Raw genomic sequence first — 142,498 nt, 5'->3', positions numbered from 1 at the left:
TAAGATATTGATTTTAGAGGAACACATTTCAAATATACAGTAAGGCATTAATTATACCTGTTTGTACCACAAAGTCTTGCTTTCCATCTGGAAAGAGCAGAGATGTCTCCAGCATTCACATTAGGAGGATTATCAGCACAAAGGAAAGGTTTTAGCCTTTTTGTCAGGATGTCATGGCATGAACAGTATGAAGCTGCTTTATGGGTAAAGGTGAGAATGGTGAAAACTCGAGCTTGTCTTTCCAACATCCAAAAACTAACGCTCAACTGAAGGAGCATCCATAAGCACTTCGCTCGTAATAACCACTGTCTCCAAGGTCGTGATTAAGCCTCTCAGCCTGTGGCGGATGGATGGAGACGTGAACATTCGACTGTGGGCTAATCAGGAAAAACAGCACCCCTGAAACCCGGCAGCCACCAAGAAAGAAGAAAAAAAATAATCTGTTAAAAAACATGGAAAAATACAAAAGGAACAACATCTGCGCACATGTTTTAATCCATTATTCAATTAGGCCTCAATTAGCCCTTTAATCCCCATTAGCAGCCCGGAGAGAGACGAGTGGTGAAGGAATGAATGAGTAAGCGAGTCCCCGGGGAGGAAGAGGAGCAGAGCAGAAAATGGAAAAAAACTGGAGATATAGGAGGGCTGGGGGCAGTTTCTGATGACAGAAGTACTAATTAGTGTCGCTAAATGATTTATAGGAATCAGAATAATGTGAAAGAGGAAGGTGGCCAGACTGAAATCCTTTTTGAAAAGCTATTTTCTGCCCCTGCGGAGAGGAAGGAGGAGGAGAAAATCCTCCAGCGACTCCAGTCCAGACCAGAGCGAGTCTGTTCTGTCGTTTGCATTTCATTCCCCTTCATGTTTGTCCATCTGCGTGTCGTCTTCCCTCCACGATTAAAGAGAGCGGGACGGACATGGTGTGGATCCCCAGGAAGAAGACTTCTTCCCATCTCTCCATCCCCTCCCCCCTCCCTCCCTCAGTCCATCTGTTTTGGTGGAGTCCATCCATTAATAAAGAGTCTGTCCCTTCATTTCCTCCTGTATTATTCATTCATCCATCCATCCCCAGTTATGGTGGGCTAGACATGTTTGCCAGATTGAAGCAGCCCCACAGATTTACTCAGGGTATCCACTTGAATGCACTGGTTTAAAGGACAAGAACTACTAAACTTCAGCTACCGATACTAAATACCGATATGAGTACGATGACTCCATGCAGTATCAGACCTCGGTATCACAATAGGTACATCCCTACTTTTAAAGTTTCAATACAAACTCTGATTGGCACCTTCAAAGTTTGATTGCGCAGGAAAAGTATTTTCTTTGAATGTCAATACCAGTAATTATGCTCAAATGCCACGATGAAGCCCATTCGGTTTGCTAATGTTCACCTTTCAGAGTGAAGCTTTTAAAGCACTTTGGTTCTTCCAAACAGCAGAGAAATGATAGACATCCGTTTCCTTTAGTCTCTTAAATAATGTGACATTTTTAAAAAAAGCCCCAAAGCACGGGAACATTTCGTTTGCCTGTAGGCAACAGGAAAGACTCTTCTGCACTTCGACTATGAAATTAAAACAATGTTTAGTTTGTGAAATTTACTGGCTTTTGGAGAGAGGGAGTGGAAAAATAAGAAATTACTAGTTTTTGTACAAAGGGAGAACGTTTTCTCACTTTTACCAAACCACTGCAGTTTAGTGAGAAAAGCTGCTTCTTGTGTTTGGACATTTTCAACACATTCCTCCTGATTCTATTGAGTTTGTAACTTTAAAATTGTGGCCCTCCGATGAAGCAGTGATCATGTGGCCACAAGGAAGCAATTTAATTAGGTAAAGTAGCAAAAATGAGAGGTTTATGAATTCTTCTAAATCTTATCCAGTTCTTTCATATCCCAGCCATCTTCCTCTCCTATGGTGTCCCTCAGGGCTCTGTCCTCGGTCACACCCATTTCTTTGTCATGCTCCTCCCCCTTGGCCATGTTTTCCATAAATATAATCTAAACTTTCAATGCTATGCCGATGACACTCTAATCTACTGTTCAACCGGGTAAATTAAGTGTATTATTAATGTTGTTAATTTTATTGAATTTGTTGCAGAGCTTTTCACTAAATAGATATTATACGGATTTAATTTAATTCCTGCCAAAACCAAACCCAGTGGAACACCACAAGTTACTGTTCTGTGGTGCGATTCAGTCTCATTAATTAAAACATGCTGAGAGATTATTCATATAACTTTTAATTCAATTCAGATATACTTCTTAGGCCCTTATGTTCTAGTAGATAATGGTCAAACATGCTAAAATGATTTGCATAAATCAATAAAAACACATTCAGAAGAAAGCATCTTATCTACAGCTGCTGATATATTTTCTAGAAAATCCATTAAAGCTGAAGAGGTTGAACACATGTTGATAATCATACATTTCCAATGAAACTATCTAGTTGATAACTGAGATTTCCCCTTTAAAGGCTCACACAGCTGATCTGAAGGGCCTTCTTTAATTATTATCATCTTTTTGTAAATCTGGTCTCTAATCTTGAGGTTTTTCTCTGCATCCTTGAGTCGGAGGCCATCTCCTCTCTGTGCTGCAGGGTCTCATAAAAGATTCAATCTTTGAAATGTGTATCTTGAAATAAATCGGTAGCCTATGTGCCTTTTTTTTTTCTGTTGATTTCCTTTGAGGACACATTAAACCAATAAGGATGATAATCTGCTAGTTATTGAATCTCCTGAAAAATGATGAGACACCCTTGAAAATGTTCTACTCGAGTACTTTTCTCGGCGGGGACTATTCAAATAAAAGAAATCCTAGATGGCTGTTCTGAAGCCTCGCCCTGTATCCGTCCATCTCTGCTATTTCTGTCCTGTCGTCAGCAGCATTTACAGTTTCAAAATGTCACCCGGACATTAGCTCACGGGGGCAGGATGCTGCGAGGGACGAGCGCGCTAACGTGGCCCTCCTGGCCTCGCCGAGATCTGATTACAATTACAGGCCAGAAGCGGAGCAGACGGATGGAGATTAAAGGCATGTTGCACAATCACTGCACTTCCGTTTTATAGTTGAGGAAGAGCTGAAAAAAGAGCCGAAACACTGGGAGATGCCCCGTCGTTTCACCAGAGCCCGAGGAAAACCCGATTAGCTGAAAGGTCAGGGGGTGATGTCTGAGGGGAGGATGGATTTAATCTGAATGTCTCCTCCAAAATAAAAGGGCCCCCGGCTGGTTTATCCTGCCCTCTGTGGGACAGATAGAGACGTGCAGCTCAGGAAACACTCAAATCCATGAAGTCCACCATACCAGTTTTCCTCATCGTTGTATTTCCAGGCTGTTTTTAACTGACATGAACAAATAATAGCTTAAATCAATTTGCAAACCGTTTGTGAAACCAATGTTTAGTTGTTTTTTCTTATCCTCACTTTCACTTCATGAACAATAAACATTCAAACTCAATTTATAATTAATACTAAATTTTTTTGCTAATTCAAGTCTTTTCAACCCTTTATTTTTTGGGGGGAAATCTGTGAAAAACAAATTAAAATTACCCAAATTATTTCATTATTGACTTTATTACATTTTAAAGGACAGCATTTATTACATATTTTGGCTTTATTACACATAAAATGTGTAAAGGATATTACATTATAGGCTTTATTGTTTTCAAAATGGCTAAAATTATTATATTGTTCATTTAACTTGGCTAAAATTATTACATTACTGGCTTTATTGCCTTTAATATGGATAAAATGATGACATTGTTGACTTTATTCTGCTGTGAGTGCAGCGTGAGTCAACACAAACGCCGACGCTTTAAGGGAAATAAATGGATGTTGACATAAATATATTAAAGGGAGAGAAAGGGGGTCTCTGTTCAATAAAATGTCTCTTAATAAAGCCACGCTGCAGGTCTGTGGATCTTTATCTCAGCAAATGTTTGACATGAGAGGAGTCAGAATGGCTCCAAACAAAAGCTATATATATATATAGCAGCAGATTTTCCAGATTCAAAAATAAAATGGTGTCATTTTCCATCCTTTTCCAGCTGATTCTGGCTTCAGTCTTTGACTCTCTGGCTGGGTTTCCTCCCATGTGGCTGTGTTTAACAGAGAAGCGACAAATCAGCGTCTTAATCACCCCGAATGTGGCTTTTACGCCCCACGCTGGAGGAGATTTATCACGGTTCGATGAGGTAATGGCAGAAAAGTCGGGCGGCAGCTTGTTATTAACGGCTCTGCCAACACAGGGAGGACTATAGTTTATACACACACACACACACACACACACACACACACACACACACACACACACACACACACACACACAGGCTGTGATTAAAGGTGAAGAGTTGAGAATCAAACATAGAAATCAGGTCATTTGCACTCAAAATCTGAAATATTGAACAAATATGCAAAGAAAATAAGGAAAATTTGAGTATGGCGGATGATTTTAACGCTTCTTTGTTGTAAAACCTGATTATTTCAGTTCTAAACTGAGCCGCATTTGAAAATGACATGCAGTTGTAGGATGAACAGCTCGGTAGATTGGATGATTTAATTTGTTAATCTGTTAATTAACCACACAAATAAAGACTATATTAACTGTATAAATAAAACATAAGCTTATTTTTTTTTATCTGATTGTTTTGAGTTGTGTGAATGCTTTTTGTGTGTGTGACGTGTCCTTTCATCAGCTGGCTTTGCTCTAAATGCTATCTTTTGAACAAACTAAGACTTTTAGGAGAGCTTTGTTCTGATTTGTCAGAAGCGACACGGTTGCAGTACTGTCATATTGAATGACTCGATACTGAATCCCGGCTGTACTACAGTGAACTACAGCACCATGTAAGTGCTTAAAACTACTGTCATTTCAATTTGCATAATGTTGTTGTATGGTGGTTTTGTGTTCCTCTTTTTGAATTACAGGAAGAAAGATTTAATGTTGGGAAGCAGGATTTTAATAAAGAAGCAATAATCCTAAAGCAAATATTCTTACTTTTAACACAGAGTTCATAATAAATGATGGAATGATAAATGGATTTCTCTTATATTCTGCTTTGTTTTCCACAGCTTCATTAAAGTATTGTACATTTTCACAGTCAGTTTGCAGGTTCGATTCCTACAGTGGACAGATGACCACTGTAGGTCCTTCAGTATGACCCTTGACCCCTCCATCAGCTCCCAGGTGAACACTAAATGACTAAACTCCTTTCTGATAATGACACTAATGAAGTCTTCATCTTTTTTAAATGTCAGACTAAACTTAATATCAAGCACATTTGTGTCTAATCAGGGAGAAAAACATTCTTCTATATTTACAGGAAATGCATCAGCTTGTACAAGAGCGTAACACACATAGAGCAGTGAAAAGAGCGAGGCTTTCTGCCCCTTCCTCTGATGTCTCTCCCACTGCCAAACACACACACAAACACACACACGGAGAAAACGTACCAAAAGACTCCCACGATCTGCCTCATTTGTGTCGTTATCTGTATGATGAACGGTTACTTGTTGCTCCCATTTAAACTTGCTTCTCACTACCGACCGCTGATGATGCCCGGATTGATGGAGTTTCTTATGAAAATATAATCAGATCTTTTCCAGTGAAGAAACTGGCTGTAGATTTTTAAAATAAAGGCCCTGTTTCCATGACAGTGTTTGAGAACAGACGATAGAGAGATAGCCAAATGTAGAGGAACTATTTACTACGGTCATGGTCACATGAAGCCATCCAAAAAGTGCAGTTTTCGCCCGTCTCCATGGTAACAGAGTCTGATCAGTTTCAAAAAGTTCCATCTTGGGAACTGGTCTCAAACAGTTGTGTTTTCAGCGGCTCCAAACACCGCTGTCGTGTAAACAGACGCCCAGAACCCAACAACTCCTTTGCGTTTTCTTTTAAAATGATCATTTTCGGGCCTTGATGCTCTTCAGGGTTCAACCTGTAGCCTCCAGGAGCGACGGTACGGGTGAGAACAGAAAACAAACGCCACTGTTTTGTCTATTCCCGTCCACCCTGATCGAAGCTGCCACCGATAATGAATGGAGGAGCGTCGGAACGGCCGCCGGCGGGCCTGATGCACGACGCCGCTTACACACGGAGTAACGGGAGAACTCTCTTCATTATCATCCATCTCACTTACTCCCCGTCTTTTGTCTCCGTAATCAGCCCGGCTAACCTCCCCGAACAAAAAGGTCCCGAGCCGTAACAGACCCGCTCGCTTTCTAATTGGTGTGAATTGATGAGACAGAAGCCGACGTTGCCACAGATACACAGTCATCATTATCGGGTTCGAGAGGCGGCTGTTAAACAGAGGAGGTTGCCATGGGAACAGCTGACATGGATGAGTGAGACGTGGTGTGTGAGAGTGGACACGGGGCCGATCGATGGATCGGATCCCCTCTGTCCTCCATCCCACAGTCCGTCTCCTCCGATCACTTCAGGCTCAAACACAGTCCAGATGTTTACTCCGCTGGAAGAAGTGACATTTATCTTTGAGTGCTCAAGAGTTACAGGGAGCTGCAGCACATCCCAGCTGGCACCGAGGAATGGAGCAAATAAACACACCAATGGACTTTTTTAATAAAATGGTGGAATAATTTTGGCAATTTCAATCATGAAAAAAAAAAAGCTAACTTTGGCCATCTCATAAAATAAAACATCTGTGATTTACCCGGATGAACAATCATTTAATCTTCTCATCCATTCTTAATGTAATAAAGCCACAAATGTACAGATTTTTAATCATTCTCAATGAAGTAATGTCCAAGAGCAGGATAGGTTGACATTTTCAATGCAATAAAGCCAAAAACAAAATAATTGTTGACATTTTGAATCTAATATAACCAATAATGTAAAAAGTTCAGCAATTTTTAAAGTCACAACGCCCAAAATATCTTGGATCATATCATCATGATTTGGACTTTCTTTTTTAAAATGGAATAAAATCAACATTTTTATTATTATGGACATTTTTAATTTAATACATTTGATCAATTTCAATCTAATAACTGGGGTCATCCTAATTGTATTCAAGTCAGTAACATCCGCTTTTAGGCCATTTCATATGTAGTGAAGCCAACAACATTCAAATACATCATTAAATCCATTAACAAAATAATTTTTGTCTTAAAGTGATAATTTTGGCCAATTGAAAAGTGATAAAACCAATAATATCATAATTATGAAATACATTTATTGATTATATTCACTATTGACATCATTACATTTGAACTGCCTGAAATCAGTTTGTTACTGGAAATATTAGTTCTAAATATCAAACATTTCAAGCACACACACACACACTTTCACCTCTGCAGGGAAAGTTAAGTCACTAATTAACCTCCGATTGTTTATTAGATGTTTTCAGACGGCAGGAAGAAACCGCAGTAACCAGAGAAAAGCTCCCCACACAGAGAGAAAGGCTGTGAAAGCCGGGACTCAAACCAGGGATCGTCTCACTGTGAAGCCAGAGTACGAACCACTCGTTTACAGTTTTGTATAATAACTTAGATTTTTAGAGGTTATCTTTTACCTTTTCCAAATTTAGCACACCCTTAAGTGCTGGTGTCGGTCGATATCATGGTTCAGTTCTACAAAAAATGTAAATATGACCATTTTTGAGGGAAGATATTTGGAAATGAACTTTAACTTGTTTTTAATTGCTGTGTTCATCATCAAATATGGTCTCATGGCTTGAAAACACAAAGGTGCCATGGATGATATGAGGACTGTGAAGCTCAGTTGTAGTAGAGTTTTATTAGTTTGTGATAAAGAGTCGCAGGAGCACCTTAAGGCCAATGTTTCAAGTGAAAATGCAGAAACGTTGCCTTGTAAAAAGTGTGTGTTTCCTGGAATGTTTCTCAAAATGGACGATACATTTTTGCTGAATATTTCTAGTTCATGGCTGTTTTTACATATCTGCTGCGTTTTTGTCTGTTTGATTCCACATGTCTTACAGGACCTTTTGGTGTGAAACTTACAATCTAATAAAGTTTTTGTTAGGGTTAAGATTAAGTGAGAACAGGTGTGTGTGACAGAGAAAGAGCTATAATCAAATCAATGTAAATTTGAGTGGATTTAGTTATGAAAAAAGCATTTAATAAATTTCACTGATGTACATCTGTTTGCTTTTTTTGTAACATTGTCACAGGGGCGAAAAAAGGAATTTAATTATTTTTGCAATAAAGCATAACATATCAAAATGTGGAAGAATGAAGCATTGTGAATAATTTCTTGAATTTTTTCAGACTGTATTCAATCAATTCCAACAAGCTGAGAGATGGGACAATGATGACTGCAAACACAAGAAACTTGGTGAAATGTGTGAATTTGAACACAAGCATGTTTTAGTTCAGGAGCCAAATCCAGCTGGAATTCATCTCGAGTGGGAGGGGCCAGTAAATTAGTGCAATATTAAACTGTAAATTTAAACTTTACAGATTTTCTTAGCTGTGGTGCACAGTATATGTGATGAAAATGTGACCAAAATTATTCATAATGTATATTAATGACATATGTAGTGTATCTAAATTATTGAAATTTATTCTGTTTGCGGACGACACAAATATCTTTTGTTCCGGTGAGAATTTGCAGCAGATTTTGGAGACCATCATAACAGAAATGAATAAATTAAAACTATGGTTTGATAAAAATAAATTATCATTAAATCTAAGTAAAACAAAGATCATGCTGTTTGGGAGACACAGAATGGATTGTAATGTAGAACTTATAATAGATGATAACAAAATAGAGAGAGTAAGTGAAATTAAATTTCTTGGCGTGATTCTGGACAACAAAATCTGCTGGAAACCTCATGTGAGTTACACACGAGCAAAACTGGCAAAATGCACATCAATACTGTGGAAAACTAAACATATCCTGGATATTAAGTCACTGCACACCTTATATTGCGCACTTTTTTTGCCATATCTGTCTTATTGTGTTGAGGTCTGGGGAAACAGCTACAGAACCACTCTACAGCCGATATGCACGATACAGAAAAGAGCAATTAGGATAATAAACAATGCAGGATACACAGACCACACTAACCCACTATTCATAAAATCACACTTGTTGAAATTCATGGATCTGGTCAAATTCAAAACAGCACAAATAATGTTCAAAGCAAGAAATAATTTACTGCCAAAAAATATACAGGGGATGTTTGCGGAAAGGGAGGGTGGATATAATCTGAGAGGAGACCTGAATTATAAAAAACCAAAAGTTCGAACTACACTGAAAAGTATGTGCATGTCAAGCTGTGGAGTGGCTCTGTGGAACAGTCTGGACCCAGAAATAAAACAAAGTAGCAACATAAATCTGTTTAAAAAAAAGTACAAAAAAATATTTCTTAATAAGTATATGGAGGAGGAAGTCTGGAACTCTGGACGATGATAACAAATGGTGTTGAGTATTATACATATAGTGGAAATTGATATATTGCTGTTATACTGTAGTTATATTATAATTATTCTGTCATATAGTATAGATTTATGGGGATAAGTATATGGTATGTGTGGGTATATATTATGTATTTATAGGGATATTTGCACGGTATATGTATACATATATTATATTATGTGATGTCCTATGATGTATGATTTTAAAACTTGTTAATAGTTAAAAAGGGGTAGGAATCTCTAAAAAGTGTTTACTTCTTCCTACTCCTTTTTTCGAACTGTGCTGTTATGTTGTTTTTTTTGTTTTGTTTGTTTTTGTTTTTGTTTTTTTCTTTTTTCTTTGATTCGCATTAACTTTCCTTTTTATCTTTTTTCTTTTTATACATGTTCGAAAAATAAATAAATTCATTCATTCATTCATTCATTCAAAATGTATGTTCACGAAACCCAACGACGACAGTGACACAACATGAAAAATGTGCCATCAAAGTCTTTGCAGCGTGTCAGAAACAAACAAAGCAGAAACACTGAGTTTTGGAGTCAGGTGAGTCTTTTAATCATTAAACAACATTTCAGCAGATGCTTTTTTTTTTTTCTAGCTTCCATCCTTCTGACTGATGCGTGGAATCGCTTCCCGCTGTACTCGTGTTGTGTGACGGCACGGCAAACGCTTTCAGTCCTGGGAGTCGCTCTGCCTGGAGGCGGAGCGGCGAATTCCAACGTCTGACACGAGTCGGATCAGAGGCCTCGAGTCCACAGACAACATATAAATATATTCCTGATACCGGTTAACATTTGCAACACAATTATCTCAAAAGACACAAGGAAGGAAAGAACAAAAGACTTGAAGACGACGTGATCTTTGGTTTACAGTGTGTATGATCAGTACAGGAGACGAGCCTCAGCAGAAACGATGCAGCTGCTGATTCCTGCCGTTGATTTCATTCAGGAGTAGAAAAGCTTCAGTTATTTACAGTGATATATAGAAATCCTCCGTTCATCTCGATTCATGTGCAGTACGCGAAGATCTGCTGTCAAAACCCTCAAACTGTGGTCCGTCGTGACAGATGTGTTTACCGCCACGTGTGTAAACCGTAAAGGGACATCTCGTAAAGGTTCTGCTTTCACTCGAATGTCATGGCGTGTGTGTGTGTGTGTGTGTGTGTGTGTGTGTGTGTGTGTGTGTGTGTGTGTGTGTGTGTGTGCTGCATCTCGTTGCTCCCTCATAGTGTAAACCCCTGCATCAGCAGGACATACAAACAAACCTCCAGCTAACTTTAGCTCCAGGCTTGAGGTCAAAGGTCACCACACCCTGCAGGATTTGGCTCCTCGGTTCATCGGCGACGACTCGGGACAGTTGAAGACTTTCCGGAACTCCTCGTAGTTACTCATGGCTCCGATTACTCTGCGGGGGGTGGGGGAGGCGGTGAGGGTCAGACATCAGGATGCACGAGCGTGTGCGTGTGTGTGTGTGTGCGTGCGTGTGTGTGTTCTCACCTGTACTTTGGAGGACTGTGAGCCCCGCTCTGGATCTGCTCTCTCGCTGCTTCTGGTCTGTAGCTGTTGCACCTCACCTGCAGAGTTCACACAACACGTCAAGGTGCTGTACTCTCATAAACACATTATCTAATGAGTAAAGCTGAGAAAACACACACGACGCATCTCACACTGCATTCTGCAGAGTGGATCTGCTTTCTTTTTTCACTTCATTGCAGGCAGAAGAGTGAGATCTGCTACCTTAAGCAGTGTTTCCACTGAAAAACGCACAGTTTTTCTGTTTTAAATTAGACAGCAACACTTTGAAAAGGATATCTGTTTACATGGGAATGACAGAAACAGAATGAGAGCTGCTGTGTGAAAACATCTAAATGCTGAAATATCACAAATACAGCAGAAACAGAATCACTTCATTCATATCCATCAAAAAAACAACACAAGCTCCAAGTGGAGTGGAGTAATACAGCTTCACATTAAATTCGCATGTTTTCCAAAACTCTCTTCAAACAAAGCTTTTAAATGTCAGTGTGAATCATGATGAATGTGACCTTCTCTCATGTTGTACCTGAACGCTCTTCAGCTCGGTCCTCACTGCGAGCGGCTGCCGGTGTTGTGTGTGTGTGTTGCGGTGTGTGTTTTGCGTCCTTACGTGCGCGTAGCTGAGGAAAAACAGTTGGTTGTTGTTGAGCTGGACTCCCGGCAGCAGAGGCTCCTCCTCCCCGCCTCTGCTCTCATCCACCCACCTCCGGTACGCCTACACACGAAAACAGACACGCACGCACACAAATCAAAGAAGGCATGCTGGGTAAATTGAGGAACTCCACGTGGAGGAATATGCTGTACCCTGAATGCTTCTCTTATTCCTCCGTTGTCTGCGATGTTTTCTGACAGAGTCCTTTTCCCTCGAACCTGCAGGTTGAAAACAAGGAATCCAATTTAAAGGTTATTATAACACTATTTTACCGGTCTGCTGTGTGTGGAACCTGAACTAAAATGTGACGAGAGTTTCCTCCTTACATTTAGCCCCGCCTCCTCCCAGTAGTATCCATTATACTGGTCAATCATGCACTGCGTCTTCTCATTAAAAGCTGTTATTGACGAGTTGCTCCACCAGAGATCAAGATTCCCGTCTTTGTCGTACTTACGGCCTATTGGGAAAAAGACGCAGACAATCCAGTGAGTTACACAGTAATATTTTATCCAATCAGGATTGTTTGATTGTTTAAAGCGTTTACCGTTATTGTCGAAGCCGTGTGTGAGCTCGTGTCCGACTATCACTCCGATGGCTCCATAACTTAAAGATCTAGAAAGCACCAGAGGGAAGCTAACCTCAGTCAGATCAACACATTAAAAACAAAGAAAACAAATTAAATTTAAAACATACTGATGATGAACTCTTCAGCTCAGATTCGAGTTAACCATGGAGTTCCACAGGGTTCTGTATTAGGACCCATACTTTAGATATTATACATGCTTCATGCAGTGAATAATCACAAAATACTCTGTTAACTTAGATTGTTAAAGGGATACTTCAATATCCCTCACAAAAAAAAGTAAGTATGCTGTTCGAAATGACTAAGGAATCGCGCTAAATGGACCAATTTGCCAAAATGTTGAAGTATCCTTTTAAGCAGATGATCCACCTATCTATTTATTTATGTGTCTGACACAAAGAAAACAACCTATTTTGTTAGCGACCAAGATAACGAATCTTCTTATTAAGTGTGCAGTCTTCACATATCGTTTGCATATGGAGTATGATTTAGACTGAATGGTATTTAGTAATTACTTGTGTCAGAACTTGGACATAATAGTTTGAAAAGCACAGTGCAAATTTGACATGTTGAAGCTAAAATCCCAGAGAGGTCACAAAAGATACCAACATTAAAGATAAAAACTATTTAGTTATGTTTTTTTTGCGTAGAATACGTAATTTCATTGGTGTTCATTGGAATCATATGAATGCAGATGGATTATTCTCACCTCGGATACTCCAGTCCCCAGAAAAAAGGTTTCTGAAGCTCTCCAGCAGGAAACCCTGCAGGAAAACATCAAAATTTTATTTTTATGAGCAACTAAGCACTTAAAATCTATATGACCACACGGACTGGGACATTTTAAGCTTTATTTCTGCACTGTGGAAGCATCAGAGTGAGCTCTCACTGATCTGATTCGTGGACGAGCTGTAGAAGGCGTTGACGGTGGTTGGGTTGGTGAACCACCTGAAACACACCAACAAGCAGGTTAAAGCGGGTGAAGAGAAGCACGCGTCCGCATGGAGGCTGCGGCGTTCGCTCACTCTGTTCGGGGGACGCTCTTCCTCAGCCAGGAGAGGTCGGCTTGGGCGATGAACTTGAGCGTCTGCATCACGTTGCCGTAGTAATCCTTCTCGCTGAAGTCCAGCTGAGACACACAGACGAGGAGGTTCAGCGTTAAACAGAGTGGCACGGCGACGCGTCGGGACTCGGACACCAACCTGCTTCAGGTCTTCGTTGAGGTAGGTGTCGTTCAGGATGAACTCGGGGTAGCCGACCTTCGCCAGGACGGCGTGAGCCTGAAGAGGAAGAGAGCACAATTGACACGACGTTTCAGAAAAGTCTCCCGTTTATATGGCAACGTTTCTCAGATCACTGAGCTGGATTGCCCTTCTGGGCGACTCAACTATAAAACTATTTGAAATTTCCCTTAAAGTACGTGAATGTTGGGAATATTCTGTAAGGACGGAGACCTGTTGAGTATTAGAGGTGAAAATGGAAAACATTTGATGAATTTTGGGAGTCCGTTTACACGACAACGGTGCTCAGAACCACTAAGAACACCATCATGAACGAACTTCAAAATCCAGAAATATGAGACTTTTCAGAGGTTCTGTCCTCTTATAAGACATATATTTTAATTTTAAAGGTGTTTGGTTCAATGAACTGTAATAATTCAGACTTGAAGTGGTTTTTGATTAAATAATCAGCAGTTCTTCAAACATAATGAAAAATGCATATTGAAACGATGCAGAAATGATGCTGGGAAAAGGCGACACCCCTGATGATCTGACTGCTCCATCCAACCATCCTCAGCAGGAGGAAACAGGACTGAAGAAGGAAAAATTGAGCAAAAATGAAAACATTAGTGATGAACGGCGTCGGCTTGCCTGCGCTGAGCGAACATCCGACTTCTCAGTGTTAGGAAATACTGAAATATTTCCTGTTGCAGCTGTCTCCAGCTGCTGGACCACTTTGTTTTGTGTCAAACACAATGGATTTACAGCAGGAAGTTCGGCCGCTGCTGCTTTTTTATCGGGTCACTTTCAATCCCATGTTTGTTGATGGTTATAGATCATTGGTTATTCCGTTCTTGCCTTTTCCACGGCTCTAATCTTCGTCGGCTGGTCCATCCAGTCGTTCTCCTTCTCCAGAATGTCGATGAACGCCCAGCGGATGCCGTCGATCAGCTCCTCCATCTGAGAAGCGCAGATTGGCGAACCAGACGGGAGATTAAAATCATCGAATTCACTGTTCATTTAAAATCCATCCATCCTCTACACCAGTGGCTCTCATCTGATATGACTTCACGATGAGCCACAGCACAAAACATGCCATTTAAAACAAGCTCACGCACACACTTCCAGCTTGTTTACAGGAAGTTTTCAGAGCTGTTTAAGGAGCGCTGACATATTTCATCCCCGACATCATCGCTACTCAGCACAAACACACAAATCACGGCTCAGACGTGAAGACGTCACCATGTGCTTCTTGTCCTCCTGGAAGTGTGTGTTGACGAACAGCCGCCCGGTGGCGTAAACAAGCGAGTTCTCCACGTAGTTCACACACTTGTCCCAGCGCGGGGTCAGAGAAGTGGTTCCCGTGGTCACCTGGTGGAGGAGGAGCAGAAACGGGCTTTTTCATTCAAAAACATTAAAAACTCCAGAAAATTTCAAACTTTTTGAATGAAAATGTTCATTTCAACCTTAAAAAACTTTCAGCTTTACACAATTAAAGGAATATATGCTGTGAATTTGGGTCCAGATAGGGTTATTCCCATTCCTTAAGTGACCATTTTTCATTTTTTTCTCCTTTCTTCTTCGGCTGTAACCCATGTCTGTTTTAGAGATAATTAGGATTTCAATCACATTTCCTGTCAGACTAATGCTCATTTCAAGTTGTTTTTGTGTTTTGGTTTCAGAATAGTTACATAACAATGTAGAGAAAATAATGCCTGTTTCAGTTTTACACAAAAAAAAAAAAGAGAAATTTTCTGAATTAATTTTTTCATCCCTGTTTTTAAGAAGAGAGTAAAAGACTACTAAAACCTCCTTGATGGTGACAGTCTTTGACCGTGTGGATGTTCTGAGTTCTGTGTTCAGAGGACTGAAGGCTCGGTGAAGAGCGCCCTCTATCGGTCTGTGGCCTCCATGGTAGAATATGATTGAATGGCAGACTTACAGCAATCAAGCCAAAGTTCAATTAAATTAAACGGAGCATTCTGGATGAAAGTGTCTCACGGAGGAAGGATGAAAATAAATGATTCCAGACGTCATCTAAATATAACTCCACTCACGGTGGAAATTAATCCTTCGTGTTTGCTGAACAGAAACCAGGCGGATGTTGGGAGGTTTTTGGATTACCAACCCGAGCGTAGTCCAGGTATCGGTAGAGGAACCTCCGGCTCAGCGAGGTGACCTTGGAGAAGACCATCCTCCACTGGACGTAGTTAGCGATCGTCCTGGAGAGAGATTCGATATCAAAGACGTGATCGAGTTACAGGCTTGTTTTTAAACGCAGGAGAAAGTTTCATCTGTTTGAAGAGTTCCTGCTGAGTCTGCTGTGTCGTGTCACAGTGTTTTCAGAGGGACCGAGGACGCTCTGGTACCTGGGATCCGTCACGTTGAGGAGCTTCATCAGGTCCTTGAAGTACTGCGGCGCTCTGACGATGACCGTCTCGCCGGAGGAGACGGAGCGGGCGGGGTCGTCTTTAGAGTCCACCACGGCTTTTATGAAGCCCAGCCAGTCAAACTGGACACACAAGACAGAGCAGGCAAAGAAAAATCGGCGGTTTCTTTGAAAGTTTGACAACATGTCTGTCTGATAGACGGATGCTCTGTTTACCTCTGGAATGAGGCGCTGCAGCTGAGCGATGGTGTAGTTGTTGTACATGTTCTCGCTGGTGCGGTTTTCATAGGGAATCAGGATCTGCAGGCAAAGTCGTGTCAGCATGAGCGAATTCACGCCTAAAAAAAATGACTTTATTTGATCAGTGACTCGGGGATTTGACGAGCCGTGGAGGGCTTCAGAGTCCCTCTCATACGTGAAGGTGAACCAGATTGACGTGAGGTCTTTACATGAGCCAGTTTGGTCTCGAAGGCGAGAGCTGTCTCCATCTGGGTCAGAGCTGCTTTCTCCGGGGCGCCCAGCATGACGGCCACGTCCGCCATCAAGCTGAGCAGGGCTGCACGGTACTGGAGGAGGAGGAGGAGGGGGAGGCAAAAAGGCAAATGTCCTTTATTCCTTCATGGCTGCAGGCTCTCAGGCTCTCGGACGTCACTGTAAATCCATCAGACATCTGCACCCGCTGACCGACTCGTCCCACCTCGTAATATGACTCTTTATTTCACACTGATAAACATATCTAGTTAAAAAAACATCTGAATCGTCTCATGCCTCTCTGAAGCAACAGCAGGTAGAGGCAGACACTCACCGCCTTGGCGGAGGACGTGTTGGTGATGTAGTCTTCTCTGGAGGGCAGACACAAAGACGCCTGGTCCAGCTGCAACACGAGACACGAAGACGGAGACGCTGCTTTAGGACTCGGACTGCAACGACTGCAGGAGTGAAAACTGGAGAAATGTGACGGGTTCTGACCACAGCAAACAGAAAATACCGAACGTCCTCTTTAGTCCTGCTTTTGTCAAGACGCTGTGACTATGAAAGTATATATTAAAAATATATTTCTCATTCAGCTGACCCAGCATGTGTTTAAGCTTCATAAAGTTGATTAAAGTTTTTTTTTGTGCTTTTTAAGTAATTTCTGATGTACTTTCAGGCTCTGTTTGCATGTAAACGGGGTGTAAACCTCTCAGAGTTGCATTGCGACGGAGATCCTGTAAAAGTCTGACCTTGATGACGTAGTGGGAGGAGTTTTTGTCATCGGGGGAGACGTACAGGCGGATCAGGACGCTTTTACTGTGCAGGTTCCTCAACTCGGCCAGGGTCTTCAGGAGGTTCCACTGGCTCTGGGACCACTGGTAGTCCCCGCCCAGCCCGTCCCCGACCGCCGGCCAGCGGAACTCCGGCTGCCGGAGCGTCTTCAGCAGCGGCCTGGAGTCCACCTCCTCCAGTTTGGCTTCATGAACACACGGGAACAAGTTCACCCCATTGATCTGCGCAACTTCTTGACTTTCCTCCGCCCTTCCTCCAATCGATAAACGCAAATCTCACTCTATTAATATCACTGTGTGTCCTGATGGCTCACAGCAGCTTCGTTTACTCTTTATTGGAAGACATTCCTCACAGCGTGATCCCGGCGCCGGACTTACATTCATTCATGCAGGAGCGGTACAGCGTCTTAGCTTTGGTCACTGCCTGCAGTTCGTCGGGGTCGGACGGAGCTTCCAGCAACTCTGAAGGAGGGAAAAAAACAGCAAGTGATCCCTAATATACTGAATTTATCCCAACAAATCCCTCAGATTGTGGTGCTTATTACTTATTGATTGAGAGCATATTACATGCAGGAGACGAGGGGAAAACGGCAGCGACAAAATGCATTTGAACCAAAGAAGGGAGAAAAAAAAAGCTTTTTGGAGATGGATTTTTGAGAGCAATCTGCTTCAGTCTCTGCTAACATGACAGTAAATAGTCTAATATTTTACAAACATTGTTTTCACAAACATTTTTCACAAACATTTCATCAACTTTTTAAGAGATTTGATAAAAAATCAGAATAAATGTAAATATTTCCAGGATGTACTTTGTTTTTTCCACATTGACAGTAAAGGAAAACTTGTATTTTGCTGTTGTTTAACTGGCTGGAGAACAAACTGGGCTCCATTTAGCTCCTGAAATAGTAACTTTACGTGACATAGCTGCATTTAGTTTTCAAAAAGGTTCCCCAGGTCCTAGGAACCATCAGAGAACCACGAAACTTTTCTGATATGAAAAAGCAAAAATGATGTGCTTTCAACTCGGCTGAAAAAAACAAAACTTTTTCCATTTCTCGAGGATTTCTGCTGTTGTGAATGTGTCTTGCTGCGATGCTGGACTCTTTTACCATGTTGTGTCAGAGAACAGCAATAAAACTCCACTGAAAACAGTACAAACTGAACTTCCTCCACGTTTACACTCAAGGAAAATATCAGCCTTCAACCGAAGTTTGCAGATACTTTTGGTCAAAATTCACCTTTAATCCTGTTAAAAAAGCTAAACTTATGTGTTTCACACGACAGGATGTGACTGCAACTCCAGTTTTTGAAGTTCTGTTCGGTTGAGGTGCTGCTGAGTGACGATCAATCGCACCTTTGAGTTTGACGTCGACGTTCTGCCGCAGCCACGGGTAGATACCGAACGAGGACGAGTCTTCAGGGATGGGGTTCTCTTTGAGCCAGCCGCCACAGGAGAACGTGTAGAAGTCCTGGCAGGGGTTGACTGTGCGGTCCATTTTACTAAGGATCGACCCCGCTGCAGGGGCAGAAGAAGAACACCGATCGGGAACTGAGACGCAACAGAAACACAACGGGTTGAACCGACTGAGGCCTCCTTACCGGCTTCGATGCATTCTGGGGTCAGACAGAACTCCTCCTGACTGGATCTTTGAGACACTGAGGAGGAGGAGGAGAGTCACTGATGGAGCTTGAGCACTGTAATAAAACCTCAGGCTGAGCCAGACCATTCTCCTGCAGTCCGGCGGAAACGCAGGAAGATTACAGACGGTGAAAATGAACGGTACCTTGGAAAGGCTGGAGAAGATGACGGTCCGTCGACATAATATGCTTCTGTCATTATGATGGGACTCAGTGGCTGCGTGACTCAGATGTGTCTTCCACCACTAATTACACCTGAATTACTCCTAATGATAGTAGTTATCAGAGGAAATGGGAGGAAGCCAGATTCCTACAACCTCATCTTTACTGAAACTGGTCGAAAACGGACGCAAGTCCAGCCGGAAAACAGTCAGACGTAGTAAACTGTGAGGAAAAGCTAAATCTACAGCGAGGGTGACAGACATGTTTTAGTTCAGAGGCCACATAGTGAACCAGACCGGTGAAATATCTCTGTAACAACTTTTAAATTTAAAGTATTTCTTTGTTGTGGTGTAGAGTTTATAATTTTCGTGGTGGTTTGGCTGGACTGGATCCTCTTGTTGACCCACTATGGCCCACAGGCCTTATGTCTGACACCCCTGATCTGCATTACACAAAAATACATCCAAAGCAATTTTAAATTAGTGTCAAAATTAGTGTTTATTGTTATCATTTTTACCACAAGGTGGGATGAGTTCTTCTACCTACACAGTGATTAAAGTGACTTTACCTGCAGATTGGATTCAAAAAGGTTGAATACATTTTTAAAATCTCACTAAAGTAACCCTGTTACCTCTGACCTGCTGTAAAGCCTCATAGTTGACGTGTGACAGCTTGAGGTTTAACTTTTACATTAAATCAATCTTAACAAGAGCATCATAAAAAGTCAGAAGAAGAATTTTTAACCTAAATTCCACACGTTTGTCTGCTTCGAGGAAGGTGAGAAAATCCAGAAACCGCTGAAGTGTGATGTGTTTTTGTGTCAAGCTGAGCCTCCATGAGGAAAAGCAGCGATCTGAAGGATCCAGAAAACTAAAAATCCTCATTGTGAGTGGCTGAGCGGAGCGTCACGGCGCCGCGCCGCTAAGTCTGACCTCTGAGGTCGGCCGGCCTCGCTGTGGAGCGCCGGCAGCGGCGCGGGAGTTGCTCAACGTTTCGCCGGCTTCCAGCGCGCATTTGCACGCTCACGCTCACAGCTTCAAACCTGAACGACCCACTTGGACTGGAACAAACTGAACCCCCCCCCCCCCCCCCCCCCCCCCCCCCCCCCCCCCCCCCCCCCCCCCCCCCCCCCCCCCCCCCACTAGCACTGACCCACGACTGGCTCACACACACACACAGATGTCTGAGGGCTCCAGTGTCTCCGCTAATACCAACTACAAGTCTCTGACGCAAACACGTCAGTGAAAAAAAAGCATACCGAGGAGTTACTCTCTCTAAACTCGTCATGAAAAACAAATTTAAAGCGACCACTTGACATTCCCGTGTGGCATGGCTCCAAGCTGAAGGAAGGTTCTGATTAGAGAGGGAGTGCGGGGCTGAAGACATCGGCAATGTAACGTCCTTCCATTTCAATGCCACCGCAACAATGTTGACTTCCCTCAAGAACAAAAAAATAAAAGGACCAAAAATAAAAAGACAAAGTCATCCGCCCCTCCCAGTCAAGACCACCGGAGAGAACAACTGCAGCTGCCTTCAGACTGAGAGAGGAGCCCCGAGCACAAGCCTGGGGTCGCCACATCCTGATCCTCACGTCGGAGGGAGGCCCTTCTTCACGCCCTCAGTGAGGCTCGGGGGCAGCGGGTTACAGCGTCTCGCCGCCGTTCAGAGTCGAGAGGCCCGTTCACACAATATTTCAAGTGACAACGCATTGTTTTTGAACCTGTGTTTAGGAAAAGTATGGCATTTACACAGGGATGTTTTGAAAACAATAACGATGCAAATGATGTAGTAATTGAGCATTTTTAAGAAGTTCCACCTTGGGGATTGTTTTCAGTGACAACAAGCGCCATTGTTGTGTAAACAGACACTGAAAACGCAAAGGAAGTTTCAAGTTTTCACTTGAAAACGTATAAAAACAACAATCTCCACTATGTCACAGTGAGTCGTGTGAGTCGTCTGCAAACAGGGTGATCAATCCATTCATTTACTGTTTTCCTTTACAACTGAAGTCCAGCTGATTGCATTCAGTGAATGAATGACTGAACGACAGCCAGAAATCCTTCATTTATTGGTCTTTACAGCAGTGGTTTGGGTCCGAGGGCACGATAGCCCGAGGAGGGGGGGAAAATAGATGTCACAAGAGGATCAGATGTCTCTTCTACTCCGATGGTATCAAAATTATAAAAGCTGGTGGTGCGACTGTATTGAATTTTTGTGTTGGGGTGGAACCAACAAATTATGAAAAAAAAAAAAAAAAAATCGTAAAAACATCCATCCAGTCATCCTCTACAGTGATTTATCCAACTAGGATTCACTGGGTTCTGGAGCTGATACCACCTGACATCTTACGAAGACAGGATACATTCTGTCACAAGGAAATACAGGAGAAAAAAAAAAAGCCCATGCATGCAGAGGGGAGAACATGCAAACTCTGCACCCAAACACCCCATGGGAGACTTGTCGTGCTAAAATATTTCACGCGGGAAGATGTCAACATTTCCTGTGGTCTGTAGCAATGTAATATCTCTCGTTTCTGGAAACTTCCGAAAAATAAATTTCCTGGAAACAATGTAACTTCTTCTTTTTATGAAAAAAAAGAAATAAGAAGTTGTCTTATTCTCAACGCTCCACTTCCACTATTCACTAAAAGCTCTCTGACATCTAGTGGATGAATTTTTCCACCACTGATTTGCTATTTTAGTCAAAAAAAACACGTTTCTTTTAAATTTATGGTGAATTCCAGCAATGACGTACATCTTTTGACTTTCCAGGTAATATTTGATCTTCCTAATGAAAAGAGGACCAGTGATAAACAGGTTTTTAAAGACACAGGCTGACTTATCAAAAGGGAAATTGCTCATAACAGTTGCATTCTCCACTCAACATAAGGAAACGAGGGGCAGGAAACAAAGGGCAGGAAACATCTGAACAACCACACACTACGTAACCCACTACACCTCATTCAACTGACACCAGAAAACATTCTATTTCATTGTCACTCCACATTATTTCATGAATTATTCACATGTATTTCCATGTGTACAACCACTGTTTTCCCTTTAGGGCCTTTAGGCAGATTCATCTATCCCACCCTGGTGCATCAAACCAACCACTTCCCTCAAGAGTCAGCATTAATTAAAGAGTACTTTCACTTATGAATAAACAAACGCAGCCCACCATCCGCCCCACCAAGTTAATTACAGTTTCTATAGTGAAAACAGAGCTTTTCTCCATTCTCCCAGAGTCCAGCGAGACTCTCGGCTGTGCCTGTGCACGTGGGCCGCTCTGAAACCTAACATGACCTAAAAATAATGTGACACAAGTTCCCCGCGAGCTCTCCTCAAAGACCTTTGCTCCCAACCAGCGTGCTCCAGTGTTATTTACAGTCTGCACGTACTATAATCTGAGGACAGGCGGACCATACATTGAATTCCTCACAAATTATAATGCAGCATGAAAAACAGTGTGTGTGTGTGTGTGTGTGTCAGTGTGTGGTGTGGAACTCACCCAGTATGAGTGCGAGCAGCAGAGCAGCGCAGACACACACACACATGGCCAGAGCGATCTTGTAGAGACGGCTGCTGCCCCTCTCGGGTTTAACTCCTCCGCCGCCTAAGTGCTCCAGCTCCATGGTTCACTGTATCACCCCACAGATAAAGGGCAAAAAAAACAAAAAAACAAACAACAAACAAACCCTCCCACTGGAGACTCACAGATAAAGACAGAAAATAAAAGATAACAAAAAGATTGAAGCTAAAAAAAAAAAATGTAAAAGATAAAAGTAATTTTTATACACTTTCTCTGGTCATCTGATTGACTTTTCCAGTGTGTGTGTCTCTTCCTGCTGGTGTGTGTCCATCTGCAGCTCCTCTAACTTCAGCCTGGCTCTTCACGCTGTTCCTCCCTCCATCCATACTCACTCCACCCCCCCCTCGATCACTCCTCCCTCGCTAACTAACTGCAGAAAGCCCAGGCACCAGTTCTCCCCTGCGAGCTGAGCGGAGGCCGTTTATTAAAAAATCATCTGCTGAAAGCGGGGAGGTTATCTGCAGCGGCCCGGGGTCCCTGCGCCGGTGGCGTTGTGGAAAACGTGCGGGTTTAATCTCATGTACGGGACAGCGGGCGTTTATCAGATCAGACAGTCAGTGAACCAGAACAAAATGAGACTCGCAGGAACACTGATTACAATAGATTAATCTGGTGATGCCGCCCGGGACAGCGCCGGCGTGTTTGTGTTGTGTTAAGAGGAGCCAGAGGTGCTGATGACGGTCAGCACAGCTCCCGATTGACCTTCGACCTTCCATCTCCAGACCACCACCACCACCACGGCCGCCTGCCCTCCTCCACCCTGTCCTCATTTGCTGAGGCGGGAACCCTTTCTGCACGCTCTCATTAGGGTTTGGGGCGTCGGCCGCAAAAGTCCTTATATAGTGTTTACTTCCCCCGCCGTTGAAAACACCCATTCATCAAGCAGCAGCGCTGACCGCCGCGCTATTGTGACTCGCAGCCACTCGTGAGATGTTTATGTGGCATTGTTTAAAAACGCTCGTCCGGGACCCTGGGGTCGGGTGTTGATTTTCAGCGCCGGGACGGAGAGAGCGCCACGGCTTTATGGATTGATCCCGCTGAGCCGCAACAAGCTGGTGCCATTAGTGGGATTGAGCGGAATTTTCAAAAGCAATAAAGTTTTAAATACTTGCAACAGCACAAAAAAAAAGAAAAGAAAAGGAGGCGAGAGTTTTAATTGGGGAACCGTTTTGGAGCACGAAGCATAAAGCCATGCTTCTGTTCGGTCCCCTCACTCCCACCGCTTCATAATCCTCCCATGTCTGTTTACCCAAACATCCCTCCAGGCTGTCATTAGGCCCGATAAGCAACAGACGCGCACACGCGAGGACACAAATGAACTGTTTGGAAAATCAGTTTTCAAATGTACACATGGGAAGGGCGCCTGGAGCAGGCGGCGTGGACCGATCCTCGATGATCCACAGATAAAGCCTGGAACCTGCTGACAGAGGAGTCTGCTCATCCCCGGTAAACACACCTCTGAGGCCCCGGCAGCGGGCCCCGCAGTATTTACATGTCTGAGGGGGAAACACCCTCCCAAATTACCGTGCGCCATCTCCCCGGCTCGCACGCGCTCAGGAAACGCAATCATCGCCTCCTCCAGATCACCGGAGCAACACTGCGGTTTGCGGCCATAGCTATAAAAGCGTCGCCTGCGTGTTTTTTGTTCCGCCGTCTGTTGAAGGCGGCGTGGTGGGAATGTGTAAGGGTGGACTTAAAAACGGTGCTTTGCACTCCGCAGTCTCCCTGCAGGACCAACGCGACCTGCAGCTGACCTTTTACCACTGAAAAGCCTTTCACTTTTAGAAAATATAGTATTTCTACTCCCACGCAGCGGAGCAGAAGCAGCTGGTTATAGCTGGAAGGTCCCAGGCTGGAGTCTCTTGGTTTTCTCTGGGAAGTCTGGTTAGAAATGTCTTTGGCTTCATTCACTCAAAGTTTTCAAGTAAAACGGAAAACTTTCTTCACATTTTGGGGGTTTGTTTACATGACAACGCTGCTCGGAGTCACTGAAACCACAACGGTTTCATGAAGACTGCAGAGAAGGCACTTTTTCTAAATGCTCCGTCTCCACGGAAACGGGGGAGAAAACAACTTTTTTGTAACACTTAAAATGGTTCTTCTGCACATGCGTGAGTAGGTGGACAATAACAACAATGGCGGCATCCAGATTGATGCGAGTCTTCGTCAACCAACTGTTTTCACGGACAGAAAAAAGGCAAAATTTTCCAAAAATGAAAATTCAAAATCAAGTATTTTCACCTGAAACACTGTCACATGCCGTTGATATTTTCCAGGTGTTTGCCCGGTGGCCTTTCTTGGTCAAGAAAATGGATGTTTTGAGAACTTCTTCAATGATCTGTTTCTAATTTTGACAGTTGACATGACGGGAAACGTACAACAGCAACTCATGAACCGAGAACCAAACAAATAAAAACAAAAGACGGAGAAACTTTTTCACAAATAAACACTCTTGAAGGGCTTCAGCATTAAATAAAAATCATTTTTTTATTACAGTTTTGACAAATCAGCGTTCACAACCACATTTTAATCAGTGAGACACAGAGAAGATAAAAACACACAAAAGAGAAGTTTTTTTTTTTTTTTTACAGAGAAGCCTGAAGACGAGAAACAACACTGAATCTGACTGAATGAATTGAAGCCGGCGTTTGAACATCAGGCAGTAAAGTGATAAAATATGGAAGTTTTTTTTCTTTTTCTTTTTGGTCTTTCAATCAGACGGACTTCCTGATGCAGTAACGGGTAAAAATGGGCTTTGGCTCTTTGAAAACATCACAAAGAGTGAAACGTGAGCGGTCTTTGTAAACAGTCTTGGCACGACTCGTTTTGGAAATGTGCTTTCAGGAAATATGGCGGCAACGCGGCGAGAGGAGGAGCGTTGTTTGCTTTTAGCCGCGGAGGGCAACAGTCAGCGGGAACCCTGCGTTTCCCCGGGTGTTCACAGCTCGATGGTCCACGTCGCTCGCGGCTCCCGGCCCCTCCGGCTACCGCGCCGTCACCATCCACAGGCCCAGCGCCATGTTGGCCGCCAGCAGGGCGCTGCCCGCCAGCAGCAGGAAGAAGCCGATCAGCTCGCGCTTGCCGCGGTCCGTTACCACGGTGACCAGCGTGGCCTCCAGCAGGGCGTTCAGCATCCACTGGCCGTCCAGGGCGAAGCACGGCACGGAGTTGACGACGGCCAGAGCGCCGGAGAGGGACACCAGGTATCTGAGGGGCGGGGCGGCTCAGGGAAGGAAACAGCTCGGATCAGCGATCGGCTCTCCGTGTGGCCACTGCTCTACTTCTGCTCTCACAACAGCTCAGAAGTTTAAAATGTGAACTTCCTTTATGTTTTTAATTGCAGGATCATTGTATCATCATAATAAATGTTGATATTTCTGTCCAAACATGCCAGATGTGAAATTCTTCACACTTTTCATGTCTACAGATTTGAATTATTTTTAATTTTATCAAATTTCCTGATCGTTCCGCTCCTGACTTGGAACAATCAGGGAAAAAAAGTCTTCCTCTGAGAATACTGGAGTGTCGATTCATTTATCTCTCAGGTAATGCTGATTTACACAACATTGTCAAAAAAAAAGTGTAAAAGAGATATATTTTCACATGAAACACTGTTGTGTAAAGGGAACCTAAATCAGTGTTCTAGATGTCCTTGGAAAAGCTCCGACTTGATAATATTACTCGATCTACAAGTAAAAATTGTCTTTTTAAGCAACACTGTCTGTAACAAACCAATCTTGTCGCCACTTCAGTGAAATTATTCGTATTCTAGCGTTTTAAACAGGTAATTTCCCAACTTGCCAGTGAAATAACTTCATATTCTTGAGCCTCCGGATATGATTTCTGCCCAAAGACTGAGAGCATGAAGACAAATTGGAAGACTGAGGAGGAAAGGACTATGCTGTACCACAGAAGAAGAGGAGGAGGACGCAGCTGCAGCGGCAGAAGAAGTAATCACAGAAAAGCTCCGAGGCGCCTCGCGAGTTTAATGATTCATCAGCAAAGTGGGAGAAAACGTCGTTTCCGAATGGAAGTGGGCCCTCTGAGCGCCGGATCGCCGAAACCACACTGCTGGCCCTTTGTATCAACGAGAAGCCAATCAGTCCCAAACGGGAGAGAAAACTTGCAATTTTATTTTACTATTCACGTTTTTTTTTTTTTTTTGTTTGTTTTTTTGTCTAAGTTGTCTTGTTTTTGCGTACATGTTTCATCTTTTATTTAATCTTGTTCAATGACTTGTACGTGTGGATTTCTTACAATGTTCCGACATCGTTTAAACATGTTTCCTTGGCATATTCTGCTCATTTTGAGTTTACCGCTTCACTGATGAAAGTGTAAATACAGACGGTTTTAACTTTGCTGACGTGTTTTAAAAAAGCCACCTCGATTTAAGCTTTCGTCAGTTAGGAAGTAAACGCCTTGACAGATTGATTATTCATCAATGACGTGTGGCGGAGTCGGCCCTTTGTGGGATCGATAAAGTCGTGTGAACTGAGCTGAAAGGATACTTGCAGAAGGTTTCCAGGAAGACGGGCAGATCCAGGTGCAGGAAACCGAAGCGGGGCACGAAGTTGGTGAGGCTCACTGGAAAAACGACAGAAATTCACCGTTTCACCATCAAATCTGAAGCAACAAATCCTCCGCCTCCGCCTCCGCCGGGCTCACAGCCGAAGCGTAAACGGTGATTAGAGGATCATGGGGTTGACGTACCGGCGTACTGCAGGTGAGGCGGGTAACCCACGAACAGCATGTGCGTGTTGGGCGGGTGCGTGACGCGGATGAAGCGCGTCTGGTTCTCCAGCGACGGCGTGACGCACACGCTGGCGGCGTGCGAGTGCGCGGCGCAGTCCTCGTCCCCGCGGCACGCCCGCGTCCCCGTCACCATCTTACGCACCGGCATGCAGGCGAACTGCGGGGGGAAGAGCCGGGTTTATCTCCCGTGAGGGACGCAGTGTTTGTGTTTTGCTTCCTGCTCTCATGGCCGCTATCTGGTCTTCTCTAGATCAAGAATCGGGACGGGGCAGTTTCTGTCTGTTCCTGGTTATAATGACACAATAACATCAAAGTCTTAGATGAACTTCATTCCAGTGTCTTATGTTCCGTTCTTTTACATAAAATAAATATATCTGCAAATACAGCTCATTCAGAGGTAAAAACAAACATCTTAAAACAAAATGTAAAAAAAAAAAAAAAAAAAGAAAAGAAAGAAATGTTCCTTCACTTCACATTAAAATACATTTAAATTTGTGGTTGCAATGTGGCAAAACGTGGAGTCAAACTCGTGGTTCAGGGGCCACAAACAGTCCAATTTTAATGTAAAATTGTGCCTTTAAATTAAAAAAATATAAGCTTTAAAAATATAAAGCTTTTCTTTGCTGTGATGCAGAGTACACGTGAGGATCAGTTAAATTTGATCAAAAATTCCTTCATAATTCCATATTTATATCTAAAAATCAAATATTTCTCATGAATCCAGAATTTGATCTGAATCACAACTAAATTTAATTCAAACCTTTTTTTCTTCTTTGATTTTTTTCCCCATATCTTAAGTCATTAAGTGAACAAACCGTCAGCGATGAAAACCTTCAGCTCCTGGTGACGTTAACACTGAACACACACGTAACAACTGTGTTTACTTATTCAATATTTAATTCTTGGTACCTTAATGCTTCATGAATATTTCATTATATGAGCTGATCATTTCCACTCTGAGGAGCAATGCTGTAAAGGTTTATCCTCTAAAATTAATAACAAAAATAATAATAATAATAAAAACAACAACTTCTATTTGATTTTAATAGACTGCCTGGCATTTCTTTATTTATTAGTTCAATCTGAGATCGGTGAAAGCTCGTCGTCTGGCCCCGACTGGAAGTCTGGACCCAGAAAGACACAGAAAGCTCATGTTTCCATCATCGCCAGTTCTAAAAGATCTATCTATCTTCTATTTCAGGTGCTCGATGTTGTATATTTTCCAACACGTGCTCGCTGTGGGAGTGTGCTCACTCACCTGTGTGTGTGTGTGTGTGTGTGTGTGTGTGTGTGTGTGTGTGTGTGTGTGTGTGTGTGTGTGTGTGTGTGTGTGTGTGTGCAGCTAAATGACGTCTGTTGAGATCTGGAGATTTACCGAAAATGAAATTAAACAGATTAAATTTGGCTGAAACAGTATCTGGGTTCGGTCTGAGGCTCTGCAGCCGCGTTTGGCGTCTCTGCAGTTGCTCCCTGAAGCTTTAGTGACCTTAAAAAAAAAAAAAAAAAATCTAAAAAAGATTAAAAACCAAATGTAATAAAAAAACAGGCTCATTACATAAAGAAATATCATTTTGAAAAATTGCCTAAAAAAAATACAAGTTGAAGAAGAAACACTGACAACAGCCACCCAAAAAAAAAATGTGAAGAAACAAAACAACCACTGAAAAGGACAAACGTATATAATGGGTAAACGGTGGAAAATGTAAGAAAATAAACAGTTAAAGCACATATAGGTATCAGTTCCATTTTGTGGCTCCAGATGAATTTTATTTGGTGAAAAGTGGATGAAATGTCTCTGAGACCTGAGCCGAGGCAACGCTGTTCAAGAGCGCCGCCTCAGACTGGCCTCCAGCGCAAACTGTCAGGCAGAAAAACCTGCAAAATTCTGCAGTTTTTTGGGTATTTCACTGTATTTTGTGGCAGAATTTTTCATTTAAATTGGCTTGATGTTGACATTTTAGTCATTTTCTGTAGGAATTGTTCAGTTTTGAAAAAAAAAAAAAACACTTATACTCTGCAACACAAAGAAACACTTTAAAGCTTAAATATCAAGGCTATTGTGACACCATTTACTGGTCTGACCCCTGAACTAAAAACACCACTGATCTCATCTTCCTTTCCTGCACTGATGCTGCTGTGGTTCTCGGTTTCTCTGCACTTGTGATGTGACAGCGGGGAAAAAAATTGCGTGTGTGTGTTGGAGCATGGAAAGCACGTTTAAGCCTTTCAAGCGGTAAAATGTTCTCCATGAGTAAAGTGACTGTTTATTGACTCTCATCTGCAGTGGCAGTTTTCAAGTGGGCGACCACTATTGATCTGGAGCGGGGGGGATAGATGGTGGGCTGGTCATGCGACTGTGTTTCCGTTGCCCCACGAGGAATATATTTCAATTGGACTGCAGTCGTCAAACTTCATATCTGAATCACACATTTTAAAGAGGAAAAGAGAACTAAAAGGAGTTCAAGGAAGCGACTGAAGGAAGTGGTTAAAATGTGTGAGATGGTTAAAAAGGGTTAGAAACCTGCTCAGAGTCATGTGGAGTGTGTGTGTGTGTGTGTGTGAGTGTGTCACCTCTCTCTCCCGGATGCCTCGGCCCGGAGGCTTCATGTAGGAGAAGCAGAGGTCGGTGAGGCTGTTGTTGCTGCAGCAGTCCATGGTTCCATCCAGACGCTTGAAAGCTACAAGAAAAAAAAAAGAGAGAAAAACATGGAGGACGTCGTCGATGTTCATCAGACGACAGCAGCGTGAAAATCACTCAACAACTCCACTGTTTTAGTGCTAAAACGGTTCAGACATGAGAATAAAGACACTCCAGCAATGTTAAACCTACTTTGAGGCCCCATCCACACGAAGACAAAACGCTCATAGTTCCAAAAACGTTTGCGCGTAAAGACGGAGTTGATTCAATATTTATGACCGCCCACATGACTGTTTTCAAAACGGCTGAAACGTTGCAGTAACATGCCAGGCCGCTAGGCGGCGCTTCACTGGCGACCGCTGGGAATACATGGCAATATCGGCGCCTCCGCCTTGTAGGCCTACGTGATCTTTTTGGTGGTCGATCCAACATTACATGAAGCATCCTGCTGACCACTTCATGACAACATGTAAAAGGGACGTTGATGTGAACTTTTCTTTCTGTGGAAATCACCCTGAAACAAGTCAACACCTCTTTTGGACGTGATGACTCCGAGATCTTTTGGAAGGATTTCTGTCGCTTTGTAATCAATAATGTATACAAGGACTTTAAGGTGGAGAAATGTGTTTTTTTTTTTTTTTTTTTGTTTCTTCAGAAAACAGGAAAAGGAAGGATTTTTTTATCATCAATTTACTAATCCTAAAATCAAAATTCTTTATTCATAAATGAAAATACAGCAGGCAGAAGCCGTCATTTACCCACTTCAAAAATGTTGTACTATCTTATATAAAAATGTTAAAAGACTCTGAAAACAAAGAAGCTGTAAAAACTATCAGTATCTGTGAGAAATTTAAAGTGTTTGAAAGAAACTGATCGATTATTGTGTACCTCTGGCATAATGTTTGCCATGCACGTGTATATTTACAATAAAAAATCTACATATATATGAAGCATCGTGTTCTCCATGCTGATTTGTTGTATCCGGTGGCGCTGAAGGAGTGCAATATTTTGCTGTAAAAGCGGCAAAAGACTCGCAGTCTTCAGCAGGACGTCTGCTACACCACACAGCGCCATTGTTACTGTTGTTTACAGTGTTGTGCGCATTTGTTACGACGTAGCGCGATGACGCAGGCGAATCAGGAAACGCTCCAAAACAGGCGTAATTACAGAGCCATGGATTCAACAGTTTTCGGATCAATTCATCCTGGGACCTGGTTTCAAAAACGTTCGGTTTCAGATCCACGGAATGCTGAATTGGTGTGGATGACAGGGTGAACTGATTAAATATTTTTGCGTTTTGGCCTGGATACGTCTTGGTGTGAACGGGGCCTAAATTATGTGTTCATAGTCTTGCTGGGTTCTCTCACACACCTCCTTCACTCTTTTCTTTACATTCTGAATCACATTAAGAGCAAACTGATGAAAATGTAAAATTACAAGTAGATATGGAAGTTTTATGAGCTGAGTTAGTCATGTGGAGGCGAGTCTATTACAAGAATGTTGAAAAACACACCTTGAGACAGTCCAGTACTACAGAAGTACTGCAATTTGAATATAAGACATAAATCTCTCTGAAAGCGTCTCTCTGTACGTTGAGGCTCTAACGCCGAGCTCCCGGTGCTCAGCTGGAGTCTTGCTGGCTGAGAATGTGTGAGACGCTATCTTAAAGTCTTTGGAGGATAATGACAGTGATGAATTATGGGAGGAGCGGGCGGCACCTGAGAGCCGAGCTCTAAAACCCAGAGAGGAGGAAGTTCTGAGGACGCTTCAGATGCTTTCAGAAAGTGGGTTTTATCTCTATTTTAGAAACTAGTTTAGGCTAAAAAACCTTTTTCCGCATGTCTCACAATGAGGATGTTTATTTTTTCCACATTATCTGTATCACACTTCTTCAATCTTTCACTGATTTATTGACGACAGAGTGTTTGCAGGGCGTCGCCCTCCTCCCCCACCTCGTCCGTGAGCCCAGCTGGGCTGCAGGCCGGCCACGGGGACGCAGTACCCGGTCTGCGGGGTGTGAGAGAGGTGGGCCAGGCAGCTGCTCCAGTCCTCCACCCCGCTGACGGGACAGTCCTCCAGCCCCGTCACGATGTCCCCGACCGACAGGCCCCGGGGCCCGTCAGCTGCCGAGCCCTGCACCGGCCGAAGAGGAGAAAAAACCCAAAGGTCAGAGGAGAGCGGGCCGAGATCCTCGGTCCAGAAAGACTCAAACCAACGGTGAATCACGATTCCTGCTGCTCTGCAGCCACATGTGGCTCTTTAGCCCCTCTGGATAGAGGCTGCATGAGGCTTCCACACAATTATATGTCAGAATAAAAACTTAACTTATTTACACCAGGGTTCATATTCAAAAGGACTCTTGACTCTTAACTAAAATGATTTCTTTTTTTTTTTTTTTAAGGTACAAATAAAATGCAGAAAAACAGCTAAAAACCACCGGAAATTGTTGAAAAATCCAGGAACTAGTTATGGTTACAATGAACCAAAAACTAATTAAAACTCGTCAACAAACTCAGTAACTGTGGAAAATAATACGTCCATTTTAACCGCCGTCACTGGCTGCAACTGAAACCTCAAAAACGCAGCACAGGATGCAGCTTCCGTCCGTGTGATCGCGAGCGGCGCTCACCTGCACCACCTCTGTGACCAGCGCGCCGCCTCCGGTGGAGTAGGCAGGAAACAGGAAGACGGGCAGCAGGAAGAGGAACGCCAACGCCACCAGGCACAAGATGAAGTTGTGCCAAACGCCTGCAGAGAGAAAAAAACATGACTTATTTTTAACAGTTTCAGTTCAGATGGGAACCATTTGAAAATCATTTTGTTGATCTTCATGTTTAGGAGGCGCGGTAACGGAGTTAAGAACGGATTTCCCAGTTCTTCGCATCCACTTAAGGAACAATAACAGCGAGTAAAAACAACAGAGACAGACCTGCCCACCCGGCGGGTTTAGTGAGAACACATTCCATTAAAGATTCATTGAATGTGTGACAAATTAATTATTAACTGGCTCCTTAAAGACAGAAAACAACACTCCAGAGTGTTGCTACTGGATCAGGGTGTTTGTTTTGAGAGTGTTTCTGACTTCGACGATGTCTGGTGATGATAGAAAGAGAAGGTTGAACAGCAGTGCCACAAAACGCCACAAAACCTCATTTATCCCTCAAACGTCCGAGAGGAGACGATGGAGTGAGGACTGTTGACAGTGGCGCGATCTCTCCGCGTCGCGGCCAAACAGTCGCCGCCGCTTTCTAAAAATAGCCGTCTATAACATGTTAATTATGCAAGAGGGCGCAGAGCCGCGACTGGACGCGTCTGGAGGAGTGAGTGACGAGGCCGAGGCGTGACAGGCAGGGCGGGACGAGCGGACGCTTCCAGGAAAACGAGCCGCATGTTGGAAAAGAAACGCTCTGGTGGAAGTGAGCCGACGGGAAGAGACGGGAGTGTATTCCTTCCTGGGTAAACATTAATTAAAGTTGCATCACCTGTCTCTGCAGGAATGAAAATTTAAAGCGTGTTATGTCAGACAGGCCTCCTGCGTACACAGAGAGGCATAAATAAACACAGCACGCTGTTATATCACCCCCCCACCACCCTCCATCCGTCTCTTTCTCTCTGGTTGCTCATGTGATTCAGTGTTTCATCTGAAGCGGCTCCCTGGTTATTTACTTGTCAGGAGGAAATCGCGGCTGTGCAGGTGGATTCACAGCGGCTCTCTGCCGCCCTCTGCAGGACTCACTCTGGATTCAAGTCACTTGCAGGTTTATAAATATTTTTATCAGTGTAAGAGTCAAACTTCCACTTTTATCTTAGATCAGGGCCTACGCTCAATTTGCAAAACCCGTCCGCTCTTTCTAGCAAAACCTCTGACACACCCGCAGTCACTACACACATTTCACAACATTTTTTGCGAACGTGTAATCACTGGCAGCAAAACGTGAACACAACGCCAACACAGCCGTCATCGTTTACACTCAACAACTCAAAACTGAACACATGTTTCTAATGATGTGATCGGACCAAAGACTGCTGGAGACTGAATCTCCATGACCGTGACGATGCAGTAGTGCGCTTTTGTTTGTTTGTTTGTTTATTTTTGAACGCAGGAGAAATGGTTTTGAGGTGATAGTTTGATTTTGAGGGAAACGTCTGAGGTTCTGTGAATGTAGTCTGAATTTTTGGATTTATGTTTAAGGTTTTGAGAAAATGGATGGAGGTTTCAAGAAATGTGTTTTAGCAATTGTGAAAGACTGTAATATAAAACATGACTCTAATACAATGTCCAGTACTTCTCTCTCTGTTTCCATTTCTTTTTCTTCACGTAGAGAGTGAACAAAAGCCAGAGTCAAATTCCTTACTTGTCATGCACAGACTTTGCCATTAAAGCGGATTCTGATTCTCATGTTGAACATTAAAAATGGAACTAACTCAACTTCTGAGTTTCACATCTACACTTGAACAACAACAAACAAAACTGTACGTTATGTTGTGTTTGTGAAACATTACATTTTACCCATTATTTGGATGCAATTTTAGCACTTCCACTCCTCTTTTGGCATCTTTTTAAGGACAATTTTGACATTTCAGTTGTTTTATGCATTTTGGTTCTTTTTAAGGAGTTTTACATGTTTTTTTTTCCCTTCATTCTTTAATTCATTTTCCTTTCGAAATTCTAGAGATTTGAGTTTATTTGTTTAAGTCATTTTAACTCAGTTTCTTGTGGTTTTAGCTATTCTTCACCCTGGTGTGTAAATATGATTTGGGGAAAGCTTCATGGAGTCACTGCAGAAGTGCTGAGCAGCCCCATCAGGCTGCAGATTAAAGCCACTTAAACTGCTGTCGTTTCTGCACATTAAAAAAATAAAAAATTTGGATTAGGTCCTGATCAAACATCTTTGTGGACGGGGCCGTGTTGAATATCCTCAACAGGCTGTCTATGATCGCCAACAATTCCAGACATCAGTCACATTTCACGCGTGGATAACTGCCGGCTGCGCTGCTCCATTCATTAAGCTCCAATTTTCTTAATTGCGGAGTGAAAATGATATGAAGCGACGCAGCTGCCTGCCTGCTTCGGAGACGGACTCCTCCGGGTGACCTCCGCCGGGCAAAACACCCGCGGTAATGACTGTGATTAATGTCTTCGGCTGGCTCGGCGTCGCGAGGAGCGGCAACACGCCTCTGGACGGGCCCAAGCCAGAAAGGCTCACCGGCGCAGAAGATGCGGAGCTGCTGGGTGGGGGAGATGAGGTTGAGGTGCGTGGTGAAGAGGTCCACGAAGGCGCCGGGGTACACCACGAACACGAACATCCCGAAGCCGTTCACACGGACCTGCTCCCTGCACAGGGGACGGGAAGACGGGAAACATCACTGCAGACTGTAATCCAGGAGGGTCAACACACATCTGAGGTCAGAGGTCACATACAGGCCCATCCCATCTCGAGGGGGTCAAACAGTGACAGAACTACCCTCAAATTTAAACTTTTTACTGTTTTTTTTCTGAGTTGTGGTTCTGAGTACACTCTCTGAAAATGTCTATATTTTCACAAAACTTAACAATTCTTAATAAAAAAATAATGATGATATCAATGAAAAGCCGATTTTAAAGAAACCCCGACTCCTAACTTTGTTTGAAAATAAATATTTTGTCCTTTGAAATCTTTACAATCTTTTTGGTTCTTGGTCGGGTCGAGCCTCTTGCGGCCCCGTTTTCCTCCCGCGGGCCTTATGTTTGACACCTATGAGCTAAACATTCAAGGGGAGTAAAAAAAGGTCAATTCTATTAAAAGGAGCATATTTAGACTATGAATTTCCAAAATACTACTGGTGTCAAATGCAAGTAATTAATAGAAAATCTGACTGTAAATAATCACAATTAATCACATGATTTGTGGCGATCAACAGGTGAACTCACACGGTACAGTGTTGGCAGTTGTGTGTGTGAGTTTTTTCTTCGCGATCACCACTGTAACAGACACTCCGGCTCTGGATCCAGAGTGATTCTGCATCATCCTCTGTGTCTGAAGGTGATAATATATATTCTGCTTTCTCCAGCTTTCCTTTTTTAAGTTTGTTGTTGAACAGTCCAAAATACAAACAACCACAGCAGGATGTTTGTCACATTTTAAGCTTTAAATGAAGAATCGGATCCTCATAATTCACCCGAACCGGTCCGAAAAAACAATGTCCCATGTATGTCTAAGAATCTCTCTTGGTACACAGTTTTTCTTCTGACCGATTCTTCATTTTCCTCTCATGTTTTTCTCCTGCCACTTTGGTTGCGAACTTGCCTGACTATTTTTAAAACATAAACTCATTACAGATATATATAGAAATAGGCCCATTTCTCACCATTACTAATAAGTTTTGGTGCTCTGCAGATGGTCCAGACCTGCTGGAGACTGTATATAATCACAGCAGTCTTTATTGTGATTGCATCTGCTGAATTATAAATATTTAGAAGGTGCAAAATTTAAAAGTGGAATTAAAAGCAAAACACTGTGAATGTGCCCCGGTATAAATATATATAAGGAGGCAGAGGGTTTCAAAGACAACAGTGAAATGCTGAAAAAGCACAACAATCCAACAGAACAAAACTATCCATAAAGAAACGTCTGCATGATTCCATGATTCTTAGAGTCTTGGAGAGAATCAAACATCAAAAAGTCATTTCTTTCCAAACATGAGGCGGATAAAAATGGATGATTATATTTGGACTAATGCTGTGATTCATTCTGCGGCAGATCAAATCTAACGACTCAACCCTTCAAGACTCCAGCTGCCCGTGACGCGTTGCCGTGGCGACGGAGCGCACGCGCTCTACCTGAGTGCCGCCACGGCGTGGCCCAGCTCGTGCACCAGTCCGCTGAGCAGCAGCGCGATGAAGAAGTAGGCCAGCTGACTGGTGGGCAGGTTGAAGCCGGGGACCTGGAAAAAAGAAAGCCAAAATATTTGGAGGGCGGCGTTGCGGTGCGAGTAAAACACCCACGGCGCACATTTGTCCTCTCGGCTCGCCGCTGTTTGCTGAGGCGGTGGATTTTCTCTCTGCTGCTGCCTCGGGGCTCAGTGTGTGGGATATAAATTGCTCGCTAATGGCCTCTCATGAATCAGCGCTGTGGGTGGGGGCGCTGCTCACATCAGTTGACACCACAACGCATAAAAAAATGAATAATCAGGAGCTTTTAGTCTCCCCTCATTTGAATTTCATAGTCCGTGTCTGAAATATGAGGGTTGCACGTCGGCGGGAGCTGCTCACGCTCTGCGGGTTTAAAGAGGCGACTCGTCCACCTACCACCACCTGCAGCGCCTGCTGGCCTCCGATCCGAGGGTTGTCGGTGGTCATCTGGGCGTAGGTCTGCTGCAGCGTCCGGATCAGCAGCAGCACCGAGCCCAGCATGGCGGCCACGCCGAACACCAGGCCGCTGCTGAACCTGCCGGACACACAGAGGGAGGAGAGGGAGAGAGAGAGAGAGAGAGCTCAGCTGGGATTCAGGAGGAACGTGAAGAGACGAAAACACATTCCAGCAGTTTAGAAATCCCACATCAAAGGTTGAAAATAAAACAGAAAAAAATGAACATTTAGCCACAAATTTTTAACCATTTCATCCATTTATCTCAAGTGGTCAAACACACAGCACTACTACGGCACAATTTTACAAGTTCGGCCCACTCCAGATGAAATTAGAACTAAAATGAGACAATCTGATGCATCACATCTACAGTAAATGAACACTGAGCTCATAAAAATCAATAATAATGTGATGAAAATGAGCAAAACTCTTCTTTAACATAAGAGAAACTTTAATTATTGTGGCTCTGAAGCAGCGCCTCACCCTGGGAACCAGATCAGGCTGGAAACAGTGTCTGAGGTCATAGAGAAAGAGCACTGAGCTGTTCTAAATACATTCACATTACACACTTCAGTGCGGGAATTTATTGCAAACCTTCTTATTACTCAACAGATGAACCAGCAGAAGTGGGTGGATGAGTCAACTTGTTATTTTTCACTGAGGACATCGAGGAGACGACCAATGTTCGCTGTAACTTGTGGTTTTTGGGAAAGAGAAAGAGGGAATAAAGCCTCGCTGAGTGAAAACCAGCTCACAGCTTCTTCAAACGACTTTCCGTACAATTGAATGAGAAGCCAAACGGTGTAAGTCTGTTTATCTGGACACGACCAGGTGAGAAAAGCTCTTTTTCGAGCTGGCGCAGTGCCCCGAGTTCTCTGGAGACAGAAGCAGAGCTGGCGATTTCTCTTTGAGTCAAAACGAACAGAAACTGAAAGTCGAGGAAACGATTCAGGAAGAGTCTCGTCCAACACAGAGACACAGGAGCAGCTGAGGAGGGTGTGTTCCTACCACAGGTAGAGGGCGCGGGGGTTGATGCGGGCGCAGTAGGCGAACAGTCGGTTGAACATGGTGGTCTGCCACCGCACGTGGAACGGAGATAGCATGAGGCCCCGGCTGGCGAGCCACGACTCGTAGCTGATCCGGTGCGTCACTGACGACTGTGGGACGGAGACGGAGACGTGTCAGTACGCTCAGAGATCCAGACACAAATGGGAGACAGACGGAGACATGAAAATTGATCCTGAACTGTGGCAATGTCTTTGCAAAAAAGGAGAAATTCCTCGATTCAAGCCAATTCAATTAAAAGATTTCCAGCAAAAATCCTTTTGATGGACTGGAAGAGAGAATCTTCCTCCAATCCAACTGACAGTGAAGCAATCTGCAAAGTTTCTGGAAAGATATACGCAAAACCACATCCAGAATTCACAGAAGTGACTTCCCAGCAGACCCGGGGGTTTGCTTATATGGACACCTTTTAAATGCCAGGAAACTCAACTGTCATTCAGTCAAACTCAAAGAGATTCTTTTAATAATAGCAATAAATAAATAAATAAATAAATAGTATTCCGCTAAAGTGAAAATCTGATAAAGGGTTAGTTGGGCTTTAGCTTTCAGAAGTCAATATTGAGAAGACAAAAACAGACAATGATATAAAGATAACAACTACATACCGACATTTGTGGCTGACATGTTTTCTACAAAAGACAAGCAGCTACCAGCATATAACATCTCTAATCCATCATATTTGAATAAAACCAGTCTAGCAGGAAATCATCAATGTGGATGGATTACAATCATTATTCTGTATTAGGTGCATTTCATGACAATCACAAATTTCTGAGGAGCAATGGTAATAAATGTGTGATTTACAGAAGATGTGACCAATGGGGCGGCTAAGTAATGAACAGAAGGAACCCGAAAACAGAACCCTGGAAGACTGGATGAATGTCCAGAATCCTGAATTTAAAGCGGGGAGTGTCAAACACAGTTTGTTTCAGGGGACATTCAGCACAATCTTGAGTGAGCAGGACCACAACAACTGTCTGATGTAAATGTCAGCATTTTAACAAAACAAAGAACTGCGACAGCAAATTACTACAATCTCAATATAAAGTCAATTTAAATGAAATCTTTTGGTGCAAAATACAATGAAGTGTCCAAAAACTGTTGCATTCTGCATGTTTGTACAAACTCATCCTGACAGCAGGACTTCCAGCGACAAGGAATCATCAAGGAATTAAAAACCTGTGATTTTTTAAGCTCTAAAGAATTATGACTTGAGAAGATTCCATTTCTGATTGCTGTTGAAATGAGGCAAACCTGTTGTCAACGTAGAGATTACATCCTGCATCAAATCCTCTTCTTCACCAGATAATAACGTTAATAAAAGTGGAACTGAGTTTACTGCCCCTGAGGATGCAGTCGGTTCATTTAAAAGTGAAAAGAGGAGGACTCGTCAGGTTATTTACCCGGAGCAGCGTGTCGGTCAGGTACACCACGCACCACCCGGCCATCACGAACACCAGCAGCGGCACGGGGACCATCCTGCAGCCGCTCTCAGTCCTCTCTCCGCGGGCACGACGAGCCGAGCGGCGCCGCTTCCATCACTCCCTCTCACAAAAAGCGCCTCCAGCGCCGAAAGGTCGACATTTTACCCGAAAAGCCGACAAGAAATCGAGTAAACGAAGGAACACGGCATCACTGTGCGACACAACAGAGCCTCTTCTTCTTCTCTATGCGGAAGTGAAGCGTCAGACTGGCGCGCGGCCGCCACCTGCTGTCCAAACACGGAAATACACCAGGTGCAGTTTTTTTAATTAGTCTTATCTGAATAAATATAAAAACACAAAAACTGCAACATTAATAAAGATAAAAAAAACCCCAAACTTTAATAAATTCCAAAAACTAATCACAATGTGGAAATCAACATGCCTAGAAAAATAAAGAATAAATAAAGACTGACACAATCAGCAACAAGTCATATGTTAATGTTGACCTCCTAATTAACCAGTACTGCATTTTTATGTCTGATGTCACCAGACAATAAGCTTGCAATAGAGGAAAAACAAAGTTGTGTTTCAATATCATAAATCTGGAGAAAAAACAATAACTCAATCAGACTTTATCAATATGCACAGACGTTTTTCAACATGGGGTCTTTTAAGTGGAATACAAATTAGCAAATAAAAACTACACTGTTAACACACAATTCCAGTCATCTATTGAAGATTTAAAAAAAATCAAAATATGGATTATAATACAAAATTTAACAAGTCTCAGATTAAAGAAAAAATAGGGACACAATCAGCATTATTTAAAGTAGTGAATAGAATCGAATAGACTTGACTCATTCCAGAGGGAAGTTTTTTAGAGTGTTGCTCCACACAGAGTAGCATATAATAGAATGGAAAGTTACGACAGCAATTAAATAAGTGAATATTAATATGTCCAAGGCTCAGTGGATGTCAGAATGAAAATGATAGAAAAACACGATTTACAGAGAAAATTCACCATCAAATTTGCCAGTACTACATTTATTTGTGTTATTTCACTTCTCAATGAGTATGTAATAAAAAGGTCTGGGTACCATTATTATTAATGTCATAATGTCATAATATCACCACACCAAAAATAAAAAAAAAACTACAGCAAGTTACTTTCGAGAATCCATCCACTCAACGACCAAATGCTTATAGTTAAAGGCTCCTGCTTTTGAAAGCAGTTGTGAGGGGATTTGGCCATCAGTGTTTGGCTTTACAGTAAAGTTCTGGCAAGTTATGAGACTTTTTAAATACAATCTTGACGTCCTCCAGGGGGAAACGGGTTACAAGAACTTTCCCAACAGTACATCTTGGCATTGAAATACTAAGGATATTTGTTATAAATAATAATGCACTGTTGAAAATGAAAGAGAAATTGAGGCTGAAGATGTAATTTTTTTCTCAAATATTAAGTTAATAAAAACAAAGTTCTAAAAAAAGTATGGTTTAACATATGAGTCTGTTTATAGAAAGATATTGGAAATATGAATCACCTAATAATCGTACATGTCAACATCTCTTCCTCTGCTGCATGTCAAACAGAATGAAAAATGAAAGTGTGTGTTTGACTTTTGGATCTCATCCAAAATGGGTTTGGAAAGTAAAAGGACACCAGTAAACACAGACAGGAAACACACTCCCAGACTGACTCATTAGGCCATAAATGTGAGCGACGGAACCTAAAACTCCGTGGACGAACGCCAGCGTGTTACAGCAGGACGACAGTGTTATTTCTGCAGCATGAAAAGCTTGAATTAACTAAAGCTCTGCACCATGACGAAGGCGAGCAAAGAAAAATGAATCAGTTTGATTTAGTTTAGCTCAAATGGGAAACAAAAAAACGTTCAAAATGTTTTGAAAACAAACTTTTTATGCGGTTGAAGTGGGCATTTCAAGAAAATTATGGAGTTTCACAAACTTAGAGATCTTCTCTCAAGAGTTCCTATGTTTCAAAAAGTAGATTTCATCTAAAACAAGGAATTGTTTTAATAAAGTTGACAGAATTCTGTATCCTTGTGTGCTCATTCAGTGTGTTGTTAAATACAATAAACACAAAATATAGAAGGAGCTGATGTGAGAAGAGGCAGGAAGTCTGTCAGCCAGCCGGTCGGAGCGCTCTGTGGGATGGATTTGCATAAAAATATCCATCAAGCCTGCAGTTTGGGGCGTTTCATTTCACCACCTGAGCGCACAGGAAGCCAGTTGAGCAGCTGGGAGTGAAGCAGAGGGAGTGGATGTTTGAGAGTGAAGGGGAAGGTGAGTGGAGAAACACAGCGGCACACAGTCAGTCCCAGAGACCAGAACTCATTTCAGCGCTCTGATGCTGGGTCGGGTTCCACTCAGGGAGGAGTTTCCTGTCTCTCCGAGCCAATCAGGCCGAGCAGAAGCAGGTCAGGTAGCCGAAGAGGACCTGAGAGAGATCAGGCAGGGCAGAGCAGGCACGCACGGCAGGAGGTAAGAGCACGCACGCACGTACGCACACGCACACACACACACATGCACACACACCTTTAACTCTGTGAGAAGAAGACAGACCTGTTTGACCCGTGCATCAATGGGTTAATGCACATTGACTGTGTGTGTGAGTGTGTGTGCATGTGTATGTGCATGAGACCAAAAATAGGGCAAAGCCATTTTAGTCTCTGAGATTAGGAAGAGTGTTTTCAGGACTCAAGTGTCAGAGTTTGATTGGAGATGAAGCTAAAAATGACCGGACATGTGATCGAAAGCATCTGTGAGCAGCTGTGTGTTTGGAAATGAAGAGGAATGTGTGTGAGAGCACAACATTACATATCATTAAAAAAACTTGAAATATCTGTACATCAAGGGTGATTCTTACACTGTTTAACTTTTTCATGAATACATTCTAAACAAAAATCATTAAACTGAATGTTTTCTGCTCACATTGTTAAATTTCTTCGAATGAAAATAGGAAAACATCTCGTTAAATATTAGCTCAAACTGAAACATTGTGCTCAAATTACAGAGACAACTACATAAAATCTTATGATGTAAACATCATCCATGAAATTTTATATGTTGAGTATTCTGAAGTTTGGTCCTGTGGAAGAATATTTGCACTTACAGCAAGATCATACAGCAAATACAGTAGCCTGAATACAGATCAAAACACCAAAACTGTGTGTAAATTGAAGGCAGTTCTTCCACTGTTTGATTTTCACTTTTCAAAAAGTTTTGAAAAGCATCGCTGTCATGTGAATGGACCGCCAGAACACGACGGGAACTTTTCTGTTTTCACTTGAAAAAGTTGTCATATAAAAAAAAAAAACAACTGCATTTGACACATTTAATAATGTTGACCTGCTCTAGAAACATGAAAAACATCGGGTCTAGTTTTTCTGGTTTGATTTACCGGTAGATCCAGAAAAGTTTCATTTTCAGATAGAAGCAACAAAATAGAAACACATTCAAATACCTACACAGCCATTCTTTATCTTAAAAGTCTGCTGAACGTGTTAAATGTTCTCTACATAAACAGACGATGGGGCAGTACATGTTAGTAAATGTTAAATTCTAATGATGCTTAATGTCGATCTCATCACACATGTTGATATAGTCTGCAGTGCACTTGTGCAGCTCTGAAGTGTTTGGAAAAAGATGTTTCAAGCCAAAACGCAAATAAAGTTTATAGCTTTCACTGGAAAAATGACACGAGGTGAATAGCACCAGGTTGAACAAAAACGGTCAAATGAAAACAGCTTCATATTCTTAGTTTTAGTGCGAAACTAAAATCGCTGAAGTTGTCAGACATGTCAGACAACTATTTGGTGCTCAAACTCCTTCAAGTTGCTATTCTTTATTGTAAAAATCCTCAGCATCTGCTGAATGTGTGGAATGTTCTCCACATATGCAGATGACAGTCATGTAAATGTGAGTAAAGAGTACTGGAGAAGTGCTGTTACATTCTAAACTGTGATCAACAAAACACAGTGAATCCTTCATTATCAACTTCATTAACCTTCATTCACCTCGACTCGTCCGATTTTGACCTTTGTTCACTTCCTGATGATGATGCCAAATCTGCCCGATTTGTCTTTTTAGCTCATATTTGCATCAAAGCTCATGGACAATCCTCGCCAAGCCAATGAGTCTGTCAGGCAGGTCTGGACAAAGTCAGGTCACTCAGGTCACGAGTGAAAGAAGAATCACCAACTGAACTTTTCATTTAGTGAATCAAAGAGTTCAAGTTTCTATACATATGCATGCAAAATCAAATGACTGTAATATAAAGATATATTTAAGATATATTAAAAAGTAAATATTTTATTAACACGAGTGTAATCACTGTGCAGTTTTAAACACAGGATTTAAACAAGTTTAATTGCCAACTTGATGCATTTAACAATTCATCACCATTCATTTCATAGTATAATGTAATAAAAGTTCAATAGAAACAGAAGCAGATGGGCCATGTAAATTAAAAAATGCATTACAAAAATAGTGTAACTCAGGTTTAAAACATACACTTCTGTTTTAAATGTATAAATGAAGTTTTGAATGTTCTGCAACTGTGTCTTTGACTGTTCAGAAATTTAATTCCAGTTTTTTTATTCTTCTTCTCTGTCAGTTTCATCAATCAACTTTTGCTAGTTAGAAGGAAAATGGTGAATATTTGGCAGATAAAGGGTTAAATCCTCTAAAATGACACTTTAATCCTCATTTACATTGCTCATTTTACAGCTGAACACCACAGTTTTATGTATGAAGGTCAATTGAAAAACTTTGTCAGTACAAAACATAACTTTCAATTTGTTTGAGGTCACGATTAATTCCTGTGAACTAAACCATTTTAAGCACTGTCTACTGAGAATAATCAAGTTATCATCTCTTATGCTGATAAGTTCACAAAAGTTTCAAAAATTAAGTCAGCTTTTTATACTTTACAGTGTCAGGAGTTAATGTGGTGTTTTTTTGTTCTTTGATGACTGATGGTTTTATAGCTGAATAAAATTTACATCATTTTACTGAAACTGTGATTCTCTAAAGCTTTAATAAATTAATTTAAAAAGCTCAAAATACTTTAACAAGTTTAACTTTGGTAAGTTTTATAAATCAAAGTTTGTAGGTGCTGGGACTTTCTGTTTGACTTTGTTTGGTGGGTGTCCATGGTGAGGGGTGTGTGTGTGTGTGTGTGTGTGTGTGTGTGTGTGTGTGTGTGTGTGTGTGTGTGTGTGTGGACAGAACGCAGGTCCCCTCTGTGTATCGCTCGTCTATTTTTAGTGAGAACAAATCCCAGATATGGGAGGAATCCTTGCAGCACTGAGGAGCGGCGGCAGAGAGGAGAGAGAGAGATGGAGGAGAGAGGGGCAAAAAGAGCCTGACGGGGCAGAAAGTGGAGGCTAAGGGGTATAAAAGGGAGCGTGGTGTTGTGTCAGCAGCTGGTAAGTCGCTCCGCTCTGTTTAATCAGTTTCATTCATTATTCTTCAACTGGTAAAACGAGTTTTCCAGAAGTGATCAGTTTAATTTAAGCAAGAATTACATTTAAATGTTGTTTTTTTTTTTTTTTTTTTTTTTTTTTGTTAACTTGAAAAGATTAACAACCTGAAAAAGATCATTTCAAGGTTAATTCTTAGAATTGAGGGAGATAATTGTTTCCACTAGCTTTTGAAGCTAATGGCTCATCTTCACTTAGCTTAACTTCTTATCTTGCCTTGTCTTAACTTTGTGTATCTTAACTCATCTTTTGCTTAACTTATCTTATTTTTATAGTTTCATAGCTTGGATTAATTGATCTTATCTTATTTTAAGTTAACTTCTCCTAACTTCGGAGAAGTTATCTGTCTCTTATCTTATCCTAGCTTATCTTAGCTTACCTTATCACAGCTTAGCTTGAAGGTGCAGTCAGTGTCAGGTTGCCAGTTTGGGAGAGTTTAGGTGAGTTTTGGGGCCTCACACAGTGGCACAGCCAGCAGTACAGACAGCATAAAATACGGAATGCTACGTTGCTTGATTGGCAACCTCTGGAACTCACATCTGATTGGCTCTGGAACCAGGAAGGGGTGACATGCAAGCTCTGCCCACTGTAATTGTTCCAGCCCACAGGAAAAAAAAAAAAACTTGACAAGACATTATTGATGGAGGAGACGGATTGTTTAAAGAGAATGTTTCTTTAATAACGGGTGACAAATGGGGATATTTTTAATTATTTTATAGTAAATTTCTTACTTATTTCCTCTTTAAGTTATCTTTTTTCCTCTTAGATCTTATTTTAACTTTGCTGCCCTTGTTTTAGCTTACATCTCATCTTTACTTATCCTTTACCTAATTCAATTCAATTCAATTCAATTAAGCTTTATTTACATGTCATCAGGTACAACACAGTCAATTGTAGCCACTTTCACAGAGAAAACCCCAACAATTCCACTTGACCAAGCAGAGGCGACTGTGAAAAGAAAAAAACCTCTGTTTAAAAAGGAAGAAACTTTGCAGAACCAGACTCAGAGGAGGAGACTTTCTGCTGGAAAGAGGGAAACGGAGAGAACAGATACTGCCAGAACTTGACTCATCTGTTATGTAAAAACCGTTCAAGACAGGGAGAAAAGCAGCGGAATTCAAATGTATTATTTATGAATGTTGCAACGTGTTGGTCTCCTCCACATTTCATCCAAAGCAATGAACTTTTGAGAAAAGTTCATTCTGAAATGGAAGTTGCTTGTTGATTTTAGCTTCACGCTAAGCTATGCTAATACGTTGCTGGAATCTGTAGTTCTTTTTCTGACTCCCGTTTATTTAAGAAATGTTTCTAGATGTTTTTGTCTTATTTTTACAGAAACTAGGCAAAATAAAAAATAACTATTTCATTCAATCTTCCTTAGATAGCCGTATGATGAGTTTATTCCATCCCTCAAAAATGTGTGTTCTTAGACAATTTTATAAGCAACGTGACATAAACAGAGTTTGTAATCATTCTTGTGTGCAGCTGCAGATCTGTGAACTCCTGCTCTTCCTCCACAAGCAGCAAACTATTTAAAGTCTCTGTTTAAACCTCCAGCTGACTGACCGATGTGTTCATTACCTGGTGCATTTCTTCTGTTTACTCAAAAGCTTCGGCTCCAAATACATCAGAACGACAGAAAAATGATCCACACAGAGAAGCCGGTGCAAAAGACCCTCTTTAAACATATGAGCAATATTTTGAGGAAGTTAAATTTAGAGTTACTTTGTACCTATATAGGGAAATACATTTGGCTCTCGATGTATTTTACAGCCACTCCGGTGGATCTGTGAGCGAGCTGAAGAGAGGAAGTTCAAAATAACTGAAAACAGACCAGGAGAGAAAATGAGGAAGATGCACAAATGAAAAAGTTAGATTTTTGTCTTCTAAATATAAATCTATGTTTACATTAAGTTGAACGTTTCTTGTTTACTGAAGCTCTGAGAGAAGTTTATTAATCCTTTAAACTTCCTGCTCAGCTCTTTGTAAATTAATTTTGATTAGGCTTTTTTTTTATTTTAAATACTTAAAACGTTCACTCTCTTATTTAAAGTGGACATCATTTTCTTGATTAAAAAAATCCAACTTACAGCTTGTGTTGAAGTTTATTTGAAATCATTTTACAGAAGGAATTTTTTGAATTTTTAATCAGCCAAAATAGAAATATCCAAACAAATAACTTTTTAAAATATTTTTTTAATGTTATTGTAAATAATAAAACTTAACAGAGGGATGATTTTCATTGTTGTTCTTTTATAAATGATGTAGTTGTCTTTAGATGGAATCCAATAACACTTCACAATACTTACATTTGTATAAAGGAAAAATTACATTCATGTATTGAAAAGATTGTATTTTCTTTAAGAATTACATTGTTATTTGAGCAATATCCACAGTTTGGAATCACTCCAAAATTATGTACTGAAACAGAATCTCATTAGATGATCATTAAAGATCATTAAATTAATTTGACTTGACTCTGTTAACTTTGTAAAAGCGGTCATTTCATTAGCAGTACATATTTGAGGCCCTGTTTACAGATAACTTTTCAAGCGAAAACACATCTTTCCCCTGTTTACCGTTTCCGAAAACATTCATGTCTGTTTCCACAGAAATGGCAGAAAGACCGGAAATCCTTGAAGTTTTCATGTTGGACCACTAGTTGGTGCTGTTGGTTGTTTTTTTAAATTTAAATTAACACGCATGTGAGTAGAGAACAGCACTTTGTAAACATTAAAAATATCGAGTACACGGACAGGCGACCACGTTGGACTATTAGTCCAGATGACTGCCAACTTGAGAACTCCAAGGTCCCAGGAGAATATGAACTGAGAGACACGACACTCTGAAGGCCGCCATTGTTGTTACTGTCCTTCTACTCGCGCACATGCAGAAGAAAGATTAACGACCACAGTAGTGAGCCTGCGCAGTAGCAGCGATTCAGAAAAGTATCATTTTCACCTGTTTCCATGGAAACAGAGTCTGAGCATTTCCGAAAAGTTGCATTTTCCGCACTTCTGAGCACAGTTCTCATGTAAACAGAGCTCCAAATGCTACGAAAGGTTTTGTTTTTCATTTGTTGACTGTGGCCTTCAAAAAAGTGGAGGAAAATCTTTATTGAGACAGGATTTTATGAGCCATGAGAAAGAGGTGGAGGAGTCCCTGCAGGTGGATCATCTCCATCCTTCCATGGCTGCTTACAGCACGAGTCAGCTTCTCCGTGGTGCTTTCATTCTGACCGTATGTGTGTGTGTGTGTGTGTGTGTGTGCGTGTGCGACTCATGAATGATTCAGAGTTCAGTTCCTCTGCCTGCCTCTCCTCTAAAGAGTCGCTAAGCAACTGAAATGCTATCCCAGGCCTCCAAAAACCCACAGGAACAGAGTCCCACTGCTCCCAACGTGCACCACAAACATACACACACACACACACGCACACGCACACGCACACGCACACGCACACACACGCACACGCACACGCACACGCACACACACAGCTGAAAGCCTGTGATCTGTGCCTCCTGCAGGTCAGCCGACTCACCGGGGGGATCATGTCCAAACCATCGTCCAACGTCCGGGCCCTTCAGGTAAAACATCCGGCCGACTTGCGGCTCTGAAACTTGAAAAGAGTGCAGCCTTAAAGAAAGACGACCGAGTGCAACATGAAAGAGTTTATTGAGATTTATTGGAACTGCGTTTACAGCACAGAGTTACTTCTTCAGTGCAGACGTAGAGCTGATGCGTTTCCTCTTCTCCTTGTGCTCGTTTTCTTGTCTAACCATGAGCTGGGGGGGCAACGGGGGGGGGTAACGGAGACCCCCCCCCTTATCAGCAGAACTGCCTCCAACATACACATTTCAACCAGACAGTCCGTTTAACCCCACAGTATGACGCAGGTTTGATCTGTTGGGTTTTTCTTCAAAGGGGAACTCCAGTTGTAAAAAGCTTTTTGCAGCTGCAGAACACGAGGAGTAACAGGTTGGACGTCTTCGAGGGCGACAGGACAATGAAAACAACCGAAAAGAAAATGATTTTCACCATTCTGATTGAAATGAAGCCGATAATGTAAATAAAAAGGGTTTCTTAACCGACATTAGTGTGGCGCCCTCTGGTGGTGATTCCCGTAATGACTACAACACCAGAGAGGACGAAAGCAGGATGAAGGCACTGAGGACAGGAGCTTTAGGCGCCGTTTCCACGACAACGTCTCAAGTGAAAACATCGATTTTGCATTTTTTTGTTTCAGAAAGGTTTTGCGTTCAGATGGCAAGGTTTTGAAAATGATGTCCGTTCACATGAAAACACCAGAAACACTGAAAACAACGTAGTTATCAGCAAAATCGGAGCTGGAGCTGCTGTTTGCAAACACATGCGTAGAGAACGATACGCTATAGACGACAACAACAGCGAGCACACAGACAGTCGGACAGTTGTTATTGTCCGTGTAACTACTGACCACGGCCATTGTGCGCATGCGCAGTAGTAGCGTTTCAGAAAGGTTGCATTTTACCCCGTTTTCACGGACATGGAGTGTTTTCAGAGAGCTGTGTTTTCAGTGACTCCACAATGAAATGTTTGTGTTTTCACTTGAAAATGTTGTCGAGTAAAAGAGGCCTGAGAGAGGACACCAAAAACTGGAGTAAGTCCAGAAAAGTTTTAGTTAAATATAAGTATAAAGAAACAGCTAAAATAAATCCAGGTTATAGAGTTGGAAAACAAGGATTGAATAACTTTCACAATTGTAAATTTTTAACTTTCCAAATGGACAAATTACTTATTTTTTAATGTAAATCGAATGAAAAGCAAGCGAGTGACACTTTGGAGAATAGATCTTAAGTATTAATTTACATTTTTTAAAGGAACATTGAGAAAATGTTTCATTTAATGAAACATTAATAAAAACAAAACGTTGTCCAATTAAAAAAAAGAAATACTTATTAATAAATATAATTCTGTCAATTTTTTAAAAAAACTTTATTGGATTTAAGTTTTATTTTATAATTTTTAAAACATAATTTTTATGGCATTTATAAATAGTTTGGATTTCTTTTAAAATAACATTCTATGGCTTTCAAGGTTCTAATAATAAAAACATTAATATTTCAATTTTGTGTCCCCATTATTTAATTTGATTTTTTAAATATATATTTTTTATAGTTAATATGCATATATTTTGTTTTTTTATTCTATTCTATGGCATTTAATTTTGAAAGAATATGACAACTATGTCATCCAGTCTGAATAATTTTAATAAATTATTCTGTACAAAAACTTAAAGAAACTTTTTATTTCCAATAAATAGAATTATGTTGATGTATCAGTGCATTGTTGGCTGCAGTCATTAAATTATAGTAAGATGTTATGTGTTTGGCTTCATTCCATTTGAAATGGTTTGAATTATGAGGTTATTGTGCACCAAGCCACAGATTATTTGTGGCGGCACGTCAGCAGGTTTAATCTGAAGCTGAATGATTTGGTTTCATCTGAGGAGATGAGAGCTGGCAGCATGCGGAGCAGCATAGAGACAGCGAACCGGCCAAAGCAACGTCACACGAACACCAATTTCAGCTGACATGCTGCACACCGGGAATATTCCGCTCTCTGGGAGTCTGGAAAATATGTGAGAGAAGAGATTCTCCATCGATAACACACACACACACACACTCCACCATCTCTGTACAGCTGTACAATGTGAGCTCATATACAGAGATACAGTACAAAACACACACACACACACTTGCACCCATGTGCACACACATACACACACAGAGGACTCCTGGAAGGCTCTCATTGGCTCTTTCTGTCGTCCGTCAGGCTAATCTGAACATCCCGATGGGAGCTCTGCGTCCGGGGGCGGGACATCCTGTCATCAGGAGAGAGGAGACAGCAGACACAGAGCCAACGTCAGAGGTGAGGTCATCATCATCATCATCATCATCATGATCATCATCATCAACATCATCATCATCACTATCAATATCATCACCATCATCATCATCATCACTTCACAGATCCATAAATTGTCTCTGAAATATTTCAAAATGAATAAAACAGCTTTTAACGTTGCAGCCTTACCACAGTAGAAAAAAAAATTAAGAAAAAGTGCAGGATTACAGAGAATAATCAAAAGAATACATCAAAAACTAGAAAAAATATATAGATACTGAGAAGGTTTCTCATAAGTCTGAAACAAATATCCATCATGAAAGTCAATAATCATAGTTTCTCCTTCTGGGTCCCAAAAAATCCAAAAACTAAATGCAAAACGTGAAAATAATAGAAGCTGCAGCACAGTACTCATAATTCATGTGAGCATTATAAATTCCCAATATATATTTTTTATTCAAGTTGACTATTTTTATGAGGTTTTAGCAAAAGTAAAGAAGCAGAAAATGTTGTTATGACAGTAGCTTCAATCAGAGTTGATGGAAAGGATTATACTCATGTACTTGAATGAAAATGTGATGAAAGTGTGAATAAAATGTGAAATGACGTGTTGGGGCTCTGTAAGTCCACTCAGGTTCCATCGCCGGAGCAGCCAGCCGCCCCTCAGACGCCCGAGGAGAAGAAGGCGTTACCGGGAGCCGTGAAGCTTCCCGGGCCGGCCGTGAACCTCTCCGAGCTGCAGAACGTCAAGAGCGAGCTGCGATGGGTCACCAAGGAATAACATGCAGGTCCTACTATTTTACAAGTAAAATTTATACACAACGTTTCAAGTGAAAACGGAAAATTGTTGCAATAGTAATCCAACTTCACCGAACCAATGTCCCATTATTACTGTTGGCTCATTAAAAAAAAAAACAGCCCACAGCGCCAGCTTGTGATCTTGCAGCGAACTACATCTTTTTCCGTGTTTCTACTGTTTCTGCGGAAACGGACGGCATTTTCAAACCGTTGTTGTGTAAACACGAAACTTTTTTGACATAAAAATGCAGAAACGTTTTCACCTGAAACACGGGGCCTCAACAACCACGATGCTGCAGTGTGATTATGATCCAGACCCAGTAAATACTGCAAGGACAAATGATCCGAAATGTAAAGTCACATTTTAAATAGGAAATATGATTGGAAAAAAAATGTTGAATGCAATTTAGAAACAAACAAAAATTCAAAAGTAAAGTAAAAAAAAAACCTACAAATTTACAAATAAAAAAAAAACTAAACAAAAAATAAACCAACATTAAAAAATGTATCAAAGCCTTTATGCATATCAAAAAGAGCATGCTGAGAAATCAGCTCAATATGTATGAGACGAAAAATATAAATAGTTATGGCTTCACTCTTCTTTTTTAATGGGTGAAGTGTTTTAAGCATGTAAATATTTAGTGTATAATTAATTTAAAAAACTTTACAGTTACTTCAAATACTGAGAAAAACTAGTATATAGTTTTTTAAATACATTTAAAAATAAAAATAATAAATTGTATTATTGATGATAGCATGACAATAGATTTACAAATTGAATTTTTGATCATAAATGCACCTAAAATAATTAATATAAGGAATATACGGTAATTTTAGGAGTGGGGTGATAAAAACAATATTAGATGTGCAATATAATGATTCTGAATTCAAAATGTTCTTTATTTGAAAGATCTTGACATTTTTGTGACCTCAAAGCACATTTTAAAGGGAAACTTGTATTTACATCAACATTTTTCATGAATGGAAAGCATTTCCTGTTTTCTTTTTCACAGTGACACAAAGTCAATGAAGCTGCTCTTGTTCACACTCGATAGGAAATAATGCAAACGAGAAGCAAAGAATAAAGGAAGCAGAGGTATCGAGTTCTCTGTGAGGATGCAAATCCAGTTTGTGTGAATGAAAAAAAATTCAAATTTGAGGTCCGAGACCTCCTGAAGGGGACGCCAGAGTACACCAAGTGGACCAGAAGTGTTCCTCTGAGTACATGATGCTTGTCCTGAGTATTTCTCATATTGGTTAGTTTTAAAGAAACTAAAAAAGCATTACAACAACAAGAGAGAAGAAACAGACTGGAAATTCAGGACTAGTTCTTTAAAATGTGTTTATGCCACTTTTATGAAGGAACTTCAAAAGTTATTGTCAAGAATGAAACAAACGACTGAAATTGTTTCAATAAAAAAAAAGAAAATCTAAATATTTGATGTAAAAGGTGTATGTTTATTGGACTAATTCAGCTTGTGTATACATATTGTGCTGCATGTTTCACCAATCATATTTATTTGAGAAAACATTTAACTGAAAAGTTATCAATTACCAATTCCTTCTTTTTCATATGTCTCAATTTTTAATACATTTAGAAAACGTACTTTTATATTTTAAAGTTTTTTTTTCTATTTTTTCCTAACTTCATTTTGATATATAAGTATGTATATGTATGTATATGAAGATCCTTTTCCAAGATGATACAATAGATTAATACTTGTAAAATTCAAAATCTGAAATTATATAATTTTAAATAAATCAATTAATAATAAATTAAAGACACAATAATTAAGAAAAAACTGTTTCCTGTTCTGTAGCACTTTGAGATTGTAGGCATGCAAATCGCATTACAAATAAAATTTATTATTATTATCATCATTATTATTATTAATATTACAAAGTGAGAAGAGAATTCTGCAGATATATTTTTATTTACTCTCAAGCTATTTTTTAAAGAAGTTTCCCCAAAGGTGAAACTTTGGCCCATCTGTGATTATTTGGCGCCTCTTTCAAAAAGCATAGGCGTTAATCTGATGATCCAACAGCTGTCGCTCTGCGGAGACTGCCGACTGCAGATGTTGGCTGCAGATGTCGGAGCGATAAAGGTCTGGCCGGCAGTTTGTGTCACACTCCATCCTGAAAGCGTTTCGGATGTGTTGGAGAACGGGAGGTTCTCCCACTCAAAAATAAGAAAAAAATCTAAACTGTGAGGTTTCAGGAAGAAAAACTGGATCACATGTTTTTTGGAATGAATAAGTCACAAAATAGAAATAGAAGTGAGAAACACTTTCTACAAGACTGTTTTCATTCGATCAAAGAATTTTTCTGAAAAAACTAAATTTTGTTCCAGTTACACAACGATCGACGGGACATGGTAATGCTGGTGTTTTCATTTTTTCATGCACACAGATAATAGGATGTAAACACTTGAGCTTATTTAAAAGCAGTTTACTTCATGACAAGTCCACTCAGCAGCTGTATTGGAGAAATGTCTCCCTGTATGCAGATGATGGCGTCGTAAATAGTTTTAAATGCAAAATGTATAAGAGCAGAGCTGTACGATTACAAACAGTGGGCAGCTTTAAGACTCTCTACTCCCTCGTTATTATTGTCAGTCAACCCTCACATATGATGGAATTCAAGCCCCTGTTGAGATCATGCCCAGTACGAGCTTTTCTGTGACAGAGCATTTTCAAAAACCTGTTTCCAGTGACTCCAACTGCAAACAGCCAAACAAAGTTTCTATTTCCACTTTAAAAAGCATAAATGAGGCCTCGGTATCTCTCAGTCTCAGTTCTTAACAGGACGTGATGATATGTCCTGTCAGTTTTACAGAGAAGAAGAACCGCCCCATTTGTTCACATCGGGTTGAACACGGTGAAATACGTCACTAGATTTTATTGATTTCAGAGAGAAATGAGGAGAACAAACTTCAGCGTGTTTTATGAAGTGAGATGTTGGGATGTGTTCTATTTCAATTTCAGCATTTTTTCAAAAATAATTTCAGATATCTGTTTTTCTGTACTCACCCACTGATAATTTATTCACAAGTTGTGTTTGTATGCCACTTTTGAATTTCTCTTGTCCTTCAGTTTGTTTTGAGTTTGTAATTGGAAACTAGGGACGTACCCATACCACTTTTTTAAAGGACGAGCACAAGTATGAGTATTAACCTTTATGTATACAGTCCTGGTATCAGTGCATCCCTAGTGGAAAGTTTTTGTTTTCTTCCATAGAGCTGTTTTGGTGGGTGTTCTATTTATTGTTTTCTCTTCCTTGGATTACTCTCCCTTTTTTTTGTCATAAAAACACTGATAAGACTGGTTTATCGGTTTGTTTATGAGTGTATTTTATTGATGTCGTCTTTGTTTTACCGTTTTACTGCTGGCTGCACCACGAGAATAATAAACTGCACCTTGACCTTAAATCCCTCATGTTGACAGGTTCCAGTTAGAGGTTTTTTTTATTTTAAAAGGTAGGATGTTTATTCAGCAGCTCAAACACAAACTGACTCATTTTTCGAGCAAACCTACATCTCTGTTTGCTCATCTGCTGAAAAGTGTCGGCGTGACTCAAGCCTGACTCTTTGAGCGGGATATAAACAGAGAAGATGAGGGAGGTCGAGGAACAGGAGCGGGGAAAGGTCAAGAGAGAGATAAGAGCAGGCGGGTCTCCGCAAAATTCCCTCACAGCATCTTTATCTGTCTTCTCTTTTTGCTCCAGGATGCTCCGGCTAATCTTCACAGACACAGACCAGTCTACTGCTGCTGAGGACGAACGGGGGGAAAAAAAACTCCAAAAAAAATACAAACCCCGGTGTGTTCGGATAACGGAGGAGTAAATCCTCATCAAACATCGACTTCAATGGACTCAGATAGGACTCCACTCTACCAAATCCTTCAGTTTGTTTTTTTTTTTTCTTCTTTGTTTCGTGGGGATATTCGAGTAATCTAATTTCTCTGACCAACACACTGAAGCTCCATTTCTGCTCATGGTTTCTACTAATCCGACGTCCACGGGAAGCGGTTGGGGAAGGGTTCGATTGTGTTTGCTGTTTGCTGTTAAAATTATATATTCAGAAGAAAGGTTTCAATAAAACGAGATGATTTAACAACTCACCGCATCTGAGCTGCTTTACTCCCCTGAAACATTTGTCTTTCACACACCATCAAGACATTAGCTTCAAAAGAAGGGGGGGGGGGGGGTCAAACATGAGGTCAGTGGGTCAAAACTGGGCCACAAGAAGCTTTAATTGACTTTTTCATCACGTATACTCTGCGCCACAACAAGGAAAAACTAATAACTCCCACAGCGCTGAGACAGTTTTACGGTTAGAATGATATTAAAAAGCAATTTTTTTTAAACTGAATAAATCATAAAGCTGTGTTCATCACCATAAGATTGAACAACAGTTTAAACTTCATCTGCAAATTTGTATTTTTATTCACTGACTTGAATCTATTATTACCCTTATGTAGTAATATTTTTTTATTTCTCATTCATCGTGCGCTACAGTGATATTTCTCAGATCTTATAAATAATCCTGCCTTCCCTAAGTGGAAATGAAACAATACTAACTTTTAATTCATGATCAAATGCAAAAGTAATGAAGCCGTGCTTTGCGTTTAATGCAGTTTACTTCATGCATATTGCACAAAGTGCAGATTTTCTAATATATTAAACCCGATACACAAATGTTTTCAAGGCGATGCAATAAAATAGTAAACATGTTTGTTTTGAGTCTCTGGAGAGAGAAATTAATCAGTGTATTTAATGAAAAAATAATGAACCCTCCCACTAAATGCAGGCTGAAAAATGAAATATAGCTTGAAGAGTTGTTTTCCAATCTGAAATATAAAAGTAAAGCCCCGATATCTCTCGCTGCAATTATTCTTCCATTACTTGCAGGTTAAAAGTGTGTTTTTTCGGCTTTTAGGTGGGCGTCAGCAGCACCGCTGTGCAGCTTTGATCACGACCTAAAGCTCCAAATCCCTCTGTTTCAGAGAGGAACGCAGCGCATACCTCCCATTACAGCATGTATATCCATCATCACATCACATGTCCACACACACATATACACACATGCACACACACACACACACACACACACACACAGCAGCTGTAGCTAAGTTTAGCCTCCATCAGGTCACAGTGGAATATTCAGCACAGAGGAAAGCTCTGCTGGTGTTAGAACGACCATACACTGTGTGGGAAAGATTAAAAACACTTCAAAAAGGCTTTGAGTCACAAGATTTTGAACTAGTGTAACCCCTCTCCCCACAATCTCTCTCTCCACAACACACACACGCAGACACACACTTTGTGTCTGAGCGCGAGCCAGCGTCTATTCAGAGATGATGATCACAACTTGGAGCAGAATGTACCCGGCGAGAAGTTGTAAGCGCTCGGCGCGGCGATGTAGTTTGCATACCGAGGTGTCTGACCGTGACACGACTGCACGCGTTAATCCGATGAGCGTAAACATCCTGGAGAACGCGCACGCCCGATGCAGCGCCGTCATTATTCCTCGCATCCGAGTGTGTGATTCTGTGATGGGTCATGAGAAGGTGAAATGCTTCCCAAAAGGTCAAAGGGCTTTTACTCTGACAACTACTGCCTGCTTTCGATGCTTGTTAAAAATGTGTGACGGCTTGGCAGATCTCGCTGGGGTTCTGCTCGGTGTTTCTATTCCTGGGTGCAGATCGGTGCCGTGGCAGCCGCGGTCCCAGGAATCTCGGTCGCGGACCGCGGCAGCTGTATTTACCAATGAGTTCATCCACTGGGATCGACGCTAAAACCCCGCCAGGCTCCATCTCGGCCCGTCTGGGCACAAGCATGTGTGTTCAGCGGGTTCATCTGCCCGCTGGCCTTCCTGTCGGCGGGTGTATGTTGGAAGCGTGCGACGGGGGTTATATTCCCTCCTGGAGGCAGAGCAAAGGGCAGCGGACAAACACAAAGACAACAGAGCCGTGGTATCAGAGGGAGGCAGCTCGACGTTGGGACGGCCGATGTTATTGGGCCAAAGTACGGAGGGCAGGAAGACAGGACTATGTGTGTGGAGGGTGGGCTGATATTAACCTCCCTATCATAGTCACACGCCTCCTGCTGCAGACACAGCACCACAAAAGCACGTGAAGAGAGCTCAATGAAGAAGACCTTCTTCGCTTTGCAGCATCTTTTTGGAGTTTTCCTGCTTCAGAGCCTTTAACATCATAACAAATCTTTTTCTTTAGCCTCCTGCTCCTCTTCTCTCGTTCTTTCCTTCTTTCCACCCTCTCCTGCCTTTAATCTTCTTCCATTCTGGATGGATAGCTACTCTGTCCTCTACAGTTCCTCACACAGAACCGGGCTTCTTTCCGGCTTCCAGCGCTTGCGCTCCGAGAAGAAGATGTGCGATGTCGTCCTGGAGGCCGGTGGCGAGTCGTTTCCGTGTCATCGGGCCCTGCTAGCCAGTTCTAGCGACTATTTTTGGGCCCTTTTTGGAGACAACACCACTGAGAGATTAGCAGGGTCCGTCAGCCTCCCGGCTATAACGCCCCAGGGCCTGGACGCCATTCTGGACTTCCTGTACTCCGGCTGGCTCAGCGTCTCACCGCTGACACTTCCTGATGTCCTGGAAGCAGCGCGGTACCTGCAGGTGGAGACGGCCGTGTCGATTTGCGAGCGCTTCATGACTGATGGTTTGACCTCTGAGAACTGCTGTTGCTATGCTAATCTGGCCGAGCACCACGCGCTCTCGGACACTCTTGACGTGGCAAACCAAACTATTGCCAGCGAGATGGGGATTTTATTAGACAAACACAGGGACGATCTCCTCGGTTTGAACAGTCAGTCGTTGATGGCAGTGTTTGACGCAGATGAGGTGCCGGGTGTCAAAGAAGTGGACCTCATTAAGCTTGCTTTGGATTGGCTGGATGAGAACGGGCCCCTCCCACTCCTCAAATCAAACCTTCTGCTGAGTCGTTTGCGCTTCGGGCTGGTCGACCCCTCTGACCTGGCTCGTTTAGGTCAGGCACACCGAGCCATGGCCACACCTCTGATCAGGAGTCAGGTGACTCGAGCGCTGGAGTACCACCGGTTGGGTTCAGCACAACCAATCAGACAGAGCAGGCAGACGACACTCAGGTCATCACCCAATCGGGTCCTGGTTGTGGGTGGAGGGGCCAGTGCCGATTGGCCGGAGCAGCAGGTGCTAACATTTGATCCCAGGAGCCGGAAGTTTTCGTGTCTGAGCTCTATTCTCCCGCTCAGACTCAAAAGTCCCTGCGTCTGCTCCGTGGGAGGTTTCCTCTTCGTGATCGGTGGTGAGGAAGTCAAAGAGGGAGATGAGGATGGGAAGAAGTCAGTTGCAGTCACAACATCTAACCAGGTTTGGAGGTACGATCCTCGCTTTGACAGCTGGGAGAAAGTGGAGTCCATGCAGGAGAGACGGGCGCAGTTCACTTGCTGCGTGGTGGATGACGTCATTTACGCCATTGGGGGACAACACACACAACCGGACACCAATACACACACCTCTTTGGCTTCAGTTGAGTTTTATGACATGGCCTTCGGTGCATGGAGGAGAGGGGCGACAATGCCTCGCCCTCTTCACGGACATGCTGCCGCCACGCTTGACAACAACATCTACGTGTCCGGTGGTCTCCCAGGGAGCCAGGGCATCATTCAGGCCAATGACCCTCAGGAGAGCAGGGGGAGCAGCAAAGACTTCCTGTTCTGGGACTGCAAAGGCAAACTCTGGGAAAAGAGGGCGTCCATGTCTATTGCCAGGTTCAGCCACCGCTTAGCAGCGGCCCACGGGTTTCTCTACGCTCTTCTGGGAATGTACGAGCCTTTCTGCGACATCGAGCAATACGATCCACAGTCAGACCACTGGACGCGACTCCGACCGCTTCTCACAGGCTCCTTCAACTACGGGATGGTGTCCATGGCCTCCGGAAACCTGCTGGTGTTTGGAGGGAGGCGGTGGAGTGACGGTCAGGAGGTGATTGTGAGAAGCACGCTGGAGTACGACACTAAAAAAGATCGCTGGAGGGAGATCTGCCAGCTGCCCCGACCTCTCACGGGGATAGAGTGCACACTGCTGCCTCTGCCAGACTGAAGAGCACCAAATGTGAAGAGAACAGCCTCAAATGTTGAGAACAGAGTCTGAGTAGGAGCAACACACTCTTTCAATGTTGATTCGAAACCTAAAGATCAAGTGAGATATGACTCGACATTTTAGTTTCGAGAACAGTAACAGATAAAACTATTCTTTTGTAGTTGAAAGCTTTGCAGCCTGTGTTGGAAACAAGATCAGAAAAGAAAAGATGCAACTTGGTATTTTTAACCTTTCTTATACATTCTCAGTGATATCTCCCATAGCGTAACTCCAAACCATTTTCAAAGTTTTTGCAGGTATTAGATTGAATTACCAAGAAAATATCAGTTGTTGTTTACTGATTTGTTCTTTATTCAAATCCATAAGCTAGTCTGAATTCTTGCTTAAGCTGACCAAGAGACTGTGGCAAAAAAAAAAAAGTTCCTCCTTTGAACATGAGCTGAGATTTAATTAAAAAGTCTGAATGAAATTCCTGAATCACATTTAATTTTCCAGGGATATTCTTCTGTTGATGCTCTTCAACAAACCCTTTTGAGTTTATGCTAAGCTAATCTTAAAGGTGCTGTAGGCAGGATTTTGCTAGTCAATGCTAATTTTTCTGTGTTTTCTTTGGATTAAATGTTAGAGTATCCATTGATAATCCTTTAGGAGTGTAGCATAATTGCACTACCGCGAGGGCGCAGCGTTTCCATCTGTCTCTGTTCTGAGCTGAAAAGGAATCTCGACAGCTCCAGGTATCTTTGACCAATCAGAAGAGCCCCTGAGGCTCTAACCGTGATTGGTCGAGGGGCATTCGTCGCACGTTCTTGTGGGAGGGGCTTAACTTGCGTAAGGGCGAGATATCAGAGAAAACAGGACAGGATTGGCTGTGCTGGGTTTCAAATCGCCTTCTTAGATGGGTCAAATCGCCATCTTGCTTAGGTAAACCTAAGCAAGATGGCGGAGAGGCTGAATCCTGCCTACAGCACCTTTAATACGTTCCATGAGTTTTGTAACCTTTCTTTGAATGTACACTAGTTTCAGTGCTCAGTTTTGTTGTATTAAAAATCAAGAAATAATTAAAAGTCAGATTGTATTATTTTAAAATGCAAGTGAGTTTATGGATTAAACCGTGTATTTAGTGATTAAGATTAAGCAAGTAATATCACATGCTATAAAAATGTATGTTCTGGGCAACACACTTGCAATTTCTTTGAGAGATGTAAGTGATATTCTTATGTTTTCATTTCATATCCATGTAAATACAGGTAACAAACAGTTCCCGAGAAGCCAATGGCAAAAGAAGCATTCTTATCAAAGCTTTTGGAGTCTGTGAAATTGATGCAGATTGGTGTAAAAAAGCAGAATAACCTCAAAGATCCACAGAAGTCAAACAAGCACAAGTGAGAGGTGTCGCATCGATTTTTCCAAAAACTGAATTTAGCTCTGTTCCAGCAAAAGGCTTTAAATAGAAGCTAAGAAGGGCAAAATGGGTGTTGTTGAGAACAAATAGAAGAGGGATAAACAGATTTAGTGAGCAGGAGGCGATTCTTCAGAGGAGGGAAGAGAAGGCTGTGAAGGTGAAAGTGGGACGTCTTTGAAATAGTAAAAACTGCAGACGTAAGCTCAATGATTTATAGAAGTTGTAGGTAGAGGCCTAAGTGTGTGTGACATTCCTGAATAATTCAAGCGATCTATATGGTGGATGAAGAAATGGAAGCAAGCCTTTTTTTCCACTGCGTCGGTAAGGAATCACACCCAGGTAATAACTAGATAACCTGTCACAGTTCATTATTGATGCCGCTGGGCGCCTTTACCTGCTTGCATTTAAACTGCAATTTGATAAATAGTATTTATCTGATCGCTACTAATAAAAACAATACTTGATAATTTCCATTGTGTCTATTTATTTATATTGAGCATCATTGTGAAAATGTGAAATTCAGCTTTGGCTGTTCAGTGAGGACTCATCACATAGTTCTCACTATGTGATGAGTACACATAGTTCTCACTCACAGTCCTTTCACTGTAATAAAATTATCATAAAGATTAGGTGAACACATGCCTCTTAATTAAAACTTTTAAATCAAACTCAAGCCCAGTGATGCTAAAAATTGGCAGTTTAGTCGAGTTATGGACAAACTTTAAAGTATTTTACAGTTAATGACGAATGGAATTCAAGCACATTCTCAAAACCTTTTATCCTGCTTATGTATACTCTCACTCACCAATCTCAATAATATGCAAGGTTCAGTGCCTTGCTTGAAGAAATTTCAGGTATTGAGATTGGGGCACAATCCATTACACCACCTGAGCCAGCTGGCACCAATGAAGTGATATTCTGCTAAGTTAAGCAATCATACTCCTGAACATCATAAACAGATATCATCAGCGTACAGCTTTATCGCAGCGACTTCAATGAGCCATCTGCGAGCCTCACACACCATAATGGTCTCCGATTAGAGTGTGAAAATTGTGATTTCAACGTAAGATGAGGAATTGTTGGTGAAATTAAGGATTCATTTGGTTTCAGTGGAGTTTTGTCTCCTTGTCAAAAGAAACAAATCAAAACAAAAACATTTTCATCCAAATAACCAAAATTTTATTTACCCGCCCTTTTCTTCCAACAGAACACTCAGAAAGACCACATAAATAAATACTGTATCTATCTTTTAACCATAATTCATAGTTTAAACATTAAATAATCTTTATTCATAGACACTCTGTCCCAAAAAATAAATAAGCAACCTGATAGAATTAGAGAACATCTTCCGAGACACTTAGTTTGCACTCTGTAAATAGAGATCTACTGTATCTAGAGATTTAAACACAAAAACAGAAAAAGGAGTACTTTTTTTAAATCTACAACAAAGACATGCTACTACAACCAACCACGGGCAGCAGCAGAGAAAATAGCGTTGGAACTGAGTTAGCCTTTGTGTGTACCATTGCTTTCATAGTTTTTGTGCAGTTTCTCTGAGTATCATGTCTTTTGACAGCAGCGTACAAATCACAAACTAATATATTTGTTTCTTATTAGATTCATATTTTAACTTCCTATGCAAAACATGTCCTGAATAATTTCTATGTGACATGCAGGAAACACAGAGCCTGACGGTCTTTGAGGAAAAATCCACCCTGCTCTCACACTGTTTGTACTGAGACAATTTCTCGAAGAAGTCATTTTGATGTTGTTGCACGGCCGTTGTTGGTTTACGCCAATCCCACAGAGCTTCATGGTGACCTCCAGTGACTGCAGGAATTATGACGGCGGCAATGCAGAAATGAAGAAAACTGGACATAACCAGTGTAGGATGTGAACAAAGGCAAAGAAACCTATATATTAGAGTTATTCCTGTTTCTTTATAACCTACTAAAGTAATATTTTTCTGTTTTCCTGAAACTGAATGAAGTGGTTTTGTTGCTTTGATGTCTGTTAAAATCACCTCGTAACATTAAAGATATGCAGAGGACCAGCACAACATTCCGTTTTTTTTTTTTTTTTGACTGCTGTTGTCAGTATGCATGCGAGCCATGTGAGGGCAACACGCCTGAACTGCCTGTACTCGCTTAACGTCTGCCAAACTGGCAACCTGTACGGCGCTCTCTGAAGAGAATGGGGAGGGGGGAAGTCACGATGAAGAAGAGGGGTGAGGTCCTGTTTACACGACATTTTCAAGCAAAACCAGTAAACTTTCATTGTGTTGTGGATGCCTGTTTATATGACAACGGCGTTCAGAGTTTCTGAAAGTTCGTCTTTATGAACACGGCTCCTAGAGTGGAACTTTTCAAAAGCTATCCCCGTCTTACTCCATGGACATGGGGGAAAATGCAGTTTTTTGAAAAAGGTCCAACTCCGTTGGAGCTCATAACATTTCTGCCATTTCTGTGGAAGCTAACACCATTTTCAAAATGTCGCCATGTAAACAGGAAAAGTTTCTGAAAAGAAAATTTAAAATGATGCATTTCCATTTGGAACGTTGTCGTGCAAACGAGGCCCCAGAGGTCAGAAACCTGGATGTGAATGTCAGCAGGAAAAAAAGGCAAAAGAGGTAGTTCATGTAATGCGATGGAGTTTTCTGAGCCTGTGCAAGTAGTTCAGAAAACTTTTGGATCGTTTGGCTGTGTTTTTCCAATACATTCACAAAATCTGATCAAGCGTTTTAAGCATATACTTTTTTTTAAGCATGTCAACCGTTTTTTGTTCATAAGCTGGGTCATAACATTACTTGTGTCTTGGATTACTTTTTTTTATTTACAAGACTGAAGTCTCTCCAAACGTATTTATATCAAGTTATAAGTTCTATCTATGTAACAAACTATTAGCTGTCATCACAACACACAGAAAGCTTTCATCTGAAATATATGGCAGATAATCTTTCTTACTGTCTAAGCATAAAAAACATATCAACTTTTTAAGAAAAACTTTCATCTATTCGAGAATTTATGTACATTCATTTTGCTTTTGGGATGTTTCCATTTAAAGTTCTTTTTTTTAAATGGAAAAAAAAGCTTGTGAACTGAAGGAATAATGTTTTTAAACCATAAAAAGATGCATGTTTTGCAAAAACTAAAAAAGTGACAACTCAAAGTTTAGGGTAAGAAAGTGGTGTCAGAGTGTTTGAGGGTGGATTTTTCCTGGAAATGTGTCCTTTCCACGGTGGAGTGTGCATGCTTCAGGTCCAGCCCAGCACAGTTTGGAATTCTACTCAACCAACACCAACAAAGGAAAATCAGACTAGTGGATTAAAAAAAAAAAAGAAAAAAAAAAGCATCTTTGCTTATTGTAGCCTGCTGTAACACTCACTGTACAGTAAATATCATCGTAGACATGAAGTATAAGGCTTGATAATATTACAGTGGCCGTCAGCGGGCGAGTGGGAGACGCTGTGCAGTCAGGATGGACACGGCACCACAAGCAGGACGCGAGGAGTCACGATGAAAGCCGTCCTCCGTGGAGAGACGGGGAATACTTAGCGATCAGTGCGTGGTCTGCCCCGGAGCCGCTGGAGTGGCGTAACCAATCAGCTGGCAGGGCGGCGAGGGTTCTCCTCAGAGAGCCGGCACCGGTGCCGAGAGCACCGTCGGGCCTCTTCACTGTCGGGACAGAGGTGCGGCGTGTGTTTTTTTGGCGTGTGTGCGGTTCGGTTCTGCGCGTCAGACGTGCGTCTCGATGTAGGAGTGCGTGTGGGCGAGGGACGGGGTGAGGGGCGGGCCGGGGTCGGACTCGGCCGGGGGGTCCGGCTCCTGAGTGAACAGGTCCTGATAGGCTCTCTTCCACTCCTGGAACTCGGCCGAGGACAGCTGGGGGCTGGCCAGCAGCCTGTCAATCAGCGCCAGCTCCCCCTCCCTGTCCTATGAGGATGCAGAAACACAGGAGGGGGCGGGGTCACTGTTTAAGGAGCCGTCGGTCACTGACACACACACACACACACACACGAAAAGCAGGACACACACTGAGGGAATACGGAGATTTGGGGAAGATCCAACATCATATTTCATGATTTAAACTCAAATTCTACTCCTGCATTTTTACCATCATTTGATGTGTGTTCAGGGGCGGATGAGGAGAATCTGCAGGGGAACTACCACGACAATGTGAAGACGTGTTGTTTCTGCGTTCTTGTTTCATTAAAGTTTCACATTAAGACTTTTTTAAATTGAAGTTAGTTTCCATTAGAATGTCGTCAGCTGGAGCTATTTTCTACGGCTGTGGAGTGCGAGCACAGTGGCAACAATTTAGTAAATGTGCGTTTTTCCCTGTTTCCATGGAGACAGAACATTTGCGGAACGTCTACAGAGATGGAGTCAGAGCGTTCTCAAAACGTTTCCATGGAGACAGAGCTGGAATGTTTTCAAAATGTTACAATCTGTCCAATTTCCACAGAAACCTAGTCAAAGTGGTTTGAAATGGTTTTGTTTTTAACCCCCACCCCCCCTCCTTTTCCATAGCGACGGAGTGAAAGTTTTTAAAAAGTTCCACCTTGGGAGAGGTTTTCAGTGGTAAACAGACTCACATAACCCCATGAAGATTTTACATTTTCATTTAAAAACATTGTTGTGTAAATGGGGCTTTGAAAACATCCTTTCTTTGTAAGTTTCTCTTCAACATTCAGTGGTTTTAAAGCTGCTGTAGGCAGGATTTTGCTAGTCACTGCTAATTTTTCTGTGTTTTCTTTGGATTAAATGTTAGAGTATCCATTGATAATCCTTTAGGAGTGTAGCATAATTGCACTACCGCCAGGACGCAGCGTTTCTGTCTGTCTCTGTTCTGAGCTGAAAAGGATTCTCGACCGCTCCCGGTATCTTTGACCAATCAGAAGAGCCCCTGAGGCTCTAACCGTGATTGGTCGAGGGGCGTTCGTCGCACGTTCTTGTGGGAGGGGCTTAACTTGCGTAAGGGCGTGACGTCAGAGAAAACAGGACAGGATTGGCTGTGCTGGGTTTCAAATCGCCATCTTAGATGGGTCAAATCGCCATCTTGCTTAGGTAACCCTAAGCAAGATGGCGGAGATGCAGAATCCTGCCTACAGCACGTTTAAAGCAACTGATGAATCCTGAAAAGCTTCGGTGCTGCTGAACGCCAGCAATGTTCCGAGTGACAAACTCCTCAAGTAGAATCACATGCATTCATTACACTTTAATGATGCAACAAGTTTATTGATTCGGGTAAAAAAACAAAGCCTGCAGGGGCAACTGGAGGCTGAGAATCAGCCGTCCTGCCTCAGATCTATGGGACTGATCACAACCAACCGCGGCCATTCAACATGAGAATCTGACGGAAACTATATGAAGTCAGTTTCATTGTTTGTTTACAATATGGACTCTATAAGATCTCTACGACCCACATAATATTGTAAAACCATATATGTTTTTAATTTTGTATATAGTGTCTATTTGATATTAACTTTGCATTACTGTTGCAGCAGTGTGCGATAAATAAATTTGTAACTTACACATTTAAATATCGTGCTTTGGTTTTAATGGCTTTCATGGAGAAAGAAACAGTTTTGATGCTCATCGATTTTTTTAATCTCCCAGTCAAATTGAAAGTTATGAGTGTCTCTATTTAATTTTTGTTGCATCAAACCTTATTAGAAATTCAGAATTTGATGAGTATTATTCAAGAAGATTAAAAAAAGAAAGACCCCTACTTTATGAATGATCTATAATGTTTGAGGTGCTAATTCATGATAATGAGGTCATAAATCTATCATCTCAAGTGATATTCTGTTGTTGAAATGCATTAAAAACGTGACTAAAAGTGAATATTTTCTCATTCCCTGGCTGCTCTCATGACAGGAGAAATGAATTCAGTGTGAAGGTGTTTCTTGTGATCAACGAGCACATATTGTTTCCACTCTTCATCACTGTCCACTCTTCATCTCAGCCTCGTGTTTCGGCGATGCTGTTTCCACAGCAACCGCTGCAGACCCGTCGGCACGAGCACAACCCGAGGCTTTGAAACCACTCCGGCGCGTTCCCTCTGGCTTCATCTGATTATCTGACTTTCCAACCCCCCACCCCCCCCTCCGCTCCTCCCAAAAGCTCGGTGTATTCCTCCACGAGACGCCAGACAAACGAAGACGAGAAAGCCGCTTCACCCGGCGAGCCCGAGAAACAGCGAGATGAAACAGCCAGGCGACCAAACACCTCGGCGGCCTCGCGGGCCGCCCGCGCCCACGCACGACGGAGGAAGCAACAGAGATACAAACAAGAAGGAGGGAAAGAATAGAACAAACAACACGAGAACCAGAACAAAACAACAATAAAATGAGGCATCGGGCAGCCCAGAAGCAACGCTGCAGCTCAAACAGCACGAAGCCACGGAGGATCCAGAACCAGAGCGGAGAGACACAGCAGACAGCAGCACAGGGCGTGCGTGTGCATGTGTGTGTGTGTGTGTGTGTGTGTGTGTGTGTGTGTATAAACATGTCTTCATGGAATAATGAGCAGTTTGTTCACTGTGTACATGTGAATGTCAGAGCTCGTTCTCTTTGGTGAAGTCGAGATCAACCTGAAATCAGTTCATTTTCAACTGAATATTTCAGATTAGGGTGGAAAAAACAGCCAATCACGGCTCAGCGTAGCAGATAATACGTTTACATGAAGTGGAAATACAAGTTTATGCTCGTTTAATCCCACCAGCAACACTTTCTAAACTTCTTGATTGTCTAAAAGCTTTAAACGATTGATCGTTGATCGTTCACATTTTCTTGAAATGCTCTACTGATAATATCTAAAGAGAATCCTTAATCTCCATGGATAGTTTACCATGAACTACCTCACTTTACAGCAGGGGTGTCAAACATAAGGCCCGCGGACCAGAATTGGTCCGCCCGGAAGATGATATTCCAGATGTGAGAAATTATGAGATTAACTGCAATACATTTATTTGACCACCGGGGGTGCACGTTAAACTGTTTTTGGCAGTGAATCAGTTCAGGTGATTAGTGTTGTAAAAAATCCTCAGTGATTTTTTAGTTGAAACATATTGCTGTTGAATCAAGGAAGAATATTGTTGAAATTGTTCTCCTTTTGTTCAGATTTTTTTAGACATTTGTCATGTGTTGTATAGGATTATTCATCAAACATGAAGTTATTTATTATCAAATTGCATTGAATTAAAATAAGGTTGACACAAAAGTTAAAAAAAAAACTAATGGTAATGTTAAAGTGATTAAAGGTTTGGTGTGCAACTGCTATAACATTACTTGAACTGTACTGCAGTACTAAAAAAAGAAGCGTAAAAAATACATACATATATATATATATAGAACTTTTAAAGCCCATTTAATAACATTGCCAACAGCTACCGGTAGATAAAAAGATTGCATGTTAGAAAGTGAGAGTCAGATCATTAATAACGTCTCGATGACAGTAACTAGTATTTATAGTCTCGTTCCAATCAGGGCAGATAAAGTTCTCTTCTTCTTTCTCTCAGCTGTGCCGCCACTTCAGAGGTTTTTCTTTCTAACCTTGAGTTTGGAACTGTGTTAAAACCTCAGCAAAGTAACTCTTTCATGAGAGAAAAATACTAAAGTCTGGTGTTTTCTGCCGCGCCACAGTGTCATGGATATAAATCCACTGTTTACTATGAAGCGAAGGAGCTGCGCTCTAAAATTAGACTTCTATTTATGAACGTCCGTCTTTGCTTCAGGAACGCAGCGACACTCAGATAAATAACAATGCCTGCTGGAAGCAGATCAAACAAAACCTCTTTATTCCCCCTTCAGGAGCTTTTAAAGAAACCTGCATTTGTGGGATGAAGAGCAGAGCCGACAACGTGGACCGTGCACGTAGAAATTATGAAGTGTTTTGGAGCATAGTTTTTAATATATCATGATATTAAGAAGTATCCTCTCACAACACATGGGCTGTATGTTTGACATTCCTGATCTATAATCTTAAATCTTACATTTTTAGGTTACCTCACTGGGTTTCTTCGTGAATGAGGTGAAAAATGATGTAAAAACAATGAGAACAAACACAAAATGACTTGGTTATGTTGGGAGAGTTGTGATTGGACAGTAGCGGCCTGGGGGCGGGGCTTAGCGAGCAGCCGTCAGTGGGTGTGAGCGGGTGCACGGACCTTCAGCGTGGAGGTGAGTATGCGCAGGCGGTGCAGCCGCTCGTTGAGCTGCGGGTCTTCGGCCCGGCGGAGAAAAGACTGCCTGAACTCCGACTGACCTTTGACCTCCGACGCCCGGCCCAGGGGGCAGACCCCGCCCTGCTCGCATGCCCGGAACAGGTCGCCCAGGGACGCGCCTTCGCTGCCTTCGGTGGAATAATAGAGACAGAAAACAAAATGTTTGGATGTGAAAGAGCTGAAACAAGAGTCCCTCCTACAGCAGGGGGGTGAAACATAAGGCCTGTGGGCCAGAACTGGCTCCAATTCTGCTCAAGAATGACCAAGGAAATGATAAAAATCAACATTAATATCTCAGCACAAGTCTTAGCGTTGTGTTTTAGTTTGTTTAAAAACAAAAATCAGTAAAATGTTCAGAATTTTCTTGGCGGTTGGGCCGGATTGGAGCCTCTTGCAGACCAATTTTGGCCCACGGACCTCATGTTTGACATCCCTGACATAGATATTTCCATCGTGTATAGGCTGATCTCCCTTCTGTTTGACCTCACTGTGTTTTTTTTCGGCTTGGACTGATCTCAAACTCCCTCCTGGACCAATCAAATCATTTCTGCATGTAACTCTGCGCGAGCAGCAGTCATGTCTCCGGTGAACCACTGGGGGACAGCAGCACACCTCCGCTCCTCCACCGCGCCTCCGATTACTCACAGGAGGGATTATTAATGATCATCAAGTCCTCATCTCCCCAGGGACGTCCTCTCCACTTTCCCTCCCACACTTCATCTCTCATCTTTTCTCTTAACAAATCCTGGGAAAAAAAAAAAAAAAAAAAAAGCCTCACCTGGTTACATAAAACCCTGTTTCTCGGTGCCGTGTGCCTCTGGCCCCGGCAGCGCGGCGTCATTAGCCTCATTAGCTGTGTGTGTGTGTATGTGTGTGTGTGTGTGTGTGAGACACTGAGGATGATTTAAATGGATATGTGTCTGCCTGAGAGCCTTTTTATGATCTGGCACAAGTCCTGCTGTCTTCACCTTAAAACCACCTCCCTTTCCTCTCTTTGTTGGAACACTGAAAAGGTTATTCCGGCTAGTTTCGTACAATCAATCAAAGAAACACGGCTCTTTTTCGTCCTTCGGTGAAGGAGAGGCTTTTTATTTATTTATTTATTTTTTTTTTTGACCAGACTTGATCATGTGCAGCATGAGTTGCTCTAATAACCGGCGGTTCTGCTGCATTTGCGCTGCTAAGACGAGGTGAGCAGTGATTGTTTCTGTGGTTTTGACCTTTTCAGAAGGTTCACGCTGCCTGAACGGAGGCATAATCGGAGGCCAGCGCCATTCGCATTACGGCGGGGTTACATAACAGCGGAAGAGTCTCACAACTCGGGTTTATTTCCCAGACGAGTCCCACGTGACACGACACATCGTGACCGTCTACCACGGGGGCGTCAAACATATGGCCCGTGGGTCAAAACTGGATGCAGGAGGCTCCAATCCAGGCCGCCGAACCACCAAATGATGAAAACTTCTGAAGAAAAACACTGATTTCTTTTTCAACAAATTTCTTTAGAGTATCAAACACAACACTGAGGCATGAAAGATAACTTCCTTGTTGCTATTAAACGAGCCTCAAAGCCAATCTGTTCGTAAAAAATTCTGTAATGTAAAAGCTAAAATAGGATTTTTGATTTTTTTTTTTTTTTTTAACATTTCGACTGCATTTTGCACCAAAAGGTGCATTAAAATTAACTTTATTTTGAGATTATAGCCATTTTTGCTTGGTTTTCTGAAACATATGGACATTATACTCATGTATAATCTGCGAAAAAACAAAGAAAAGTCTACATTTAAAGGCTATTCTTGCACTATTTTCCTGGTCCAGCCCACTGGAGATGAAGTTGGACTGTATGAGGAGGAGCCTAAACTAAAATGTGATTGACAGTCCTGGACTACGAGGTTCAACCGGATGCGTCTCAGGAGTCCTGAAAACACCTGATTCATCATGTGGAGTCAGAAATGCTCAGGCTAAAAGGTAAAGTGGTGTAGATTTGAATGTTTTCCAGTCGGGCTCCTTTCTTCTCGACACCGCAGGATAAATGAAAGGTGGCTGGATCGAGCTCGCTCACCGTTGTGTGTGTGCGGCTCCTCTCTCGCGGGCGGCGCGAGGAGTGTGTGTAGGTTGCTGTCTCGTGGCAGCGTGAAGCTGCGGGGTTTCCCTCCTTGGGTTGCCATGGGGATCAGCCTCTGCATCGCCATGGGCAACGGGACGTTCCTCTGAGCGGGGAGGGTGTAGACGGCCCCGGCCATCATGGACCCGCCGCCCGGCCCCGGCTCCACGAAGACGGCGTCCTCTGCAGAGTCACACACATTGAAAAGCTTCACCTTAAGTTTGTTTTTTTTTTTTTTTTTTAAACATTTCACCATGAAAAGCTTGAGTCCGGAGCTTCGTCGTCACTGTCTAGACAGAAAGCTGTACGTGAGGAAACACACCCGGGCTCCAGCGATCCGCGGCGGCAGCATCAAGCATTCAGCGATCGCCGCAGATTTACGAGCTCTCGTCCAATAAATCCAGTGTTTTTATAGGAACTGCTTCCTCCAGTCCCAACGAGCAGAATAACAAGGACACCTCTTCTGTGGGGAGACGCCGCCGCCGCTGCCGCTGCCAACATTTTATGGTTCAATGGCCAACTCGCATATCTAAAATTAAAATCTAACTAAGTTGTGATATTTCACTTTTGGGCTTTTTTGGGGGTAATTTCAATGAAGCAACTTTTTAATAAACTGCGAGGCGGAGAGGGACCCTCGGGACACAACAGCACCGCACGGCAGAGAAGTTTAATATCGGATTATTGCATTTTATGGAATGGATGGATGAATATGTAACAACATATATGAGCAATTTTCAGCAAGCGTGCAGTAAGAATATGTTATAATTTGACAGTCAGTGGAAAAAAACTAATCAAAAGTGTCTCCAATCATTTCTTATTTGAAGTTTGGCTCCTATCTGATCATTTAGTGTCTTTAAGAACCTTAAAAGTGACATAGATGTCATGTAAAATCATTTTTTAATATTACAACAATCTCTCTAGTGGTCACATCCACATTTTACTACTTTTGACCAGCCACTAGGGGGCGATACAGAAAGGATGTGTTGCATTTCTAACTTCTTCTTATCATATCTATCGGGACTGAGCCAGAGCTGAGGAGAAAGGTTTTCTATGCTCATTACCCAGAGGTCCCGTCTGCAGGTAGTGCAGTCCGGCCTCGGTCAGCGGCGTCTCGATCAGATCCTGCCAGGAGCGCCGCTGAGAGGATGAAGACCGCCCCGGGGATCCTGTCTCACTGCTGCCGCCCGCAGGACTGGAACGGTACTGCAGGAAGGAGTCAGAAAAAGACCTTAAACATTTAAAAGAGGCACAGCAGTGAGTTTATTGATTTCATTTACAGCACGATGGAAATAAACGTGACGTCGACCTGCATGAAAGTTTAAATACTGAGACGTTTCCCAGGTCAGAGCATTGGAACAAAAGCCATTAAAATCCTTTGAGCAGTAATTAAACTGAGGACTCCCTGCTGGGTCTCTGATGAGGAATTCACACTTTGTCTCACACCTTCAGCACAACGGAAAACTTTTGAGCTTTTTGGGGGTCTGTTTACATGACGAAAGTGCACGGAGCCACTGGAATTTCAAAATGGCTCCCGAGGTGGAACATTTTAAAATCAGTCGTTCTCCGTGGAAGTGACTGAAAACAGCTAATATTACTACATTTTCCATAATAAGTCACACCTGAGTATTCGCTGAATCTGACAAAAAAAAAAAATCCATCAAGAAGAGGGAAAAAATGAATCTTCTACAAAATGCTCCATTTAATTCACTGGAATCCATAAAAATAATATTTCACTAAATAATCACTCAAAAGCTTTGTGTGAAACAGAAATTTATTTTTTTTATGTCGCGGTAATCTGGAAATATCACACAATAGCCTAAGGAACAAAGCTTAATTAAATCTATATTTTAAAAGTTTCTGAATTCATCTGTTTTGCTGCACTGTAGCAGCATTCGGATGTCATCCAGTGACATCTAGTGGCCGCCGATGGTATAAACCATATATTTTGACATAAAAAAATTAAAAAAGGGAGATAAAAGCTGACCCCGAGTTAGACGCACACACCTCCACAGGGTCACATCTGTACTGCACGTCGCTGCTGCTGCTGCCCCCCGGCTTCCTCCCGCTGTGCATGGTGCCACCCAGGGGACCGGGGTGGTACTGCGGCTCCGCGGCGGCCGCCGGAGGCTCGCTGCACAGGAAGTCCTCCTGGGATGAACGAGAGCGAGACGTCTCTGTGGAGGACAGCCGAGTGGTCCGGCCCTCCAGGTAGGCGCTCATCTGATGGAGACGGCGAACAAGAGGGCGATCGTCACAGATTGAACAGCAATGACGCACTTCAAAGAGAGGATTTCAGGTGTCTGCCAGCCTCAAGGTAACGACTGAGAGAGCGCCTGAGACGGAAGAGATACGAGTGAGAGCGCAGAACAAAGACGCTTTCTTCGTATCATGTGTCTGGCGACCCTGATTATCTGAGCTAATAAGGTGCCGCTGTTCTTACATTTCCACATTTTCATCCTCCGATGAAAACCGGCACCCCGAGCCAGAGATACATAATGTAGAGCAACCAGTTTCAGGCTCAATTATAGCAACAATTACACTGAATGTATCCCGACAGCTCCCTGTGGGCTTCATTGGCAATAAATTCAGCTGTTAAAATAGACTGCGGAGCAGCACTGGGTCTCTTTGCTGGCTTTTTGTTTTCGAGAACATTTAGTATGAGCCTTATATGTGTGTGTGTGTGTGTGTGTGTGTGTGTGTGTGTGTGTGTGTGTGTGTGTGTGTGTGTGTGTGTGTGTGTGTGTGTGTGTGTGTGTGTGTGTGTGTGTGACTCACTGATGGAGGCCGTGGGTAGGTATCATATGGAGGTGGGGGACTGTCCTGTTTTGGGCTGGAGGTGGTGTCATCCTCATGCTCGCTCTCGCTCCAGTAATCTACAGGAAACACACACACACACAGTCAGAAAGCATTCTTTTACTAATGTATTGTCCAAACACCTCATCATCACTCTGCATCTGAAGTCTAAATCAAACCGAACTACAGCTATAAGTCAATTTCCAAACATCATCTTTGGCCAGATTGGAGCCTCTTTGGGGGTGAGTTTTAGCCCACGGGCCTTATGTTTGAACCCCCTACTCTATATAATCCCTCATCAACACACGAGTCTCTAATACTTGTATAGATTGACCCATCGACTCATCCACTGTACTCCAGTCCATTCTCACATTTACATATTAATGAGTCTGGATCACCCGAGCTCACGAGTCCTTTCATCCACCCACCTTCCATTACTTTATTCATCCATTCATCTATATATGCATCCACCCTCACACACCCACTTCACGGACCATCTGTAGCCACCATCCATTTTTCACATCCCCGTGTATTTATGTTGCATTCATACCTCAGTGTATTCGCTGTGCCACTCATATTGGCGTCTATAAGCGGCTCCCTCGTCACTCTTGCATGTACTTATTCACCGAATGATGACATTTTATCAGCATGTAACTGATATTTATCCATTCATCATGTCAGAATTATAAGGATACTGCAGGAGTGAAGAAACTGAAGTAAGCCTGCCTGATGGGACGCTGTCCTCAACATTACATAATTGCTTTTATAGCATTTCCAGCGGAAGAAAAACAACAACAACAACAAAAAAAGCCATTATTATTAACATAAATCCAAATGCTGGAACGGCTTATTCTCCCCTGATCAACCATCAAAAACCATAAATTCTTGGGTTTAATATGAGACAGAATGAGTTCCTGCCTGAGTGTGGAGTATAATCAAATAAATGTGTGATGAGGAGCCACCGGCGGGGGCCAATAACGCCGTTTTGTTCCTCCCGGAGGAGTCGTAGGAAATTAGACGGGTCGGAAAATATGAGAAATTCAGGAGTAACAGTGTGTTTGCTGGTTACAAATGTCGCGCGTGTGTGTGTGTGTATGTGCGTGAAGCCTCACCCTGATCCTGGCGTATCCGCTCCCGCTCTGCGTAGCCCACGGCGGCCATGTTGAGCCGACTCAGCCACCTGACAGGGAAAACAAATCAAACATCCCTGTCCGTATGCTGTGTGGAAACGCCACGCCCTGAATGAATCGGGCCCAACAGGAAGTTGCAGCTCCGCCACCCAGCTGGGGTTTTTGCATAACCTGCGTCCGCGTTGGGCGCTCGCTGCTTTACCTGTTCATGTCATCCACTCCATCTGCGGCGAAGTAGAAGCTCTTGACCTTGGGGTGGCAGGCTTTGAAAGCACTGGAGAGACACGGGGAGTTATTTTTTGCGCACGGACGCGGGATTATGCAACAGGCGCGCGTCTCCGCCGAGGACTTACTACTTCTTGCGACACTCGCTGGCCCGGTCGATCTTAAACTCTGGAAGGCTGACAAACCCCTCGGCCTTCTCATCCTGAGCAGACGGAGAGAGGGAGGACAGAAATCCAGATGGATTAAAGGGCGGCGGGAGAAAGCGAATGCGAAGCGACAGCTATTGTCCTCTTTTTGGATCTGCTCACAGGTTTTCTGAATCATTTTGGAGACGTGCCTTTGAATCTGACAGAAGGTAAACAGGAAGCGGCGGATATCTGGGTCAAACGCGGCGGCTTGTTTACACAGGCGAGGAAGGAGATAAATTAGTTTCAAGCCGCATTCATGTCTCCTCGGCTACAGGTGGCGCCTCAGATAAAAATGTAGTCACATTTTTAGAAATTGTTGTGGAAGCGTGCAAACAATCCACTGGAGACTATTTTAAGGCATTTAACAGGAATGTGAGCAACAAACTGGAATAACAATACTTCATTTCACCAAACCAATCCGAGAAAAATATTTGAACCCTTAGTTCATGAATTTATGAATATTGATTAAAAAAAAAATTTAATATTTTCACTGTACTTCAAAGGAATTTGACCAAATGCCACAAGAGAGAAAAATAAAGAAAAAAAAAACTTTAAAGTGACAAAAATTAAGAAAAAGGGAAGAAAAAAAAGCTAGCATATATAAAACAGTTGTAAACATTGGGAAACATGACAGCATTGAACAGCTAAATAACTCAATTGGCTGAAATAGTGAAGACGCATAAAATATCGAAAGCAGGAAAAAAACAGGAAAAAAACAATCTTTAAAGATGGCTGCGAAAACTAAAAATTTAATTAGTAAAATATATCTAAATTAAGATATTTGGTTATGTGCAACTCTAAAAATGACAATGAAAATATAAAAAAATATTAAAAATGAAAAATAAGTTATGAAATACATATTTTACAAAAAAAAGTCTACATTCTGAAAGTAACTTTCAGAAGTTAACTGAGTAACTTTCACCACAAATATCAAAAAAAGTGAAGTTTTATATTTAGTTTAACAACTTTACTTAAAAGGTAAATGAATCAGCGTGTTCACACATTCTGGGCACAGTTTGGACACAACATGACAAAAATGGACAAATGACTAAAGATTCAAAATAATAAATGAATAAATGGAAAATGCTCCCTTTTGAGGGGATGGCTTTTTTTTTTAATCATCAGACATTCCAGAATTTAACAAGCAGAAGTCATTGATCACAGAATCAACTGGATTAACACTGACGGCAGTGAAGTTTTCTGAAGACTACACTGCTCTGATTAGTATTTCCCGAAAGTCATTCTTCAAATGAACGACAGCTGAAATCCTTTTACCTGATTATTAAAATATTCTCTGCATAAAATCAGCCTCCAGGAAAACTTTTTTTTTTCCTCTGTTTGTGTCGCTCGGCTGCAGCGGCGCGATTTCAGAAAGGCGCCGGATTTCCATCAGGTTTTGACAGATTTCATCACTCGCCTGTTGTCTGGAGCCCTCATTGGAATATTGTTTGTGAAGAGCAGCTGGAGTCTGGAGACGTTACCTCCTCGTTGATGTACCAGTAGAGGCAGGTGTCCTTCAGGACGAACCAGTACTTCTTCCACTTCTGGGAGAAGTAGCCCTTGGCGTCCCTCTTCCTCCACAGCCAGCCTTCGCAGTCTCCTCTGCCCAGCGCCTTGCAGGAAACACGCCTCCGGCTCAGGGAGGCCAAACCTCGTCCTGGAACGACACGGCGGCACGGAGTGTGAAGTGAGAAACCTGTCCTTCAAGATCCAGGTACCAACGCGGCTCGTCGGTGTGAAGAAAAGCTTTCACATCCTAATGGAGCGGTAATTCTTGGCGGCGGTCTGATGTGTGGATTTGACAAAACGCTGCGGCACTGCAGTAAGGTAAGAGGTGTTTAATAAAAAACTGCCTTTCCCTTCTGGCATAAAAGCCCTGTAACATTTCTCACAGCGGGCTGCTCATTAGAGATTTCTGCGGGGAGACTTGGCTGCAACTTTAGAAGCAAGACAGAACTTTTGCTGCTCGAGATTCAGCATCCCATTTACTTCTTTATCAGCAGATTCAAAGAAAACATGAACAAAACAAAACCCAAGTACAGTAAAAGCGTCTCCAGAGTGGAGATGTTTAAGAAGTAATAAATCCTGATCAAGAAGCCACTACATATACACTGTATTACCAAACGTATTTGCTTAGCATCCAAATCATTGACTCGAGGTGTTCCAGTCACTTCCAAGGCCACAAATGTAAAAAACAAGTACTTCAGCATGCAGACTATTTCTACAGCTTTCAGCATCTTCAAGATCTGTTGTTATGGAAACAGACACCCAAAATGCAAAAAAAAAAAAAAAAAAAGTTTTGCGTTTTCACTTGAATTTGTTGCTGTAATAACAGGCCTAAATATCCCAAAGTGGAAGCGACTGGAAACAACAGCAAATGAGCCACGAGGAGCCGCAGAGCTGAGAGTTTGTCAACAGCTACAGACCTCCGTGCTCGTGTTCTCTGGAGCGACCACTCAGGCTGCTCCATGTGGCAATCTGATGGATGAGTCCGGGGTTTGGAGAACGGCACTCGTCTGACTGCACTGCACCAAGTGTAAACTTACTTCTGAAAAGTTTATCCTGAAAATCTCAGAGATCCTTGATTTTCGTCATGATACCATCTTTAATTTGGCTCTAAATGAGCCCTAATCACTCCAAAAGCCACCATTATCCCTCGTTCTGGACCGCGAGGTTCGACAGAAGCGCCGCTCAGCGAAGCTACAGCACATCCGACGGGTTATTATCGCGCTGGTCTTGGAAACTTTGGTCGCGCTGCTGTAAACAAACAAAGACGTCGGTGAAACGTGCAGATGGAGCGAAAAGCTTTCAGGCTTTCTCAAGGCGGCAGATGGTGAAACGAGCGAAGGCAACATGTTGATCCTCGTTAGTCTGGTGGAGGGAAAGGAAGGAAAAAAATAAAAGGTTGTGGTCACAGAGGCAAAGAAACTGATTGTGGATGAAAGAAAACAAGGATGGAAGGAATCCGTGAAAATGATCTGTGAGTTTATCAACAGTCTCTAAATTGGCTCCGATGGAGAAGAAGTAATGTGACTGAACTAAAAGCGTGATTAGTTTGGTCTGATCTGATTGAAATGAGACCAGTTTGGAGCCCAAACAAGGCGGCCGAGAAGAAAACAGTTGAGGGTTTCATCTGAAATGTGGTGGTAATTAAAGGAGACAAAGATTCAGCCGGAGAACCGAAGAGCCGGGACGATGACGGGAGCAACCGAGAGGAAGATCCGTCTTCAGGAGGACGCTGTTCACAAGTTTCACAAAAACCTCACCACCAGCATGCAAAAGGATGCAAAACGCAACCGTTATAGATGTTTTCTGCACGATGTACTCTCATTTTTGGTCCCGGCGGGACCTGAGATACGAGCGCAGCAGCTGTGAGTCTTCACAACAAACGTTCTGCGGAGTGGAGGAAGTGAAGGAGTGGATGACCACGGCTGACACCTCTCTGCACCAAACAGGTGGAATCTTACCTTTATTCTTCTTCCTGGTCTTTGACTGCAGTGAAGAGGACTGCTGGTATGTCTGAGAGAGAGAGAGAGAGAGAGAGAGGGAAAGAGAGAGAGAGCAGCCTGTCAGCATGAATCAGTGGCCTTTGTTTGCTGCAATGAATCCTGGGATATAAAAGATGACAGATCTCAGGGAGGGCAGGAGTGATGAGACCCAGCCCGAGACGTCCAGCCACAAGAAAAATGTCTCATTATCTTTTCCTCTCACACACACGCGGGACCGCTGAGGACGTTTCTCTGATGTTCCGGCAGCTCAACGGGACGTTCAGGTGACGGAGCAAAAACACGGCCGCCGCAAGGGCTTCTGGGAGTAAACAGAGCTTCTGTCAGCAAAGCAAACATCTGACATGGAGGCGTTCTCCTGACCGGTCCCCTCCATTAAAACTTCCTCCAGGCAGGAGAAAACCTCTGTTAGAAACCGCATCCTAGATAAAACGTGTCAAATCCACAAAGCGTTCCCTTTGTTTGTGTCAATTTGACACTAAATCTGATCTGTGGGGTTTTATGAACACAATCAAATGCGCTTGTCGTGACTCTCAAAGTAAATGTCAAAACTTTTACTCATGAAAATGTCAGGCATGAGATTAACTGCCGTCTGATCAGGACGGCAGGCTCCGGCAGATCTCTGGGTTTTTTTTGTTGTTGCAGTAATCACCTCCTCACTCAGACCTCAAACCTTTTCCATGACATTCGTGGGAATCATCCAGCTCTTAAAGGTTCTAAAACACACGAAAATGATTTGCTCTTTCAGTCCCAGAAGCTCTTCAGCAGGCCGTGTGCCTCATATGTGACTCTTGTTTTTTTTTTGACACTGACTTTCTGCAGTTGAACTATTGAAGCTTATTAAAGTTAATCTGTCTTCTCTCTCTAAGTGGATTTATTTGAAACGGATGAGTGAATTCATGATATTTTTCCTTTGTCATGTCAGTGTTTAACTGAGCCGTGGCTCGGCTACGTGCGAGCAAACCTGTGATTTTGGTCATTTCGGATGAGCGATGGGAGGCTGCGGCGTGATTCTTGACGGCAGCATAGCGTCTGTCGTGCTCTCATCGCGTTTACATGGCGAACTGCTGTAGATCAACCACGAATGACCCCATTCCGACGAGCTGGACAGGCACAGATCCATCACTCTGAGGCTGGATGCAGCTGTGAAAATGAGTGCGTGTGTGTGTGTGTGTGTGTGTGTGTCTGACGGACTGGTGAACTGCCCAGGGTGTATCCTGCCTCTGATCTTAGTTATCTTGGACGGGCTCCATCGCCCGGCGTCCCTGAACTGATTAAAGCGGTGTAGAAGACGGTCTGGATGGAAAAACGATGCGGCGATAAGAGCCGCTGTCTCGAGACATCGGCGCTGCACACGGACAATCCTCCAAGAGGCGATGCGACTGCAGCGCATCGACACATGACCTCTCCGGACGGGTCAGGAGGGGCGGCGGAGCGGCTCCCACGTCACCGTATTCCACATGTCGGAGGCTGGAGCGGGGCCACGCGCTCCCGCCCGCTCCCGCTGACACGCCATCTGCCATCGCAGCGCCCGCGCGCGCTGTAAACACGCGGCGGGGCGCGACGCGAGCGGGAAGCACACGCGCAAACGCTTTTAATTTCCCGTGAGACGCCGTCAGGATGCGGAAGGTCAACGTCGGACGGACGGACGGACGTCACCGGAGTGACGGGGCGCCTGGTAACGAAGGAGTCAGCATTCACCGGATCGCACTTCACGCTGCAGCGCTTTTTCGTCAGGGCTTCAACGCTTTCCTCCCTCTCAAATCAGATCTCAGACGGTGAGATCAGTATCAACACAGATTAGACAGACAGAAGAGGAGCGGCGGAGTTTCATAACCTGACTCCTCAGCTCAAAGCTGCATCATGCAATCTCCAAGAAACTAACGGCAACACAAGGTTTCAGAAGGCAAGAGATCTATAATTCACTCAAATATCACAAGTGTTTTTCCTCAGAGTTTAAATTAAATATATCAAAGAGACAGGTTAACAGTTTGAATTTACTAAAGAGTGTGGATTGAGAGAATGAATATGTCTTATCCATGCTATTCTAACAAGAATATAGACAGAGGATTGAAGGAAAATGTCACAACAATAAGTCTCACCGCAGGATGGATCATAATAAAAGAAGTAGTAACAGTAAAAAATTGGAAATAAATAAGGCTGGCGAGCAATAAAGAAACAAGCAAAGAAGGGAGAAAAATAAACAAATGGAAAATGAAACTCCGTTAAAATAAATGGGCCAAAACATCAGCAAAATAATACCAAATACAAAAAAAGGGGAAAGCAATAATAGCTAATAACCAAGAAATATGTCTGAATAAAAAAAAAATGAAAACATGAAGAAATCAAGAGAAAAACGATAAATAAAAAAGGCCCCATTTAGACACGAAAACACATGACCAAGAAGAAGTATCAGTGATCAAACAAATGAGAAAGACTATAAAATGTAAATGAATGAATAACAAACAGAAAGTAAAAATGTTTTTGTCTTACATGGTAGATGGAGGCGGGGTCTCGAGGAGGCGACTCTCTCTGATTGGTCTGCAGCACGTAGTGGGAGGGGCTTTGGCTGTGGTGGCTCCGCCTCTTGGCGCGTTTGGCCGTGTCGTTGGAGCGTTTCCCGGGGCGGGCCGTGTGGGAGGAGTACTCCTCGGAGACGGTGCGCTCGTCGCCGCCAGACAGCCCCACGTAGCGCATCAGAGAAGCTTCTGGAAGACAGAATCATTCGGGGTCTTCACCGGGGGATAATTACAGGCCAAGTGTCGAAATAAAACTCTGAAAGGTCACATTATTCGCACTCATCAAAATTTGGGCGCTTTTTAAAGATTCTGACCTTTAATCAGATCGTTTTTACAGAGTTCATCAGTTATAATGAAGGATTTTTTTCGCTTCCAGATGAGGGACAATAAGACTGTTTACGTCTTTTAGCTGCAGACTCCAGATTAAAGTTCACACCCAGTTCAGTTTGTTCACGTTTACCTTTTCCAAGCTTTATGTGAATCTCCAATGCGTGCTGCGTGACATGCATCCAAATTCCAGGTCTTGGTCAAACTGTCGGGAGTTTGTGCAACATTTCAGACTGAAGATGAGTTCATGACACAATGACGCTCGTGTGAAAGGAAAATGACTCAGAGCATCACTGCTAAAGTGTTATTTCTTCCTGAGTTCACCTTCAGGACAGTTGACAGAATTTTCTGTGTGACCCACTGGGAGTTTTTTTTTTTTTTTTTTTTTCAACTTCTCTCCCCCTCTTAGTGGGGAACAAAGGTTGGGAGGAAACCGTCTCTCAACCCTCGGCTGCTTTCACTTTTTACCTCTTTTCCGTTCTGATTCTTTTCAAACTTCTGTCCACTTCTCAGCGGGGAGGAACGACAGGGCTTTCTCTACCTCTGTACCTTTCCTCTCTTTCTCGCGCTCCCCCCGCGGTTCCCGCCCTCCCCTCGGTTGCTAGGCAGCGGCCAGACCAGAGGAGAGCGAGACAGCGAGAGTAGCTGCTGTCAGTGTCGCTATGGCAACTGTGTGAGTGATTCAGGTGGAGGTCAGGGAGAATAGTCATTTTTTTCTCCCCTCCTTTCTGTTTCTACCTCCTCTCATCCCTCTATTTTTCCCTCCTCCCCCCTCCCTTTCATTTTCTCCGCCTTTGTAACGGCTGTCTTCCTTTCCTCCTTCATCCTCTCATCCCCTCTTATTTCATTCCTCTGTGATGCTAATCACAGGGAGAATTAGAGGAAGACGATGGAGGAGCATTGATCTGCGCGCACACACACACACACACACACACACAGATGTCTTTATAATTCACCGAGACGGGAGCGTTTTTTAAACGAAACAGCCAACAGGCTCTTCGGGAGACACATATGCGCTCCGCACGACGCCGCTCACCTCTGCGGCTTTCTCTGTTGAGCTTGGCTGGGTCCTCGTAGTCGCCCACCCAGTTACACTCCACCGGCATGGAGATGGGCCTCAGCCTGCCTGCAATCACACACACACACACACACACACACACACACACACACAAACACACAATTACAACATTTATTATTAGCCTTCCAGATGGGCTGGTCATTAGGAGATGTTCTCTTAATGCTGCCAAAAGTTTGGAGTCTTGGTTGCTAAAGTTTATGTCGGTCGATTTTGTATCAAATGGAAAAAAACAACAAAAAAAAAAACTGAGGAGTCACAGAAAAGCTGAACCTGCTAGACAGTGAAAATATGTGATTCTAACAGCCTGAAAGCTGTTGATCGCTCCTTTGTTGCAGCATATTCCGTGCTGTTGGAGGACCTGTTTACGAGCAGTAATTGTGAGGGGCATGCATTAGAGGGACGAGTCTGTGGGCCGCATGCAGCAAACAGCATTTATCACCCACACTGCCGGCTCCGCCGCTCATCCCACACATGCACGTTTGAAAGGGAATTAAATAGATTTGTATGAGAGTTGCCGCTTGGAATCAACGGTTTATTTTCACCCCGTACTGCCGGAACACAGACAACAGTTTTCACCTAACATTACGATCGTAGCTGTTATCGGTTGGAGTTCATGAAGCAGATTTAACACTTTTTGGTTTGAAATTTGGATCAGCAGAAGCAGAAATATCTTCAAATACTATGATTTCAGAGAATTTTTACCAGCTGATCTTGTTAAATCAACTCAGAAAATAGAGAATAGTGAAGTTTTTTAAAAGCAGAACTTGCAGAGTTTCCAAATTTAGCATAAAATCCTTGCCTGTATGTTTATGATAAGCTGTTTTTACTAATGATTAAATTCCCAGAAGCTGAGAGGACAGTGGTATTTATGTCACGAAGCCTTGAACAGATGACTCTTGGTCTCGGGCTCCAGGCTTCATACTGGTTCTGCAGGTGGATCGTTTGCTCTGTAATTATTTTAAAGTGGCTCATTTCAGCAGAACGAGACGGAACGAGCACTCCACCGCGGCGAGAGCGAACCGTATGTGGGCGTGGTGCAGTACACCGACTCCTCCTCTTCTCGCCGGCGAGACTCTTGATCCAGGAAGGAGTTGGGTGACTCAGAGCGCTTGGGAACGCTGACGCCACCGTGGTTACGAGATGCCTCGTCTCCAGACAGGGCTCCTGTCTCATCGCTATAGCAACAGGCAGAGGTAGAGGGAGAGCACATCAGAGCTCGTCCCCGCCGACACGCGGCGTCTCGGCGACGGGAGGGACTTACCGGGGCGTGTACGGCTCGGAGGGAGGCGGCGGGATGTAGAGGTCCTGCAGGGCGGAGCTCTTGGTGGGCGTGCTGGAGGGCGTGGCCGAACTGCTGCCGGGGCTTCTGGTTGGCTGCAGGGAGAGCGCACGTTCAGGATGCGGCTTTTACGGAGTTCAACTGGAGCCGCAGAACATATTTAACCACCAAACTGAAAAGAACAGCTGCCAAACTTCAATTTAATCTCCAAAACTGTTCCAGCTATGAAATTATATCAATCAGTGACTGAGAATTAGAAAGACGTCAGGTTAGCTGCAATACCACTGATGACCTGTGGGGGTAGTTTTGAGTAGTATGGCTCAATACACATAATATTACCTCACCTGGACATCAGAAAGAACAAATGCTGCCTCCCACTGCTGATCTTTGGTATAACGCTAAACGCTACCCTCTACTGTTCAATAACCACCGTGTGAAGACAGGAGGGATTACGAGATCAATGGCAATGACGTTTGGAATCATTTTATCAATTTAAATCCCGGGAGACTATGGACTGGGAGTCAGGATGTTCTGGAGGCTTCTTCTACTCATGCAGGTACAGAAGAACTATTTACTGTGAGCGTGGAGCGCACGACCAAAGTTATGTTTTCAATTGATTCACCATGGAGTCGGAGGGCTTCCAAAAAATTCTGGATTACTTTTGCACTTCATTGTAAGTATAACATTTGTACAGCAAAGTATCAAAATTGTCATAGTTAAAATATAAAAAACAGACAAAAAAAACTGTGTTTTTATGTCATTTCTTGTGATATCTTTGAAGCTACAAGATTTCAGCTTTTTCTTGCGAAAAACTCCAAAAACCTTCATCTTGACAGAAGAAGACATTTGCAAGAAGCAGAAAAGGATCTGTCACTCACTCACTACTAATAATTCAGGACAAGACTGAATAAATCTCCCTGATGACAAGAAATCCGCTGACGTGAACACAATGCCAGTCAAGACTGACTTTCTCTTCCACGAGAAGAGACGTGGTCACCGAGTCCTCGGCGCCCAGAAATCATTTACAAAACCAGGAACCGAGTTGTTATGAAGAGGCCGTGTTTCTCCTTTGTGTCTCCTCATTGTGTGGATAATCAGTCATAATGAGGGGAATGCATTTCACCGCTTGTGTTGAGCTGTGGGAATGTGGGCGTCGGGTGCCATCGCTTTCCCCGTCCCGTTCGCTCCGGCGCCTTTCAGCTGGCAAACAAAACCGCGCCGAGCCGCGGCTCCCTGACCTAATTACACGCTTTTGGCTGCGGCCGTACGGGGAGCGCCAGCAGCGCCGCGGGGGGAACTATGTGGGCCAGCGGCGGCGCCTTAATAAAGTCTATTAAAGGTAGCGCCGGTTCCCACCTGCAGAGCCAGGGGCTTCCAGCGCATGTTCTTCAGCAGCGCCGGGGCGGAGCTGAGCGTGCTCTGCGGACGCTTCTTCAGGGTCAGGGACACCACGCCTTTATCCGCCCTCAGCGAGCCCACCAGGTTACGCAACTGCCAGCCCACCTGCGGACGGCAGGAAGGGGGGGAAAGTTAAGGCCCGAACTCCAGGATCTCGTCATGAATGCAAACATCCGCCCCGTGACTGAGACTGCAGCTCCAGTTTTTAATGTCTGAATTCCGTCCATGTCGTGATTGGATCTCGCCAGTTGAGCCTTCTGTGCAAAGGCAAGTGGGTGTGGAGGTGGGAAGTCTATCTATAGCACCCTGGTGTGATATAACCTGCCCTCCATTTGAAAACAAAGGCATCTTATCACGTATCTTTTTACACTTTTTGCCCACTATGTTTAGAAAGAACCGTGTCCCGACAGAAAAACAACAGATAAACAAAGACATTCATTCCCGATCCTCGTTCTAACGCGGGATGTGACTGCAAGGCGCGTGGAGGAGCAGAGAAAGTTGGAGGATGTGATTACACTAATTGCAGTGTGTGTGCTTGTGCATTGTAAACAAAGAGCCTGGTCTGCAGTGCGGGGGTAAACAGATCAGCTCACCAGAGGAGCTCCAAGCCCCAAAAACCTCCACAAAAACACCCAACAAGAACCTCTCAGGTTCAGTTTTTTTATGTTACATTAATAACAATGCTATTTTTATTTCAGAGTATGGAGATCGTGTTTGAAAACATTGTCGGTTTAAAGACCTGATTCAGATTTTTTGCTCCATGTTTGGTCCTTACAGCTACTGGATTCCAGTGAAAACAATACTAATTTTATTTTAAAGTTTGTTTTTTTTTATCACCATGTCGACATGTACAACATGACATTTTAATTATCATATTTTCAGTACTAAAAGTATCAGTTACGTCTGTCAAAAAAATGTATTATTAACCCTTTCCACCAGGTTTCCAAGTGAAAACATACCGTTTTATATTATAAAAGAATCTTGGATAAATTGCAAAAAATGCACTGATTAACAAACACTAGAACATGTTAAACATTAAAATGAAATAAATCATATCACACAGTGGATGAAAGTCTCCATAATGTGAATGTGTGAAGAGATTCAGGTGAACCGGGAGTCGTTTCCACCCACCACAGTCTGATGGTTGACTTGAATGACTTCGTCTCCGGCGTGGATCTTCTTGCAGCGGTCGGCCGGAGACTTCAGACACACACAGAGCAGAGCGGCCGACATGAATTGATCTCAACGCATCGATCCGGGAAGTTTGACAACAAGCTGGATTTGAATGGGCAACAACGCAGCAGTGAGGGGAAATCCGATACGCCATTACGGAAACAAAGATTTGCAGATGTGGCAGAGTAAGGATTCTGCAGCCCCCCCACCCCGCCCCGCCGCCGGGCTTGCTGGGAAACCTGCCAGCTGCAGCTCGCTGAGCGAACGTGTGGAGCATGAGATTAAAGGACTCTCACCCCCTCGGTGGTGCCGGTGATCACATGGAGGCCGTCGTAGGTTGACTTGATGTACATCCCCTGATGGACGGCAGAGCGGCGGAGAGAAAACATCAGAAAACATTTCCAGCAGGTGCTCATGATGTTTGGACTTAATCGGATTCATTTGGTGCACGAACAGAATTAAGTTATGTGAAAGATCCTTCTGGAGAGAAGGGGAAATGGATTTTAATTTAAATTAAAAGAGAATCCCCAGGATCCATCATGTGCCTCATCAAAGGTCCAGTATTTAATCACATGTAAACACAGCAGATCTGATGATGACTGTTATCTTAACGGTGAGCTGTGAGGGGGATGGCGGTCAGGCGGTCATTACCAGGCCCTCCGAGGTTTTGATGTTGGTGAGGTGAACCAGCTCCAGGTGGGCCGACTGTGAGACCAGCGGGTCGGACGACACACACACGATGTGCTCACACACCTCCGACAGAGTCTTACACTGCAGAGCAGGAAGGAAACAAGCAGAGAGGACAGCAAACAAGGCTTTTATTTAAAAAAAAAAAAAAAGAAAAGAAAAGAGAAAGACGCAGGGAACAGCGAGTCGTGTGTATTTGTCAGAAATAGATTGTGTTGGTAGGAAACCTCTTTGTGTTTCTTTTAGATTTCCCTCCGGAGAGGGAAGCTGGCAGCGTTAATGCAGTAACAGCGTGCTGGTGGGGCTTCACCGAGCATTTTAAAGAGGATCCGCTTTGGACTCCATTCCTCAGGACATTTGTTTCACTTAGATGAGACTTTAATTAGATTTTCTTGGGCTTTTTTTTTTTTTTTTGTGCAAATATTTGTTTTGTGAAAACAGAAAATGTGATTGCCATTAGCGAGCGTGGAGGGTTGTTACTATTTGGAATCTGTTTCACAGATATGAGGCTTTTAGGCGCATCGAGTGAAGACAGTGATGACCTCTAGTGGTCAGAGTAGTTACTACAGCAACAAAGTAGACACGAGATTGAAGAGATTGATGTAAAGAACTCACCTGAATAAGTAATAAAAACATGATCCCACATTAAACTGAGATCATATTTACACATTTTCAAATGACCACAAAGCTTCAGGGTCACTTTGCATAATTGACAAAGGCAATTTTAGCTTTATTTTTCCCAGATATCCACTGAATAATGCCGATTTCCTCTTGCTGGTGCCCACAGCAGAGGAGGATTGCATCTTAATGAAATATTTTTTCCTTGGCAGTCACAACAGGCCCTCCATTCAACACGCTGTCGACTGTTTCAGAGGTAATTTCTTTAGCAGAAAGTAGTTGGAATATAAAGTGCTGACTGTGTTCTATGTTAATTCTTCAAGAGCAGCTCCCAAACTTTATAAAGAATGACTTTAAAAAAAAAAAAGACATTTAGCTTCCTGATGTACTGACAGTGAGGTGTGAGACTGTCATCCTGCTGAATGCAACCTTTCCAGAACCGGGTAACTCTTCTGTTTCGCCGTTATTTCCCTGAGAATCTTCTTCACCGCAGACGAAAGCAGAGCATGAAAGGCCTGAATTGATGCTAACAGCGTTAACGACAGCCCCATTATATAATTAGCAACGCTATTAGCAACAAGTGTGTTGGACAAATCAGACGCTCGCCTGTGAAAAGGTCGATTAATCTTCACGTGTCCAGCAGGAAGTGTGTTTCTGGCAGCGCATGTTGCCGTTTCACTTCATTAAATGTCATTTCTGAGCCTCCGGGCTCCACAAATACCAATAATGTCCGACAAAGCTTCTCCCACTGACGGAGAGTCCTTCACTTAATTGCTGCATTTCTTTGCTCCAGTTGATTAGCACCCGTATACAATGTTTGTGTAACCACATGTTCATGCATGTGCAAGAGTTAAGTGATAAATGCAATTTATTTACAGGAAATAAAGCTAAAATCATTCAAATTCAGTTAAACTCACATCACCACTAATGTAAAAGGACATCATCTACTCATGTAATAAATCTATTAGCAGATTTTAATTATTGTTTGTTAAACATTTTACCTTTAACGCTGCAGCGACTGCTAAATGTTACATTCACAATTATTCAAATGATTAATGACATGATAATTAAAATTGTGCATTGCAACATCCTGTTTACTCCTATACTATTATTTATTTTTTTATTTATCATTTGTATATGTAGTATATAAATATGGAAATAAATCATGGAAAAAATATCAAAAAAATTAATCACCGGTAATTAATAAGATAGAATAATAATGTTATTCTGAACATGAATAGAATAAGATGTTAAATAGATTCAAATTGTTGTTGTTGTTGTTGTTTTTGTTGTTATTATTAAAAGATGCTCAAAGCACTTTGGCCCCGTTGAGATGATAATGTTTTCAAGAGAAATTGCAAAACTTTGGGAGTATTTAGTAAATCCGTTTCCATGACAGTGCCGATCGGAGCCGCTGAAAATGCAACTTTTTGTAAACGGCTCCCATGGTGGAACTTTACGAAAACCCTCCGACTCCGTCGCCGTGAAAATGAAGAAAAAACACAACTTCTTGGAAATCCTCCGACTCCATCTCATGTCTGCCATTTTCCGTGTGAACAGACATCGTTTTCAAGTTGTTGCCATGGAAATGCAAAACTTTTCGAAAATGACATCATTTGAAACGTCGCCATGTAAACAGGGCCTGGTAGAATTAGCTTCCATTCATTTGCAGTGTTTGTACTGAGCTTCGCTAATTATCTCTCAATATTCTGATGTTCAGGCCAAAAAACCCTGTAAAACTATGAAAAAATGCAACAAGAAAGTTGTTTCTGTGTTTGAGGAGGGGTTGGCCGGGGAGTAAAGCTGGAGTTTAATGATGGATCCTCGAGGACTCACCACATGAAGGATTTTGTTCTCCGTCTCAAACACAGTACAGTCCTGCAGGATTTGAAAAAACAAAAAAACAGAACAAAAAGAAAAGGTTTTCATTTGATTTCTTTCAAACAGTCTCCTTCTCATGCTGCCGTTACAGTCACTCCTCACATCCCCCGGACCCCTGGACCCCCCCCGGCACGCTCTACACCCCCGCAGATAAACACACACAATTTCTACCTTCCTCACACACAGCAGTCGTACAGACTGTAAACGGCGGAAATAGCAGAGAATAGAAGAGTCTCTCTGGAGGATGCAGAGTCTGAGGCTGCTGCTGCATTACGCCCACACACACACACACACACACACACACACACACCTGCTGTACGATGGTGGTGAGCTCCAGGCAGAGCTGAATGACATTATTTCGGGTTACTGAGTAGTCGGCCACAGCGGCGAAGGGAGACCTGTGAGGAGGAGATAAGAGAATCTTAGAGAGCGTCGGACTACAGGAGATGGACGGGAGCATTGTGAGCAGGACGACGGCGACACGGAACCCACACGCCGCACAGGCACGGCCGATACCGCTACATTTATGAGAGCCTCATCCAAAACACAGGGAAGGAAGGAGCAGCTGGGTTTCATACACTCAGAGGTGATTCACTAACCGTTTTGGAATATCTACAGAGCAAAAACTGACTGTTTTCTCCTGTAAACAAGCTAAGATAAACACAAAACCTCCAATAGTTCTTTTAAAAAAGGAATAAATTCTAAGTGATACATACTCAATTATTAGTAATCAACTTTTTTTCTTCAAAACACTTGAAAAATTTCCATATTTGCCTAATTAGCCTAATGTGAGGTTAGCTTTTGGTTCAAAGGTGAAACTTTTCGAAAATGAGATGAAATGAAGATCGTAGTAAAACACTCCGTTACTTTATGTAGGTAGTGCATTGTTCTAAGTGTGCATGCGGGCATGGTTTCATTACAAAAACAGCCAGCAGCGCCCACTAGTGGCCCGTCATGCTCACCACATCGCTTTCAGCATCAGTGAACATGGTTATACATGGTTATCGTAACACTGCAGACTTCTCTGACAGGAAGAAGAGTCAGGATGGCTGCAGGTTGCCATCCGACACCGAGCCGCTGCCAAACATCTCATTTCTTCCGTGAGAGACTAAATGACGTGAAGGCGGCGGCGGCGTCTCCCTTGTTACTGGCAGCCGAGGCGTTGGAGCTACTAAAGTGCTGCGGCTGGAAGCCTCACAGGCCAGGATATAGAAATAAAATCACTTTCTCCAAGCACTGCTGGTTTTTTCTGAGGTGATATTCACAGACGTGATATTCACAGCTATTTCAGTGGATTGTGAGATGTTGGCTGTGAATTGTGACACTCTGTCTCCGGCTGTCGGAGTGAGGGTCACTTGGACGGGTTTTTTTTTTTCTCAGATGTGAACTTTCTCGTTACGCTGAGTGAATTAAAGAGCTTTGTTTGCTTCGTCCCTGAGGTGGTAAAGACGACAAAAACTTGACTCTAGTTTTTTATTTAATCATTTCTTATAAATACGCATAATAATGGAAGTCCCTGCTATGCAATTATGCATAATTTTTATGTGTAATTTAAGCATTTCATTATATTTTAAGACCAATTGATACTTCTCTTTTTAATATTTTTTAGTGTTTTGTTTAGTTAAAATAACATTTTTGTAATTGAAATAAGTTGGTCACAAACTCAATCACTCTTAAATAAACTTCACTAAAGGTGCATCAAGGAGTTTTTCAACTTTAAAAATACTTATTTTTCACCATAAATATGCTACAAATATTCAATGATGCGTAGAATTTGCCCTGATATATTCATTGTAAGTACCGCTAACAGCGCTAAATTGTCACTTGAAAGTTGCAGTGCCGGTCCAGCAATTTGTATTTCTCGGGGAGAATTTGAGAGGATGTGACGTAATGCACGCTCCGGCTGGCCTGATTTGCTTGGCTTTCATTTTGTCCACCATTACTCCGCAAGATGCTTAGCGAGCAGCAACTGAGCAGTACTGAGGATGGATCTTCCAGAAAGTAAGAAAACACCGGCTTCTAGCACTGCCACAGCTCCAGCACAGACCCCACACAGGCAAAAGAAACTTAAATTTTACTGGAGCGCTACTAAAAGAGCGAGGAAGGAGTTCCCCTCTTCCGTGCACGTACATGGACGTAAGCCACAGCCACGAGCGTTTCACTAAGCTGCATTATGCCCAAGGCCTGCAGGGGCCGCTGTTTCGAATGAAACAAACTCCTTAATGCACCTTCAAAATGTAATAACGTTTTTCTTTTGGACACTCTTTATTTTGGACAGTCTGGAGGCGGTCCAGAGCTGACTTGTTTAATGAAATAAAAAGACTGTTACAATAGTCTCAAACCTGTAGAGATGAAAGCATGAATAACCATTCAAGCTCAATTTTGGACATCAGTAATCTAAGTTTAGAGATGTTCCTAAGATGGCAAAACAGTTCCTGACCAGCTGTTTGGAGTGACGCTCACAGGACATCGAGCTGTCAAACAAAACACCCAGATTTCTGACATTAGATTTATCAGAGTTGCTCAAAAAGCTGACGTGTTGTCTAATATCTGGGCTCGCACTGTCCAAAGGTATAATTAAAGTTTCTTCATTGTTTTCAAAGTTTTGTTATTGTTTAACTGGAGAAAGTTGTCATTTAGCCACACCTTGATTTCTGACAGACAAGGTTTTAAATAAGTTTGTGGAATTCAGAAGCTTTGAATGAACAGTCCGATGTCATCAGCATAGAGATGGTAAAAAATGGAGCTGCAACATCGTATGATCTGGCCAAGAAGGAATATGAACAGCAGAAAGAGAACGGGACCGTGAACAGATCCCTGAGGTACTCCACAGGGCAGGTCTGCTGTATCAGATGTTACTCCATTTAGAATAAATTCTGTCAGAGATAAACATTTTTTTAACACTAACTCCAAACATCTCTAAGTCTGTTTATCATGATGGTGTGTTCTACAGTGTCATAGACAGAGGAGAGATCCAGAAGGACCAGGACTGTGTGACTCTCCTGAGTCGACTGCCATCAAAATGTTACTAGAGACTTTTAATAAAGTAGTTTCTGTAAGGTGTAGTTTGCGAAAAACAGACTGAAAAGTATCTGTCACATTGGTGCTCATCAGGAAGTTATTTAACTGCTCAGATACTATTTTTTCCAAAATCTGAGACACGAAAGGCAGTTTGGATAATGACCTGTAGGTGTTTGGCAGAGAGGGATCCAAGCGGGGTTTCTTCAATAGCGATTCAACAACCACCTTTTTAAAGAAGCTGGGAATTGAGCCTGTATGAAGAGAGCTACTAAACATTTCCACAATACGGGGCCCAATGGAGTCAAAGACACGAGTGAAGAGGTTAGAGGGGAGGACATCAAGAGTGCCTGAAGTCAGTTCCATTCCAACAAATAGATCAGTGATGTCTCAGTGACTCTCAAGTTTTTGTTCATGTGTGGTTAACTCTGTGATCGACCGGTGATCCACCAGGACGTGATCTGCCTTCTGCTCCGTGGGATTACATAAGCTTGAAGGCCAACAGATGAGAGAGGAACAATCCAAAAGGTTTGCACTGATGCCGTCATGCCTGAACAGTGAGTCCTGTCTCTCACATCATTCCATCAATATCAGTTTACCTGCCTTTTACAAGTATCTTTGCAATTTTCTGCATGGATGAGAGCATGTCAGGCCCTCTGGGGACTGATCGACAGCCCATGTTGTTCACCGTATTCTTTTTAGAGGAAAGATGTGGTCTTGTCTTGGACAGGACAGCCGTGGATTTGCCTGCTTTGGGGTTATCAAAGTGTTTTTGTTTATTGTAAATCATATGATTAATACAATACTCAACATCTAGCAGAGCTGGGAAACTAAACACTGCTTTGATTTCAAAGGTTCCTGCTTGTGTATATCACAGATTGCATCTGTTGTATTTTGGGGCTCTGATTTTTCTGTTCATCTAATTATGTGATGGTTAATCAATGCAAGCAAGTGTGTGAAACAGCAATCGATCCGTTCACTGGTGAGGAAGTCAGGGTTCCCTTCTTCTTCTACTTGAGTATCTCCATCTATTTTCTTTGTACTGCAGTCTCTACATTTCAGAAGTTCCTCTCCACTGCGGGTTTCCCTTGAGGTTTCAGTGGGACATTTAGTGAAGCAGGTAAATAGGGCACTTTTTTCTAAGTGCAGCAGCCGCTTCTCTTTTAATAAAGGTCCTCAGAAACCAGCAAGAACGGGAGGAAAAAAAAAAAAAGACAGTTTGGGATCCGAACGTTGTCAAAAACAAACAGACTTTCAGTGAGAATCGGGTGAAAATGGTTATTAAAGCACTTTGGCTCGACTGTGCCGCTTTGCCACTGGCGTTCCTAAATGTCTCCCACATGTCTCGCTCAGAGTTTCCACTGAAGCCGGCGCATTTCGCTGTCAAGTTTGTTTTTATATAAGCTCATTTTCCTGTGAGAAAGAGGCTCTTTTAACCCCCCCACCCCGCGCCCCCCCCCCAAAAAAACCCCCTTCTCCCTGCGCAACATTTCTAAATGAGGCTTCGTGTAACGCGGCAATAATCGACTATTCAGGTGTGAGCGAGGCGCTAACGATAAGGAGCGCGCTGCAGCTAATGGGCTGCTAATGACTGCGCGCACAAAAGCAAACACACACTGCTGGAGGAACAGCAGATCGGAAGTGACAGCGTGAGGGGCTTCATTGTTCTAAAGACCCAGATAAGAAATCGGCCACAGTCTCTGGTGGGTGATTTATCTGCGGTGTGATTTGGGTCATCGGGATTGAGGCTGAGTGCTATATATACATGCAGGACCTAAGGCGTCGCAGACTGTTTGCAGCCCTCAGACAACACTTCCTGGGGTTTTATTTTTCTCAATTCACTAACAAGTGTCACCACGGTCATGAGTCTTCAGGTCCGTTTACACGACAACAAGTGAAAATGGAAAATTTGGTTGTTTTTTTTTTTTCTTTTTTTTGTTGGGGGGAGGGGGTTCACCAGCGCTTAGACACAATGAAAAGGCAAGTTTTTCATATTTCTTCAACTCTGTCTCCATGGAAATGGGGAAAAGAAAACTTTTCTCACACACATTTGCCTCTGAGCTGGAAGCTTTGTTTCCGGCTGCCGGGCGCATGCGCAGTGCGGCTCATTGCTTCGGGGGCTACCGGAGGCTACACAACAACTTTCTTCTTCCAGTTTAGTGCAAAATGGACGAATATCTATCGGCTGAAGATGCTGTGGACGTGGAGGAGTGGTGTGAGCGGACCAGGATGAACTAATGAGTTTTTGGAACGATTAAAGTCATTTAGGGCGGGGTTACATGCCCCGTCTGCTAGCCGTATACGGATGTCCGCCGCTCGATTTTGGATCTAAATTTCTCCCGAAGCACTGTTTTCATCAGAAAAGCCTTCTGGGTGAGTATAATTTTCTACTTCATTCTAGAAACAACGTGAAAGCTGTTTAAAACCGTACTTTTCCTTTCAGTAGAACTTTCAAAATTGTAAAGTGAAAGTGAACCAGATCAAATTTACTTGATCTTATGTCCTAGAAGTGTTTTTATCCATCTGATGATCAAGATTGATCCTACGTGTGACTGTTATTGGACTGCAGCTTCACAGATCAGAAAAACCTTCCTTTTCCTATAGAAACACTTTATTATCTGCTCCTTTCCTGTGATGAAGTTGAGTTAAAAGTTTCAGGTGCATTTTGTCGCATCCAGTATAAGTGAGAAATATTTGACTTAAACGGTCCTGGCTGTCTTATTAATTCATAGGTACGGTGCTTTAAATGCGCATATAAAGAGGAAATGAAGAGTTCAGAGCGACTGAAAGTCGGCTGAGGATTTGAGAAAATTAGGGACCAAAATGGGATTTGAATGGAAGAATCAGGAGCCGGGTGTGATGTGCTCTCAAGGTTTTATGCATGAAAGAAGAAGAAATGTAGTTTTTGAGAGGAGCTGTGACGTCTCATGATGAAGTTACATCTCACAATAAAAGACATCTATATACAAACGTCTGGTATTTTATGGGTTTCATTTTTTTTTCTTATGGAGTTAATATCCAGGAAAGATCCAAATGTTTAAGCACTTCAGTCCCGGCTGAAAGCCAGTCAGCCTCTTAAATTTGATTAAAAATTCATTCATAATTTCTCTATGATCTTAAAGCTGAAGTTTTATTCTGGATCCAGAACTCATTGAAACTGCTTCTTGTTACGCAGGTTTTCCATTAGTCTGAAAAATTTGATCAAAATCCTTCAACAGGTTCAGTTGTTCAGTAAACAAACCAACCAACCGACCTTTAAACAAAAAACTGACGGCAGAAGAAGAAAATTCTCCTTTTGTTTTAACTTCTCGGTTTTATAATCTCATTTGTTTTAGTCGTCTTTTAAAGTTTCTGAACCTGATGTTAAATTCAATGTATTTTTCCTTTTCCTTTTAAATTGTGAAGCACTTGAGCTACAATAAAAAGTATTGAATTTTTCTTTTTTTTTTAATATGTCAAATTTGATGTCGTTTTTTTCCCATTAAAGTGGATAATTAAATAGAAATAAAAAAATCAAATGAAGCTTAAGATATTTTTACCACAGAGATAAAAAGAATAAATCCGCTTCACATTCAGACCACATGAATATTTAAAATAAATGTAGGATAAAATCTGAGCGTAGCTGAGCTGTCGCCTCTCAAAGCTATCGACACACATTATTTCAAACATGAATCCAGGTCAGCTTTACATTTTTCATTATTTTAATAAAACATAAAGATTTAAAGCTTTTTGCTTTAATAAAATAAGATTGATACTATTTTTACACTTCCGTTTTGCTCTTTTGCCCGGTAACCACTTCATCAAAAAATATCAATCACTTATTTCGGATTTAAATTCAATTTTATCAGAGATCTTTAGCAAGTGCAAGTACTCCGTGCAGCATTGGTATCTGTGCACTCCTATATTTTCTTTTATTTTCCATTGTGATGCAGTGTGTCTGCTGCAGGGAAACAGTTCCATCCTGTTTTGTGGCTGATGGGAGGGATTGTTTCTTCTTCAGATCACCCTCTGCCCTCACCCAGATGCACAATCTCCTCATTTTACCGAACGCGCCGAACAAAAGCAGAAAGAGACGGAGCTTCTGACAGCGCTCAGACATCCAGGAGCTGCTGACTTTATCCCTTTCTCAATGTCGCTTTGCCATTTACAGTTGCATCACTGTGCGTGGCGAGCGTGTGCACTTGCATAAGTGTGTGTGTGATTGTGTGGATGTGGGTGTCTGTGTGCGTGTGTGTGAGTTTTGTGCGAGCGTGGGCGTTTCTGCGGGTCCGGGTGTGTGATTTCCAGAGGCCCTGCATGGCCCGGGGACAGGTGTGGGCGCCTGGCATTTGGAGCAGTCATGTCAGAGAGCTTTTAGTGTGTGTGTTGTGTGGTGTTGTGTGTGTGTGTGTGTGTGTGTGTGTGTGTGTGTGTGTTGTGTGTGCGTGCGTGGCGTTGAGAATCGTGTCGACTCATGAATAAATGAAGCGACGGAGAGCAGCGAGAAGACGAACAGAGAGAGAGAGAGAGGAGAAAAAACCACGTCTGACATTGTTAGAGAGAGTCAAACAGTCGGCGTGACTGAAGCTTCATTGTTCATTAAATCAGCACTCAAACCTTCGGCGTCACGGTGGCGCAGTGGTTAGCACTTTCCCCTCACAACAGTACCTCCCCGGTCTAAATCTGGTCTTTGGGGTCTTTACAATATGGAGTTTTCTCCAGTTAGATGCCAGTTTATGTGAGATAGGACTGGAACTTGAGCGTCACGGTGGAGCAGTGGTTTGCACTTTCAACACACATTAACTTACTGTGACATTGTTATTAGTGTTGCTCTTTTTTATTATTGCTTTTTATTTCTTGTTGTTTTGAGTGTTATTGCTCGTTTTATTATTATTAATAATAAATTTATCTTCTGTTCTTTGACTTGGTTTCATGTTCATATTTGATTGCTGTTTCTGTTATTGGTCTTGTTATCCTTGCTATTGTTGACAGACCTTTTAGTGTCCTTCTTGTTATATTTATCATATTTAGCTTTTTATCAATTGTGATCATTTTTGCTAGAACTCTATGACATTTTGCACAATGAAAAAGGAAGAAACTTCAAAAGTATGATGAATCCCTCAGAGTCGGCACATCTGGCCGTACAGACCTGTCCAGCCAGGCCAGCAGGCTCTTGGCGGCGGTGATCAGGTCCACCACGGAGGTCAGCAGGTCGTTGGGCAGCCGCCGGGAGCTGCGGCTCTCCGACTGGCTGCTGCGGCGCCGGCCCGATATGAAGTTCTGCAGGTTCTTGGCGGAGGCGCCCAGCTTGTGCGCCAGAGTGCGGACGCTCTCCGTCTCCAGGCCCGAGTTCTGCGGAGACACAGAGACGGAGATGAGCCCCGCCACGTCCGCACAGCTTCATCTGATCACATAAAGAAACATGAATGATTCACGCTGGCTGCAGCGGCCGTGCTAATCTGCATGAAAACACAATGAGTGGGTGAGGATGATGAGCACAGTGACATTTATCTGTTATTATATCATCATTCTCCTGTTTTTGGAACATTTATATGAATATGTAACCGTCCCACTGAGAGACAACGCTGCTGCTCAGATTTTGTAGATTTAATCCATTCACGGAGATGAAAACCACAATGAGGAGGTTTACTTCCTGATACGGGTGGAGCCTCTGCAGCCGAGGTGCCGTCTGATTGGCCGTTCCCGTGTTTGAAACTCACCAGAGCGCAGAGCAGGTCCACGGCCTCCAGGATCAGCTCCTGGTGGCCGATGCGAGACACGCCCAGCTCCTCCAGCTCGGCGTGGCTGATCCGCAGCAGCCGCTCGCCGCACACGCCACCGCGCTCAAACACACACACGTACTGCTGCAGACAGTCGTCCAGACCTGTAACACACACACACACACACGCACACAATCAGTTTTAATGACACATAAACACACACAGTGCTCTTATTTTGAAGCATTCTGAAGTTAGCATCAAGCTTGCGTCACGTCTTCATATGATTTCACACACTTTCACCCTCTTAGCACGCTAGTCATGAACACTTTGAAGCATTTTGAAATTTCGGCTCATTTGTGGTCCAGAATTTTGATTTCCATTGCAGAGAGTGACCTGACATGCCCTCTTTCTTCTTCCCTCCCCTTCGTTACGGTACTTTTAATTACCGGGCGTTGGTTACTCCCATGGCAGGGCCGCCATCGCTCCCAGAGACGTCTGCCGCTCAGACCCGATCGATAAGCGCACACATCCCTCCACTGGAAGTTACAGGGTTTCGGTGCCGAGCTGCAGGATCGCTAATCGGCTTTCCTCTCCACTCTCCCACTTTCTTTCCCCCCTCTTCAAAGCCTCGGCGTCTCCCCGCCGCTGCTCCTGCTGCTTGTTCCGGTTTGTTTCTCCAGATACAACAGCTGCCGTGTTTTCTCCCAGAGCTTGTTTGCAGCTTTGTACGTGTTTGCCTGGCTCAAAGGCTGAGTAGCATCAGGTAGAGAATGAAGCGGAAGACTCGCCGGGGGGCTAAAAAAAAAGACGTTTTATTCAGATATTGAGCTGTACGGTGTTGTCGCATTTTGACGGTTGTCTTCATTCCGAGTAGAAATGCCTCAAACTTTCAGCGACGTTAATCCTTCTCATGTTTTCAAAGTCAAAAGCAGAATTCGTATAAAAATCTGGAGTTTCCAACTCATTTTAGTTTCATCAACTTCTTCTATGTCACTCAAAACATTATTTCACTGGGTTTTTTCCAATAGATACTATGTTTTACTTGTTTATCTCAAAGCTTTAAGCTTATTTATTCTCTTTTTATGCTGATTTTAATCCCTGTAACTCACATCTGGAGGAGTGATTGTTTATTGTGAATTGTTAATCACAGATTAATTTCTGAAGTGATGCAGTGAGGCTCTTCCTCCGCTCATGGAGAATTTTCTGATTTCCATATTGCGTGCGCAGAGCGAGTGTGTTATTCGCTAAAGAAGCCGGAACAGTAGGACACGCAGGGTTCTTTGACGAGAGGATTTAATATTTGTGGGTGATTTGAGACGTCAAACACCATCATACAAAGTACACTATTCTACATGTTTATGAGCTTCAGCTTATATTTCTCAACTCTTTATTTTATTGTTGTATTTGCCCTTTGTCTTTATATGCTCTTATTTTCTTATATTTTGATTTATCTCTTAATGTCATTTTTTATGTCTTTGCCTTTGCGAAGCAGTTTGAATTGTCCCATGTTCAAATAAACTTATTTTGACAGTATTTTGATTTTAGAAGCGCCCTCTGGTGGACTGGATGTTTCTTGTATCAGTTTTTGTTTTCATTTGTTCAGAAAGCAAAAATTAACATTCATTAAAAGGAATCAAATGGAGGGAGTTTATTTGGAGAAATGCCCCTGAACAATGGTCAGCCTGGAGGCCGGAGTCACCGATTTGGGATCGATGTTCGGCAGGTAATAAGTTTAGTTTGGCTCCATGTTCGGGGAAACAGATCATTAACGGAGACGCTGCCGGGGTCTGAACATGAGGGCCGGTCGCTCCGATGAAGACGGAGCGGCCGAGCTGCAGCTACTGGCTCCCAAAACAATGAATGCAACCAGCTTTAAAACCTCACACACACACACACACAACACACACACACACACACACACACAGAGGAATGAGCATTGATTTTGGTCCCTGCTTTCTAACACACTCATCTATCATCAGCAGCTAACAGAGATATGGAGAGACGAGAGAACAAAGAAATAAAGAGCTCGTGAGGCAGCTGTTAAACTGCTTCCCAACTATTTTGCACACACACAGATTCTTTCTCTCATCAGCATGTGTCGACCCCCCCTCCCCCCACCCAAGCCCCACCCCCCCAAGCCCCCACCCGCCACCACATCTCGCCATTTGATGCCTGGAAGCCATCAACGCCAGAAAACTGCACATGAAAATGTAAATAAATGCAGGTTTTTCCGTCCCTAAACTGAAAGGATCGTTTGCGTTGATTTATCGCAGTTTTGGAGGGGAACGCCACAAATTGATTCCGCTATCGGGGCCGGAGCACTCGACACCGGGCCCCGAAGGCCTCCGTCTGCAAGCCGGGTCGATACGGATGAAGAAGGAGCGTCAGGTCAGAGCAGGTGAAGGGAAAACGGATAAAACAGGGTTATTATAACATCTGGAAAACACCAAACACACTGAGTGGCCATTTAGTGAAGAAGCTGCCGTGTGTGTAATGTTTTCGAGCCATTTTGGTCGTTTTCATTCCTTTGAACAAGGATGCAAGCTGGAAATAGCTTCTTTTACACATAGAAATGGTTTCAGGACGCTGTTTATCCAGCTGTTGCCTGAACCAGTCATGTTGCTCATGAGGGAGACTCATAAATAATTACAAAGGAAACTAAAAAAAAGAAGAAGAAACGGGCTTCTGAAAGACAGTTGGGACAAAACATGTGCCTCAACAACCCACTAAATCCATCAAGGGGTATGTTTAAAACCGAAGAAGAACCAAGAAAACTCTGCTCGTCCTGTGATTAGATGATGTTAATGGTGCATTTAAAGAGACTAGGAATTCACAGATTTCTTTTCTCAAATAGAAAATGAAAATTACATTTCAAATAATTATAAAATTGTATGAATTTTTAAATTTGTGGACTGGGGGGACTGTCAAGTCTCTTCAAATCAAATGTGGAGTCACTGCTTGTAAACTCCAAGTTATTACATCTGAGGCTCAAGTCGAGTCTTTCACCTACAAACACACCACAGGCTTCAAGGTTATTGTGCATTTAGCAGCACGTCTTTGTGTGGAGAGTTATAAATTAATGGTCAGAATTTCACTTGTCTGTTTGCTTCACAATGACACACATCTATGCGACCATGCACTCCGTATGTACAGTGTGTGTGTGTGTGTGTGTGTGTGTGTGTGTGTGTGTGTGTGTGTGCTTGACTTGTACAAAAAGTGTGATTCATAGCTGACTCACACACTCCACTCCCACAGAGGCACACTTTTCACAACAGCAGGCAAGCCAAACTCCTACAAACACCCTCTCACCACACACACACACAACCACACACCCACACACACACACACACACACATCTATTAAAAGTGTTATTTTTTTGCACTGATGTTTGAGTCCTATAAAGGAGCACGGCCCTCCTGGTTGGGTTGTGTGTCATCCGTTCGAGCAACGTGCGGCTTCGCTAACAACAAAACCCAGACGAGCGTCGCTCTGATTTCTGAAAGATGGACGTTCGTAACCGGCCGCTGTCGGAGGTCAGTTCACGGCCGGCGTGTTGCCTACAGATATCTCTGCACACGTGAACAAATGCATTTACTGTAAATGCCACCTCTTAATCACGCCGGTATGATTATTATGCATGCTGGAAACAAAAATAACAAAAGATCTCATGCATGAAAAGTAGGAGGGAACTGTGCTTCAGGCGGTGGAAAGGCGGATAAATGATTCTGGGATTTTCTGCATGGAAACTAACATGCGTCAATCAACAGGAAAGCCTCACCGTAAAACATTCAAATCTACGCTTGGGAATGACAATTTATACCAGATTGATTAAGAATTAATCAAAGAGTTCAGTTATCTACTCAGTTTGAAGAGAAAATGGAAAGCTTTCACTCCATTTTCCAGTTTGTTTACGCGACACTATCACTGCTGCACGACGGCATCAATTCAGCATTTCTCCTGTTTCCGTGTAAACAGACATCATTTTCACAACGCTGCGGTTTTATTGTAAAATTATTCTCTGGCTGATGGTTAAAGACTTGCTATTATAAACAACTCTCAAGCTAATGATGCTAATATTAGCTTCACAGGCACAGAGTTGCTGTCTGATGCTTTTATATTTCCATATCTTTTTTAATGAAAAACTTGCAAGCATAAGAGGTACATATAGTGCATGAGCAGGGCAGTGTGAATATATTAGTGTTATTGTTGTAAAGAGAGACTTGATAGCATGGAAGTATATACAGGACATTACATTAACTGTTGTTTTTAATAGGCAAAAAATGGTTACGTATGCCAACACTGGATCTATTAGTTATTCACAAACATTCCCTAGTTGGTTGTTTTGTATTTTCATGGTTTTTTTTTAACAAAGAGAAAATAAAAACAAAGCTTGGAAACACAAGAGGTATGCAGAGTCTATCAGCTGTTACGTAGCATTTCTAATTTGATAAACAGGCATAGCAATTATTGCTAATGTTTGCTCCAGTGGCTTTGAATAAAACAGTTTCACTGAGAGGTTATTATACTGTATATTTTCACATTATCTTTAACAACTCAGCTGCACAACAACTAATAGGATAACCTACCTAAACTAACGTTAGCTATATTAGTTATGAGAAATACTGTGAACATTTGGGTGATTTGAAGGTAAATAGCAGGAAATTTACTATAAAAACAGAAAAAATCATTCCCATTTTCCACCTGCCATTGAAGAAACATTCCCTATAAACAATGCGCCATCTCCATCAATGTGTGTGTCCGTCAAGTGTTTTTCTTTCAAAATAAAAATTCTGAGGAACAACTCCGATGGGCTGGGCCGGACCGTCACACGTTATGTGACGTATTATTACTTATTGCACCTTTAAGTTTTCATGTCGTCTTTTTCAATGACGAAAACCTTTTTTTTTTTTTTTTTTTGTTGTTGTGTTAAACTTACTAACAGCTTTTATGTTTGGTTATTTGTATTAAATTACTAAAATAAAAGATTACCGAAAGCAACTGATTTCTTTGAGTATTTTAAAAAAATTACATTATTCATTTCAGTAATTTGACATTTTCTAATCAATAATTGTAGATCATTAACAGTGAAATACTAAAACATGCCTTATGAATTAACAAATTGTCATTTATCAATTAATAATAGCAGACAATCAATTACTTGAGAATGAGTAAATCACTTAAGTAACCTCAATATCAGAATAATTGATTCCATTAGATCAGGGGTCACCACCCTGTTCCTGGAGAGCCCCTATCCAGCATGTTTTAGTTCTCTCCCCGCTTCAACACACCTGAATCTATTTATTCTCTAATCACCAAGCAAAGAGCAAAGCCCAGTAACGAGCCTGTTGATGCCAGCAGGTGTGTTGAAACAGGGAAAGAAGGAAAACATGCTGGATAGGGGCTCTCCAGGAACAGGGTTGGTGACCCCTGCATTAGATGTTATTGATTACCCTACAATGTTACAAAAAAATGACTTACCAAAAATGGATAAATTACAGAGAACGATCATTCAGACTTTAAAATTATTTATTTAATGAAGTTGTTATTTTTCAACCAATGATTCAGGGACACCATGTCAGTGATCGGGAACTAACTTCAGTCTCAAAACAAGATTCACTGAAGCTCGTTGTTCATCATGAGAAACAACTGGAGCCCCGTTCACCCTGTTAGTGAATTAGAAATACTTTAACTGGCTGGTTGTTTCATATTTTCATCTCATCTTCTCTTTATATAAATCTCTATGTTGCATTATGGTAGGTGGTGTTTCCATTCCATAGGCCTACACTAATTATAACTGAATTAATTGATCAGACCTGTGGGTTTTTTTACGTTCCATGTCTTCATTTCCATAACCTTTGAATTCCTCTTGTAGGATGAGTTTGGAGTTTGGAACACGATTTCAAAACCAGTAAAAAAAAAAAAAAAAAAAATATATATATATATATATATATATATATATATATATATATATATATATATATAATATATATATATATATATATATATGTATATATATATATATTTGTATTGATAGAGAAACAGCAATTTAAAAAAAAAAATAAAATAACAGTTTGGAAAATTATGATTCAAGTACACAACAGCTGCGCTCATGTGTGTAAAGTTGTGACTAGATTCCTCCTGAAAGCTGTGAGGTTGTTACGTGTTTGCAGTCACGTATTAATGCTACAGCGTGTGAAGCGAACTGCTGAATGCTGAAACCACATCAGTCCGGGGCCATTACACAGGGCTTTCCAAACGTCAGGACTCCAACTCTTTGTTCTCCAAATCTGCTCCTTAATAGTGGAATGAATTAGAATAAGAAAACGACTGCAGGAAACTTCGATTTATTCCAGTGGAAATTACTGAACTTCATCGCTGCTTCTGTATGCAAATGCCCTGGAAAGCGGCGCTGAATCATCCTCCTGTGACTTTAACAACCCTCTCCGGCCTCCGAGTGAACAAAACGTTCAAAACCCTGATTTCCCCGTGTGCCATATGTTTGCTCAGTGTGCACAACCGGCCGATAAACACAGGGTTTCACTTTTCTTGGTGAGCGGTTTTCCTCCCACAAAGTCCTCGAGTGTGTCGCTCGCCACCTGAATGAATCCCAGAGTGAAACCTTGCTCTGATCCCGAACGCTGCGCCCGGCGGCTTCGCCCGCGACACTCGTGGAGCCATCAGATGTGCGCGGAGGCCGGCGTGCCAATTTCAACGCTGATTTCCACGTCCGGTGATTGAATCACTCTGCTCGCTCTGTGTGAACAGATGATAAGACGGTACGGCGGGGCGGGATGGGGCGCGGGCGAATTCCCTGCATTCCCATCCATGCACACCGGCTTCTCGCATTACGATTGAATCGCTCCGCTCCTCGGTGTTGTTGCAGCGTCACTCGTGCCAGAGCTGCACAAGTCGACACCGGCCAGACCCTTTGGCCCCGGACGCCTCTGGCATATGTGATCTGTGTGCGTTGATATGACCGCCGTGGCCCAGTGGGCCGAGCGGGTCAAGCTCTAATGCAAAGGTTGGTGGTTTGATCTCCCATATGGCCCTGAACATGTGTCGCATTGTCAAGACAGTCAACAGTGGAAACACGTGCCATACTAGTGGAGTCCATTCCCACAGACGCACACAAAGACAATATACCATGGTATTTGTCTGGGAAAGCAGAGATAATATGACATGTTCTCCTCTGGAAAAGCAATAGTATACCTTTTTTATTTTCTGAGAAAGCAAAAGATGTTATACCTTGTTTCCCTCTAGGAAAATAAAAACAGTATACATGTTTTATAGTCTGGACAAACAAAGATAGTATGTCATTACTTCCTTTGGAGACATAAAGATAATATACTATGGTACCTTCCAAATAAACAAAGATAGTATAGCATGTTATTAAGAAAACAAATATAGTATACTATTAAACAAATGTTGCATACCATGTTTTTGTATGAGAAAAATAAGACAGTGTACCATGTTTACTTTGAGAAAACAAAGATATGATACCATATTTCTAAGAAGAAAAAGACAGTATGCCATGTGTCTTTCTGTTGCAGCAGACACACCCGAGAGACCCAGCATGAACCGAATACCACAGTCAGGCATGCCGTGATGCTGTGTGTGTGTGTGTGTGTGTGTGTGTGTGTGTGTGTGTGTGTGTGTGTGTGTGTGTGTGTGTGTGTGTGTGTGTGTTGCACCCGTCCAAATGTCCGAGGACTCGGGTGGAGCCTTCTGTTTGGAGCAGGTTTGTGCGTCTGTCAGCTGTTGTGCACAGAAGGTCTGAGACGAAGAACTCGCCATTCACCCACCCTCCCACCCACACACACACATAAACACACACATAAACACATGCCATATGCACATGACCAAGCGGTAACCCGTCCAACAACAAGGCACACAGAGAAATGACACGGTGCATCATGTAAATAAATCCTCGGCGCCGTTTCTCCCGTTTGCATTTTGTACCGAAGCACGTGAGTCAATCTCCCGCCTCCCTTGACCTGCTTTTTATGCACGAAGCTGCCATGGCGAACAACAATAACAGCTAATATTAGAGATCATTAGTCATTTCTCACGGTTTACGTGGTGAGGGTAGGCTGTGCTCGGTTATGTGAGATCGATGAGACATAGAACGATGATAAAATCTGAGAATTGTCATCCATTTTTTGAAGGTCAAAGCATCTGAATTAAAGGTTATGCAGACTTTCAGCCTCTTTTCTTACACCTGGATTCACCAGCTGTGCTTACATGGTGACTCTTGTCAATCTGAGAGATCAGACTGTTGTGTTTCTGTGAAGACTGAATGCAGGGACTGGACTGATGTGCAGGTTTTCATGCAGAGTTCATCATCCTGTATCCAGAAGCACTGAGGACGGGTTTGTTATCTTCAATAATCAGGCTGGTTGAGTTTGTTCTTGCATGTCTGCTGAAGCTGCGACACAACAGAAACTTCCTCGAACGCTGCTTCGCCTCTTAAAACAGCAAGTCTTGGTTTGTCACTTTTTTTTTTAAAACATCAAAACTGCAGTCTTGAGTGCACTGTGAATCTTTGGTTCCGTTTACACAAAACTTCTGTTGTGTTTTGGTGGGCCCATCTGCACGACAACAGAAAACTACATCGGTTTCAAAACAAACAATGGTTTCTGCTGAAACAAAAAAATGCACAAAAGATACATTTTCACTTGAAATGTCATGTAAACGGAGCCTCACTTTCTCGCTCCATGAAGCAGAATAATGCTGCAGGATATATTTAAATACACAGTACATATCACAAAAGACTGACTGAACAGACAACGGAACAATACGTTGAGATTCCATGCACAGCGCACGTGAGCTCTGCTGTCAACATGATTAAGTCGGATAAAAAGCTACTGTGACGACATCGGATGTTGTGATCTCAACATGAAATCATCCCAAATGAGACGAAACAAAACCAAGAAAAAACATCTCAAACTGATTTGCTTTTCAAACGCTGCTCACAGAAACTGGGATGGAAACAAAAATAGCAACTTTTCAACTAATTCAAGCCTTTAGATCAGGTGTTAAGCTCTGCTCTAGATGTGAACAAAACCTCTGATTCACATACAACAGTATATGTTTGACAAAACGATGTTAAAGGCATATGTTGCACAACAGTTGGTAAACGTTTCTGACTCATCAGATATTCGTTCATCCACCCATCCGCTCATTATCAAGCTGACAGAGATATTACAGAAATAAGCTCATTAAAAAAAGCTCCTACATTTACTTTCTCGACCCATATGGACGTCTTAATTCACTCCGAGATAGAGATCAGCAACAGGAGCCGCGGATTAACTGAGGATCACAATTAATCTCCTTGTTCTCATCAACAGGCCTCATTTCAGATTTGCGAGGAATCCACAAAAATAAATAAAGAAAAAAAATTAACACTCTAATTTCCTGCTTCATCAAAACCGCACACCGGAGAGTAAACAGCAGCCTGACAACAATGAGTCAGTGACACGATGTTGCCGAACGTTAATGCTCTGAACGCTCTCGTCTGCACCTCCGACTAATTTGATGCAACAGAAACCAAGCACGACGAATGCGGCGTCTATTTTAATAACCGGCAGCCTCGTGTCTGTAAAAGCAAGGCAGGTTCTGCCCTTAATGACACATTCAGGGACCTCCAGCGTGGGAGGAGTTTCAAAATCCGGCTCTTGGCCTGCAGTGTGTCCTCAGATGAAGAGTTCAGTGAACTGCCACCACTGGAGTCCACTGAAACCGCGGCGAGCTCCTGTTGAGCGCCGTCTGCCTCACAGCTGTACAGCCTCCGCTACTGTCTCGCGCTAAAAATACAGATTTTGGAAAAGTGTTGGGAAAATGGCGATCGCTCTGATTGTGCTGCAGAACCCAGCAGAGGTGGGAAAAGTCAAAACGCACGATCTTCACTTCAGACTAAACTTTGCCGATGAGATCAGCGACTGCAGAAACGACCAAAATGTGAAATTTCAGTGTTTCCAAGTCAAAACTTTTGTTGTGTTCTGTGGGTCCAGTTACCCAACAAGCGAGCCTGGAGCCACTGAAGGCGCAAGTTTTGCAAACTCGTCAACTCAGTCTCAGCAAAAACAGGGGAAAACGTAACCTCTCTGACGTGCTGATAATGTGCACCACAGCAAAAGGTTGAATTCTATATTTTAATAATTCTTACGTCATAATTAAGACTGCAAAACATATATAGTAAATTTGTAGTGGTTTTGAGAACTGATATTGCATTCATGAAGACAGAATGTAAAACATGGAAGCAAAGTGCATCTAATTAGTTTAAATATTCAATTTAAAAAAGACATTAAGTTCCTGCTTACATGATATTTCAATTCAAAAGGCTTAATTTTTGTGTTTTCTTTTCAGATAAGTTTTGCATTTACAGAGCAATGTTTCCACAGAAACACTGAAAATGATGTAGCTTTCTTGTTGGTCCACTAGTGGGTGCTGTTATTCGTCAGTCCCTTCAGGATTTCAAAAGCCTTTTTTTTTTTGTTTGTTTTGTGATTGCTGCAGACCAAAATTTCGGACTTCACAGGAGCTTTTCTAGAAAATTGCGATTAAAGTTGCTGTGGTTTGTAGGCGTTCGCTGTGGTGAAACTGTGAGGAAAAAGTGAAAGATTTTTGAAGGAGTGGCTGAATGGTTTTGTGAAGAACAGAGAATTATTTTGCAGTAATTTTTGTTGGTAAATGAGAAACATCGGAATCGCATGTTGGCGTCGCCAAACCATAAACAAGGAAGTGAATTCGGTGACGTTTGCGCATTATGTTTGCGCTGGAGATTTCTTTGATTGGTGGAACTTGCAGGAAGCTTTCACGTAGCTCTCTAGTCTAATTCTTCACTTCACATTAAAGGATGGATGTTATTCTGTGTAACTGACCTGAGATAGCATTTTAGTAATGTATCCTCATCCTAATTTTCCTCTTAAAAAACCCCCCCGAGGGCTGAAGCTCTCATTCTCATTCCTAGGATCTCATTTCCAGGCCTCTCTGACCATCATCAGACTGAACCCATCAGTTTTAAATGGCCCCTTCACTTCAAGAATTGGCATCCCAGCTAAAACGCAGGCCGTTAAATTTACTCAAATGAGACAAAGTAATGAATGTGACTAATTGATTTGTGTTCGGTGTGGAGGCTTCACTCCAGGCAGGTGGTTTAACGGAGGCCTTGGCGAGTCGGAATCAGTTCATCCAGATGAACAGAGGGAAATTCTTTTGGTGCAAACCCAGAATGAGTCAAAGAGAGTCGAACAGATGGTTTACGCCAGTCTGCATCCCTGACAGGAGAAGTGAATAAAACTCATTATCTCTGTCTAATGGCACCTGTTCGTGAGGAGGATCTACTGGAAGGCAGCAAGTGAACATTTTGTCCTCGATGCGTTAGAGGCAGGAAAATAACGGGCAGATTTCAGGATCTGAGTTCGACCGACTGAGTCAGAGCATCTTTAAAGCTGCAGCTCCTGTGGGGCGTCCTGCCCCCCCCCCCCCCCCCCCCCCCCCCCCCCCTCCCCACCAGAGGTCAGGGTCCATCCAAAGCCTTTCGGTGAAGGAGAGGCAGTGAACCGGCAGCTAAAAGTTACTGGTGCATGTAGAGGAGTCCCATGGAGAGCCCAACACTCAGCCAGCAGGACTTAACAGATCTGCTGCAAACATCTCAGACTGACACGGCGGCTCGTCGCCAGAGAGCCGGAGGGGCACAATCAAGGCCCCGTTTAGAACACGACAAGAAAAAACCCAAAACTTTTGATGCATTTTAGGGGTGCAACTTCTTTAGAACGGCTTCCAAGGTGGAACTTTTTAAAAACGCTCTGACGCCGTCTACATGGAGATGGGTGAAAACACAACTTTTCTGAAACGCTGCCATTGCACATGTGCATCGCAGCAATAGTTGTAGTAGATGCACAATATCCCTGCAGAGCAGCAGCGTTTCCATCATCTACCAGGAGCTGGAGCCCAACTTTCAAAAAGTCCGATTTCCCCCGTTACCATGGAGACATGGTGACGGAGACAGAGTGTTAAAAAAATTCCACCTTGGGAGCCATTTTCAAAAAGTTTTCAGTTGATCTGTCTTGCAAACGGACCTCCAAAATCTGAAAAAAGCGTTTCATTTTGACTTGAAAACATTGTTGCGTCACTGAGGTTTGAGACGGAGGCGTTTTCAGATCCATCCACTCTGGGAGCTCATTGCTCAAAATTAGGAGCTCTGCCTTATGAAAACACTCATTTCATGTGGATCAAATCTATTTGACATGAAACGTATGTGGATAATCCTACACCTGTCTCAACGCGGTATTATCTCGTTGTGAGCCTGGATCGTCTCCAGCGCCCGGCGATCGAGGACCAGCTGACGGGCCTTCTCTTCTTTTGGGAGATCTCAGAGAAAAGCAAGCCCAGTCGCACTGAAGCCACGACCGAAGTGAGCCATCACAGAGTGAGAAGTCCAGAAAACAAGCTGGAGCCATTTCCTTTGTGTGGCAGCAGAGTTTCACACGGACCCGGAGCACAGACCTCATCAGCCCCACTGCTGCATTATGCATGACCATAATCTGTCCTCCGAATCACTGGAGGGTGTCAAGCAGCACTCTTGCAAACAAAACTCAATTACATTTTTAGATACTCGGGCTGAAGTTTCTCCATGCATGTGTTGTTTTTTTTTTTTTTTTTGTTTTTTTTTTGAATGCTTAAGTCTCTCCGCTGGAGCTTCTGACTGACTAATCTCATTGTGGCAGCTGTGAAGATGACAGGATTTCCCATCTTTAAGGCGACTGCCAGTCTGACGGGATAAGTGAATTAGCGCTAAGCCCCTCTTGAATCGTGAGCTTGTATCTTACACACTGCAGCGGATCGCTGTGGGTGTCCAGGCTGGGTAGGGTTGGTGAACTCTGACCTTAAGTGGGTGAATATGAAGGAGATTCAGCCATTTTTATCAAAAAATTCAAACAGTGAAGACTGCCTGTAGGCTGCAGTGTCGAACATCACAGTCATGCTGCCTGTTTTTCTCTGAACGTGTTGTAATTAGGAATCAACTGATCAGACTGCAAAGTAGCATCAGAAGTTGCTATCGAACCCTCATTGCAGCACTGATTAAACAGATGAGGAACTAATTAAGCCCAAGCGGCTCAATTTCCTGGATTACGTGGACAGTAATAAGTTCCCCTTTATTTATTACGGCACACGGAGCTGTGGAGCGATTCTGCACCGGAGCCTCCCTGATTGTTTTTACCGGTAGATGTCAATCATGACAACAGAAGCACCAAGAGAAGGAAGCTTCAAAGAAACCCCAGAAGATCTTTAGTCAATAAGATTTCTTATTACTTTTGCAATCATTCAGTATTAAGAATAATCACAGATGCAGGGAACTGGGTTTGAATCCCGGTTGAGGCAAGTTATTGTGGTTGATGAAATCAGAGTCACTGACAACGCAACTTTTTGAAAATTGCTATTGAGGTGGAACTTTTCTTAGCAACTTGTTCTCTGCATGCATGTGTGCTTTCATTACAAAAAAAAACCAACAGCACCCACTAGTGGCCCAACATGAAAACTCAATTTTCAGCGTTTCTGCTGTTGCCATGGAAACACACATCATCTTCAAAACATTAAAGTGCAAAAGCAAAACTTGAATGTAAAAACAAAGCATTTTCATTTGAAACGTCGTTTGAACGGGGATTTAAGATATATGTTAAATCCTGTATCAGGCAGTGAAGGTCATTAATGTTTCTGCTTCATGTTTTTGTACAAGTGTTGAAAAAAACAAGTAGAGAGGTTTTTTTTCTATTCAAGCTTTGAAAGTATAGGGGGAAATTGTTGATATGAGGTTCTCCGGGTGGTGGCGTTTAACAGCCTTAAACAAATAAATGATCCGTACGTCCAACACGGAATCACAAAATGGTGCTTAATGACCACAAAATGACAAATTAAGGACAAAATGCAGAACAAACTTCTTCAAAATGAATGCATTTAGAGCAGACTGGAAATGACTGGATGAAAAAAGTCAAGAAAAAAAATCTGGTAAACACGCTGCAATGACTGGCTGCTGTCCTCATTTTAACTGACCAGTTATTTCCATTAGATCCAACTACATTTTCAAATGTTAAAGGTGCACATAATGCAGAGTGTCAGTAATCCTGCCATGCAAACGAAAAGATGCAGGAAATATACAACGACTTATTTACACTCTATCCATCCATCCTCTGTACAGTTTAATCCTGTTCAGGATTCCAGCAAACTGTGGCCAATTTATGCTCACAATGACTCTCACATGCATGTGTTTTTTGGACTGTGGAAGGAAACAGACACACAAGGAGAACATCCAAGCTGTACACAGAAAGGCCCAGGTCAGTATTTAAACCTGGCCCTTCTCGCTGTGAGGCCAGAGCCCCTCGTATTTACGCCTACTTCCTCTCATTATGCAGTATTTTGAAAATTTCAAGCCTCAAGCGGGTGAAAATCGAAGTATTTGAAATTACTTTTAACATTTCTGGTTGGTTATGTTCTCATTTTATCTAATTACCATCAAACTACCCATGATGTGTCAAAAACAGTCATGATTAAACATCAGGAAGCATCTCCTGCTTCACAACATGGAAAACACTTCAACACAAACTATTTGATCTCAGCCAATGAGGGTTTTTTTCCTTTACTGTAGCATTCTGTAACCTTTCATAACCATTAAACAAGAGATGCATGACACCCCATTGATGTTATAAATTCTGTATTAAATGTTCTTTTTACAGATTTACAGTTTGAATAAATTAATTTAAATGGGCCCTTCTTAGTTATATTAAATGGGGAAAATAGTCATAAATCATCCATAAAACCAGTGTGTTTCAACATAACCAATGAGGAGATTATTAATCTGATTTCCCACTGCGGCTCTTCTCAGTTTCTGAAAACTGGAACCACATTTAGAGAGTTGATGCAAAACTGCTGCAGGAAGAGGAATGAAGACAAAACAGAGGCTCGGTGCCAAGAAGAATCCTCCATCCCTCTCAGCTCCCATTCAAAAGTTTGGAGCCCCGCCCCCTCCCGCTGTCACTCAAAGATTACATCACCTTCTGATCATCAGGTGCCACGCGCGCGCATACACACGCGCCTCCCACGCAACACCTCCGCTAATCAGCCCCTGCGCAGGTGTGCAATTAATCCCGCTGTTGCAGGAGACGTGTGTTTGTGTACGTGTGTGTGTGCGGCACAGTTTACCTTTCATCCAGTCCACCACCTGGCTCGTGCTCCATTTGCTCACCGGCTCCATCACGAGCGCCATCGAGGAAACTTTGCGCCGAGTCTCTCCGGTTGCGCGCGAGCGGTGTGGTTACGCTCCCTCCAGCCCGCAGCCCGACCCCCCCTCCCCTCCGGAGCCTTGTCCGAAGATGAGCGCCTCTGCTCGGCCGGGCGCCGGCACCCCCCTCCGCCCCCCCCTCCCTCCGCAGCCCGGTGGCTCCGGTCCTGACAGTAGAGAAGAATTCACGGGGTCCCGGCGCGGTCCCGCCTCAGCCCGGTGTCGCGTCCCGTTACCGCGGCGCAGCCCTCGGAGCGGGACAGCCCGGAATCCGGTACATTCCCCCGCTGGAGCCGGTGTGACATGTGTCGCTGTGTCCTCCTCCTCCCTCCTCCTCCTCCTCTGTCTTCTGCTGCTGCTTCCCGGTGCGCCAGAGCCGCCGGTCCTCCGCGGCCAGTGTGTGTGTGTAGGTGTGTGTGCGCGCAGCCGCTCCGTTACCGACAGCAGCAGTGGAGATAAGTCACACCGGTCTCTCTCTCTCTCTCTCTCTCTCTCTCTCTCTCTCTCTCTCTCTCTCTCTCTCTCTCTCTCTCTCTCTCTCTCTCTCTCTCTCTCTCTCTCTCTCTCTCTCTCTCTCTCTCTCTCTCTCTCTCTCTCTCTCTCTCTCTCTCTCTCTCTCTCTCTCTCTCTCTCTCTCTCTCTCTCTCTCTCTCTCTCTCTCTCGTGTGCACGCGCCCTGTGGGTGGGCACCGCGCGCACATGTCGGTGTGTTTCCCTCCGGAGCGACAGGATCACGCAGCTATGATGATCATCTCCGGAGATTTTTTTTTTTTTTAATCTCTGTGTGGAAACTTAATGAATCACTCCTCCATCACTCATCTCTCCATCCATCCATCCATCTCCAGGCTCTCAGCTCATTTACATGAGGAGGATGCACCTGTCTTTTTTTTTTTCCTTTCACACCACATTTTAAGACTTCTGCGCTGGAGACCCGCTGAAGTGCCCTTCAGAAAGTCCCCGACTCAGACTGCAGTGAGAGTATTTATTTTTTTACGCCCCTGGAAGAAAAAAAAAAAAAAAAGGAAAAAGAAACATTGGAAGGATGGATGAGTTCATTTGCATTTTAATTATAATCTTGAAGACCTGGAGCTATTTGATCATAACGTGATTTTTCTTGTTGTGTGTAAATGAAGTAAATGACAGATCATTTTGCGCACACTGCAACAGAGAGTTTCCACTGAGGTGACCCGTTGTGTGAAGTGTGGGTGAAATGTGGTGGCCTCTACTGGCCATCAGAGGAGACATGGCGGCTCCCTCCCTCCTGCCTCTCCTCATATTGGACTCTGGTGGGCAGTCATTCCTGAGAACAGATGTCTGCAACCTTTATGACTGTTTTTCCAACTTTCCACTGAATAAAAATCTAGATCAGGGGGTGTGGAGCGGCGTTTTAAGTTCAGCCCAGGTTCGTCTAAAGTCAAGCGAACAGTAAAGTGAAGATTTACACTCAAAGCGTTTTCTTCGTTAGGATGAAATTGTCTACATAAAAACAACTATCTCAACATGAAGCTGATTTTAATGAAGTCTTCTAGTGTAAAACACACAGATGTATTTTTTATGTATATTTTTCTTGTTTAGCCATTTTTCAATTTCTCTCTACTTTCCTGAGCAGTGAGTCAAACCCTCTGTTTCCTCCGCTCTGCTTCTTCGCTCGGGTTAGTAACTCCTCGTCCATCACCTGCAGCGGACAGGACACTCTCACGTTAAGTGATAAACTATCCGGCTCTTTAACTTAAGCGTCACATCTGTCACCTCGAGCTGTGAGATAAGAGCCCCTTTGAAGGATTGCCTGCTGCACAACGGCATTAAAATGAAGCAAACATGTTAATTTTGATGCTGGAGAGAGGGCCTGAAGATCGGTTTAGCCAATATTTGTCCAAATAATTCAATAAAAAACATATAAACTAAATAATGTGCCAACTCCGACAGGAGTTGGCACATTATTTAGTTTACATGTTTCTTATTGAACACTGTTATATGTGACATGAATGTCGTGCAGTCTTTTTACCAAGCGGACTTAAAATAGACGCGTTATCTGGAGACAAGTGGGTCAAATGAGAGGGTTCCTCATGGATGAACCTAGGCTGGTTCCCTATGTGGGTCATTAATGAGAAATGAGTTCATGGGAAAATCCACAAAGGTCTCACTGATCATGTGTATTCAATATATTTTATGGTTAAATTATCCATTTATGGGTTAGAAGATCAAACACATTGATTGAAATTGATCTGGTTCCATCCAGAAGAGGATTCCAGAAGCGGAATCGGATTGGTGACAGTGGATCTCTGCTTCTTTTAAAAAGAAAAAAAATGTTCCTGTGGAGAAAAATCCATCAGAGGGATTCCCCTGCTGCTCCGCTGAAGGCCAGATTTGTCAAGCTGGCAGATTCAGTTCTCTGCTACACTTGCTGATCTTCCGTCGTGACCACAAAAAAGGACAAAAAGCAATTAAGGAAGCAAAAAAAAAGATGGAGCTACAGTCACAGATGATGCATTTCCTCTCAAATCAGTGTCTGACTGAGCTCACTGAACGTTCGATGGGTTTAAACCCGGAGGTTCCACTTGGACGAATAAACAGATAAACAGAACAGTACCTTATTGATATGTTGACTACGGAAAAACAAACTGTTTACTGTGTGTCTTCAACCACTGATTGCAGTGATAATTAAATTAAGTTCCACTCATCTAATCATTTTGATGGTTGTAGGATCAGGACACACCCCTGAAACGGCAGGTTTTTGGGCTGTGGAAGGAGAAAACTCAACCACAAAGTATGCCCACACCTGGGGCCGAACAAAGGATTTCCACATTGCAATGCAAGAGTGCGAACCACTACACCACAGTGCAGTTTTTACTACTCCACATCTCAAACAAAACGAGCCCTCACTGACTCAGTCCTTGAGTTTGATCTCCCTCCTCCGGCTCTGCATACTCACAGCAATGCTAATACATTCATCAAACCTGGGTCCTGCACTGTGTGTATGGGGGGGGTAATTATTTATACTTCCCATTGCAGGGATTGGAGTCATGTAACTTTATTCAGTCTAGTGGAATTATTGAGGACTTACTGTGTGGCATTAGTACTGAAGGCACCTGCTGGCTCACGCACAGGGAACACGGTGTTCGCTCACAACAAAGTGCTGGAGACACAATCGGAGGCCTGGGTTTGATTCACTGCTGCGTCATCTCCTCTGGAGGTGGATGAGTGTTCAGCAGGGAGGCAGCGGTCCAGTGAGGGGAAGGCGGACGCTTTCCTTTCCTAACAGAGACCTCTGCTGGCAGCGGGGACTTTACCACCGCAAAGTGTGAGAAAAACAGCCGAAGCAACATGTGGAATGACTCCAGGGGAAAAAATAGAACTGCCAAAGGATGGAGAGGAAGAAATGATGCAAAGTAATGATAGAAGGCGATCAGAAACAGAAGGTTTCGAGTTCGATTCCCCATCTCTAAATGTGGAAATGTCCTTGAGCAAGACTTTAAACTGTAATGGATGGATTTTGCAGCCACATCCACTGGTTTTTGGTTTTTAAATAATTTAAGTAAAACATAAGCAACCAAAGCAACAATTAAAAAAAAGCACTGCCGTGAAGGGACTTTCAGTAAAAGTGAATGTAACTAAAATAAGATGTCCACCAAAAAAAGAAGGAAGTCAGATTAAAGTTAGATAAAAGTTCTAAAAGAGGGATCAAACCACCATGTCAGACCACACACGAGTAATTTAAAAAGAGAAATAAGTGAAAAAAGCTTTAGTGTGCAAAATGGTTTAAAAATGTAAATAAATCCAGCAGAATGAACCGAAAGAGAAAGAGACAATGAAAAGAGACTCATTTATTTAAAACAGGAAGAAAAGACAGACCAGGTACGTCAGCGAATGAAATAATGAAGCAAGACTCTCAAGCCCATAAATTTAACAAAATGTGAATGTTTGCCCTTCCTGAATTAACCTGCTCCGCTCAGGTGAGTTAAACTGTCGCCAAGAAACAAAACATGATCAAAAAGAGCAAAGATTAAGAATAAAACAAATATGAGCAAAATAAAGACACACGGTGACAAACGGTGAAGGGAAGTGAAAAACTAGCAACACCCACACAAACACACACACACCACAGTATTTCTGTTCCACTCTGTTGTTGGTCAATACTGTTTTTGTTCCTGTTCTTGTTCAAGTTGTTAAATTTGTTTTGTTCGTGTTTTTTTTTCCTGGTAATAAGATAGCACATAAAAACTTTGAAGGATTAATAAATGAAAAGGAAACTTTACTAAACACAAAGTGAGAAAGGCAGAAACAAAGAAAAGAAAAACTGAATAATGTTGTTGTTTGTATTCATATATGATACACAGTATGTGCATGAAGGACCACAGAGGGAGTAAATAAATGGTGTGTTTATTTCTACTGATCCAGAGCTGGTCTTTATTGTATCCCAAAAGATGGTCCAGACAACGGCGTGACTTCAAATGAATGAGGCTTTATTCTGGCACACATTTCCCATGATCGCATGGCGCGAACAGCGCCGACAAATACCTGACGCGTGCTGACGTCACCACCATGTGACTGACACCACAGTCTTGTCACAATATTATCTCAAAAAAAGTTCCAAAGGGAAAAAAAGAAAACAAACCGACTTAGAGGGTGTCGCATGAACTGAATCATAACTTCATGGCACTTCCTGTCTGAAGTGTGAAATGACGTTCAGGGTGGATCCAGGACAAAATACATGGAATGGTCTGAATAGAGCCGATGGTCGCCTTTGTGGGAAACCCAAAACACGAAAGGGAACTAAAAAAACAAAGACAGCGTTTCAGTCTGACCATAACCAAAGCCAAGGAAGCGCACCAGAGGACAGAATTGAAATGCAAGCATGGTGCATGTCAGCTCTCACACATGGCTGGTTTAAAGGTGCTGTAGGCAGGATTCTGCATCTCTGCCATCTTGCTTAGGTTTACCTAAGCAAGATGGCGATTTGACCCATCTAAGATGGCCATTTGAAACCCAGCACAGCCAATCCTGTCCTGTTTTCTCTGACATCACGCCCTTACGCAAGTTAAGCCCCTCCCACAAGAACGTGCGACAAACGCCCCTCGACCAATCACGGTTAGAGCCTCACGGGCTCTTCTGATTGGTCAAAGATACCTGGAGCTGGCGAGATTCCTTTTCAGCTCAGAACAGAGACAGATGGAAACGCTGCGCCCTCACAGTAGTGCAATTATTCTGCACTCCTAAAGGATTATCAATGGATACTCTAACATTTAATTCAAAGAAAACACAGAAAAATTAGCATTGACTAGCAAAATCCTGCCTGCAGCACCTTTAACGGCTAACAGCTGGACCAACACGGGCAACGTGGATTTGTATTTCTTACGCCATTGCTTGCTTACGAATGGAAAAGAAGAACAGAGAACTCCAAGCTCAGGGACATCAACAACCTCAGTCAAGTCATTGACCAACTAACCAACTAATTAACTGGCCATTACCATGAAACCATCAAACAGTGACTGTAATTTATCTTTAAAACAAACTGGTGGCCTCCATGCAGGTTTTTCGATTCCAGTCTGAGGTTTCGTTTTTTGTTGGTCGCAGAAACCTTCCCATACAGACATCAAAGCCACAAAGCTACAGATCCTTCATTCAGTTGAGGAACTATCAATTCATGAAACATAAATGAGGAACTGAAGGATATGCAGTTTAGCATAAAATCCCAGAGGCAGCTTCCGAGAAATCTCAATTAATTGCAGCTTCGTGATCTGAGGCCCAATCTTGGAATGTGTGCACGCTATCACTTACACACATAAACATGAAGCAAATAAGACCAAACTGTTGCAAAGTTCACAGGTATTCTCACCATATTCCAGACTATGTCCAAATTACTTCACCGATTGTGCAAAAGTGTACTACTTTCTCAGCGTCTGACTCAGAACGCAGCGTCACACTATGTCAAATCATCTTATGAAATAATATGACCACAATACACTGCATAATAACCACGCGTGTAATTACTCAACTTTCAGGTTTCTCTTCCTCAAGCGGAGCTCAGACTCCCACTCTGAGTGGCGTGTCTCTTATGTACTGTCACTTGTTTGTGCTTTACAGCGTTAGACAGACTCAGGAAATGCTGATTATCAGCTATAAACGCTCCAGTATGAGCAGGACTGACAGTAGCTCATGTTTCCACCCACTAACACAGAAAGGATGTTTATCTTGGGGTCGATGTAGAGCAGTGCTGTTTTCGGATAAATCCCCCAACTCAGCTCAGCCTATATGTCTGAAACTCACGTGCACGCGCGACTGAAAGTGTAACTTTGTATTATTTCTCAGATGTTTCCTTCCCGGTAAATCAATGGCCTCTTTTGATTCATTGCAAATTTTTGCTGTTATTCACAGAAAATCATGCAATCAGTCAAAAATTGAATTATTGTATGGGACAGGTAAATAAAGAACATCTACACACACACAAAAAAAAAAAAAAAAAAAAAGAAGGAAGAAGGAAGGCGCCATTATATTTACAGAAGCCCAGCAGCATTGTATGTTTTTTTTTGACACAGTACTGGAACACTTCCTCCATCGCTTATGGCTCCATCGGTGTTTCACAGACTTTATCATCGTATAGCTTCATCAGTGACTACATGTGAACACACTCGACACTCATAACCCGTGTTCTGATTTTGTCTCAAATGGAAGAAACTTTGTTTTAATCATATTTGTCATCTTTTGGTTTTCACCACAAAAGTCAGCATTGATAAATATCTACTGATTATAGAAGAAAATGATTACAGAAAAGTAAACTAAAAGGTAACTTCAGATGGTAAGTTATTATTAATAAACAGTGAAGACACCAAACAGGTATCTGAACAAACACAAAAGAACAACATGGATTAACAGGGATCTGCTTTTATTGACATTTTGAATTTATTTCAGTAATATAGACACTTTTCCCAGAAACTGTGTAAACCCAACCTATTCCATCAACTTTCGCCTCTGATGGAATTATGTGCTTTGGTTTTGTCAATGAAATTTAATGAATCTGACATTTATTTGCCATTTAATTTCACTTGCATTAGTTCCACAAGGACCAGACTGCAAACAAACGATGACATTGTGAAGTGCACATGCAGAGGTTTGGGGATTTTTGACTCCCAGTCATCATCAGCCAGAAAAGAGGAAGGAGTGCTGTTGGTTGCTGCAGGGTTTTTTTTTTCCTTTTTTTGGGTGGGAGTGTAAACTTCTCAGAGGAAGTGATTTCACCTACAAAATAACTAAAAAAAGAAGTATGTGAGCCCTGTTTATTGCCAGGGTGGGATGACTGGAGAAAACACCCACTGTGTCCACTCTCACTTCCTCATTTTCTCAGGCAATAAGTATAAACCAGGTAGATGACAGTCAGACAGAGGAACGGCGTGAGAACGCTCACCCTCTGGACAGAAATCATCTCATTTCAACCCTGAAGGTGCTACATCTCCTTCACAATCAGTAAGAAACACAATTAGCTGAAGAGAGGATTGCTCTTTCATCCACCCAGTAAGTATGAAAACTATTTTTGATAAATAATTTCAATCAATACTTAAAGAATGGTTATATTTATCAGATTTTTCTTGTCTTCACAATGTTATATTGCACCTTGGAAATTGTAACTACATGTGAAAATGTATCCTTTTTTATAGGAGTAGTTTTCTTTCTTCTCTGCTTCTTTTGTTAACCAGGTAAATAACAAACTGAGATTTGTTTTTGTGTGTTGATAGCAAAGAAAAATGGGTCTTGAATCAGAAACAACGAAAAGATCGGGACACTTCAAACCAAGCATCATTTTTCTTTTTTTGAAGATGGGTTTCATGGTACCTGCCTGCGGATTTTCACTCAGGAGCTGCAGGATCAGTGACGGCGTCGCGATTTGTAGCGTCCAGAAGCTCACAGCTATTCCTCTCGATATTCCGTCCACTGTCATCGGCATTGATTTAACTATCAACAGGATTTCAAAAATAAAAGCGACAGATTTCATGAATCTCCCGAAGGTGATCCAGTTAGACCTGAGCCGCAACGACATTCAGAAGATTGACGGCGGTGCTTTTGCTCACATGAGTTCTCTCGAGAAGATTAATCTCAACAATAACAAGCTCAACACACTGCAAGAGGGTGTGTTTGAGGGTTTGAGCCAGCTCACTGAACTCAGAATGACCAAAAATTCCCTCAAAAATGTGTCATCTGCTGCTTTCAAACCCATGACCAGCTTGAAGCTCCTGGATCTTACCCGAAACCAACTCAAGCAAGTTGACCTAATCCTGCAACAGCTGCCACATCTGCAGGAGCTCTACGTGAGTGACAATCAGCTGACCACCTTTCAGTCATGGGAGCTGAGCAACAGCTCACTTGGGCTTCGCTACCTGGATTTGTCTCAGAATCCCCTGGGCGTCTTCAACGTCACTGCCGACGTGTTTCCGAACCTCGTGTGGCTCACCCTCGGCGGCACGTCTCGAAAGCACCGGATGAAATTCGAAGTGCGTAACGGGACCTTCCTGAGAAGCGTGTCCACTCTCGACATCAGCGGGCTCTCCATGGCTCTTGATGAGGTGAAAACATTACTGGAGATGGTGAACTCTTCGCTCACTTCTCTCAAGATGAATGGGATGAAACTGAAACTCAGCAAGCTGATCGGCGTCTCCTGCAGCATCCCCACGCTCTCCAGGTTAATGCTCCGAAACAACTACCTCCCTACGATCAATTCAGATCTGTTCCAGCTGTGCGTTAACATCACTGAGCTAGATCTAAGAGGCAGTAAAGTCAGAAATATCACTGATGATGCCTTCAAGTCGCTTCGGAGTTTAATGATCCTGAACCTGAGTCACAACAACCTTTCTTCCGTCCCAGCAGCCACAAGGAATCTACCAACTCTTCAAGAGCTGGATCTCAGCACCTGTCACATCAACAGGCTCCAATGTGATGATTTTGCCAATCATACACATCTCAGACAGCTCAACCTTTATCAAAATCCAATCGTACATCTGAGAGACTGCTTGTTTAAGGATTTACAACAGCTGAGCACTCTGAAACTGCAGACAAGTAGCTTAACCACACTGAACGGTGCTTTCAAGAAACGCCTGCCAAACCTTAAAAATCTATCCTTGAATGGAAATAAGATCACATCTATCAATTCTGAGGAATTTCGAGGCCTGACCTCCCTCCAGAACCTGTCTTTACACAGCAACCAGATAAAAAAACTGAACAAGCGTAGTTTTGCTGGACTTACAAGTCTTGCCAATCTGAAACTGCAACAGAATGAAATCACAGAAAAGCAACTAGAAACAGGTGCTTTTGATGGTCTGATCAACCTAAAAAGACTGGATCTGACGGAGAACAAGATCAAATATAAAAGCAGCTCGACTCGAAAGAGTCCACCGTTTTCCGATCTGCCCCGTCTGGAGGAGCTGAGCGTTGGTTTACAGGGGAAGAGGGGATGGTCCTATCTGCCCCAGAACTTCCTGCAAGGCCTGTCCAACCTTTTGAGTTTAAACTGCAGGAACATGAGGCTTAAATCACTGCGCAAAGACATTTTTAACTTCACGCCTCAGCTGGAAAACCTCGACATCAACTCCAATACCCTCTCTGACCTCTCATCAGAACTCTTCTCCCCAATCGGAAACCTGAAAAGTCTTTATCTGAGCAGGAACTACCTGAAGTCCCTGGATTTCTTCACGCATGCCAACCTCAGCAAGCTGGAGTTTCTGCAGGCGAGGATGAATCAATATTCAGTCTTCAGAGAAGAAGTTATCAGATCCTTACCTGCTTTGGTTTACGTGGATATAAAGGGAAACAGTTTCACATGTGACTGTGACAACGAGTGGTTCATCCAGTGGGTGATAAACGACACTCAGACACAAGTTGTTGATGCCTACAACTTCCAATGCAACTATCCTCCGAGTATGAAAGGTAAGCTGCTGCTGAACTTTGACATGCAGTCGTGCTCACGGGACACCGCCTTTATCTGCTTCGTCACGACCACATTGGCTACGCTGTGTTTGATGGTGGTGCCTTCCGTCTACCACTTCATGAAGTGGCAGCTGGTCTACACGTACTACATCTTCTTGGCCTGGCTTGCTGACACAAAGCACAAAAACAGGGAGGTTCCTCATCAGTACGACGCCTTCATCTCCTACAACACCCACGACGAGCCCTGGGTCATTCAGGAGCTCCTTCCCAAGATGGAGGGGGAGCAGGGGTGGAGGTTGTGTCTGCACCATCGAGACTTTGAACCAGGTAAGACTGCATGTTCAAGTCAAATATAAATTTTCATTTGAAATGTTGTGTAAACAGGGTCTTAGTGGCCGTAAAACTGATAATATTCATGCTTGTTTCTGGTCATTCCCATAGATACTCGGGACTAGGATACATAAATCTCCTCAATGACTAGATATTCTGTGATCACTGACATAAGTGAAAAGTCTGGTGGGTTAGATCAAGAGATTCAAACATATTTTAGTTCAGGGGTCACATACAGCCTGATTTCATCTTGAATGGGCTGGACCAGTAAAAAAGGGCGAGTATAGCTAATGAAAATATCTATTTTTTCAAAGAACCAAACAACTACTGTGGAAAATGACTACAATCTCAACATAAAGCAAATTTTAATGGTGCTTTCTGGGGCAAAATACAGCAAAATGCCCGCATTGAGGTTGCTAAAACATGAGTAAATTCAAACTTGGACTATTGCAGGCAAAATATTTTCTTTGTGGTCATCTTCTGTGATTCAGTTCCCTCCTTTTTCCTCAATCACTACAAAGATTAGATACTAGTTTCATCTGCTTTCTGCTCTCCAATCCTCAAAAGATTTGGAATAAAAAAAAAAAAAACAACTGAAAAAAGCAATGTGTGATTTCATCAACACATTAGACATATAACGAGTGTAATTATTCCCAGGAAGTTTCATTTGTTCACTCACAAACAGCAGCAGGTTTTCCAGTCTTGTGCTTTCATTTGGACTCCAGAAGGTGTCACCACAGCACTTTAATACACCGCTCACATCATGAGATTGTTTTCATTTCCTCCTCCCCAGGGAAGTCTATCATAGATAACATCACTGAGGCCATCTACAGCAGCAGGAAGACCCTCTGTGTGATCAGCAGTGGATACCTGGAGAGCGAGTGGTGCTCCAGAGAGATCCAAGCAGCCAGGTATAGTGTCTGCTCACAAACCTGCCTCAGAATGAGGTGGGATTGCTTTTTCAAGATATTTTGTATATCGTTTTTGATTAAAGTTGCAATATAGGTGTTGTGATATAAACGGGACTAGAGAAAATTACGATCAACAAAACAAATAGAATAGAATAGAATACGTTTATTGTCCTCATACATGTATGACAAAATTAATGACACAAAACACATCACACAAAAGAACATCCAAAATCTATTCCCCTGAATGACTTTTCTTTATATTTATGGACATACACAGTCCATATGTGCATCCATGCATATAAATGTACATTCACATGAGTTTGTGTCGTGTTCTGTAGTTTAGGATCTAAGTTTCTAATATCTTACAATATCTCTATACAATGTTTCCAGAATTTCTCGATAATTAGAACATCTCAGAACATCTGCAGGAGATCACCATTTGAGGCTTTACATCTCTGACACATGGAGGAGATAGCATTAGGTCATCTGCGTAGAATGATATTTTATGATTATGAACATCAAATTATATTTCCATATTGGTGGGATTGGATCAGATGGCTGTGAGGTGTAATTTTTTACCACACGTCTCTTCATGTAAAAAAAAATAAAAGTCTGGTTCATTGGAAATGCTGTTACATTTTGAAAAAAAAAAACCAATATATTTTTTCACTTTTTATTCCAAAATTTTATCATTTTCATATAGTGTTTCATCATTGTTGTTTTCAAAGTGGTCTTGTCGTTCTAAAAATAATTATGCAATTGGGAATCAATCAAACAATCGATCAATACAAATATAGTTGAATAAATAAATTGAGGTGATTACAAATGTAAGCATTTTTTTCAATAAGAATAGGAATGAAACGCCACATCAAGCTATGGAAAATTACACGAAAATATTCTTCAGACTACAGGACACAAATTCAAGTAAAATTCAATTCAGTTAAATTTTGTGTGTGTGTGTGTGTGTGTGTGTGTGTTGTATGACTTTTCCTTTGTGTCACCTCTCAGTTTCCGGCTGTTCGATGAGAAGAAGGACGTCCTGATCCTGGTGTTCCTGGAAGAGATCCCTGCCTCCAAGCTATCCTCGTATTTCCGCATGAGGAAGCTGCTGAAGAGGCAGACCTACCTGAGCTGGCCCCGGGCCGGGGAGCACACCGGGCTCTTCTGGGAGAAGCTGCGCCAGGCCCTGCAGACCGGGCAGGAGCTGGATGAGGAGCGGTTCAACCTCACTGTGCTTGACACCGAGTGACGGGAGCAACTCAGAACCAGGGAGCACACTGAAAACTATCTGCACTTGAACGTTACAAACTTTTGTCTGACTTTTGATCTTGACTTCATGTCACTCAAGCCAACAACTCAAGCAGAAATCTTGGTGTAATTAATTATGGAGCATCAGCCACATTAAGACAGTAACAAAATCACCTCCTGAAAGAATTCAAGAACCAACCTTACTTAATTGCAACCTCATTGCATTTTATATATATATATATATATATATATATATATATATATATATATATATACGTGTATATATTCATTATTTTATTTCTTTTATAAAGCTTTATCTTGGTTTATTCTCCTTTTCACACATTTATTATTCACTTTTTATACTTTTTTTTTGCATTTGATATGCCTTGTAAAGCACATTAATCTACCTTGTGTCTGAATGGTACAATGCAAATAGTTTCCTTTTTTTTTTTTTTTTTTTTTTATGTCAAATCTGCACATTGACGAATGTATTCCTGATCACCTAAGACAGTAATGAATGAAAAGTAAGAGTTATGCTAAATATTTGAAACATATATTCATTATATATCTTTATTGATTGAAATAGCCTGCTGAAAAAGATAAAATATCACTCTCACTTAAAGATGATTGTCAAAGTTGTTCCATTTTTGAATTTCAACCTCTTGCAGTACATCTTTGCACCACCAGGTGGTACGTTTGTATTTCATGAGAAACTCACATGGAACTGATAAGTTCACAACATTCATACGAGGGCCTTGTTTGCAAGTCAACATTTAAAGTGAAAAACAAACGGACGAAGAACAATAGAGACCTTGCCCTCAAGGGTTCGGTCCCTAAAAAGCAGTCCTACCAGGTAAAATAATTTCACATTCTTCATATAAGAAAGAAAAAAGAGAAAACAATTGAACTCGAATTAGGACAGAAAATTTAAAGCTTAGTGATAGCTCAAGCTGCCTCCCAAGAATAATATTTGTTGAATGAATTAAGAGAATAAGACTAAACTTGAGCAATTGCTTGAGAAAAAAACATTAATTTCACCTACAGAGATTACGCTTGGAGAACTTCGACCATGGTAATACGTCCAGCACTGTTTGCAAATCAATGACAACAGAATAAAGAAAAAGAAAAAAATCTCCTCAATTAAAGGTTGTACCAGAACAACAACCCATATCCCAGAAGAAATAAATAGCTCAGGAAGTTTTACAAAAACCTTAATTTATCACAAATTCACCTATCAAACTCTAGCATAAATGCATTCCACAATAACAAAGAACTGTCGACTTTGAATAATGACCAGTACATGGCCCTGAGCAATTAATACCATCACAAGAACTCTATGAGGCCCTCAACAACAAGAATTCCCCAGAATCAGACAGTTTTCCTACAGAGTTCTACAAAGAATTCTAGCTAATACTTGAACCAATATTCAACAGAATACAATTTCACTTATTAATGTAGACCTAAAAATCATCTGCACGGCGTCGGCTAGGAGACTAGAGAAAGCCACACCACACATCATCCATCCTGACCAGACTGGGTTCATCAAGGGTCAACACTCTACTTCCTGGTGTGTCTGGCCATTTACGAGGTCAGACTCACCTGGATTAATCAGTTCATCCTATCATGAAACACAGGAAATAAAGGTGCTGTCTGAACTTCAGGAAGTAATGGAGCTCTGCATATAGCCCATTGTCTCATGAATGCCAAGAAGCTTTTGACAAAGTGAACTGGAAATTTGTATTTGCCACTTTACAAAAATGTAAGTTTGGGCACAATTTCTTTTCTTAGATCAAAATACCACAGAGTTTACCCAGTGCCTGTGTTCAAACAAACGATCAAGTTCTTCATGCTTCAACCTCCAAAGAGGCACCAGGCAAGGTTGCCCACTCTCCTCATCTCTTTGTGAGATATTCATTGAAACCCTTGCAACATTTAGACAAAACGGTTTTATATGAGGAATCTAGACACCTACTCTGAACCATAAAATTAGCCTCTATGCTGACGATATGTGACCTTTTCTTCAAAATTCACAAGTATCTGTCACTAAAACAACATTGAAACATATATTCTCCTCTGTCTCTGAATACTCCTTTAACTGGAATAAAACAACCATTTGACCAGTAATCTCTGACTTCAGGAATATACCAACTACTCCGCTAGAATCAAGAAACATCAAATACTTTTGGTGTCAACATTTCCGCCAACCTATCTTTCTTGACACCGCTTTACTTCAAACAATAGAAGAAGGCCTTGCATGGTGGAGGAATCTAGTCATATCACTTACGGAAAGATTGGTGACAGTCAAGATAATGATCTTGCCAGAAATAAACTAGATCTTCTCAATGGTCCGATCTCAACCTGTTCTGAATTGGTTTAAAACATGAAACTTGAATGTTTCCAAATTTTTTATGGAAAACTTAACCCCTGTGAATAAGTTTAAAAACGCTTCATAGCTTCGTTCATAATGACGCTCCAGAGAGCTGATGGGGGTCAAGGGTCATGCTCAGGGACCCGCAGTCGTGATCTGTGGGATGTGAATGTGCAAATTCCTGATCCCAAGGCTGCTTCTCTGACTTCGCACTTTGAAAGAGCCAGAAGTCGAGCTGGAACATTCCTGAACCTTGAATCAGCGGGTTAATGATTGACGACTCCTTTGTGTTCAGTTAGCGGCCTCTTTAATCTGTGAGTCAGGCCTCCATGTGAGATAAAAAGTGTCATCGAATAAAAAAATGTCATAATGATAATCATAATACAATTTGTGTGTCCTTAATTTGAAATTTCAAAGTCTTTCTGTGTTTGCGCAGCCTGCTGACCTTCAGTCAAAACAACACTTATTAATCATCTCAAACACATCATGACTGGTATTTTCCTTTATTATTATTATTATAACGGTTTACATAGAGTTCAAACAACTCAAAATAACATTTTGGACAAATGCTCACGACAAATAGCATCATCTCTATGAGGAAACAGAGTTTCATACTTTAGCTTATTGAGAAATATACCAACTTAGAAAAATATACTTATGCCAAATAAATTAAAATGTAGTGACGACTGTAGCGTCAGGTTTACTCCAAGTCAGGAATATTACACTTTTCTGTTTATAAAACAGAACAAATGTGAGTAAAATTCACACAAACATCCCCCTTTAAAAAAACCAAAGTAAAAATAACTGCAGAAGGGGAAGCATTTCTATTAGAATATCGATCCGTGGTGCATCAGATGTTTGTGGTAGTCATGCTGATATGGAGGCCACTTCATTTTCCTGTTTGAGGACCGGAGTTGGCTTTTTCTTCCTTTCACTGCAAAGAAGATAAAAGAAGAATGAGCGAATGAATCTCTCAGGAGCGGAGCTGAAAATACGGCAAGAGGAAGAGTGTCGATACTCACTCGATGCACTGCATGACCCTCAGCGTGAAATTGGAGGCGGGATCTGCACACAGGAACCTGCTTTTGCCGCCCTGCATGTGGAAGCTGCGGGAAAACAAAGATCACACCAGGTTACACTTTAATCCCCGGAGCAGGTTAGACTGCTGACTGATTTAAACCACCGAGATTAACACCGCTTTCTGTCACCTGACATCATTCTTTGCTGAAATGTGAATATTTTCTCACAGATTTGGTGTATGAAGTAAACTGATGGTCCTTCAGATCTGATTGTGTCAGTTCATTCACTTTAATTCTCTTCATTTATAATTAAAAACAGCCACCGACACTTGTATATGAAAAAAATACGTGAACCCATCAACCCTCATTAAAACCCAAAAGTGTGAATAAAAGAATTTTCAAATACATATTATATATTTAAGCCTGTTGAACAGCATTAAACTGATGAAAGTGATCTTTTTTATTACTGATAAGAAACATTTGGCATATATTTGATGAAGGAAACACTTTCACAAGCATAGTGCTTCTCCTAAAGCACATTAAAAAAAAATGTAAATAAGTTTGTCTTTTAGAATTATCTGTATTGCACTTGCAATTTCACAAACATATTTAAATGTGTGTTTTTGTGTCTTTTTCACTCAATGGTGTTGTAACAAGGACCCTCAAAAGAACTAGATGAAGTTTTTAAGTTTAATCTCAGAGGAAAGAGAGAAACTGTCTTGTTATCAACCACTTCCAGGGGATTTCAGGACAGTTCCTACACAGTAACAACACTATATGACAGTAAAAGGAGCATCTTTGCTGTGAGAATCCAGAAACTATGAACTTTCTTGCGTTTTTAGAGTTTTGAAAATCAAACTAAGTGCATCAAAACAAGTCTTCCTCCCCTCCAGCATTAAATTTTCTAATGGGAAAGACTTCCTGAGAGTTTACTCACATGATGGCATCGATGTCACACGAGTTGTTGATGGTCTGAACCGAGTAGTCCTTCACTCGTTTGCAGGATATAGGCTTATCCTTGTGAATGTAGTTCAGGCAGCACCTGGCTGGAAACACACAAAAATCATTTTCTCAGGTTTGCTCACTCTCCAGTGTGTGTGTGTGTGTGTGTGTGTGTGTCTGAACTCACCTGACTGCGTGCTGCCGATGAACGTGCAGAGGATGAGGAGGGAGCACAGCGCCACCAAACACACCTGCCTGTTCGTCATGCTTTGGGTGCAGTCGCTCTGCAAGTGTGTGAGAGTGTGTGTGTGTGTATGTGTGTTGCCAAAGCTCCTGGAGGCAGTCAGTGAGAGTGTGTCTGACTCGGCCCCGGCCGGCTCCTTAAGTAGGACGTGTGAGGGGTTTTCCCCCGTCAGACAGGCTTGTGTGATGAAATAAAAAAGAAAAAAACCTTCACCTGCCGCCTGGCAGCTCCACACCTGTTATCAAACACGACTTTTACAACCTGAGGCGTGATCTGAACTCTCACGGCGGATATTTCTAATCTGTCGGTCCATGATATTGTTTGGACAGTCCAGATTCTTAGTGTATTTCACGCGATCGGTCACATTCATCCATTCATCTCACACACACACACACACACCCAGGGCGATGTTAGGAATCAAACCGCTGACCACTGAACTGAGAGACAAAACACTTCACCAGCGAGATGGGCATTAAGTTGCATGAGACAGTAAATCTTATTTTGGTCTGAAATTGGTTATTTTTGTGACATTTGTAGGAAATGAGCCCGCGGGACTCTGGGGTGTTCCGTCTGTTTTCCAGTTCTTCCAGCATGAAGGACGTCCTTCCAACCTGTGAGCATCCTGGTCGTTCCCCCTCAGAGTGGGACCGTCTCTTGCTGGACAGAGGACAGTCTGGACACTAGAGAGAAAAAACTCAGCCCAAACAGACCAGAAGTGGAGTCATGACCTGCATTTTCACACATTCTAGTTTTTTTGTTGTTTTTTTTCTAAAAGGTTTGAAAAACCAGAAATACAAGATTTAGATAAATACTGGGTTTGACAAACGTGCTGTAATTGATGCCACGGCTCTTTCTGGCAATTTTATAAAGTCATAACACTTATGTGTTTTGAGTAACAGACATGAGTCACTGTCGTGTCCAGTCTGCCTTCAGTCTTTGCACAGTTAAGGGAAGTAAAGTCTTCCTGAAATCTCAGCTTGTTGAACAGAGGACAGTCTGGACTCTGGAGATCCACTCTGTGCAAAGAAAATAACTAGATCCAACAAAAAGATCATTTTCCCCCCAAAATCTGTTCCACAACAAAAATGCTAATGTTATTGAACATTTCACCTTATTGCTTTTCAGTGACGCTCATGTTGCTCAGTGCTTATCAGAGAAACGCTCCAAGTTTTGATGTCCGTCATAAAGCTCGGCACCGGAAGCATGTTTTTCTATCTGACACACTCAGGTTATTCAGTAACTTTAGCTTGCTGCGCCACTGCTGAAGAATTCCGTGTGTGTGTGTGCGGAGGAGTTGGAGTACGTGTGGTTTTGGTGTGTGTGAAGCTCGCTGATGTAACACAATGAAATTGGGTTCATCAACTTTCTTAAAGAAGTGGAGGTGTGGAGCTTTTCTTGGGGCATTCATTAAATGTCAGATTTCAGAGGGTGAATAAAGACAGACAGAAAATCCCTCCAAAGCTCGACACCAGCTGGATTGTTCACTGTTTGTTTTGGGTTGTTTGACTAAACGCACCCACTGCAAGTCCGACCTTGAAACTAACAATAACGTGGCTCAGTCTGTGCTTCTGGGCAGGGACCCTCTGTAAATGGTAAAACTGTTGCAACAGCCAAGACAAAAGCTAGAAAAATACCTGATGGTGTCACTGGTGTTCACCACAGCCTCGCCAAAACCACTGCAGCCTTCACTGGTCTCCTGTTGAACAAACATTTGATATAAAAGAAAGGCTTCTTCATTTTTTTTTTTTTTTTTACTTTTTTTTTTGGTTTTTGTCCATTTTACAGAAACACCACAGATACAAAGAAAAACAAATATAAAACAAATCAGAAACAAATAAGATAACTGTCTGGACACGTCAAGGTCAGTTTACATTAGATATATTATATGTTCCATAGTTTACAGTATCACTTTTTTGTAACTTTTTAAGAAAAGGGTCCATTTCTTCCATTGTTTGTCATATACCGGTCCCTTCAGTCTGAAATCAAGTGCCATTTTTCCATAACTGAGATTCCCTCTACAATTCTCATCCAGTCTTCCTGAGTTGGTGGGTCAGGCTTTAGCCAACTCTTCGTTATGGCTTTCTTACTTGCAGCCAAAATCACCTTCGTCAAAGTCATGTCCTCATTTTTAAACATCTGTGTTATATTTCCAAGGTACATCACTGAACAAGTGTTGGGAATTCTATAACCAAGAATTTTGTATGAAGTCGCACCAAGTTGTTCCCAATAGCTGGTAATTTTAGGACAACTCCAAAAGACATGCGTATGATTAGCCTCTACCTCTCCACACAACCTCCAGCAGCCCTGTGGGACACAAGTTTGTCTACTTTTGATTTTAGGTGTAATTGTTACGACCAGGGCTCTTAAAGGAGGAAGGAAGTAACATAAACCCAGTTGTTGAAGGTAAACAGAGGTGTTTAATAAATAAAAAGGGTAACAAGAACTGAGGGACACCATAAGTCGAACATAACACCAAATGAGCAACCAAAAAGCGCTGCAAACGGTGATCCCTAACTAATAACCAAACAGAACAAACAAACCACACGGCCACAAAACTGCACAGGCAGTTCAACAAAACTCAAGGCCGAACACAGAGATCAGTTTTCTACTGCCGAGCCAGACGAACGAGGAGAGACAGGTCACTGATCAGATACAGCCTCCCCCAGACTGATCCTCCCGCCAGGCTTTTGAGGATGAGGCTCCTCCAATGGCCGTCCGTGATTGGAGGCCACCGTATCCTCCCTGATGGTCTGGTGCCTCAGCCAATTATTCAATTATCACCTCCATGCCTGAGAGCCTGAAGGTGAAGCAGAGGGAGAGAAACAGCCACACCTGTACGTGCACACACACGCACACAACACAACACATCCCATAAACAATACGGCAGCAGCCGTAACAGTAATGAAAAATCGTGTCAAGTTCTTCCAGCAGAATTCCCTCCATGACAATGAATTAGTTGCGCTCTGCTGGACTTCACACATTTGGAGCCATTCGTCCTCTGTTATTTTAGCCTTCAGTTCTGTTTCCCATTTGTGTTTAATGTATGAAGTTGTTTCCGCTCGGCATTCCTTCATTGAATTGTCGAGGGCTGAAATTGCTTTTACCTTCTTTTGCAAAAAAGAATCTATCACTACCCCGATGATGCTGTGAGTCTTGTCAGATAGTTTTGGTCTAATTTGTTTTGTCAAGTAATCTCTCACTTGTAAATACCTAAAATGGTCTTTATCATCTAAATCATATTTTGATTTTAGTTCTTGGAAACTCAAAAGCTGCCCATTTTTTAGAAGAGTTTGCTGTTATTCCCTTTTTTTCCCCATTGTTGAAATGATTGATCAGTTTTTCCTGGTTTGAATTTTGTATCATACCTAAGCCATTTTAAAAGGAGAGCCTTTTCTTTTAGATTGTATTTTTCTAACACCAAGTGCCATACTTCCAGTGTAAATTTGAGTATTGGGTTCATTTTGCTCTTCAGGGATGTTGTTAACTCTTTATCTGCGAGAAAAAATGAGTTTTGAAACCTAGAACTTCTTTTTCAATTCCTTTCCAGCGGGATTCGCATTCTGGTCTACACCAACAAGTGACATATACCCCTTCCCCACTGCAACTAGCGGGTCGACCCGTGTCTGCGACCCGCTAACTATCGCCTTTTTAGACACCTTTCCCACCGCCTGCAGACCCACTTCTCACCTCCTGCTGGCGAGCCGCATCGCTGCGTTTTCCCGCACTGATGGTGTCCCACGGTGATGACATCATCAGCGCGACGGAGCAAAACGAAAGTAAACAATGCAGCGGAAAACAGTCCCTGTTACCTGTAGACGAATCTCCTCTTCCCCACGGATCAGGGGAAGCTCTCTGGTCTCGCTGTCTTGCCACTGCTGGGTCATGTTGACGAAGGAAATCTCACGCTGTGTCCAGAAACAACAACCAGCGCGCTAACTTAGCCACGCTGCGTCGACATCATCATGTAAGTTCCCGGATGTGTCCCTCCCACTAAAAGCCGGTGGAAAGCTGACCCGGGAATTTACTGGGTGGACTGCAGGGTGAACGACCCGGGTCGAAATCCCGGGTCAAACCCTTTCCTACTGCCATGGCTTAGTGGGTTTAAATGGGTTTTTTGGCCAGTGGGAAAGGGGTAATAGTTGTGCTGCAAAGAAATATTCCTTTAGATTGGGGAGGGCCATCCCCCCTTTAGCTTTCGGGAGTTGCAATGTTCTGTATTTGATCCGTGGCTTTTTCCCATTACAAATAAATCTCAAAATCATTTTATCCCATGCTTTGAATTTGCTTTGTGGTACAGGAAGTTAGAGGGGCTGAAACAGGTATAGTAATCTGGGCAATACATTCATTTTGATTATTTGTATTTGAGAAATAAAATCTGCTGGTAAGGAGGACCATCTATCCAAGTCTTTCTTAATATTTTCTTCAATTTTATTATAATTTATCTCAAACATGGTAGAGAACGACTTTGTCAAAGTAATTCCTAAGTACTTAAAGGTGCTGTAGGCAGGATTCAGCATCTCCGCCATCTTGCTTCGGGTTACCTAAGCAAGATGGCGATTTGACCCATCTAAGATGGTAATTTGAAACCCAGCACAGCCAATCCTATCCTGTTTTCTCTGACATCACGCCCTTACGCAAGTTAAGCCCCTCCCACAAGAACGTGTGACGAATGCCCCTCGACCAATCATGGTTAGAGCCTCAGGGCTCTTCTGATTGGTCAAAGATACCTGGAGCTGTCGAGATTCCTTTTCAGCTCAGAACAGAGACAGATGGAAACGCTGCGCCCTCATGATAGTGCAATTATGCTACACTCCTAAAGGATTATCAAAGGATACTCTAACATTTAATCCAAAGAAAACACAGAAAAATTAGCATTGACTAGCAAAATCCTGCCTACAGCACCTTTAATTGATTGCAAGTTCCATTTTAGTTTGTATTTTTCTTTAATATTTCGAGAGGGAGTATCATTGAATGATCAAATTTGTGTCTTATCAATGTTAATTTTATACCCTGAAAGATATTCATACATTTGAAATAAGTTCATTAAATTCAGGAGGCACAAATCTGGATTTTGAAGGAAAATATTGACATCATCAGCAAAAAGCCCAATGCCATGCTGCTCTCCAGAGACTGTAATACCCTACAGATTTGGACTTGGCCTTACAGCTTGTGCAAGAGGTTCTACATATAACGAGAAGAGCAAGGGGGCAGACCATAGACAGTAAATAAATGGATAGACGTTTCGTGACTTCACCCATAGAGTTCTCAACTGCCGTTCTGAAGACCACAAGCGAGTCCAGCAGGACGTCTCCGCATTGAATATTTGAAACCGGATGTAAATGTGATTGGTCCCGCCCATCACGTGACCGCATCACGTGGACAGAGGAGTGGGCAAGGATACAGGAAGAAAGAGAGGTCACAGGTCACACGATAAACAAAAAAATGGAGAAGCAGAGACAGAAAAGTGTCTTTCAGAAGCAAAAAATAAGTGAAGCCAAACAAGAAAAAGAGCAAAGCTCCCGAAAACAACTGGTTTCTTTATAAAGAAAGACGCTAATACTTTCAACGCGGCCGAGGGGGCCACGGCGGTACAAGAAGATGAGGAAGAGATGTCGATCACCGCCAGCAGCAGGTCAGCCTCATGCCGCCCGGTAGAGGAGGAGGAGGGAGGGGGCGGCAGTGAGGAGCCTCAGCCACCACCGCCCAACCACAGTGATGGAGAGCTGCATGGGGACAGTGATGACGAGGAGGAGATGGAGGAAGAAGACAGACAACTTGAGTTGATCCCAGGCGAAGAGGACATGCCGGTGCCGCCGCCAGAGTCAGTTAAACCTAAATATCCCACTGACATTGGACATTTTCCTGATGTTTTGCATGCAAATTTGAAACATTACATCATGTTACATCGTCACACGTTACATCATCAGTTAAACTACCATTTACTTTGATTCTGGCAGCGGGCTTGTAGTGTAGAGTCTTTATACACTGAACTAAATCCTTTTTAAAACCAAACCTTTTCAGTACTTCATATAGAAACCCCGACTTACACTGTGAAATGTTTTTTCTTGGTCTAAAATAATTAATATAGGCTTCTTCATCATTTTAAACTGAATACTACGAAGATTTTGGACCCACGCCCTATCCCTATCATTTTTATAGTGAGACAAGATCATAAATACCTTTATTGTCTCTCTGCGTCCAGTGGCTGGCTCCCAGCTGTTAGCATTGTATTAGCTTAGCTCAATAGCTGGAGGTGAAGAGGAGACAGAGTCGGACTGACGAAAGTGGATCCATTTGGTTTTCGTCGACTAAAACTAGACTAAAACTATGAAGTGTAGAAATGACTAAAATGTGACTAAAACTAATGAGCATTTCGTCCAAAAGACTAAAACTAAAACTAAATCAAAATAGGCTGTCAAAAACAACACTGACCTGCTCCTTAAGTTAAGCTGTTTTAGAAACTTTGTTGATTTCAACCACTCCAGATCTTTTCCCAGCAATTTTTAGCATTTTTATTTTTCTATTTCAAACATTTGTAGCTATTTTAGGCATTTTGGATATTTCTCTTTGTTCTTCTTTTTTCCTCTTCATTTTAGCTACATTTTCATGCTGTATCTGTTTCAGCTGATTTTGCAAGAATTTCAGACTTTTTCTCAGAATGCAGCAGATTGTTTCTTCCAACTCAGTATTTCTGCTTTACTTCCACAATTTAGAGATGAAAATCAGATTTTTGACTTTGTCTCAAAAATACAAGATTTTTCTTTACAGAATTCAGACTTTTATCCAGGAATTCAGATTTTCTTTTTTCTTTCCCAATTCTGGGCTTAAAATGTGAAGGATTTTTTTTCTTATTTAGAAATCTGATTTTAAAATTTAATTTTCATTTATGCCACCGTCCAAGATTAAAGCTATAGTGCGTAACTTTTAAATGTCTATGAACGTCCGTTTTAGCCAGGCCACTACTACTGGAGATGACAAAATGCAGATTAAGCCGATTGGCTCCTCTAACATGTCGCGGGATTTTTCAGTATATATAATTATTGCTTTGCGTGTCGACCGGCGACATTCCCGCGCTGGCGCGCAGGAAATTACGCATTTTACGTCACAGCAAGAAGGGAGGGGGAGGACGGGAGGGTCTCATAGCAACAGGCTCAGCTCACAGGCTCAGGCAGACCGAGGAAGCGACATGCTACTTCAGGGTTCAGTCCGGGCGCCCCGCCCGCGCTAAGTTGTGCAGCACCCAGTCAACGGAGGAAAAAAAACAAAAAAAAAACCTCTCAGATGGCGAACACCGGCAGCATTAGCAGCATTAGCGGCGTTAGCAGCCAGCAACGTTAGCAGTAACACCACACGCTACCCCTCACCCCACCCCACCGCCAAACTCTTTTCCTGTAGGAAACACTGTACTTTGTGTGTAACACTTCGTTTTTCATCAAGAAGCAGCTACTGGAGACCAACGGACAACAAATGATTTCTGCTGACCACCACTGGGTCTTTTCATCCACTAACCTGTCAGTTACAAATTAGCAGGCACCTTGTCTCCCGTTTTAATAAGCTATTTACATTTCTGTGGCAAAAAAAAGAAAACAATAATTACCTCTTAGAAAGAATCCATCTTTTTTTTCACCAGCTGTCCTTATTCATGCAGAATAAAAACTGTTTCCAACTGTGATTCGCGCTGTGGAAACGCGAATCACCGTGGCAGATTGGGGGGAGGGGGGAGGGGGGGGCACTGGGGACACCCGAGCGTACGTCATATGGAAGCGCCGGCTTTATTGTTGTAATAACGCAGAATTCCGCTAGAGGGCGACCGAAGTTACGCACTATAGCTTTAAAGTCAGACACAAATTTAGCTGAGAACTCTTTTCAATGTCTTTACTTCTCTTCCACAATCATGTTATCTGAGAAAGTAAAGGAAAACGAATTCCTTAAGAAGTTTCCTAATCTTGGCCTCAATCTTCATAACTTGTCATTCATTCAATTTCAAGTGTGTCTGGGAATTTTTCCCCATTAATCACATGTGGCAGGTAAAAGTTTGAAGAACGTGAACGTAATGCTGAGAGCAAATAACAGCCAGACGGACTCCTCCATCTTTAATTACAGCTTTGATCATGGGTGGATTTTCATCAAAGAGCGGCGAGTTCACCATTCAACATTCACTGGGTTTAATGACCAGGCTCTTTCTCTGAATGCATTCTTCTTTATCGTGGAGTACCTTAATTAAGCCGACAGAAGAGAGAAGATTAAAAATTACATGGTTTAACACTTTATGACAGGAAAGTCCTGAACTATTGTGAGTGTGAAATGCAACGTCAACGACAGCTTTTTGAATTAAACATAATTACAATAAATCATCCACAAACCAGGAAGCATGAATACAAAAAGGGACAAACGGACAGACAGACACAGCACAATCATGGAAAGCTGAAGAAACATATGAAAATCAATTAAAAAAAACACAGCAAGCTGAAAAATGACTGTATAGATGCACAAATAAACTCCAGAGAAACATAAAAACAACCAAAAATAAAAGAGAAAGACTAAACTGTGCAGAAAAAGATCATAAGTACAACCAAAGGCTAATAAAAACTAAGCAAAGATGCCGCAAATTCATTAAAGATAAAAGGTAACCATTGGTGGAACACAGTAAAGTCACGTCAAACAGAAGAACTGGACACTAAATGAAAAAATTGTGACGAGAAAGAAACATAAAACAATCATGAAAGAGACAAAATAACTGTCATCAGGCAAAAATTCTCCACAAAAATAATGTAGCATGACATGACAAAATAATCCAAAGTCGATGTAGAACAACTGCAATTGCAAATAAATTAAGTTAATGATTCGAGTGGTGAAAACATGCTCAACAGGTCAAATCTGGTGTGACTTCCTGGTGCAAACGGTTACAGCACGAGATTAAAATCTGGTTTTACAAAAGTCCCGGGGCTAAAAACGGTGTTCAAAATCACGTCACCTGAAGAGATCAGGATGGAGACGTGAGCTTTGTGTGGCGGAGGCGCGTCGCTCCCCTGGAGCTCTGATGCAACAAGACTCCGGAGAGAGTCAGGTTACTGCTGCGGCTCGCTCAGGGCTTCAAGAGACAAAAGGAGAGCAAACAGTCCTGAAGAGAGGCAGCAGGAGGCATAAAATGAAAAAAACAAAATAACAAAACAGATGTATTTTGGCTACAAAATAACCATAATGATGAGAATATGAGGTTAAAAACAAAAAAGTTCAAAGACAAAGAATATTACATGATGTTATTAGAGAGAAAACAAACCCAATTCATAAAAAAGGCAAAAAGCAACCAGAAAAACAGAAAACTTTACACCTACAATGGAATGAAATCAACTTTAATGGAAAAAAGCTATGAAAAGAACAAATAAAATTTCTGCAGAAAAAACGCAAATCGTCCGCAAAGTCATGAAAAACAACTTCATACAGACACAAAAAAGACAAAACCATCTCATGAACGTGCAAAATTAGTGTTAGAAAAAAGACAGTCAAGAGAAAGGTGAAAAAAGACACTAATATATAAAAACTGACTGAAGACATTGATATATGCTTAATAGGGCCAGAAATAGTTCTGGGTTGAAAAGTGGTGTAAATTAAATACAAACATGCAAAAAAGGCACAAACTATTCTCAAAAACTGACCGAAGAGAGAAACAAAGTGAACACAGATGCAAAATTTGACCTCAAAAAGACGGAAAGAGACACAAAAATTCCCACCAGGAGTAAAAATACCCACAAACAAGGTCAAACCTTGGCAGGGACAGAAATAGACGAGAAATTGCTGGACAGTGACAGAAAAAACCCCTGGGAGAACAATGTGGCCTCAGGTGAACTCTTACGGCATGTAGCGTGAAATCTATTTTTAGAAAACCCCCGAAGGACTAAAAATAGAAAAGGGCGTTCCAGCTGTGTGAGATTGGCAGGAGCGAAGCTTCAGGTATGTGTGTGTGTGGCTTCCTTGTTGGTGATGCAATCTGAGCTGATCAGAGATCAGAGGGTGTCGGGTTTCTGCTGCACGTTCGAGGCTTCAGTGGACAAAAAGACACCAAGAAATCACAAAGAGAGGAACAGGAAACACACAGAGCTGGAACACACACCTGAAAAGCTGCAATCACTGCAAGCTTCATCCTGTGTGTGTGTGTGTGTGTGTGTGTGTGCGTGTATGTGTGTGTGTGTGTGTCTTGACCTGTCGTCATCTGGCCTGACAGTGTGTTTTTTTTTTTATTTCTATCTCGACTCTCGTATCTTTAATGAGTTTCTGTCTGTTATCTCTGCTCGCCTCCTCCATTTATCAGGAACCGACTCTCACATATTTATGCGATCGTAATGTCAGTGAGTCAGTCTCAAAGATCCGCCGCTTTGCTGCAGCGTAATCAACTGCTGCGTTCGTAATTACAGTACTGTAATACAGAAGATAAGAAGTATCAGTGTGAGCAGAGGAAACATGAGGATCTTGTGAGGGGTCCAGATCCAGTGTCGATAAACGCTACAAGCTTTACTTCTTTAATTTCTGAATCATCTGCATAGAAGTGAGAACAAAGAAATGAAGAAAAAAAAATATTTGTGTTCAAATATATAGAAAAACTGTAAGTAATTTTGTGTTGATAACTGTCCCAAGATAAAATGGAATTATAATAATTTGAGTGTGTGAGCAGTGAAAGTATTCAGCCGGTGTGTTCGACTGTGTGAAAGTAAATAATTACTGATCCCAGCCGGCTGAGGTTGACCAGGCTGAACTGTGTGAGTCACTCCAGGAACCAACAGAATAAAGCCCCACATTTCATCACCAGCGTTCACATCAGAGGAGAAACATTAACCCAGAAATAAATCATTAAGAAAATAAACAGCTGTGATCGAGATCACAGGCTGACCGATGAAGCAGCAGAAAGCAGCAAGGCGGGAGTTTTTATGGTCAGCGTGACGGCCGAGGCCCTGCGACCGCCTGAGGAGACCGGCGCCGAGTCCGCCAGTCCCTCCCTCTGGATTTCATAATCCTCCTCCTCCTCGGCCGCTGCAGCAGAAGCTGCTGGTCTGCTGG

At 42.4% G+C, this 142,498-nt stretch overlaps 7 protein-coding genes and 2 long non-coding RNA genes across 20 annotated transcripts; 5 read left to right on the top strand and 4 right to left on the bottom strand.

Annotated features, from left to right (window-relative positions):
- Positions 1-9,908: 9,908 nt before the first annotated feature.
- On the bottom strand, positions 9,909-22,715 carry phex (phosphate regulating endopeptidase homolog, X-linked). The gene is made up of 22 exons (XM_030099937.1): positions 22,347-22,715; positions 18,639-18,695; positions 18,394-18,555; positions 17,418-17,501; positions 16,998-17,224; positions 16,580-16,648; positions 16,224-16,340; positions 15,991-16,074; positions 15,755-15,897; positions 15,514-15,607; positions 14,628-14,756; positions 14,244-14,345; positions 13,368-13,445; positions 13,191-13,294; positions 13,055-13,113; positions 12,875-12,929; positions 12,127-12,194; positions 11,909-12,039; positions 11,735-11,800; positions 11,541-11,645; positions 10,892-10,968; positions 9,909-10,799 (listed from the first exon to the last, which is right to left on the bottom strand). Exons 1-22 carry the CDS (start codon positions 22,468-22,470, stop codon positions 10,697-10,699), a joined length of 2,238 nt encoding a protein of 745 aa, XP_029955797.1. The 5' UTR covers positions 22,471-22,715; the 3' UTR covers positions 9,909-10,696.
- A 2,206-nt stretch (positions 22,716-24,921) lies between these two features.
- Positions 24,922-39,886, bottom strand: mbtps2 (membrane-bound transcription factor peptidase, site 2). The gene is made up of 11 exons (XM_030099953.1): positions 39,632-39,886; positions 38,172-38,320; positions 37,106-37,244; positions 36,638-36,741; positions 35,025-35,152; positions 32,447-32,565; positions 31,770-31,950; positions 29,751-29,857; positions 27,138-27,336; positions 26,936-27,011; positions 24,922-25,634 (listed from the first exon to the last, which is right to left on the bottom strand). Exons 1-11 carry the CDS (start codon positions 39,704-39,706, stop codon positions 25,412-25,414), a joined length of 1,500 nt encoding a protein of 499 aa, XP_029955813.1. The 5' UTR covers positions 39,707-39,886; the 3' UTR covers positions 24,922-25,411.
- A 1,979-nt stretch (positions 39,887-41,865) lies between these two features.
- Positions 41,866-55,957, top strand: smpx (small muscle protein X-linked). Of its 8 annotated transcripts, XM_030099484.1 has the most exons (6): positions 41,896-41,959; positions 42,047-42,157; positions 48,684-48,743; positions 50,971-51,066; positions 51,668-51,830; positions 55,567-55,957. In XM_030099484.1, the coding sequence occupies exons 3-5, from the start codon at positions 48,708-48,710 to the stop codon at positions 51,821-51,823; spliced, it is 288 nt and encodes a 95-aa protein (XP_029955344.1). In that variant the 5' UTR covers positions 41,896-41,959; positions 42,047-42,157; positions 48,684-48,707; the 3' UTR covers positions 51,824-51,830; positions 55,567-55,957. The 8 variants fall into 8 exon arrangements, with proteins under 8 accessions (XP_029955350.1, XP_029955348.1, XP_029955344.1 ...); XM_030099490.1 differs by having other exon boundaries at positions 41,866-42,157; positions 51,677-51,826; XM_030099488.1 differs by having other exon boundaries at positions 41,870-42,157; positions 51,677-51,830.
- Positions 50,925-114,521, bottom strand: cnksr2a (connector enhancer of kinase suppressor of Ras 2a). 3 transcript variants are annotated; one of them, XM_030099479.1, is made up of 24 exons: positions 114,394-114,521; positions 99,196-99,359; positions 98,625-98,827; positions 90,789-90,876; positions 90,434-90,475; positions 87,944-88,063; positions 87,589-87,648; positions 87,251-87,319; positions 86,078-86,224; positions 84,704-84,816; positions 84,463-84,617; positions 83,401-83,490; positions 82,012-82,226; positions 79,480-79,531; positions 77,494-77,669; positions 75,953-76,026; positions 75,802-75,873; positions 75,582-75,649; positions 74,452-74,549; positions 73,681-73,896; positions 72,738-72,879; positions 71,635-71,859; positions 69,516-69,700; positions 50,925-51,019 (listed from the first exon to the last, which is right to left on the bottom strand). In XM_030099479.1, the coding sequence occupies exons 1-24, from the start codon at positions 114,455-114,457 to the stop codon at positions 50,972-50,974; spliced, it is 2,886 nt and encodes a 961-aa protein (XP_029955339.1). In that variant the 5' UTR covers positions 114,458-114,521; the 3' UTR covers positions 50,925-50,971. The 3 variants fall into 3 exon arrangements, with proteins under 3 accessions (XP_029955339.1, XP_029955338.1, XP_029955340.1); XM_030099478.1 differs by lacking the exon at positions 50,925-51,019 and adding an exon at positions 64,546-65,278; XM_030099480.1 differs by lacking the exon at positions 50,925-51,019 and adding an exon at positions 65,152-65,278 and having other exon boundaries at positions 69,614-69,700.
- Positions 58,071-59,969, top strand: klhl34 (kelch-like family member 34). Its single transcript, XM_030099481.1, has one exon. It carries the CDS (start codon positions 58,148-58,150, stop codon positions 59,942-59,944), a length of 1,797 nt encoding a protein of 598 aa, XP_029955341.1. The 5' UTR covers positions 58,071-58,147; the 3' UTR covers positions 59,945-59,969.
- Positions 62,511-86,781, top strand: LOC115394239 (uncharacterized). The gene is made up of 3 exons (XR_003932047.1): positions 62,511-62,770; positions 85,456-85,467; positions 86,770-86,781. It is a non-coding gene; the product is annotated as an uncharacterized LOC115394239 (long non-coding RNA).
- Positions 96,382-114,275, top strand: LOC115394240 (uncharacterized). Its single transcript, XR_003932048.1, has 3 exons — positions 96,382-96,394; positions 110,431-110,439; positions 114,168-114,275. It is a non-coding gene; the product is annotated as an uncharacterized LOC115394240 (long non-coding RNA).
- A 7,336-nt stretch (positions 114,522-121,857) lies between the features above and the next one.
- tlr22 (toll-like receptor 22) lies at positions 121,858-127,082 on the top strand. Of its 2 annotated transcripts, none has more exons than XM_030099956.1 (4): positions 121,858-121,981; positions 122,203-124,711; positions 125,508-125,625; positions 126,634-127,082. In XM_030099956.1, exons 2-4 carry the CDS (start codon positions 122,212-122,214, stop codon positions 126,872-126,874), a joined length of 2,859 nt encoding a protein of 952 aa, XP_029955816.1. In that variant the 5' UTR covers positions 121,858-121,981; positions 122,203-122,211; the 3' UTR covers positions 126,875-127,082. The 2 variants fall into 2 exon arrangements, with proteins under 2 accessions (XP_029955816.1, XP_029955817.1); XM_030099957.1 differs by having other exon boundaries at positions 121,868-121,981; positions 122,284-124,711.
- Positions 127,083-129,756: 2,674 nt separating this feature from the next.
- Positions 129,757-138,696, bottom strand: ccl20b (chemokine (C-C motif) ligand 20b). Of its 2 annotated transcripts, XM_030099785.1 has the most exons (6): positions 138,687-138,696; positions 132,433-132,449; positions 131,390-132,295; positions 131,198-131,306; positions 130,264-130,347; positions 129,757-130,175 (listed from the first exon to the last, which is right to left on the bottom strand). In XM_030099785.1, the coding sequence occupies exons 3-6, from the start codon at positions 131,466-131,468 to the stop codon at positions 130,109-130,111; spliced, it is 339 nt and encodes a 112-aa protein (XP_029955645.1). In that variant the 5' UTR covers positions 131,469-132,295; positions 132,433-132,449; positions 138,687-138,696; the 3' UTR covers positions 129,757-130,108. The 2 variants fall into 2 exon arrangements, with proteins under 2 accessions (XP_029955645.1, XP_029955644.1); XM_030099784.1 differs by lacking the exon at positions 138,687-138,696 and having other exon boundaries at positions 131,390-135,003.
- Between the last annotated feature and the right edge of the window lie 3,802 nt (positions 138,697-142,498).

The sequence above is a fragment of the Salarias fasciatus genome, chromosome 9, assembly GCF_902148845.1.
Source record: "Salarias fasciatus chromosome 9, fSalaFa1.1, whole genome shotgun sequence".
Taxonomy (NCBI): Eukaryota; Metazoa; Chordata; class Actinopteri; order Blenniiformes; family Blenniidae; genus Salarias; species Salarias fasciatus.
The sequence above is the reverse complement of the archived record's forward strand: the minus strand, read 5'-3'. Positions and strand labels throughout refer to the sequence as shown.

Excerpts from the sequence above, each read along its gene's own strand:
- klhl34 (XM_030099481.1), top strand. The coding sequence starts at position 58,148 with ATGGATAGCTACTCTGTCCTCTACAGTTCCTCACACAGAACCGGGCTT.
- tlr22 (XM_030099956.1), top strand. The coding sequence starts at position 122,212 with ATGGGTCTTGAATCAGAAACAACGAAAAGATCGGGACACTTCAAACCA. Across the intron at positions 124,712-125,507 it reads CCATCGAGACTTTGAACCAG|GGAAGTCTATCATAGATAAC; the intron begins GTAAGACTGCAT and ends CCTCCTCCCCAG. Across the intron at positions 125,626-126,633 it reads AGAGAGATCCAAGCAGCCAG|TTTCCGGCTGTTCGATGAGA; the intron begins GTATAGTGTCTG and ends GTCACCTCTCAG.
- phex (XM_030099937.1), bottom strand. The coding sequence starts at position 22,470 with ATGGAGCTGGAGCACTTAGGCGGCGGAGGAGTTAAACCCGAGAGGGGC. Across the intron at positions 17,225-17,417 it reads CCGCTCCTGCATGAATGAAT|CCAAACTGGAGGAGGTGGAC; the intron begins GTAAGTCCGGCG and ends GTGTTCATGAAG. Across the intron at positions 13,446-14,243 it reads AGATTAGAGCCGTGGAAAAG|GCTCACGCCGTCCTGGCGAA; the intron begins GCAAGAACGGAA and ends CTTCCTCTTCAG.
- cnksr2a (XM_030099478.1), bottom strand. The coding sequence starts at position 114,457 with ATGGCGCTCGTGATGGAGCCGGTGAGCAAATGGAGCACGAGCCAGGTG. Across the intron at positions 73,897-74,451 it reads CCTACCCACGGCCTCCATCA|ATGAGCGCCTACCTGGAGGG; the intron begins GTGAGTCACACA and ends CGTCTCCATCAG. Across the intron at positions 69,701-71,634 it reads GGAGCCGCACACACACAACG|GCAGCGAAGGCGCGTCCCTG; the intron begins GTGAGCGAGCTC and ends ATTCCACCGAAG.
- mbtps2 (XM_030099953.1), bottom strand. The coding sequence starts at position 39,706 with ATGGTCCCCGTGCCGCTGCTGGTGTTCGTGATGGCCGGGTGGTGCGTG. Across the intron at positions 32,566-35,024 it reads GCTCCGCATCTTCTGCGCCG|GCGTTTGGCACAACTTCATC; the intron begins GTGAGCCTTTCT and ends TTCTCTCTGCAG. Across the intron at positions 27,012-27,137 it reads GCCTCACCTGCAGTACGCCG|TGAGCCTCACCAACTTCGTG; the intron begins GTACGTCAACCC and ends TCGTTTTTCCAG.
- smpx (XM_030099484.1), top strand. The coding sequence starts at position 48,708 with ATGTCCAAACCATCGTCCAACGTCCGGGCCCTTCAG. Across the intron at positions 48,744-50,970 it reads CCAACGTCCGGGCCCTTCAG|GCTAATCTGAACATCCCGAT; the intron begins GTAAAACATCCG and ends GTCGTCCGTCAG. Across the intron at positions 51,067-51,667 it reads ACACAGAGCCAACGTCAGAG|TCCACTCAGGTTCCATCGCC; the intron begins GTGAGGTCATCA and ends GGGCTCTGTAAG.
- ccl20b (XM_030099785.1), bottom strand. The coding sequence starts at position 131,468 with ATGACGAACAGGCAGGTGTGTTTGGTGGCGCTGTGCTCCCTCCTCATC. Across the intron at positions 130,348-131,197 it reads TGTGACATCGATGCCATCAT|CTTCCACATGCAGGGCGGCA; the intron begins GTGAGTAAACTC and ends GTTTTCCCGCAG. Across the intron at positions 130,176-130,263 it reads AGGGTCATGCAGTGCATCGA|TGAAAGGAAGAAAAAGCCAA; the intron begins GTGAGTATCGAC and ends TCTTCTTTGCAG.